The 139,235-nt window shown below is 44.6% G+C and overlaps 13 protein-coding genes, 2 long non-coding RNA genes and 1 other non-coding gene across 20 annotated transcripts; 6 read left to right on the top strand and 10 right to left on the bottom strand.

Moving 5' to 3' along the window:
* Positions 1-32,562: 32,562 nt before the first annotated feature.
* Positions 32,563-36,671, top strand: LOC123182226 (PRA1 family protein A1). Of its 2 annotated transcripts, XM_044594731.1 has the most exons (8): positions 32,563-32,958; positions 33,823-33,863; positions 33,944-34,022; positions 35,576-35,662; positions 35,758-35,846; positions 35,937-36,008; positions 36,097-36,218; positions 36,320-36,671. In XM_044594731.1, the coding sequence occupies exons 1-7, from the start codon at positions 32,801-32,803 to the stop codon at positions 36,198-36,200; spliced, it is 630 nt and encodes a 209-aa protein (XP_044450666.1). In that variant the 5' UTR covers positions 32,563-32,800; the 3' UTR covers positions 36,201-36,218; positions 36,320-36,671. The 2 variants fall into 2 exon arrangements, 1 of the variants encoding a protein (XP_044450666.1); XR_006492069.1 differs by having other exon boundaries at positions 35,937-36,218.
* A 469-nt stretch (positions 36,672-37,140) lies between these two features.
* On the bottom strand, positions 37,141-40,621 carry LOC123182225 (uracil phosphoribosyltransferase). Its single transcript, XM_044594730.1, has 11 exons — positions 40,286-40,621; positions 40,100-40,178; positions 39,898-39,956; positions 39,525-39,602; positions 39,357-39,438; positions 38,679-38,727; positions 38,138-38,199; positions 37,830-37,897; positions 37,694-37,749; positions 37,569-37,616; positions 37,141-37,439 (listed from the first exon to the last, which is right to left on the bottom strand). The coding sequence occupies exons 1-11, from the start codon at positions 40,538-40,540 to the stop codon at positions 37,388-37,390; spliced, it is 888 nt and encodes a 295-aa protein (XP_044450665.1). The 5' UTR covers positions 40,541-40,621; the 3' UTR covers positions 37,141-37,387.
* Positions 40,622-56,615: 15,994 nt separating this feature from the next.
* On the top strand, positions 56,616-59,879 carry LOC123182227 (protein YIPF1 homolog). Of its 2 annotated transcripts, none has more exons than XM_044594732.1 (7): positions 56,616-56,883; positions 56,985-57,033; positions 57,124-57,216; positions 57,938-58,097; positions 58,623-58,893; positions 59,179-59,392; positions 59,540-59,879. In XM_044594732.1, exons 1-6 carry the CDS (start codon positions 56,830-56,832, stop codon positions 59,368-59,370), a joined length of 819 nt encoding a protein of 272 aa, XP_044450667.1. In that variant the 5' UTR covers positions 56,616-56,829; the 3' UTR covers positions 59,371-59,392; positions 59,540-59,879. The 2 variants fall into 2 exon arrangements, with proteins under 2 accessions (XP_044450667.1, XP_044450668.1); XM_044594733.1 differs by having other exon boundaries at positions 59,543-59,879.
* Positions 59,880-62,704: 2,825 nt separating this feature from the next.
* LOC123182229 (uncharacterized protein At2g39795, mitochondrial) lies at positions 62,705-63,765 on the bottom strand. The gene is made up of 3 exons (XM_044594734.1): positions 63,469-63,765; positions 62,998-63,353; positions 62,705-62,895 (listed from the first exon to the last, which is right to left on the bottom strand). The coding sequence occupies exons 1-3, from the start codon at positions 63,709-63,711 to the stop codon at positions 62,736-62,738; spliced, it is 759 nt and encodes a 252-aa protein (XP_044450669.1). The 5' UTR covers positions 63,712-63,765; the 3' UTR covers positions 62,705-62,735.
* A 4,340-nt stretch (positions 63,766-68,105) lies between these two features.
* LOC123182230 (uncharacterized) lies at positions 68,106-70,489 on the top strand. 2 transcript variants are annotated; one of them, XR_006492071.1, is made up of 4 exons: positions 68,106-68,467; positions 68,574-68,727; positions 68,810-69,604; positions 69,925-70,489. It is a non-coding gene; the product is annotated as an uncharacterized lncRNA (long non-coding RNA). The 2 variants fall into 2 exon arrangements; XR_006492070.1 differs by having other exon boundaries at positions 68,577-68,727.
* Positions 70,490-71,015: 526 nt separating this feature from the next.
* LOC123182232 (NADPH-dependent aldo-keto reductase, chloroplastic-like) lies at positions 71,016-76,798 on the bottom strand. The gene is made up of 9 exons (XM_044594736.1): positions 76,597-76,798; positions 76,261-76,399; positions 75,599-75,649; positions 75,321-75,397; positions 75,145-75,232; positions 74,556-74,828; positions 72,284-72,542; positions 71,766-72,003; positions 71,016-71,247 (listed from the first exon to the last, which is right to left on the bottom strand). Exons 2-8 carry the CDS (start codon positions 76,369-76,371, stop codon positions 71,921-71,923), a joined length of 942 nt encoding a protein of 313 aa, XP_044450671.1. The 5' UTR covers positions 76,372-76,399; positions 76,597-76,798; the 3' UTR covers positions 71,016-71,247; positions 71,766-71,920.
* TRNAY-GUA (transfer RNA tyrosine (anticodon GUA)) lies at positions 76,060-76,145 on the top strand. The gene is given in 2 exon segments: positions 76,060-76,096; positions 76,110-76,145. It is a non-coding gene; the product is annotated as a tRNA-Tyr (tRNA).
* A 1,450-nt stretch (positions 76,799-78,248) lies between the features above and the next one.
* Positions 78,249-81,286, bottom strand: LOC123182231 (NADPH-dependent aldo-keto reductase, chloroplastic). The gene is made up of 8 exons (XM_044594735.1): positions 81,127-81,286; positions 80,887-81,038; positions 80,576-80,626; positions 79,951-80,027; positions 79,763-79,850; positions 79,089-79,361; positions 78,716-78,958; positions 78,249-78,545 (listed from the first exon to the last, which is right to left on the bottom strand). Exons 2-8 carry the CDS (start codon positions 81,001-81,003, stop codon positions 78,462-78,464), a joined length of 933 nt encoding a protein of 310 aa, XP_044450670.1. The 5' UTR covers positions 81,004-81,038; positions 81,127-81,286; the 3' UTR covers positions 78,249-78,461.
* Positions 81,287-85,464: 4,178 nt separating this feature from the next.
* Positions 85,465-89,111, bottom strand: LOC123182233 (V-type proton ATPase subunit C-like). Its single transcript, XM_044594737.1, has 11 exons — positions 88,839-89,111; positions 88,679-88,747; positions 88,450-88,583; positions 88,272-88,371; positions 87,853-87,920; positions 87,551-87,692; positions 86,984-87,100; positions 86,686-86,808; positions 86,201-86,284; positions 86,028-86,107; positions 85,465-85,937 (listed from the first exon to the last, which is right to left on the bottom strand). The coding sequence occupies exons 1-11, from the start codon at positions 88,971-88,973 to the stop codon at positions 85,856-85,858; spliced, it is 1,134 nt and encodes a 377-aa protein (XP_044450672.1). The 5' UTR covers positions 88,974-89,111; the 3' UTR covers positions 85,465-85,855.
* A 6,049-nt stretch (positions 89,112-95,160) lies between these two features.
* Positions 95,161-97,438, top strand: LOC123182241 (uncharacterized). Its single transcript, XR_006492072.1, has 4 exons — positions 95,161-95,378; positions 96,413-96,679; positions 96,755-97,116; positions 97,210-97,438. It is a non-coding gene; the product is annotated as an uncharacterized lncRNA (long non-coding RNA).
* A 190-nt stretch (positions 97,439-97,628) lies between these two features.
* Positions 97,629-100,632, bottom strand: LOC123182234 (NADPH-dependent aldo-keto reductase, chloroplastic). Its single transcript, XM_044594738.1, has 7 exons — positions 100,261-100,632; positions 99,959-100,009; positions 99,399-99,475; positions 99,230-99,317; positions 98,428-98,700; positions 98,052-98,309; positions 97,629-97,879 (listed from the first exon to the last, which is right to left on the bottom strand). The coding sequence occupies exons 1-7, from the start codon at positions 100,369-100,371 to the stop codon at positions 97,796-97,798; spliced, it is 942 nt and encodes a 313-aa protein (XP_044450673.1). The 5' UTR covers positions 100,372-100,632; the 3' UTR covers positions 97,629-97,795.
* Positions 100,633-101,018: 386 nt separating this feature from the next.
* On the bottom strand, positions 101,019-103,883 carry LOC123182235 (NADPH-dependent aldo-keto reductase, chloroplastic). 2 transcript variants are annotated; one of them, XM_044594740.1, is made up of 7 exons: positions 103,417-103,883; positions 103,206-103,256; positions 102,693-102,769; positions 102,532-102,619; positions 101,882-102,154; positions 101,480-101,748; positions 101,019-101,273 (listed from the first exon to the last, which is right to left on the bottom strand). In XM_044594740.1, exons 1-7 carry the CDS (start codon positions 103,525-103,527, stop codon positions 101,171-101,173), a joined length of 972 nt encoding a protein of 323 aa, XP_044450675.1. In that variant the 5' UTR covers positions 103,528-103,883; the 3' UTR covers positions 101,019-101,170. The 2 variants fall into 2 exon arrangements, with proteins under 2 accessions (XP_044450675.1, XP_044450674.1); XM_044594739.1 differs by lacking the exon at positions 101,019-101,273 and having other exon boundaries at positions 101,407-101,748; positions 103,417-103,879.
* An 11-nt stretch (positions 103,884-103,894) lies between these two features.
* LOC123182238 (aldo-keto reductase family 4 member C10) lies at positions 103,895-105,957 on the bottom strand. Its single transcript, XM_044594742.1, has 4 exons — positions 105,883-105,957; positions 104,944-105,216; positions 104,423-104,807; positions 103,895-104,340 (listed from the first exon to the last, which is right to left on the bottom strand). Exons 2-4 carry the CDS (start codon positions 105,127-105,129, stop codon positions 104,066-104,068), a joined length of 846 nt encoding a protein of 281 aa, XP_044450677.1. The 5' UTR covers positions 105,130-105,216; positions 105,883-105,957; the 3' UTR covers positions 103,895-104,065.
* Positions 105,958-106,928: 971 nt separating this feature from the next.
* On the bottom strand, positions 106,929-108,947 carry LOC123182239 (NADPH-dependent aldo-keto reductase, chloroplastic-like). Its single transcript, XM_044594743.1, has 5 exons — positions 108,837-108,947; positions 108,630-108,680; positions 107,576-107,652; positions 107,408-107,495; positions 106,929-107,299 (listed from the first exon to the last, which is right to left on the bottom strand). The coding sequence occupies exons 1-5, from the start codon at positions 108,945-108,947 to the stop codon at positions 106,931-106,933; spliced, it is 696 nt and encodes a 231-aa protein (XP_044450678.1). The 3' UTR covers positions 106,929-106,930.
* A 524-nt stretch (positions 108,948-109,471) lies between these two features.
* Positions 109,472-110,567, top strand: LOC123159407 (uncharacterized). Its single transcript, XM_044577240.1, has 4 exons — positions 109,472-109,525; positions 109,708-109,746; positions 109,929-110,117; positions 110,213-110,567. The coding sequence occupies exons 1-4, from the start codon at positions 109,472-109,474 to the stop codon at positions 110,324-110,326; spliced, it is 396 nt and encodes a 131-aa protein (XP_044433175.1). The 3' UTR covers positions 110,327-110,567.
* Positions 110,568-111,343: 776 nt separating this feature from the next.
* Positions 111,344-113,195, bottom strand: LOC123182237 (aldo-keto reductase family 4 member C10). Its single transcript, XM_044594741.1, has 6 exons — positions 112,937-113,195; positions 112,758-112,808; positions 112,601-112,677; positions 112,398-112,485; positions 112,035-112,307; positions 111,344-111,953 (listed from the first exon to the last, which is right to left on the bottom strand). Exons 1-6 carry the CDS (start codon positions 113,045-113,047, stop codon positions 111,624-111,626), a joined length of 930 nt encoding a protein of 309 aa, XP_044450676.1. The 5' UTR covers positions 113,048-113,195; the 3' UTR covers positions 111,344-111,623.
* Between the last annotated feature and the right edge of the window lie 26,040 nt (positions 113,196-139,235).

Genomic DNA, 139,235 nt, shown 5'->3' on the forward strand with positions numbered 1-139,235 from the left:
GCACAAGCTACCATAGGGAGCATTCATTTCCCTGCTATACATTATTTTGCTCTCTTCATAGGTAGGTGCATAAATGGTAAAGATGAAGCATGCCACATGTGTGTCCCTGACCTCAGTATTCTTAGGAGTGCTGTGTTAGGAGACAAATCTTATAATTTGGGAGCCATTGTTGCACGGAGGTTGCATCATAATAGATTTAATGGAGATTTCTTTGGAGGAATTTATGCAACCCGCTTAGCCAATTTTCTTGGTGTGGACATACGTGAGGATGATATTGAGTTGCCTCCTACTTATTTAGACTTTAATGCTATGGTTCACCACCAGTTTGTCGAGAGGAATGAATCACCTCTCCGGTATCGCTTAATCTTTGACAGACGTTGTGCTGTCCGTATTACTCTCCCTGCTCCTGCCTTCTTTGATTATCAAGCAAAAGGAAGACATTTTATTACCAGAGAGGAGGCAGATGAGTACGAGAGAAGGGCGGAGGCAGCTCGCCGCCACGCTGCAGCTCAGGAGGCAATAATTGCCGCAGCGCAGTACAACCCCGGCTACAATTATGGATATCCGCCAGGCCATCCGTGGCAATAAACCAACTTAGGCCAAAAGCCTAAGCTTGGGGGAGTACATATTTCTCACCGACATTACATTCATGTTCACACACTCATTGCTAGATGTCGGTGCTCATACTTTTTCATTGTAATATCCATGCTAGTTTATTTCCCTTTTTCTTGCTTTCTTCTTGTGTGTTTGATAAACCTTAAGAAAAACAAAAAAATTAGTGTAGCTTTTATCTAGTTTATTTTTCTTGCTGTAGTAGTAATAATTAAAAAGTAAACCCAAAAAGATTTCCCGTTCTTCTTTTGCTTGTTGGGAGCTTTCCCGTGTAAATAGTTTTATTTCTTTTCTTTTCTTTGGGGGTCGATAGGAGAAGACCATAATTAAAATTGTTGAAGTGGCTCTTATATGCATTATTGTTGATTTAACCAAGAGCCCATATTGCCTTGTCTTCTCCTGTTTATTGAATGCTCACAGATTCCAGCTTAGTCCAATGCACGTGCACTCTTATTATTTTCACATCGTTCGGTCGTGCAAGTGAAAGGCAATTATGACGATATATGATGGACTGACTGAGATAAGAGAAGCTGGTATGAACTCGACCTCTCTTGTTTTTGTAAATATGATTAGTTCATCGTTCCTGATTCAGCCTATTATGTATAAAACATGTTTGCAATGACAATTAGAGATCATAGTTGCTTATTCCATGCTTGATTAGCTATGAGTTATAATGGTTTACCTTGCGTGCCAACATGCTATTAAAATGGTTGTGATGTGGTATCCTCCTTTGAATGATTTAAGTGACTCGACTTGGCACATGCTCACACATGTAGTTGAAACAAATCAACATAGCCTTCATCATATTTATGTTCATGGTGGATTATATCCTACTCATGCTCGTGCTCAATGTCTATTAATTTTAATGCATGTTCATGACTGTTGTCGCTCTCTAGTTGGTCGCTTCCCAGTCTTTTGCTAGCCTTCACTTGTACGGGAATAATGCTTGTGCATCCAATCCCTTAAACCCCAAAGTTATTCCATATGAGTCCACTATACCTTCCTATATGCGGTATCTACCTGCCGTTCCAAGTAAATTTGTATGTGTCAAACTCTAAAGCTTCAAATGAAATTCTGTTTTGTATGCTCGAATAGCTCATTTATCAACTAGGGCTGTCTGTATCTTCCATGCTAGGCGGGTTATTCTCAAGAGGAGTGGAATCCGCTCCTCACTCACGAGAAAATGGCTGGTCACCGGGATGCCCAGTCCCATGCTTTATGCAAACTAAATCAAAATAACTGCAAACAAAACTTCCCCTGGGACTGTTGTTAGTTGGAGGAACTCGTTGTTTCGAGCAAGCCATGGATTGATGCTTGTTGGTGGAGGGGGAGTATAAACTTTACCATTCTATTTGGGAACCGCCTATAATGTGTGTAGCATGGAAGATATCGCCATCTCTCGGTTGTTATGTTGACAATGAAAGTATGCCGCTCAAAATATTATTTATCTCTATTTCAAAACTGAGCTCTGGCACCTCTACAAATCCCTACTTCCCTCTGCGAAGGGTCTATCTATTTACTTTTATGTTGAGTCATCACCCTCTTATTAAAAAGCGCTAGCTGGAGAGCACTGCTGTCATTTGCATCCATTACTATTAATTTATATTGGGTATGACTATGACTGGATCTCTTTTACCATGAATTACAATGTGTAGTCAGTCCTTGATCTTTAAAGGTGCTCTGCATTTATGTTTTGCGGTCTCAGAAAGGGCTAGCGAGATACCATCTTATTATATCATATCATGATTGTTTTGAGAAAGTGTTGTCATCCAAGATTTATTATTATTGCTCGCCAGTTGATTATGCCATTGACATGAGTAAACATGAGACTTTAGAGTTATTGCGAATGTGGTTAGTCATAATCTTTGCTGAAAACTTGAATGCTGGCTTTACATATTTACAACAACAAGAGCAAAGCGAGTTTGTAAAAGTTTTTCTTTATCACTTTCAGTTTATCAACTGAATTGCTTGAGGACAAGCAAAGGTTTAAGCTTGGGGGAGTTGATACATCTCCGTCGTATCTACTTTTCCAAACACTTTTGCCCTTGTTTTGGACTCTAACTTGCATGATTTGAATGGAACTAACCCGGACTGACGCTGTTTTCAGCAGACTTTCCATGGTGTTATTTATGTGCAGAAACAAAAGTTCTCGGAATGACCTGAAACTCCATAGAACGTATTTCTGGAAAATATTAAAAATACTGGAAGAAGAATCCACGTCAGGGGGCCCACACCCTGTCCACGAGGGTGGGGGGCGCGCCCCCCTGCCTCGTGGGCCCCCTGACGCTCCACCGACCTCAACTCCAACTCCATATATTCACTTTCGAGGGGGGGAAATCAGAGAGAAGGATTCATCGCGTTTTACGATACGGAGCCGCCGCCAAGCCCTAAAACCTATCGGGAGGGCTGATCTGGAGTCCGTTCGGGGCTCCGGAGAGGGGAATCCGTCGCCGTCGTCATCAACAACATCCCCCATCACCAATTTCATGACGCTCACCGCCGTGCGTGAGTAATTCCATCATATGCTTGCTGGACGGTGATGGGTTGGATGAGATCTATCATGTAATCGAGTTAGTTTTGTTAGGGTTTGATCCCTAGTATCCACTATGTTCTGAGGTTGATGTTGCTATGACTTTACTATGCTTAATGCTTGACACTAGGGCCCGAGTGCCATGATTTCAGATCTGAACCTATTATGTTTTCATGAATATATGTGAGTTCTTGATCCTATCTTGCAAGTCTATAGTCACGTACTATGTGTTATGATCCGTCAACCCCGAAGTGACAATAATCGAGACCACTCCTGGTGATGACCATAGTTTGAGGAGTTCATGTATTCACTATTTGTTAATGCTTTGGTCCGGTACTCTATTAAAAGGAGGCCTTAATATCCCTTAGTTTCCGTAAGGATCCCGCTGCCACGGGAGGGTAGGACAAAAGATGTCATGCAAGTTCTTTTCCATAAGCACGTATGACTATATTCGGAATACATGCCTACATTACATTGATGAATTGGAGCTAATTCTGTGTCACCCTATGTTATGACTGTTACATGATGAACCGCATCCGGCATAATTCTCCATCACCGATCCAATGCCTACGAGCTTTTCACACATTGTTCTTTGCTTATTTACTTTTCCGTTGCTACTGTTACAATTACTACAAAACCCAAAAATATTACTTTTGTTACCGTTACCGTTACTATCATATTACTTTGCTACTAAATACTTTGTTGCAGATACTAAGTTATCCAGGTGTGGTTGAATTGACAACTCAACTGCTAATACTTGAGAATATTCTTTGGCTCCCCTTGTGTCGAATCAATAAATTTGGGTTGAATACTCTACCCTAGAAAACTATTGTGATCCCCTATACTTGTGGGTTATCAAATAACCCAAACATCAAAATTTGTGCCATCAAAACTAAGAGTGTTAGAGAATCCTAATCCCCTAGTCGACATCATTACTCTCTAGGCGGTTAAGCCTAACAAAGAGAAACCTGGCTCTGATACCAATTGAAAGATCGAGGATGTCGCCTAGAGGGGGGTGAATAGGCACTTTAAAAAATTATGGTTTAGGCTTGAACAAATGCGGAATAAACCTAGCGGTTAATTTGTCAAGCACAAAACCTACAACAACTAGGCTCACCTATGTGCACCAACAACTTATGCTAAGCAAGATAAACAACTAAGTGATAGCAAGATATATGACAAGAAACAATATGGCTATCACAAAGTAAAGTGCAAAAGTAAAGGGCTCGGGTAAGAGATAACCGAGGCACATGGAGACGAAGATGTATCCCGAAGTTCACACCCTTGTGGATGCTAATCCCCGTTTGGAGCGGTGTGGAGGCACAATGCTCCCCAAGAAGCCACTAGGGCCATCGTAATCTCCTCACGCCCTCGCACAATGCAAGATGTCGTGATTCGACTAAGGGACACTTGAGGGCGGTCACCGAACCCGTACAAATGGCAACCCTTGGGGGCGGTCACCGAACCCTTACACTTTGGCAACCCTTGGGGCGGTCACGGGAACCCGTCAAGTTGCTCGGGGCAATCTCCACAACCTAATTGGAGACCCCGACGCTTGCCCAGAGCTTTACACCACAATGATTGAGCTCCGAACACCACCAACCGTCTAGGGCGCCAAAGCACCCAAGAGGAACAAGCTCAAGGGTGCCAAGCACCCAAGAGTAATAAGCTTATCAACTTGTAACTTGCATGTATCACCGTGGAGAACTCAAACCGATGCAACAAATGCAATGGCAAGGGCACACGTAGTGCCCAAGTCCTTCTCTCCCAAATCCCACCAAAGCAACTAATGCTAGAGAGGAAAATGAGAGGAAGAACAAGAAGGAGAACACCAAGAACTCCAAGATCTAGATCCAAGGGGTTCTCCTCGCATAGAGGAGAAAGTGATTGGTGGAAATGTGGATCTAGATCTCCTCTCTCTTTTCCCCAAAAACTAGCAAGAATCCATGGAGGGATTGAGAGTTAGCAAGCTCGAAGAAGGTCAACAATGGGGGAAGAACACGAGCTCAAGAGTTAGGGTCCAAAGGGGAAGAAGACCCCCTTTTATAGGTCCCCATGAATCTGCCCGTTATGTGCAGAAAACTGTAGGACCGGTACAACCGGTGCACGAACCGGACAACCGGTCAAAGAAGAGGAAAAACCAACCTGTAGGAAAAATACCCTAAGCGGCACAACAGCCCGGGGAACCGGTAGTACCGGTTAAACTGAACTAACCGGTACAACCAGTCAACAACCACTCCAAAACAGAAACTAGTCCGGTGTAGAGTGGTACATGGCCGGTACAACCTTCAGACCAATTCTGGAGCGGTAAAACCGATCCAAACACCGGTTGTACCGGTCAACCGGTACAACCTCTCTATGTAAAACAAGTAAGATCAAAACAGCCACAATTTTTGCATACGAGCTCCGAATTCGACGAAATCAAGTTTGTTGGAAAGCTAAGGACAAGAGCGAACACAATCTTGGTAGAAATATCAAGAAATAGCAATTGAGGAAATACCCAAAATAAAATGGTGAGAACCCTTTCTCAATTAAGTCCGATAAAAACTTCAACACCGAAAACACAAAAGAAGATACATATGAAGTCGGTTTTCGATAAACTCGAGCTTGTCATGAAGAGGACCATAGCTCCAAGTCTCACAAGGAGAAGAACCAAACAAGAACCAAGAGAGATGATGCAAGGATGCAATGGTTTGAGCTCTCGACGGACGATACGATCAAGCTACTCACTAGAGAGCCCCCCTTGATACTACGCAACCGATCCTATAACCCGGTCTCCCAACAACCACTATGAGACCGGTAAAATAGAAAACCTATCACGGGCAAACCTTTGCCTTGCACATGGTCCACTTGAGCTAGATGATGACGATCTTGACTTCCTCAAGTTGGACCACCTTTCTTGATTGTGTTGGCTCGATGAAAACTAGGTGATTGCTCCCCCATACTCCACTATGGGTGAGCCACTCTTCGGCATATCTTCACAATTCCATTGACACCACAATGGACGGCAAGCTTCAAGCTTGGTTGCTCCCCCATACTCCATTATGGGTGAGCCACTCTTCGTGTTGCTCCACTTGAACTTGCACACTACAAACTTGATGACGATCACCACTCGATGTCATCCTCCATAGGTTGTATGAGATCTTCCTCTTGATGCAAGACCATGGAAACATACCTAACCCCACATAGAACTCTCACATAGACCATGGGTTAGTACACAAAGTGTAATGGACAATGCTTACCATACCATGGGATCACTTGGTCCCACTCGGTACATCTTCTACGCTTTGTCAGTTGACCAACTTGATTCACTCTTGACTTAGTCTTGATCAACCTTGAACCTTTCCAACTCTCTTCATTTGGATGATGCCTTGAAGGTAAGCATGAATGATCACACAATCTTCTTCTTCAAGACATGCTTGCAATAAGCTCAACTCTCACATGACCAATCTTTGGATAATTCCTTAATAGCACCTTGGTCAACACATAAACTCCTTGAAACCAAATGATGCCTTGAAGGTAAGCATGAATGATCACACAATCTTCTTCTTCAAGACATGCTTGCAATAAGCTCAACTCTCACATGACCAATCGTTGGATAATTCATTAATAGCACCTTGGTCAACACATAAACTCCTTGAAACCAACACATGGACTTCAAGAAATGCCCATGGACAAATCCTTCAAATATAACTCAATGCAGCCATTAGTCCATAGAGAATGTCATCAATTACCAAAACCACACATGGGGGCACCGCATGTCCTTTCAATCTCCCCCATTTTGGTAATTGATGACAATCACTTTCAAGAGAGTTTATATAAGGAATTATGCATCACCATGCAATGCAACAGCCAATAATGCATGTGTATGAGATGCAAATGCTTAGGAACAAAACCAAAGCAAGAAGAAATAACTCTCTAAACTTCTACACAAAACTCTCTGAAACTTCTCCCCCATTGGCATCGATTGCCAAAATGGGCGAAAAGCTTAGAAGGCCAATATAAAAAGTGTTCCTCCATAAATTCTGTATTTCTCAACAAGAGACGAATGCCATACACAAATCCAAAGGTAAATACTTGGAGGAAGACAAACTATATTGAGGCACAAAGATTGCTAAAGAAAGGTATGCCACAAAGACATAACAAAGAGAGACACAAGCAATCAAAAAATCAAAAGATACCAATTGAAGCAAGCAATCAAAGGATATCAATTGAACCAACTAGATCAAGGATCCTATGAGCCACATGAGTAAAGGATATTATGATATGAGCAAAGGAGTGTTCTAAAGAAACTAGAGAAGCTCCCAATGATTTGTGCACAACTAAGATTTTTCTATTTGGATACAAAGTGCACAAAATAGGATCATAGCTCCCCCAAAATCAATAGAAGCTTACAAAAAGTGCAAGTGAGCATATAGGAAACAAAGCCTAGCACTTGCAACAAACACATGGTTGAGCAACATGTAAAAGAGGCAACTTAAGAAAAGGCTCAACCAAAACCGATGTGTGTGAGTCAAGGCAATGCACTTGAGAAGACTAATGTACGGATGAGCATTAAGCATCAATATAGTCTTGAATGAGTGAGATACACGGTGCAAGGCCTGTCATTCCCACACACAACTAGCAAATGGGTTCACAAGCTCACTAATAAGCATATAAAGAACCTATGCTTGTGACAACCCATGGTGAAGATATAAAAGGAAGCTTTGTTAAGAGGAGGGATACCAATTGAATTGGCAAAAGCCTCATCATGATAGGCAAGAGGAAAACAATCTTCACCACAAAAGAGTGCAACAAGATGAAAATATATAAGATCCGCACTCAAGACAAATCCTTTCACGGAGCCACCTAGGAAATACAAAGGAAAGAAAGGTGGACGTGAAAGAATAAGGATATCAACTAGAGATGTAACTTTTCTCAAGTGGATAAGATCCTAGGTAGATCAAATGATATCTATCCACAAAGAAGGATGTACACACGAAATAGTTACAAAAGGAAAGAACATGATATCCACAAGGAAGTTATAAATATACCAATAAGATATTTGATTGCAAGCATAGCACATGGCTACATATGGTCTTATTGTATATAAATGAACTCCTACCACACATCCATCAAAGACATCACAACTAGCAACAAGAGATCATCGTTGGGATGCTTTGAGAAAGGAAACGTGTATCACAAGATGGAATGAATCTCATGCCGAGATGCAACCTACACAAGGTTGAATGCAAGAAAAGAATGCATGAAGAGATACTTGTTACCGAGATAGCATTGGAAGGATGTAGAAGAAGCCAATTGAATGTAGTAGATAGTAGTTCATCAGTCATCCTAGTTTGGCTCCATTAAGCACATGGTGACAACACCTTCCTTGTGAGTGAGTCGCACATCCAATGCATCTCCAATTGTTCCTAGACAAACAACACAAACAAAATGGTACCCAAACTCATTGGGACCAAAGAGTTAGAGAACCAACACTACATAGGACAAACTCCACATAAATATGTGCGTATAGAAATGAAAACGAATTTCATGCACAACTCATCCAATTTGAGACTTGGTGGAGTTTCCCCTATATATTGGGTCAAAGAAAGAAAGCATGCCAAAGAAAATACATGAATTTAATATACATGCTCAAGACTTTCAAGAACCGATACTAATTGACAAAGAAATACCAAGTGAAGAAAAGATAACAAATGAATAAATCATCACTTGGAGGATATCCATAACATATACATCGAGGAATGAGATATCCATTGATACACACTAAATAAAAGATATAAAACTCCCAAAAGAGAGGATGGTCCCAAACAAACCAAGCTCTCTACAAAGTTTAATGATGGCACAAAGTACCAAAAAGAAAACGGTTTGCCTTCCACCAACACACACTTGATAAGGATTACAAGATGAGTGTTTTATAGAAAATAGGATAGCTCCCCCAAGACTAGTGCATTATATAGAATTTGCATTTGAATACAAAATGCACAAGGTGGGATTACCACTTTCACTATATCTAGAAAACACTAGACAAGATCAAGAAAAAAAGATCCACAAGTGGTATGGAAGACAAAGAGAGTCGATACATTCCTTGGCAAGAGATAAGGCAATAAGAAGCAAACACCAATGTGAAGATGATCAATAATATCTACCACACATAAGTGAGTACCAATTGTCAAAAGACAAGAAGAATTTGGAAATAATTCTCGGTGGTAGATAGCAAGGATATCCGACATCATCTTCACACCAAACAAGTAAGCAACTTGCAACTTGTAGAGCTAACATGCCACCTAGGAACAAGATAATCTACGATATCAACTCTAGGTGACAATATCTCAAATGTGCACATTTTCTAGGCTAGTAATATGCACATAGCATATTACTCCCCCATAATGTGATACCAAAACAAGATAAGCAAGAGGAAAAAAGAGGATCCAACAAGAGATAATTAATGGACTATTTAGAATTTGAATTTCTCATGAGAAGATATACCACATGGCGACTAGATAATCTTGTAATATCAATACTAGATGGTATTCCTCATGTACAAAAATTTATAGGATTGTGAGGTGCACAAAGCACATCACTCCCCATTAATATCTCACAAGAGCCACCTAAGATACAAACAGGATGCACAAAGGCTCAACGTACGACACACATGTACGTGATATGCAAACCAACACACACATACTTGATTACTCAAGATAAGAAATATGGGGACACAACATATACAAACACATGCAAGGAACAAAACCAAAACATGCAAAGGGGCAAGTAACTTTCAATGTAAACAATTTAAGTACAAGTTATGGGAAGGAGGCACATTGGCTATAGTATAGAAACTTGATAACCCAATTGACTTGGCTTGAGACAATAAGAATGATGAAGTCCCCTTAATTCTTCATAATTTAGCCAAGTCTCCAAGTGCCCTCCAATGTCACCTATTGATCAAGTTTGAGCTTGTTGGTCCCCAACCAAGTTGGGACCTAAGAGGTTAGTCACAATAGGCTTGGCTACCCAAATGGTTCTTTGCTTGACACCACTTTGAGTACCCACAAACTTGGCAAACACATTGCCAAACTTATCCTTCCGAAGAGAATAAATATCATCAATGAGAAACGCGTTGGATAAGGTACCATTTGTGCATGAAGAAGCAAGGTGACCCTTCTCACGACATAAGTAGCAACATCTACTCTTTTCTTTCTTCTTAGTTGAGTTCTCAACTTGAAGATCATTACCTTGAGTCTTCTTGGTAAGTGGCCTTTCTTCAACTTGTAATTGAGCATGAGATTGAACTTGTGGCCTCTTCCCTTGTTGCTTGACACTAATGGCCTTCTTCTTCAATGGGAAAGATCTACATGGTGCCCTTAAATTTTGCACTTGAAGCAAACAATTTTGGCCGCATTCTTGACTTGTTCTTGGCCCTTCTTCTTGTTCATCTTGGACTTATTATTCTTATTGGAGTTGAATCCAAGTCCACCTTTGTCATTGGGGGATTTTTGCACACTCAAGATATTGTTGAGTGTGGATTTCCCTTCATGACTCCTTTCCAAGTCTTTCTTCAAAGAAGTGACTTGGGCCTTGAGCTCTTTGATTTCCTCTACATGGTTAGTCTCACACACAAGTACTAGAGGGAGTATAAGCTTCATCGTTAGAGCAACAAGGCAAGGAAAGCAATTCATCACAAGATGTACCAACATTGTGAGTAGATGAATTACAAGGACTAGCACATGGCAATATAGCATTTTGACTTGAAGTAGTACTAGTATCCACATGAGCCTCACTAGATGTTACATTAGCAATCATGGCCTCATGAGCTACCTTTAGCACATTATGGGATACTAGAAGATCATCATGAGAGCTTGAGAGTTTTTCATGACTTTCTTCCAATTTCCCATAATTGCTAGATAGCAACTCAAGTTGAGCTCGTAGCTGAACATTCTCCTTCAAAATGGATGCTTCACAAGTAATAGAGTTAGTAGCACAAGCATCATCATTAACAACAAGAGGAGAGGACAACTTGGCAAGCTCTTTTAAATAAGAAGCTTCAAGTTGAGCATGAGACTCGGTGAGTTTGATGAGCTCACCCTTGATGACCCTTGAGCCATTTTCGAGGTGCTCAAAATCCTCAAGGAGTTTAGCATGAGAAACTTCAATCTTAGCATTTTTAGTTTTGAAAAAATTGGCCACCTCAAGTGCTCTATCATGAGATTCCTTTATTATAGATAATTCTAAAGCAAAGGTCTCCTCAAGAGATTCCTTGGTGGTTTGTTCAAGTTCAAGAGCTTGAGAGAGGTCCGCGATCTCATTAGCGTAATCACACTCATGACCTTCCATTTTATCAATGGTGACCTCATGCTCCTTGAGATGAGCTTCCAATTCCTCAATGTATTTCTTGCCCTCAATGGCAATAAACATGATTTCCATGAAGTTGGAACGAGCAATTTTATTCTTATGAAGAGCTTTAAAAATAATTTCCCCCTTAATTTTTAAGGAAGCAACATTATCATTCTCTTCATCATTATCCTCATGATCATCATCCTTATCATCATCAACATCATCATCACAAGATATATTGGGATTCGAAGTAGGAGATACCTTCGAAGCCTTAGCCATAAGGCAAAAAGTGAAGGAAATATGCCCTAGAGGCAACAATAAAGTATTATATATTTCCTTATATCATGATAAATGTTTATTATTCATGCTAGAATTGTATTAACCGGAAACATAATACATGTGTGAATACATAGACAAACAGAGTGTCACTAGTATGCCTCTACTTGACTAGCTCGTTAATCAAAGATGGTTATGTTTCCTAGCCATAGACATGAGTTGTCATTTGATTAACGGGATCACCTCATTAGGAGAATGACGTGATTGACTTGACCCATTCCGTTAGCTTAGCACCCGATCGTTTAGTATGTTGCTATTGCTTTCTTCATGACTTATACATGTTCCTATGACTATGAGATTATGCAACTCCCGTTTACCGGAGGAACACTTTGTGTGCTACCAAACGTCACAACGTAAATGGGTGATTATAAAGGTGCTCTACAGGTGTCTCCAAAGGTACTTGTTGGGTTGGCGTATTTCGAGATTAGGATTTGTCACTCCGATTGTCGGAGAGGTATCTCTGGGCCCACTCGGTAATGCACATCACTATAAGCCTTGCAAGCATTGTGACTAAATGAGTTAGTTGCGGGATGATGTGTTACGGAACGAGTAAAGAGACTTGCCGGTAACGAGATTGAACTAGGTATCGAGATACCGACGATCAAATCTCGGGCAAGTAACATACCGGTGACAAAGGGAACAACGTATGTTGTTATGCGGTCTGACCGATAAAGATCTTCGTAGAATATGTGGGAGCCAATATGGGCATCCAGGTCCCGCTATTGGTTATTGACCGGAGACGTGTCTCGGTCATGTCTACATAGTTCTCGAACCCGTAGGGTCCGCACGCTTAAAGTTACGATGACAGTTTTATTATGAGTTTATGTATGTTGATGTACCGAAGGAGTTCGGAGTCCCGGATGAGATCGGGGACATGACGAGGAGTCTCGAAATGGTCGAGACGTAAAGATCGATATATTGGACGACTATATTCGGACTTCGGAAAGGTTCCGAGTGATTCGGGTATTTTTCGGAGTACCGGAGAGTTACGGGAATACGTATTGGGCCTTATTGGGCCATACGGGAAAGAAGGAAAAGGGCCTCAAGGGTGGCCGCACCCCTCCCCTTGGTCTGGTCCGAATTGGACTAGGGAAGGGGGGCGCCCCCTTCCTTCCTTCTCTTTTTCCCTTCCTCTTTTCCTATTCCATATGGGAGGTGGAATCCTACTAGGACTAGGGAGTCCTAGTAGGACTCCACACTTGGTGCGCCCCCTCCTAGGGCCGGCCTCCTCCTCCCTTGCTCCTTTATATACGGGGGCAGGGGGCACCCCATGGACACAACAATTGATCCTTGAGATCTCTTAGCCGTGTGCGGTGCCCCCCTCCACCATATTACACCTCGATAATACCGTTGCGGAGCTTAGGCGAAGCCCTGCGTCGGTGGAACATCATCATCGTCACCACGCCGTCGTGCTGACGAAACTCTCCCTCAACACTCGGCTGGATCGGAGTTCGAGGGACGTCATCGAGCTGAACGTGTGTAGAACTCGGAGGTGCCGTACGTTCGGTACTTGATCGGTCGGATCGTGAAGACGTACGACTACATCAACCGCGTTGTGATAACGCTTCCGCTTTCGGTCTACGAGGGTACGTGGACAACACTCTCCCCTCTCGTTGCTATGCATCACCATGATCTTGCGTGTGCGTAGGAATTTTTTTGAAATTACTACGTTCCCCAACAGTGGCATCCGAGCCTGGTTTTATGCGTTGATGCTATGCACGAGTAGAACACAAGTGAGTTGTGGGCGATATAAGTCATACTGCTTACCAGCATGTCATACTTTGGTTCAGCGGTATTGTGAGATGAAGCGGCCCGGACCGACATTACGCGTACGCTTACGCGAGACTGGTTTCACCGTTCGGAGCACTCGTTGCTTAAAGGTGACTGGCGGGTGTCTGTCTCTCTCACTTTAGTTGAACCGAGTGTGGCTACGCCCGGTCCTTGCGAAGGTTAAAACAGCACCAACTTGACAAACTATCGTTGTGGTTTTGATGCGTAGGTAAGAACGGTTCTTGCTAAGCCTATAGCAGCCACGTAAAACTTGCAACAACAAAGTAGAGGACGTCTAACTTGTTTTTGCAGGGCATGTTGTGATGTGATATGGTCAAGACATGATGTGATATAATTTGTTGTATGAGATGATCATGTTTTGTAACCGAGTTATCGGCAACTGGCAGGAGCCATATGGTTGTCGTTTTATTGTATGCAATGCAATCGCCATGTAATGCTTTACTTTATCACTAAGCGGTAGCGATAGTCGTAGAAGCATAAGATTGACGAGACGACAACGATGCTATGATGGAGATCAAGGTTTCACGCCGGTGACGATGGTGATCATGACGGTGCTTCGGAGATGAAAATCACAAGCACAAGATGATGATGGCCATATCATATCACTTATATTGATTGCATGTGATGTTAATCCTTTATGCATCTTATCTTGCTTTGTTTGACGGTAGCATTATAAGATGATCCTTCACTAAATTATCAAAGTATAAGTGTTCTCCCTGAGTATGCACCGTTGCGAAAGTTCTTCGTGCTGAGACACCACGTGATGATCGGGTGTGATAGGCTGTACGTTCAAATACAACGGGTGCAAAACAGTTGCACACGCGAAATACTCAGGTTAAACTTGACGAGCCTAGCATATAACAGATATGGCCTCGGAACACGGAGACCGAAAGGTCGAGCGTGAATCATATAGTAGATATGATCAACATAGTGATGTTCACCGTTGAAACTACTCCATCTCACGTGATGATCGGACATGGTTTAGTTGATATGGATCACGTGATCACTTAGAGGATTAGAGGGATGTCTATCTAAGTGGGAGTTCTTAAGTAATATGATTAATTGAACTTAAATTTATCATGAACTTAGTCCTGATAGTATTTTGCAAATTATGTTGTAGATCAATAGCTCGCGTTGTTGCTTCCCTGTTTTATTTTTGATATGTTCCTAGAGAAAATTATGTTGAAAGATGTTAGTAGCAAAGATGCGGATTGGATCCGTGATCTGAGGATTATCCTCATTGCTGCACAGAAAAATTATGTCCTTGATGCACCGCTAGGTGACAGACCTATTGCAGGAGCAGATGCAGACGTTATGAACGTTTGGCTAGCTCAATATGATGACTACTTGATAGTTTAGTGCACCATGCTTAACAGCTTAGAATCGGGACTTCAAAGACGTTTTGAACGTCATGGACCATATGAGATGTTCCAGGAGTTGAAGTTAATATTTCAAGCAAATACCCGAGTTGAGAGATATGAAGTCTCCAACAAGTTCTATAGCTAAAAGATGGAGGAGAATCGCTCAACTAGTGAGCATGTGCTCAGATTGTCTGGGTACTACAATCGCTTGAATCAAGTGGGAGTTAATCTTCCAGATAAAATAGTGATTGACAGAATTCTCTAGTCACCATCACCAAGTTAGTAGAACTTCGTGATGAACTATAGTATGCAAGGGATGACGAAAGTAATTCCCGAGCTCTTCGTGATGCTGAAATCGACGAAGGTAGAAATCAAGAAAAACATCAAGTGTTGATGGTTGACGAGACCACTAGTTTCAAGAAAAGGGCAAAGGGAAGAAGGGGAACTTCAAGAAGAACGGCAAGCAAGTTGCTGCTCAAGTGAAGAAGCCTAAGTCTGGTCCTAAGCCTGAGACTAAGTGCTTCTACTGCAAAGGGACTGGTCACTGGAAGCGGAACTACCCCAACTATTTGGTGGATAAGAAGGATGGCAAAGTGAACAAAGGTATATTGGATATACATGTTATTGATGTGTACTTTACTAGTGTTTATAGCAACCCCTCGGTATTTGATACTGGTTCAGTTGCTAAGAGTAGTAACTCGAAACGGGAGTTGCAGAATAAACAGAGACTAGTAAAAGGAGAGGTGACGATGTGTGTTGGAAGTAGTTCCAAGATTGATATGATCATCATCGCACACTCCCTATACTTTCGGGATTAGTGTTGAAACTAAATAAGTGTTATTTGGTGTTTGCGTTGAGCATGAATATGATTTGATCATGTTTATTGCAATACGGTTATTCATTTAAGTTAGAGAACAATTGTTGTTCTGTTTACATGAATAAAAACCTTCTATGGTCATACACACCAACGAAAATGGTTTGTTGGATCTCGATCGTAGTGATACACATATTCATAATATTGAAGCCAAAAGATGCAAAGTTAATAATGATAGTGCAACTTATTTGTGGCACTGCCGTTTAGGTCATATTGGCGTAAAGCGCATGAAGAAACTCCATCCTGATGGGATTTTGGAATCACTTGATACTTACGAACCGTGGCTCATGGGCAAGATGACTAAAACGCCGTTCTCCGGAACTATGGAGAGAGCAACAGATTTGTTGGAAGTCATACATACAGATGTATGTGGTCCAATGAATATTGAGGCTCGTGGCGGATATCATTATTTTCTGACCTTCACAGATGATTTGAGCAGATATGGGTATATCTACTTAATGAAACAGAAGTCTGAAACATTTGAAAAGTTCATATAATTTCAGAGTGAAGTAGAAAATCATCGTAACAAGAAAATAAAGTTTCTACGATTTGATCGTGGAGAAGAGTATTTTAGTTACGAGTTTGGCCTTCAGTTAAAACAATGTGAAATAGTTTCACTACTCACGCCACCTGGAACACCACGGTGTAATGGTGTGTCCGAACGTCGTAATCGTACTTTATTAGATATGGTGCGATATATGATGTATCTTACCGATCTACCACTATCGTTTGGGGTTATGCATTAGAGACAGCTGCATTCACGTTAATAGGGCACCATCAAAATCCGTTGAGACGACGCCTTATGAACTGAGGTTTAGCAAGAAACCAAAGTTGTCGTTTCTTAAAATTTGGGGTTGCGATGCTTATGTGAAAAAGTTTCATCCTGATAAGCTCAAACCCAAATCGGAGAAATGTGTCTTCATAGGATACCCAAAGGAGACAGTTGGGTACACCTTCTATCACCGATCCGAAGGCAAGACATTCGTTGCTAAAAATGGATCCTTTCTAGAGAAGGAGTTTCTCTCGAAAGAAGTGAGTGGGAGGAAAGTAGAACTTGATGAGGTAACTGTACCTGCTCCCTTATTGGAAAGTAGTTCATCACAGAAATCTGTTCCTGTGACTCCTGCACCAATTAGTAAGGAAGTTAATGATGATGATCATGTAACTTCAGATCAAGTTACTACCAAGCCTCGTAGGTAAACCAGAGTAAGATCCGCACCAGAGTGGTACGGTAATCCTGTTCTGGATGTTATGTTACTTGACGATGACGAACCTACGAACTATGAAGAAGCGATGGTGAGCCCAGATTCCGCAAAATGGCTTGAAGCCATGAAATCTGAGATGAGATCCATGTATGAGAACAAAGTATGGACTTTGATTGACTTGCCCAATGATCGGCAAGCCATAGAAAATAAATGGATCTTCAAGAGGAAGACGGACGCTGATAGTAGTGTTACTATCTACAAAGCTAGACTTGTCGGAAAAAGGTTTTTGACAAAGTTCAAGGTGTTGACTACGATGAGATTTTCTCACTCGCAGCGATGCTTAAGTCTGTCCGAATCATGTTAGCAATTGCCGCATTTTATGAAATCTGGCAAATGGATAAACAAAACTGCATTCCTTAATGGATTTATTAAAGAAGAGTTGTATATGATGCAACCAGAAGGTTTTGTCAATCTTAAAGGTGCTAACAAAATATGCAAGCTCCAGCGATCCATCTATGGACTGGTGCAAGTATCTCGGAGTTGGAATATACGCTTTGATAAGTTGATCAAAGGATATAGTTTTATACAGACTTGCGGTGAAGCCTGTATTTACAAGAAAGTGAGTGGGAGCACTACAACATTTCTGATAAGTATATGTGAATGACATATTGTTGATCGGAAATAATGTAGAATTATTCTGCAAAGCATAAAGGAGTGTTTGAAAGGAGTTTTTCAAAGAAAGACCTCGGTGAAGCTACTTACATATTGAGCATCAAGATCTATAGAGATAGATCAAGACGCTTGATAAGTTTTTTCAATGAGTACATACCTTAACAAGATTTTGAAGTGGTTCAAAATGAAACAGTCAAAGAAAGAGTTTCTTGCCTGTGTTACAAGGTGTGAAATTGAGTAAGACTCAAAACCCGACCACGGCAGAAGATAGAAAAAGAATGAAAGTCATTCCCTATGCCTCGGCCATAGGTTCTATAAAGTATGCCATGCTGTGTACCAGATCTATTGTATACCCTACACTGATTTTGGCAAGGGAGTACAATAGTGATCTAGGAGTAGATCACTGGACAGCGGTCAAAATTATCCTTACTGGAATAAGGATATGTTTCTCGATTATGGAAGTGACAAAAGGCTTGTCGTAAAGGGTTACGTCGATGCAAGTTTTTACACTAATCTAGATGACTCTAAGTCTCGGTCTAGATACATATTGAAAGTGGGAGCAATTAGCTAGAGTAGCTCCATGCAGAGCATTGTAGACATAGAAATTTGCAAAATACTTACGGATCTGAATGTGACAGACCCGTTGACTAAAATTATCTCACAAGCAAAACATGATCACACCTTAGTACTCTTTGGGTGTTAATCACATAGCGATGTGAACTAGATTACTGACTCTAGTAAACCCTTTGGGTGATGGTCACATGACGATGTGAACTATGGGTGTTAATCACATGGTGATGTGAATTATTGATGTTAAATCACATGGCGATGTGAACTAGATTATTGACTCTAGTACAAGTGGGAGACTGAAGGAAATATGCCCTAGAGGCAATAATAAAGTATTATATATTTCCTTATATCATGATAAATGTTTATTATTCATGCTAGAATTGTATTAACCGGAAACATAATACATGTGTGAATACATAGACAAACAGAGTGTCACTAGTATGCCTCTACTTGACTAGCTCGTTAATCAAAGATGGTTATGTTTCCTAGCCATAGACATGAGTTGTCATTTGATTAACGGGATCACCTCATTAGGAGAATGACGTGATTGACTTGACCCATTCCGTTAGCTTAGCACTCGATCGTTTAGTATGTTGCTATTGCTTTCTTCATGACTTATACATGTTCCTATGACTATGAGATTATGCAACTCCCGTTTACCGGAGGAACACTTTGTGTGCTACCAAACGTCACAACGTAAATGGGTGATTATAAAGGTGCTCTACAGGTGTCTCCAAAGGTACTTGTTGGGTTGGCGTATTTCGAGATTAGGATTTGTCACTCCGATTGTCGGAGAGGTATCTCTGGGCCCACTCGGTAATGCACATCACTATAAGCCTTGCAAGCATTGTGACTAAATGAGTTAGTTGCGGGATGATGTGTTACGGAACGAGTAAAGAGACTTGCCGGTAACGAGATTGAACTAGGTATCGAGATACCGACGATCAAATCTCGGGCAAGTAACATACCGGTGACAAAGGGAACAACGTATGTTGTTATGCGGTCTGACCGATAAAGATCTTCGTAGAATATGTGGGAGCCAATATGGGCATCCAGGTCCCGCTATTGGTTATTGACCGGAGACGTGTCTCGGTCATGTCTACATAGTTCTCGAACCCGTAGGGTCCGCACGCTTAAAGTTACGATGACAGTTTTATTATGAGTTTATGTATGTTGATGTACCGAAGGAGTTCGGAGTCCCGGATGAGATCGGGGACATGACGAGGAGTCTCGAAATGGTCGAGACGTAAAGATCGATATATTGGACGACTATATTCGGACTTCGGAAAGGTTCCGAGTGATTCGGGTATTTTTCGGAGTACCGGAGAGTTACGGGAATACGTATTGGGCCTTATTGGGCCATACGGGAAAGAAGGAAAAGGGCCTCAAGGGTGGCCGCACCCCTCCCCTTGGTCTGGTCCGAATTGGACTAGGGAAGGGGGGCGCCCCCTTCCTTCCTTCTCTTTTTCCCTTCCTCTTTTCCTATTCCATATGGGAGGTGGAATCCTACTAGGACTAGGGAGTCCTAGTAGGACTCCACACTTGGTGCGCCCCCTCCTAGGGCCGGCCTCCTCCTCCCTTGCTCCTTTATATACGGGGGCAGGGGCACCCCATGGACACAACAATTGATCCTTGAGATCTCTTAGCCGTGTGCGGTGCCCCCCTCCACCATATTACACCTCGATAATACCGTTGCGGAGCTTAGGCGAAGCCCTGCGTCGGTGGAACATCATCATCGTCACCACGCCGTCGTGCTGACGAAACTCTCCCTCAACACTCGGCTGGATCGGAGTTCGAGGGACGTCATCGAGCTGAACGTGTGTAGAACTCGGAGGTGCCGTACGTTCGGTACTTGATCGGTCGGATCGTGAAGACGTACGACTACATCAACCGCGTTGTGATAATGCTTCCGCTTTCGGTCTACGAGGGTACGTGGACAACACTCTCCCCTCTCGTTGCTATGCATCACCATGATCTTGCGTGTGTGTAGGAATTTTTTTGAAATTACTACGTTCCCCAACAAAAAGAAATAGATGATAATGTAGGATCCCTTGAAGCATCATACAAGACCACATCTTGTTCCATGCAGTGTTGAGTTTCCTCTACATTGTTAGCACAAAAACTCGAGGAAATAGAAGCATTATTAACATGGCAACAAGACATAGCCAGCATATCATCATGCGATATAGTCAAGCAATTTCTACATGATATGCAAGGACTATCAACAATAGAATATGAACAATCTAGAGTGCTCGAAGTGTTAAGGTCCAAAGAAGGACCATTGCAATAAGATAGTGATGAAGGATCATCAAGAACAAGCACACTATCATCATTGCAATGACCAACACTACTCACCATATCATTACCTTGTGGCAATCCACATGTAGGTGAAGTACAAGAAGTTGAGAAGGCAACACGGCCGAAGGTGGAGGGAGAACAATCATCCCCACAAATCTTGGACACACCATATTTATTTTGAAGCTTTGTCCACAACTCATGAGCATCCCGGAACGGCATGAGTTGAAATATAACTACATTGATCAAAGCATCGAAAAGCACATTAGAAGCTTGAGCATTGAGATAAAAGTTTTTCTCATCCTCTAAAGATAATCTTTGGGGATCCTTTGGAGGAGAAAAACCCATATCTACAGTTCTATCTAAATTTGGGTCCATGACCCTAAAGAGATTAAGCATGTGAATAACCCAAACATCAAAATTTATGCCATCAAAACTAAGAGTGTCAGAGAATCCTAATCCCCTAGTCGACATCATTACTCTTTAGGCGGTTAAGCCTAACAAAGAGAAACCTGGCGCTGATACCAATTGAAAGATCGAGGATGTCGCCTAGAGGGGGTGAATATAGGCGCTTTAAAATAATTACGGTTTAGGCTTGAACAAATGCGGAATAAACCTAGCGGTTAATTTGTCAAGCACAAAACCTACAACAACTAGGCTCACCTATGTGCACCAACAACTTATGCTAAGCAAGATAAACAACTAAGTGATAGCAAGATATATGACAAGAAACAATATGGCTATCACAAAGTAAAGTGCATAAGTAAAGGGCTCGGGTAAGAGATAACCGAGGCACGCGGAGACGATGATGTATCCCGAAGTTCACACCCTTGCGGATGCTAATCCCCGTTTGAAGCGGTGTGGAGGCACAATGCTCCCCAAGAAGCCACTAGGGCCAACGTAATCTCCTCACGCCCTTGCACAATGCAAGATGTCGTGATTCGACTAAGGGACACTTGAGGGCGGTCACCGAACCCGTACAAATGGCAACCCTTGGGGGCGGTCACCGAACCCGTACACTTTGGCAACCCTTGGGGGCGGTCACCAGAACCCGTCAAATTGCTCGGGGCAATCTCCACAACCTAATTGGAGACCCCGATGCTTGCCCAGAGCTTTACACCACAATGATTGAGCTTCGAACACCACCAACCGTCTAGGGCGCCCAAGCACCCAAGAGGAACAAGCTCAAGGGTGCCAAGCACCCAAGAGTAATAAGCTTCTCAACTTGTAACTTGCATGTATCACCGTGGAGAACTCAAACCGATGCAACAAATGCAATGGCAAGGGCACACGTAGTGCCCAAGTCCTTCTCTCCCAAATCCCACCAAAGCAACTAATGCTAGAGAGGAAAATGAGAGGAAGAACAAGAAGGAGAACACCAAGAACTCCAAGATCTAGATCCAAGGGGTTCTCCTCGCATAGAGGAGAAAGTGATTGGTGGAAATGTGGATCTAGATCTCCTCTCTCTTTTCCCCAAAAACTAGCAAGAATCCATGGAGGGATTGAGAGTTAGCAAGCTCGAAGAAGGTCAACAATGGGGGAAGAACACGAGCTCAAGAGTTAGGGTCCAAAGGGGAAGAAGACCCCCTTTTATAGGTCCCCATGAATCTGCCCGTTATGTGCAGAAAACTGTAGGACCGGTACAACCGGTGCACGAACCGGACAACCGGTCAAAGAAGAGGAAAAACCAACCTGTAGGAAAAATACCCTAAGCGGCACAACAGCCCGGGGAACCGGTAGTACCGGTTAAACTGAACTAACCGGTACAACCAGTCAACAACCACCCAACAACCGCTCCAAAACACAAACTAGTCCGGTGGTAGAGCGGTACATGGCCAGTACAACCTCCAGACCAATTCTGGAGCGGTACAACCCTTCTCTCTATGGGGCGGTACAACCTCTATGTAAAACAAGTAAGATCAAAACAGCCACAACTTTCGCATACGAGCTCCGAATTCGACGAAATCAAGTTTGTTGGAAAGCTAAGGACAAGAGAAAACACAATCTTGATAGAAATATCAAGAAATAGAAATTGAGAAAATACCCAAAATAAAATGGTGAGAACCCTTTCTCAATTAAGACCGGTAAAAACTCCAACACCGAAAACACAAAAGAAGATGCATATGAAATCGGTTTTCGATAAACTCGAGCTTATCATGAAGAGGACCATAGCTCCAAATCTCACAAGGAGAAGAACCAAATAAGAACCAAGAGAGATGATGCAAGGATGCAATGGTTTGAGCTCTCGACGGATGATACGATCAAGCTACTCACTAGAGAGCCCCCCTTGATACTACGCAATCGATCCTACAACCCGGTCTGCTAACAACCACTATGAGACCGGTAAAATAGAAAACCTATCAAGGGCAAACCTTTGCCTTGCACATAGTCCACTTGAGCTAGATGATGACGATCTTGACTTCCTCAAGTTGGACCACCTTTCTTGATTGTGTTGGCTCGATGAAGACTAGTTGATTGCTCCCCCATACTCCACTATGGCTGAGCCACTCTTCGACATATCTTCACAATTCCATTGACATCACAATGGATGGCAAGCTTCAAGCTTGATTGCTCCCCCATACTCCATTATGGGTGAGCCACTCTTCGTGTTGCTCCACTTGAACTTCCACACTACAAACTTGATGACGATCACCACTTGATGTCAGCCTCCATGGTTTGTATGAGATCTTCCTCTTGACGCAAGACCATGGAAACATACCTAACCCCACACAAAACACCATGGGTTAGTACACAAAGCGTAATGGACAATGCTTACCATACCATGGGAGCACTTGGTCCCACTCAGTACATCTTCTACGCTTCGTGAGTTGATCAACTTGATTCACTCTTGACTTAGTCTTGATCAACCTTGAACCTTTCCAACTCTCTTCATTTAGATGATGCCTTGAAGGTAAGCATGAATGATCACACAATCTTCTTCTTCAAGACATGCTTGCAATAAGCTCAACTCTCACATGACCAATCTTTGGATAATTCCTTAATAGCACCTTGGTCAACACATAAACTCCTTGAAACCAAATGATGCCTTGAAGGTAAGCATGAATGATCACACAATCTTCTTCTTCAAGACATGCTTGCAATAAGCTCAACTCTCACATGACCAATCGTTGGATAATTCATTAATAGCACCTTGGTCAACACATAAACTCCTTGAAACCAACACATGGACTTCAAGAAATGCCTATGGACAAATCCTTCAAATATAACTCAATGCAGCCATTAGTCCATAGAGAATGTCATTAATTACCAAAACCACACATGGGGCACCGCATGTCCTTTCAAGAAGGGTAGCCCAATCCTTTTGAGGCAAAGGACATGCCAAAACGGTCTCTTATAATAAGCAAAGCGTTCTTGAGGGTACACGGGAATTTCATCTAGTCACTTTCATCATGTTGATTCGATTCGTGTTCGCTACTTTGATAATTTGATATGTGGGTGGACCGGTGCTGTTCTTACTTGAACAAACCTCCTACTTATGATTAACCCCCTCACAAGCATCTGCAACTACGAGGAAAGTATTAAGAATAAATTCTAACCATAGCATTAAACTTTTGGATCCAATCAGTCCCTTACGGAATAGCACATAAACTAGGGTTTAAGCTTTTGGGCTAGTTCTTTTGGGCGATTCTCCCAGAATCGCCCCCCTCCCCAGCTTTTTTCAGAATCATCACTTTATATATTTTTTACAATCCTAGCTAATTAGACTTTAACTAGATAGGATTGTAAAAAAATTGGAGTGGCGATTCTGGGAGAAGCTGGGGAGGGGGGCGATTCTGGGAGAATCGCCCAAAAGAACAAAGATTGAACACAAGAGAAGAACTAGGGTTTGAGATGAGATGGTGTTGTTGAAGATGGTGATGGAGATTGCCCTCCCCAAGATGGGAGAGTTATTGGTGATGATGATGACGATGATTTCCCCCTCCGGGAGGGAAGTTCCCCCGGCGGAATCGCTCCGCCGGAGGGCAAAAGCGCTCCTGCCCAAGTTCCACCTCGAGACGGCGGTGTTCCATCCGATAGTCTTCTATTTATTTTTTCTAGGTCAAAATGACTTATATACCAGAAGATGGGCACCGGAGGTGGGCCTGGATGAGCACAACCCACCAGGGCACGCCTGGGGGCCCAGGCGCGCCCTAGTGTCTTGTGCTCACCAGGGTGGCCCCTCTGGTACTTATTTGCTCTAATATTCATCATATATTCCATAAAAATTCTCCGTAAAGTTTCAGCTTGTTTGGAGTTGTGCAGAATAGGTGGCCTGGCGTAGCTTTTCCAGGTCCAGATTTCCAGCTGCCGGAATTCTCCCTCTTTGTGTGTACCTAGCATATTATGAGAGAAAAGGCATTAGAATTACTCCAAAAATCATTATTATGCATAAAAACATCATAAATAACAGTAGGAAAACATGATGCAAAATGGACGTATCATCTACAAAGCTCGAATTGTCGCAAAAATGTTTTCGACAAGTTCAAGGTGTTGACTACAATGAGATTTTCTCACTCGCGTCGATGCTTAAGTCTGTCTGAATCATGTTGGCAATTGCCGCATTTTATGAAATCTGGCAAATGGATATCAAAACTGCATTTCTTAGTGGATTTATTAAAGAATAGTTGTATATGATGCAACCAGAAGGTTTTGTCAATCCTAAAGGTGCTAACAAAATGTGCAAGCTCCAGCTATCCATCTATGGACCGGTGCAAGCATCTTGGAGTTGGAATATACGCTTTGATGAGTTGATCAAAGCATATAGTTTTATACAGACTTGCGGTGAAGCCTGTATTTACAAGAAAGTGAGTGGGAGCACTACAACCTTCCTGATAAGTATATGTGAATGACATATTATTGATCGGAAATGGCGTAGAATTTTCTGGAAAGCATAAAGGAGTGTTTTAAAGGAGTTTTTCAAAGAAAGACCTCGGTGAAGCTGGTTACATATTGGGCATCAAGATCTATAGAGATAGATCAAGACGCTTGATAAGACTTTCAATGAGTACATACCTTGATAAGATTTTGAAGGAGTTCAAAATGGATCAGTCAAAGAAGGAGTTCGTGCCTGAGTTGTAAGGTATGAAGTTCAGTAAGACTCAAAACCCGACCACGATAGAAGATAGAGAGAGAATGGAAGTCATTCCCTATGCCTCAGCGATAGGTTTTATAAAGTATGCCATGCTGTATACCAGACCTATTGTGTACCTTGCCATGAGTTTGGCAAGGGGGTACAATAGTGATCCAGCAGTAGATCACTGGACAGCGGTCAAAATTATCCATGGGTACCTAAAGAGGACTAAGGAAATGTTTCTTGGTTATGGAGGTAACAAAGAGTTCATCGTAAAGGGTTACGTCGATGCAAGCTTTGACACTGATCCGGATGACTCTGAGTCTCAATTTGGATACATATTGAAAGTGGGAGCAATTAGCTAGAGTAGCTTCGTGCAAAGCATTTTAGACACAAAAATTTGCAAAATACATACGGATCTGAATGTGGCAGACCCGTTGACTAAACCTCTCTCACAAGCAAAACATGATCACACCTTAGTACTCTTTGGGTGTTAATCACATAGCGATGTGAACTAGATTATTGACTCTAGTAAACCCTTCGGGTGTTGGTCACATGGCGATGTGAACTATGGGTGTTAATCACATGACAATGTGAGCTATTGGTGTTAAATCACATGGCAATGTGAACTAGATTATTGACTCTAGTGCAAGTGGGAGACTGAAGGAAATATGCCCTAGAAGCAATAATAAAGTTGTTATTTTATATTTCCTTATATCATGATAAATGTTTATTATTCATGCTAGAATTGTATTAACCGGAAACTTGATACATGTGTGGATACATAGACAAAACACAGTGTCCCTAGTAAGCCTCTACTAGACTAGCTCGTTAATCAAAGATGGTTAAGTTTCCTAACCATAGACATGTATTGTCATTTGATCAACGGGATCACATCATTAGAAGAATGATGTGATGGACATGACCCATCCGTAAGCTTAGCATATGGATCGTTCAGTTTTATTGCTATTGCTTTCTTCATGTCAAATACATATTCCTTCGACTATGAGATTATGCAACTCCTGGATACCGGAGGAATACCTTGTGTGCTATCAAATGTCACAAACGTAACTGGGTTATTATAAAGATGCTCTACATGTATCTCCGAAGGTGTTTGTTGGGTTGGCATAGATCGAGATTAGGATTTGTCACTCCAAGTATCGGAGAGGTATCTCTGGGCCCTCTCGGTAATACACATCATAAGAAGCCTTGAAAGCAATGTGACTAATGAGTTAGTTGCGAGATGATATATTACAGAACGAGTAAAGAGACTTTCCAGTAACGAGATTGAACTAGGTATGAAGATAACGACGATCGAATCTCGGGCAAGTAACATACCGATGACAAAGGGAATAACGTATGTTGTCATTACGGTACGACCGATAAAGACCTTCGTAGAATATGTGGGAACCAACATGAGCATCTAGGTTCCACTTTTGGTTATTGACCGGATAGGTGTCTCGGTCATGTCTACATAGTTATCGAACCCGTAGGGTCCGCAGGCTTAACGTTCGATGACGATTTTGTATTATATGAGTTATCTGATTTGGTGACCGAATGTTGTTCGGAGTCCCGGATGAGATCACGGACATGACTAGGAGTCTCGGAATGGTCGAGAGGTAAATATTGATGTATAGGATGATAGTATTCAGACACCGAAAGTGTTCCGGGGGTACCGGGTACGTATCGGGTCACCGGAAAGGGGTTCCGGGCACCCCTGGCAAAGATATGGGTCTAATGGGCCAAGAGGGGAAACGCAGCAGCTAGCATGGGCTGCTGCGCCCCCCATATAGGCTGAACCTGGCGGGGAAGGAAAGAGGGGAAGAGAGAAATAAAGGGGAGGGATTCGGCCTCCCCCTTCCTTCCCTCCTCCCTCCTCCCTCTTCCTTCCTTCCCCCTTCAGAAATTATGGTAAGGGGGGGGGGGCGAATAGGACTAGGGCCCCAAGTAGGATTCCTCTTACTTGGGCGCCCCTTGGCTGCTCCCTCTCCGTCCCACCTATATATATGAGGGGGGAGGCACCTAGAACACACAACAACATCTGTTAGCCGTGTGCGGCGCCTCCCTCCACAGATTACACCTCCGGTCATATCTTCGTAGTGCTTAGGCGAAGCCCTGCGCGGATCACTTCACCATCACCGTCGTGCTGATGGAACTCTCCCTTGACACTTTGCTGGATCAAGAGTTCGAGGGACGTCATCGAGCTGAACGTGTGCAGAACTCGGAGGTGCCGTACGTTCAGTGCTTGATCGGTCGGAATGAGAAAAAGTTCGACTACATCAACCGCATTGTCAAACGCTTCCGCTTTCAGTCTGTGAGGGTACGTGGACACACTCTCCCCCTCTCGTTGCTATGCATCTCCTAGATAGATCTTGCGTGAGCGTAGGAATTTTTTTGAAATTGCATGCTACGTTTCCCAACACATGCATCTAGTGTATTAAGTTCATGGAGAAACAGAGTGATGCAATAAGAACGATGACATGATATAGACAAGATTATTTATGTAGAAATAGACCCCATCTTATTGTCCTTAATAGCAATGATACATACGTGTCGGTTCCCCTTCTGTCACTGGGATCAAGCACCGTAAGATCGAACCCATCACAAAGCACCTCTTCCCATGGCAAGAAAAATCGATCTAGTTGGCCTAACTAAACCAAAGATTCGAAGAAGAAATACGAGGCTATAAGTAATCATGCATATAAGAGATCAAAAGACTCAAATAACTTTCATGGATAAAAACATAGATCTGATCATAAACTCAAAGTTCATCGAATCCCAACAAACACACCGCAAAAAGAGTTACATCAAATAGATCTCCAAGAGACCATTGTATTGAGAATCAAAAGGGAGAGAGGAAGCCATCTAGCTACTAACTACGGACCCGTAGGTCTACAATGAACTACTCACGCATCATCGGAGAGGCACCAATGAGGATGCTGATGGTGTCTAGATTGGATCTGGTGGTTCTGGAACTTGCGGTGGCTAGAATTGATTTTCGTCGACTCCCCTAGGGTTTCTGGAATATTGGGGTATTTATAGAGCGAAGAGGCGGTGCGGGAGGCCACCGAGGTGGGCACAACCCACCTGGGCACGCCTGGGCCCCCAGGCGCGCCCTGGTGGGTTGTGCTCCCCTCGGAGCACCCCTCAGGTACATTCTTGGCCCATATGGTGTCTTCTGGTCTAGAAAAAATCCATAAAAAGTTTCGCTGCGTTTGGACTCCGTTTGGTATTGATTTCCTGCGATGTAAAAAACAAGCAGAAAACAACAACTGGCACTGGGCACTATGTCAATAGGTTAGTCCCAAAAATGATATAAAGTTGTTATAAAATGATTGTAAAACATCCAAGAATGATAATATAACAGCATGGAACAATCAAAAATTATAGATACGTTGGAGAGGTATCAGGATCATATGCACTTATGATTGGAACTCTAGCAAGCAGCCACAACTACTAACGATCATTAAGGTAAAACCCAACCATAGCATTAAGTAACAAGTCCTCTTTACTCCCATGCACAACAACCCCCTTACTCGGGTTTGTGTTTTTGTCACTCACGCAACCCACTATAAACGAATTATGAACGTATTGCAACACCCTACAACGGTAATCCCACACGCTTGCGTGACATGAAGGGCACCATAGGACAGCACCAAAAAACATACAACTCAAACCAATCATGATCATCAATCAACCCATAGGACAAAACGAATCCACTCAAACATCATAGGATGGCAACACATCATTGGATACTAATACGTGGCATAAAGCACCATGTTTAAGTAGATATTACAACAGGGAGAAGAGGTGTTACACCGCTGCATAGAGGGGGGAGAGTTGGTGATGACGGCGGCGAAGTTGTTGGTGTAGATCGCCGTCATGATGGTTGCCCCGACGATGTTCTGGCGCCACCGGGTGAGAGGGGGAGAGAGCCCCCTCCTTCTTTTTCTTCCTTGGTCTCCCCCTAGATGGGAGGAGAGTTTCCCCTCTGGTCCATGGTCTCCATGGCTCCCGGAGGCCAAGAGCCCTCCGAGATTGGATCTCTCTCTCTCTCTCTCTCTCTCTCTCTCTCTCTCTCTCTCTCTCTCTCTCTCTCTCTCGGTTTCTCTTCTGTTTCACGTTCCCGTTTTCTGGCTCTTCACCGTTCCTTAAGTTCCTGGAGATCCATAACTCCGATTAGGCTGAAATTTTGAGGGGATTTTTATCCGGATATTATCTTTCTTGCGACGAAAGAATTGAACCAACCGCCTTATAGGGGCCCCACAAGCCTGCCCGGCGCGCCCAGGGTAGGGGGCGCGCGCCGTCTGAGCTTGTGGCCCCATCGAACATCGTCTCGCATTGATTCTTTTTCCTAAAAGTCACACATATTCCAAAATAAATCTCTGTAAAAAATGCGTTTGGACTTCGTTTGATATGGATATTCTGCGAAACAAAAAACATGCAACAAACATGAACTGGCACTGGGCACTGGATCAATATGTTAGTCCAAGTAAATCATATAAATTGTTGCCAAAAGTATGTGAAAGTTGTAGAATATTGGGATGAAACAATAAAAAATATAGATACGACGGAGACGTATCAGGGGGTCCTCAACCCTGCCCACTATTGGGGGGGGGGGGGTTCGACGTGGTTAGCACCCCCTAGTCCAGGACACCGTCATGGAGGTCAGTCTGGAACAAAATTTTCGAAGAATGAAGCTCCCAAATATGTGCCCCGAAGGCTGGCAAAGTGACGAGGAGCCTGCCAAAGATCTTGAAGACTAACTACTTCGACCTCCGACATGCTCAGGGGCTATTGACGGTGTAATACACTGGGGGGTGGCTCATCCACATGGAGCCCAGTGGCAAGCCTGCCCAAGGGCCCAGGAGGCCCATCGCGTACGAGATAACATGAAGGAGCCCGAAGGAGAATATAAGCAACGTAGATCGTCTTGACCCCCAAGACTACGTTGACGGCGGCCTAGATCACATCTCCCTCTTTGTAAAACTCTAACCCCACCGTGTATATAAGTGGAGGCAGGGGACTCTCATTCCATATAATCTCATATATTAGACTCTCGGTAGCACTCAATACATCATTGTAATCCCTCGCACGAGGTATACCCAGCATGAATACCAATAGCAAGCGGGATGTAGGGTATTACTCCTCACTGCAGGCCCAAACCTGAGTAAAACCCTTGTGTGACCTCTGATCTGGGACTTCCAACCATACTAGGTACCCTACCAAGGGTACTGAAGGAATCATGCACTGTCACCCTTGGCGCGGAACTCGGTGATGCTCCTCGGCAGCACATAGCCCAACTTCGGCCCCAGCTCGAGGCCTCCTATAGGTGGAGTTCGATCTAAATTATAGGGTGGAGTGGAGGAAGAGGGAAGGAAAGGGGATCAGGAGAGGGGGGGGGCGTCGAGAAGAACTATTTTTTCTTTAGGAGAAAATGGTCGATGATGTCTTGCGAAGAGTGGCATGTGAGTGAGATATGCGGCAAGTGGTGGGACATGTATCAAAAAATTTCTGGAGTAAACCAACCTACAGATGTTGTGATACCCACGCAATTTTTCAATAGTAGGCAGTAAAAAAGTCAAAAACCTAGAAACACCGGTATTGTTATTATTATTATAGTACAATATTAGTATAGCACATGAATATTCTAACTTATTTTTTACTATTGTCATTATAATTTACACAATTTTTTGAAAACTAGTAAAAAGGAAAAAAGATCTAACGTATAAAAAATGGTCGGGATTAGCCGTGTTTATCCTTGTTGCACAAAAATGGGCAGCACTGACCGTATTTCTATCCTAAATGCACATGAAGCGTTATCTACATGGTTAGCTTGGCAAGCCATCAATAAAAAAATTGCAATCAATGATAAATGATTCTTGATTGTGACGCTCACTATCTTGTGGCTTGCGCCATAGGTGGGACTGCTCGAGGTCATGGGTTTGATTCACTGTGGTGTGTATTTTTCACACGAATTATCCTTCGTATCATTTTCCTACGCGTGGGATCGCACAGTCATAGAGATGTAGTGGTGTTTCACCTTTTTTTTTATACCAAATTTAGTACTAATTCAGTTTTTCTTTTGCACACATGTGATGCTTCAGTCACTAACAGTGGGCCAGGTACCACGTTGGCACGCCACCACATAGACGCTTCCTGCGTCTATAAACTGGAGTTGCATCGTATTTGCATCGGGAAACAATTTTAACCGTCAGTTTCATGTATTTTTCAATTTTAAGCACCAGAGTGACCATCCTGTTCAGCCTGATGTATTATCGGTGTATTTGCCCAAAAAAGCAACGCAGAGACCGAGCTCCACATAGCTCTTTTTTTTCAGCGAAAATACTATTTCCACATATTGAAAAAATCTGAAAAAAGTATATACATACATATGTATTAGTATTATACGTGTATAAAATTTTATGAACATATATGTTCTCATGTAGTGTATACGAAAAAGATAAATACACAGATTAAATAGGCTTTATCTTTGTTGTTTTTAGGCCAGATATTTCTCTTTTTTGTGTAGCATGCAAATAATTGAATTACATGATGAAACTTTTTACCTACTTGACGAACATGCATATGTATTTGTATAAAAAATTGATATTTTTTTGAAACTTTTAAGTATATTTTCATTTTATTTTGGCAAAACGGGCTCAATGGAGCCCGGCCTCTGCACCGCCGCACTCTGTATTTGCCTCTCTTTTTTTAAGGAGGAGATAAATATGCTGCTGTCTTTACAGTTGAGAAATATGCTCTTTTTTTTATACGCTTTTTATTAGGGGAAAAGAAACGAGACCTCACTCTGTCGGGCCGACGGATGGTGGCCCAGTAGCATAGCCCAACAGTCCCTTAACGGCTTTCCCAGGCCGGACCAAGGAAAGCACCCAAAAGCGCTCCCAGAGGGCAAACGCATCTCTGCTGTCCTCTGACCTCTCCTCTCCTCCTCCTCTCCGGACACGGCAAAGCTTCCTTCCCAAAATCCCCAAATCGAAGCGAAGCCGAGGAAACTCTCTCCCGCACGACCCAACAGCCCCCGTCCCCGCCGAGACCCGCCGCCCGTCTCACCCGCCCGCCCGCCCGACCGACCGCCAGGTTTCGGTTCGCCCGCTAGCCGAGGCATCGGGGCGGATTGGATCGGCGATGGACTGGAGCGCGGTGACGGCGGAGGACCTGGTGGCCGCGCTGCGGGAGGTGGACTGGTCCACGCCGCCGCGCCCCGTCCCGGAGTTCTTCTCCCGCTTCACCGTCCCCCGCTCCTACTCCAAGTGGACCAGCCGCCTCAAGTGCAACCTCTACTAGTACGACCCGCCTCCTCCCCCCCTCTAACTCGTCTTACCGTCTCCGGCGGCGCATCCGCGATTTGTCTGCCAACCCGGCTGGCCGATACAAGTTTGGGCGAATTCGCCAGGGATTTGTGCTGGCGTGGCGAGGTTTTGAGTGGCTCCACGGGATCTGTGCGTGTTTTGAGTTGATTGGTGAATGGATAGGGTCATCAGTGTTTCCCAGCAATGGAATAGGGTAGGACATATGCGTGTGCTTCAGACTCCTTCTGATAGCCCTTCTGTTAGTGTAGATAAATCTCTCAAGATCTTCAGAATATATTTATCAACAGCGCTAAGAGGTTTGAATAGAGAATTCGATGAGCACAGATGTGCATGTCAATTGTATACTGCGATGTTAGTCGCTAAGAGTGTGCATAGGAGTAGCAGGTAGCTTGGTTCCCATGTAGTTTCACTACTTACGTTGAAGGCATCATGTTGGATATTTCTTGCTGGAATCCTTGGATCTGTGAGATGAGAGCAAGACTTTAATTTTTTTCACTTAAAACATGTGGAATTCAGATTCTAGATGCAAAGCGGTATAAATATGGGCTCGATTCAACTTAGGTGAGCTGGTGAGATGAAAAAAAAGGATAATTATTCTGATAAATATTAACTACTCCCTCCGTCCTAAAATAATTGTCTCAAGCTTATTACAACTTTGTACTAGAGCTAGTGCAAAGTTGAGACACTTATTTTGGGACGGAGGGAGTAGTATGCTTGCCAAAGTAGTATTAATTCATGAAGTTAGCATTGTGGAAGTTTATTTTGAAGACATGGTTTATATGGCTTCGTTTTTGTCATTTGCTGAAGTTCTTTTTTCAACTTCTGTTTGATCTACAGCTACAGGACAAACTATTTCATCTTGATCATGTTCATTCTTGGTAAGCAATGAATGATTTGAAGATTATTTATCTTCCTGCTTTTTGGTTGGTTTTGACATGTTTCCATTTTATATATGAAGGGTTGGGTTTCCTTTGGAAGCCAGTTGCTATTCTTGCAGCTTTTATGACTGGATTCAGCATTGCTTTTCTTAATGACAGGTATATGAGTACTTAACTAATAGCTTTCCTTGCATTGTGCTTGTAACTCAGTTTTGTTCAGATCGTTTTTAGTTTATTATGTTAAATGCGCTCTTTACCATGATTAACAAAGATAATACATAAGTAGTGGAACATTCTTTGTAAATTACATTACGGCATTACACTATGGACTTCAGTCACAACAGATTAGTCATCATATCATGATCACAGATGCTCCCTTTTTTATATATAGGATTGCGTAAACGTGCACAAAAAATGTGTAGCCATCATAACTTAGGTTCGGTAGCCAAAGGGACAATTTGCTCATTAATCATTATCACTAAAATATAATGCAAGTTGGAAAATAGCATCATTATTATGTGCCTGGCAAGTCGGCCAATGCTTCACTTGTCAGCCTATCCAATATATAAATATATTTGCAGTTTGCAAGGTTATTAAGCTATTTTTCTCTTATGAAGAAGTGAATATGTAGTTTCTGACAATCATATAGGCTATAATAAACTTGGCGGCTAGCATTATAATTTATTTTAAGGGTAAATCAATCAAGGGTACATTTTATGTACATGCCGCTAACATTGGAACCTTAACAGCTTCCTAATTCCATCATACACCATTGTTTATGTAGGACGTTGGAACAAATTGTACGCTAGCTACATGCTTGTTATTATGCTAACATTGTATGGGCGCTCCATTTTGGCCAATGAGCCAGAGAGCACATCATTAGATTCCTGGACTTGGGTAATTGACCAGTCGCTGTACTAGATCTAAATGTTACCTTTTGAAACATAAGCTAAATGCAATATTCGTATAAATTTCACAGAATATAGCGCAAGTTATTCCATCTCGATGTTATACCAGTACTGCAATACTGCAGTCCTTTGACACAGTGGAAGTGTTAGGAGTTAATTTAGCAAATCAGGTGCATGCTTTATCAAGTTATCTCCTTGTGTTATAAACCCCATGTTACTTCATACCATCATATGATATGCCTGCCAACTGCCAAGCATCTTAGATCACAGTGTTGCACGCACTAGTTAGGGACCATCCATCCTAGTTATTGTTCAAATATATGATCCTCTTAAGAAAGTTAGGATTAGATCCTCAGGGGTCCCTCTATGTGAGAGGGTGTGTACTCATCTATGACGTCCGAACAGTTAGTGAAGAAGTCTTGTTCTAATTTCTTGCTGCCTTCCCTACTCCCATCACATCCCTCTTGTCTCTCGAGCCTAATCTCATCTACCTTATGATATACAACCGTTACATGCAGCAGCAGAGTAAGATAAAAATATATCTGATATATACAGTTGAAGAGCAACTTGGGTTCTACAGCATTGGGCCATAGTTGTATTGGAATAATGCATATAATTGTCACAAGTATGAAGGGTTATTAAATAAAATAGTTGTAGCCTTTTAGGGTTATTTTTCCTTGTATCCATTCATGGTTCATGGTTCTTAAATCATTAAAAGTTTCTCCACATGTAAAATGATAATGATAGATTTAGCAAGTGTTTGAATGGTGATTAATTAACTAACTATCATGTGCGATGATGCAGTTTTGCTGTCACTTTTAATGAGAAAGTCACAAGAACTGTCAGGCAGTTCTCACCACATTTAGCTGCAAAGATGAGACCACCGATAACGTAAGGAGCACTACTCTAGTTTCTAATATTTCTTTGTTTATTTTATCGTGGGTTACTATTACAGTGTTGTTAATACCTTTTGTCAACACTGGCAGCCCTGTTATTCGTGGTCGACCAAGCTCAAAGAGATCAATTCATATTTGTGGGCGGCCTCGCTGGTTGTTTGTCCTTTTATTTTCGGCAGGTGAGCAGAACTAACCTTCCATCGTATAACCCTATGTAACATACCACATAGTTTCGAAAAACTTGAACTAAGCATTTTTCACGTTTGCAGTTAGCTGCATGCTCTGGTTGACCTCATGCAGCCTCCTCACAGTTCTATGGGCTCTTCTCATTGCTCTGCTTAGTAAGGACGGTGTAGAGTTGTTTATTTATTTTTTGGAGATCTGTATTTATCTTGGAATGTCCTTATTAGTTTGTCTTTCTGTTGGCAGCAACGGTACTTCATGCCAGCTTCAGAACACCTAATTTGAAAGCACGTCTGAATACGTTCAGAGAGGAATTCCGAGCAGTTTGGCGGAATTATAGTGAGCTCTAGAGCTCCCTCGGTTTCAAGGTAGGTTCCTTCATGCCTGTTTAAAACACACATAGGGCTGTTTTATACCAAAACCATTTGCATGCACCAGGTGACACTCATTTTCCTATGTGTATGTTCAGGTGATAAGATGTGCTTAGTGCTGAAGCTTCCCTGCTGTCTGTGCATTGTGTCTGTGGGAGATGAACAAAGGTGATATGCAGTTGTGATTACTGGCTCATTTGGAGGTGGACCTAGACTGACTCTCTGGGTGATGCTACGCCTCGGTCCGCGGTCCTCCTAATCACAGTAGTTTTTTCCTTTGGACTTCTCCCTATAACCAACGCTTTGGAGGAAGAACAGCATGTAAAGGATGTAAACAAAGTATTCAGATCTAGACAAAAAGCATATGTTGTTTGTTGATACGCCTGCTTCATGCTCTGTCTATACTTCAAAAAACCGTTGTGGATATATTTTCCGCTAAGCTTCGATTTAGCCTTCCTCGTGACTCGAATATGTTGATATTTTAGAATGTTAGATGGATCCAGTGGATCTGTAATTCGTTATAATCGGTTCTGTTAGCCGTCACTGTGTATCTCAAAGGACGCTAAGAGTATCCTAGTGCAGTTCAAAAAAAAAAAAGAGTATCCTAGTGACATGTCATACGATGTACGCGTACATGCCCTAGTTTGCAATATACCATATACTCCTTCAGCTATTCATTTCAGTCACTGGGCCCCGTTTAACAAGCTAGTAGATGCCAATGGCCACAGTAATTTTCGCACCTCCAAACAGCCATTCATGACCTGTTAAGTTTGCGCATTGCTTCAAGCGTTGTTTTAGTCTGATTGAAATGGCCACAGTAGCTCATTCTTTTTTGCTGAGCGTTAACTGACAAATACACACAAAAATATATTCTGAAAGACATTTTGGGAACAGATATCATCATTTATACAGAGAAAAAAAAACAAATAATATCCCTTAAAAAAATAAAGTGTTATTCATGAGATGTGAAGAGTTCATATGTTTCAATACAACCATACAAAAATGGATAATTACAAAATGATAAGAATAGAAAGTATATTACAGAGGACAAAAGTCCAGAATATGGCAGCACAATCTTAAGTACTCCCAATATGGCAATCCTCAAAAATTAGCATATACGATTCCCAATGGTAGAACAGAGTCCGCGTCAAAACTGAATGGTCGGATTATGTATTAAAGCTTCTATCACCAGCATCTCCCAACCCAGGAACTATGTACCTGTGGGTACAAATCAACAACCTTAGTCATTGCTCCGCTTGATTGGTAATGCGTTATACTGAATAACGGAGATGCGATGTACACATTTTACAGAATGAGCATTGAATGGCTAGAAGTTTAAAACAGTACCCTCTCTCATCTACTTCAGAATCGATCATCCCGGCGTACACATGGAGCCTGGAGACGACCAGAAACAGAGTAAACAACAGGAGCTTGATACACACACATGAGCATGGCTTATGATCTATTCTTACCCAGGGAACTTGTTGCTGAGCTTTTGTAGCGCAGGAGGTGCTGCAACAGCTGATACCTGCATCATAAGGACAATAGGTGTTAGTTGATTTGAACGAATAATTGAGAAATAAATACAGAAAAAATCCATGAACTTACAACTTTAATTTGTTTGCTTGTAACTCCACGGTCAACCAACAAGTCAATAGCAGCAACGATTGTCCCACCTAAAGGTATACAAGTTGAATATATAATCATTGTATTTATGATCTCTTTCTTTCTTTCTTTCTTTGAGGAGACTAATATTCTGTTACTTGACATGATAATTAGCATGTATATCAAGGAGAACTAGAAATATACTGAAATTGCACGGTATTCAAAATGTACTTTTCATTTATTAGCGAAGAGGATCACACGTGAAGAGCGTTAGACAGAAACTGTATTGTTTAGGTAGAGCTGACTGTTACCGGTGGCCAGCATTGGATCAATAACTAGCACACGAGTCCCCTCTGGAATCTTTTCTGGCAAGCTGCATTAAATAAGATAAAGAAAAAGAAAGGAAGTTATGAGACTACTCGAATTCGCATAGGTCTTTAGCTTTTTCTCCAAGGATTGAAGAAATAGAAGAGCTTAATAGGGAAATAGTTACTAACTGAAATGAAAGTAAACAACTAGTAGGTATTATCAAGGTAACGTTGCTTTCACAAGTTAACCATAACACTCTAAGTAGCAATGGAATCCCTGTTTTGTAATATTTGCATGCCTTACTGTGTATTGTAAAGACTTGCATAGGTAAGTACATTCATATTGAGTTCCAGGACAAAATACTAACTTAAGTAGTTCAGTAGGGACTCCAATACTTTAGTGTCAAACATAATCATGCGTCTGCCTGATGCCTAATTAAAAAGTACTCCCTCATGACACTTACGGACTTACTATGAATCGGAGGGAGTACTACGTAGATAGTTAAATAAGGGCTTGCAAGATGAAAAAGAACTTAGCACATACTTGTTGAGATATACTGAAGGTTGAAGTGTTTCTTCATCCCTACGAAGTCCTTCATGTTCAATGAAACGGGCGGATAAGAATGGTGCATAACTCTCAAGGCACATGGCGTAATTGACAAAGAAAATACGAAAGCATTGGATTTACGAAGTTTAGCTTTACTATAATACCACACGTTCTAAGGAAATATGTTTCTTATTTGAGAGCTACTCAAATGTCTGAATGAGTTGAAAACTGGCATGGACCTCACGCACTAAAAAGTCTTCCATGCAAAAAAAAACAGATTTTTTAGAATTTTATTAGTATTATTATTTGAATTTAATTTTCACCAGGTGCAGATAAGCCCGGGCATAGAAAAGGATATTCGTCATATTATTAATTATTAATAATAAAATTATCATGTGAAAAAGTAAAAAAAAATTACCATGAATAAGTGATAAAATTTTTGGTTGGAAACAAACATTCTGCAAATTTCAAACATTATGCATCTGACCAAAACCTTGCGCACATTAAATCCAGAATATCCAGCACCAGTATTTAGAGAAACAAAACAAATCAGCTTAGATTGCTGGAACTGGGCCATGCAGCCAATGTAAGCAATATGTTAACATAAAGCTAATTGACTTTTCAATAAAAAAATGTTTGACTGCAATAAGACTAACCATTATGTAAACAACTTACCAAGGTGATAAGTCTTGGTGGCTGGCAAAATCGATGAGGCGTTTTCAGCTAGAGCAAGACCAGCTCTCAGAATTGGAACAACCTGTTATACACGCTAATGAAAAGAGTAAATATACTCATATACACTACAAACCAAATACAATATCTAGTGCTAAGAAATAGACTTACCATAACAGGCTCCCTTGGATCAATGAATTCAACACTTGAAACAGCTACGGGTGTTTGGATTTCTCCTGTGATTGTAGGCTGCAAGTGTTTCAAACAGTTCACCACCATGTCATTAATTCTCCCTACAGTTAAATGTTTAAAAGTACACGCAGAATAGGTTGGATAAGAAGTGGGGGCGGAAATATTATGAGCTATGATATATAAATTCAGGTATCACTGGCATTCATCATTCAAGCAGGTAACAACATTCAATGCCATTTCAAAACTGCCTGACACTGGTGTCACTCTCACGGAATATTTTTCATTTTCATGCTTTACAAATGTAAGAGAGTGATCAACGGATAATTCCCAGCCATGCAAGATTTCCACTCACCAGCCAATCCCTGCAGGCTTCATATATGAGGAGACGACCAAGCTCTGCCATAGCACTCCCTACAACAAGTTACAACAACCATCTCGATTTATAACTGTGCAACTTTAGCGAAACGCTTCTTATACGGAAGTCAATCAACAACAAATTGCCGCCAGCAGGTTGGGTTCGATTGCAACATGGAAGCCATTTCAGAGGCACTCACGGAAGACGGCGCAGGGCGTCTGCTCGTTGCGCAGGACGGAGACCCAGTGCTTTATCAGTGGGTGCGGCGGGACGAACACCTGCGAAACAAACACACCAAGCGCCACTAAGCGCGCGCGCACGCACGTGCAAACGAATAAACCAAGCCAGGCGGAGGCATCGCCGTCGAGAGGAGCCAGATCCGCACCAGCATCTGGCCGCCGGAGGCGGGAGACCGCGATGAACCGGTGGCGGCGTCGGGGCTCGCCGCCCTCGCCACCGCCAGAGACGGCCGGGGCCTGCGGACGAGCAGCGGGGCCGGGGCGGCGTGGCGCGCCGGTTCGACGAGCGCGCGGGAGGCGAGGGAGCAAGAGGAGGCTTGCACGAGGCGTCGCGGCGCGCACGGTCGGCGATGGAGAGGCGCTCCCGCGGCCGCGGCCGTGGCCGTGGCGGGCGACGGCATCGCGAGGGCGGTGCGGAGTGCGGATGGATGCGGGCGAAAGTGAGCGCAGTGATGGGTGCGACGGTGGGATACGGTGGGGTCGCGTGTCTTTTTGGCGCATCTCGAGTATCTTTTAACTACCTGTAAATCCACTTGTTGTACTCCGTACTGGTGTTTTTCTGTAAATCTACTTATTTCAGTAGAGAAAATAATTACAAACTTTTTTGCGGGGAGTCACAAACTTTTGATAATGTCAAACTTTTTTTGAGAGAAAACTTCCGATTTATTCATCTTCAATCATGATAGTGCAACAAACACCAGAAATAATAGAAATTACATCAGATCCGTAAACCATCTAGCGACGATTACAAGCACTGAAGCGAGGCGAAGGCGCGCCGCCTTCATTGTCCCTCCCTCGCCGAAGTTGAGTAAAACTTATTGTAGCAACGTCCTCGTGCAAAAGCCACATAGGATCAGCACACCAAAACATCAACCGCCGTCGATGAAGAGACGCGTAGATCAGAAGGACCCAGCCTGAAGACTAGTTGCGGTGATGACAAGCATGAGTAGAGACACAACGTCACTCGCCACATTCTTGTGATGTGGTGTCCGTTTGCGGGGCACCTAGGGCCTGTTCGGGAGTGCTCCAGTTCCTGGCTCCTCCAACTCCGTGGCTGTAGCTGGACCGAACGGTTTTAACTCCAGGAGCTGCGATTCAGAAGCTGGCGAGGCATCTAGTGCAAAAAATGAGGAGTTGAGAGAGTTGGGATTTCCCAGATTCGAAAAAGCGGGGAAGCTGGAGTTGAGCAATATTACCCAAGGATGCCATCGCCAAGTGACTTCGAGGCAGCGTACCGGTTCGCTCTTTGCATTATCTCTCCTCGCTCCTAAACATCCTCTCCTCCAGCGCACCCTTTCCGACTGGGCCTAGCCCAGGCCTCTCTGATTTGCCTCCTGAGCGGGCCACTTCCACGCTTGGGCTGGCAGCCCCAAGCGAGCACCATGATCGGGGAGTCAGACGCTGCCGAACGTTCCTGCCGTCGCTACGTGAAGTAGAAGCGAGGAGGAGAAGCTGGATATGTGAAGTTTTGAGAAGCCCGAGGAGATCTGAACAGGCTCCTAGAGGATCACGAAGTAAATGGGCTAGCAATGACCCTGGATAGTGATATTGCAACCCAAAAGATGATGTATCAGGACTATAAGGTGTTTTATGATTGAAAAACTGAAAGGAAAACAAGTAAAAAAAACTCAGAAGAAAGAAAAGAAAAATCTATGGCTATAGAAGACACTTTAGAGCATTTTTTTCGTCCAATATGAGGAGCTTTACTACAATAGTAGCAAACGGTTACAATCAGCCAACGGGCTCCTTAGAAGAAAATCAGGACTCGAATCGAGCCAACTTTCCGTAATATCTAGTGGTTGATTGCCCCTGACACGCAAATGAGCTGATTCATTAGCTGTTCCGCTGACATGCTGAATTGGAAAGAAAAAAAGAAAAACTAAGAGCTATCTCCCCTATTTCCCGAAGGATAGACATGGCAATTGAGGGAGAATTGTCACGCGAAGGCCAGAGATTCACAATCTCTAAATTATCCATTTCCATCATCACATGTGAGTAGCCTAGGAGTCGAGCAAAAATGCCGCCTTCAGGAAGTGCTAATAACTCGACAATCATCAGATCATTAATCCCCTCAAGCGGCTTACTCCATGATCCAAGGAAAGCTAGGTGAGAACGAGCCGCACATCCAGCCCCTCCCCCTTGTCGATCATCAAGCTCCAAGGCACCATTGATGTATATCTTAATCCAACCCGGATCTGAAGGTTGCCAACGCTAACCCGCTGATAGCTTCCTCATGCACGGTGGCATCTCCAGCAAAGAAAGGGTCTCTTGCACCCAACGCACAACTTGCATGCATGGGATTGTATCCGTCTCTATCATGAGTCCAACAATTCCTGGAGGTCCATATCGCATGCATAATACTGATGATTTTGCATCTATCTCAATCATCAAAACTCTTGTCCAAGAGAATATCTCTTGACCACGTGTCTGGATGCAGGTTTGGGAGATTCAAAGAAAACCGATCCCTAACTACCCTCTAGAATTTCAAGGTTACTGAATCTGGAAGAATGCCTCTCAAAACACGCCACCAGAAGACCCGTACTTTGGGTACGGTTTTTAGTTTCCATAAGGCTTTCCACAACTGTTCTTGAGAAGATGGAGCTCCCACTACCGTCCCTTCCTCTGGAGCATGAAGCTCGTTGCAAGTCACGAGAGCATGGTATGATGATTTTACAGTGTAGATTCCCAAATTTTCCAAGGCCCATGTCAAAGTATCTTCCCCTCCTGCAACTCTCTAAGGGATGTTGATAACCCACAAGTATAAGGGATCAATTGTAGCCTCTTTCGGTAAGTAAGAGTGTCGAACCCAACGAGGAGCTAAAGGTAGAACAAATATTCCCTCAAGTTCTATCGACCACCGATACAACTCTACGCACACTTGACATTTGCTTTACCGAAAACAAGTATGAAACTATTTTGTAGGTGTGATGCTAGAACTACTTTGCAAGAATAAAACTAGAAGTACTTTGCAAGATAATAAAAGTTAGGTGTTTAGTAAAAGGGTTTGTGTCAACAAGAAAGTTATTTGTCCCTAGGCAATCGGTAACAAGTACCGGTAATCATTCTTGTAATTTTATATGAGGGAGAGGCATGAGCTAACATACTTTCTCTACTTGGATCATATGCACTTATCATTGGAACTCTAGCAAGCATCCGCAACTACTAAAGATCATTAAGGTCGTGAAACCCAACCATAGCATTAAGTATCAAGTCCTCTTTACTCCCATACGCCATATCCCACATACTCGGGTTTAAGTTTCTGTCACTCTCGCAACCCACCATAAGCGAACCATGAACATATTGCAACACCCTACAGCGGGGGCCCCTCACGTTTGCGCGAGAACGGAGGGCACCGTAGAACAGCACCATAAATAAAATATGCAATCATACCAACCAAGATCACAATTAACCCACAGGACAAAACGGATCTACTCAAACATCATAGGATAACCATAGATCATTGGAAAATAATATATGGAGTTGAGCACCATGTTTAAGTAGAGATTACAGCGGGGGGAAGAGGTGTTACACCGCTGCATAGAGGGGACAAAGTTGGTGTTGACGGTAGCAAGATTGTTGATGTAGATCGTCGTCACGATCCTAGCCCCGGCGGCACTATCGCGCCACCGGGAGAGAGGGTGAGAGAGCCCCCTCCTTCTTATTCTTCCTTGGCCTCCCCCTAGATGGGAGGAGAGTTCCCCCTCTGGTTCATGGTCTCCATGGCGGCGGAGGGGCGGGAGCCCCTCCGAGATTGGATCTCCCTCTCTGTTCTCTTCTGTTTCGTGTTCTCCAGATCTGGCCGAAAACCGTTTCTTATATTCCCGGAGATCCGTAACTCCGATTGCGCTGAGATTTTAACACGATTTTTTTCCGGATATAAGCTTCCTTGCGCCCGGAGTAGAGCTCCAACCGACTTTCGAGGAGGGTACAACCCACCACCGCGTGCCAGGGGCCTGGGGCGCGCCCTGGTGTCTTGTGGTGCGTGTGGGCCTCCGTTTGCGGTGATTCCAACTCCTAAAAATCACATATATTCCAAAATAATTCTCCGTGAAATTTTATTGCATTTGGATTTCGTTTGATATGGATACTCTGCGATACAAAAAACATGCAGAAAATAGGAACTGGCACTGGGCACTGGATCAATAGGTTAGTCCAATAAAACATATAAAAAGTTGCCAAAAGTATGTAAAACTTGTATAATATTGGCATGAAACAATCAAATATTATAGATACGACGGAGACGTATCAGCATCCCCAAGCTTAATTCCTGCTCGTCCTCGAGCAGGTAAATGATAAAAAAGATAATTTTTGATGTGGAATGCTACCTAGCATAAACTTGATCATATATCTAATCATGGCATGAATATTAAGACATAAGTGATTCAAAGCAATAGTCTATAATTTGACATAAAGACATCAATACTCAGGCATCCCAACAAATAATCATGTCTTTCAGAATATCAACGCTAAAGTAAGCTATCCCTACAAAATCATATAGTCTTGTCATGCTCTGTCTTCTTAACACAAAGTATTTATCATGCATAATCCCGATGACAAACCGAGCAATTGGTTCATACTTTTTAACGTGCTTCAGCTTTTTCAACCCTCACGCAATACATGACCGCAAGCCATGAATATAGCTGAAAGAACATGCGGTGCCCCCATGTTTGGTTTTGGTAATTGATGACAATCTCTATGGACTAATGGTTGCCTTGAGTTATATTTGAAGGATTTGTCCATAGGCATTTCTTGAAGTCCATGTGTTGGTTTCAAGGAGTTTATGTGGTGACCAAGGTGTTATTAAGGAATTATCCAAAGATTGGTCATGTGAGAGTTGAGCTTATTGCAAGCATGTCTTGAAGAAGAAGATTGTGTGATCATTCATGTTTACCTTCAAGACATCATCCAAATGAAGAGAGTTGGAAAGAGTCAAGGTTGATCAAGACTAAGTCAAGAGTGAATCAAGTTGATCAACACACAAAGCGCACAAGATGTACCGAGGGATCAAGCGATCCCATGGTATGGTAAGCATTGTCAATTACGCTTTGTGTACTAACCCATGGTCTTTGTGAGAGTTCTTTGTGGGGTTAGGTTGCGGTGTGCAAGTTCAAGTGAAGCGGGCAAGTTCAAGTAAAGCATCACGAAGAGATCAAATGCTTGAAGCCATTGTGGTGACAATGGACTTGTGAAGATGTGCGGAAGGGTGGCTCATAGTGGAGTATGGGGGAGCAATCAACTAGTCTTCATCGAGCCAACGCAATCAAGAAAGGTGGTCCATCTTTAGGGAGTCAAGATCGTCATCATCTAGCTCAAGTGGACCATGTGCAAGGCAAAGGTTTGCTCTTGATAGGTTTTCTATTTTACCGGTCTCATGATGGTAGTTGGGAGACCGGGTTATAGGATCGATTGCCGTACTATCAAGGGGGGCTCTCGATGAGTAGCTTGATCGTATCATTCATAGAGAGCTCAAACCATTGCATCCTTGCATCATCTTTATTGGTTCTTGTTTGGTTCTTCTCTTTGTGAGTTTTGGAGCTTATGGTCATCTTGATGACAAGCTTGAGTTCATCGAAAACGGAGTTCACTCTCATCTTCTATGATGTTTTCGATGTTGGAGGTTATGCCGGTTCTTCTCGGTTGGAGGTTTCACTCCTCTATTTGTTGGCATACCTCCCCTGCCTCTTCGCGGTGGCAGCGGTAGTACCGCTTGTAGCGTCAAGCGGTAGTACCGCTCCAGTACCGCTCTACTACCGCCTCGATTTTGGGTCTGCTCTTTTCGTGTCGGGTTCAGCGATAGTCGCGCGGCAGTAAGGCACGGTAGTTCCGCATATAAGCGGTAGTACCGCTCCGGTCGAGCGGTAGTACCGCTGGGGTGAGCGGTAGTACCGCTTATAAGCGGTACTACCGCCCCAAGGTTCATGTTTTGTTGATCCGTTTCCCTGCTTCTTCCGCCCGAGCGGTAGTACCGCTCGTGTGCAGGCTGAGCACATAACGGTTGGATTTTCCCCCTCCTATAAAAGGGGGTCTTCTTCCCCAATGAACCTTATCCGTTGAGCTCGTGTTCTTCCCCCATTGTTGACCTTCTTCGAGCTTGCTAACTCTCAATCCCTCCATGGATTCTTGCTAGTTTTTGAGGGAAAAGAGAGAGGATATCTAGATCCACATTTCCACCAATCACTTTCTCCTCTTTGTGAGGGGAACCCCTTGGATCTAGATCTTGGAGTTCTTGGTGTTCTCCTTCTTGTTCTTCCTCTCTTTTTCCTCCCTAGCATTAGTTGCTTCGGTGCGATTTGAGAGAGAAGGACTTGGGCACTCCGTGTGCCCTTGCCATTGCATTTGGTGCATCGGTTTGAGTTCTCCACGGTGATACGTGGAAGTTACAAGTTGAGAAGCTTATTACTCTTGGGTGCTTGGTCCCCTTGAGCTTGTTCCTCTTGGGTGCTTTGGCGCCCTAGACGTTTGGTGGTGTTCGGAGCTCAATCATTGTGGTGTAAAGCTCTGGGCAAGCATCGGGGTCTCCAATTAGGTTGTGGAGATCGCCCCGAGCAATTTGACGGGTTCCGGTGACCGCCCCCAAGGGTTGCCAAAGTGTACGGGTTCGGGTCCGCCCCCAAGGGTTGCCATTTGTACGGGTTCGGTGACCGCCCTCAAGGGTCCCTTAGTGGAATCACGGCATCTTGCATTGTGCAAGGGCGTGAGGAGATTACGGTGTCCCTAGTGGCTCTTGGGGAGCATTGTGCCTCCACACCGCTCCAAACGGAGATTAGCATCCGCAAGGGTGTGAACTTCGGGATACATCGTCGTCTCCGCGTGCCTCGGTTATCTCTTACCCGAGCTCTTTACTTATGCACTTTACTTTGTGATAGCCATATTGTTTCTTGTCATATATCTTGCTATCACCTAAGTAGGTTTTCTTGCTTAGCATAAGTTGTTGGTGCACATAGGTGAGCCTAGTTGTTGTAGGTTTTGTGCTTGACAAATTAACCGCTAGGTTTATTCCGCATTTGTTCAAGCCTAAACCGTAATTATTTTAAAGCGCCTATTCACCCCCCCCCCTTCTAGGCGACATCCACGATCTTTCAATAGCACTACGGGTGGAATAGAGTATGATGATAGGGGTAAATATAAAGAAGACAAAAAAGTAAGAAAGTCTCACACCGACGCGGCTAACCAACGGGCTATGGAGATGCCCATCAATTGATATCAACGTGAGGAGTAGGGATTGCCATGCAACGAATGCACTAAGAGCTATAAGTGTATGAGAGCTCAATATGAAACTAAGTGGGTGTGCATCTAATCCTATAATGAAAAATTCCCACTAGTATATGAAAGTGAAAACATAGGAGACTCTCCATATAAAAAACATGGTACTACTTTGAAGCACAAGTGTGGTAAAGGATACTAACAATGCCCCTTCTCTCTTTGTTTATTTTTTTCTTTTTTTTTCTTTTCCTATTTTTTATCTCTCATTGTCCGGAGTCTCATCCCGACTTGTGGGGGAATCATAGTCTCCATCATCCTTTCCTCACTGGGGCACTGCTCTAAAAATGAATAATGATGATCATCGCACTTCTATTTACTTATAACTCAAAAGGAATAAAAATTACAACTCGATACCTATGATAAAATATGACTCTATATGAATGCCTCTGGCATGTGCCAGGATGTGTAATGGTCTAGCGTAACATGTATGAAAAATAATGAACGGCGACTGAGCCACAACTACTATGTCAGCTATATGATCATGCAAAGCAATATGACAATGAATGCTCAAGTCATCAAACGGAAGCGGTGGAAGTTGCATGGCAATATATCTCGGAATGGCCATGGAAAAGCCATAATAGGTAGGTATGGTGGCTGTTTTGAGGAAGATATAATAAGGCTTATGTGTGATAGAGCGTATTATATCACGGGGTTTGGATGCACCTGTGAAGTTTGCACCACGTCTCGATGTGAGAAAGGGCAATGCACGGTACCGTAGAGGCTAGCAAATTGCGGAAAGGTAAGAGTGCATATAATCCATGGACTCACATTTAGTCATAAAGAACTCATATAATTATTGCAAAAGTTTATTAGCCCTCGAAGCAAAGTACTACTATGCATGCCCTAGGGGGATAGATTGGTAGGAAAAGACCATCGCTCGTCCCCGACCACCACTCATAAGGAGGACAATCAATAATAAATCATGCTCCAACATCATAGCATAACGAGAGACTATACGTGCATGCTTCGGGAATCACAAACCTTAACACCAATATTTTTACTAAACACAACCATTTACTAGTACCTCCCACATATTTCTATCTCTATATCGCAAGGAATCACAAACCTTAACACCAATATTTTTACTATTGCAAGGAATCAAACATATCATATTCAGTGATCCATAAGTTTTATGTAGGATTTTATGACTAACCATGCAATTGACCAATTCCAGTTGACTCTCTAAATAGATATAAGTGAGGCATGAGAGTTTAATTTTTTCTACAAAAGACCATGCTCTAACAAGTATAAGTGAAGCAAAAGAGCATTATACAAATAACGGTTTTATATGTGAAGAGAAACATGCAATCCAAACTTCAAATGATATAAGTGAAGCACATGAAGCATTCTATAAAGCCACACTCAAAAGATATAAGTGAAGTGCAATGAGCATTCTATAAATCAACCATGGACTATCTCATACCAGCATGGTGCATGAAATAAAAATGAAAACTAAAAGCAAAAGACGCTCCAAGATTTGCAGATATCACATGAACGAAACGAAACCGAAAACATACCGATACTTGTTGAAGAAAGATGGGATGCCTTCCGGGGCATCCCCAAGCTTAGATGCTTGAGTCTCCTTGAATATTTAATTGGGGTGCCTTGGGCATCCCCAAGCTTGAGCTCTTGCCTCTCCTCCTTCTCCTCACATCGAGACCTCCTCGATCTTCGAACACTTCATCCACACAAAACTCAACAGAAAGCTCGGTAAGATCCGTTAGTATAATAAAGAAAATCACTACTCTAAGTACTATTGCAAACCGATTCATATTTTGTTTTTGCATTGTAGCTACTGTAATATAACTTTTCCATGGCTTAATCCACTGATAGAAATCGATAGTTTCATCAAAACAAGCAAACAATGCATCAAAAACAGAATCTGTCTTAAACAGGATAGTCTGTAGTAATCTGAACATTCACCATACTTCTGGTACTTCAAAAATTCTGAAAAAATTAGGAAAAATAAACAATTTGTATAGAAAGTGCAAAAAGTTTCAGAACCGTTTGATGTTCCAGTAAAAAATGTAAAATCGCGCACTACAGCCAAAGTTTCTGTTTTGCACCGCACAAACCAACAAGCAATGTAAACATCCTAAAGGCAAATCTTGGCACATTATTTTTATAATACAATGGAATTGTACAAGGGGATAATTATTTTTGTGAGAATCTTCATGAAAAATTCTACATTGTTTCCATGAGCATGAACACAAGTTTTCATCCAATGAGCTCACAGTTTCATCAATTTCTTCTTCCATAGACTCCTGCAAAATATTAGTCTCTTCTTGGACAGCGGAGACTTTCTCAATAAATTCATCAATATCGGAATTGTATTTATAATTATCATAGCAATATTTAAGGATGGCAAAATTTTCAGGTCTGTAAACATCATCATCAAAACCTTCATATTTTTCAAACAAAGATTCAATCATAAGCACCCTTAAAGGCAACAAATTCTTCTATTCGTTCCACATCATAGTAATCATATATACCTCTAGCATAAGAAGCCAAGGTTTCATTATCATTAAATTCACATGAAAAGGGAAGGTGTGGAACCTCAATCTTAGAGCAACAAGTATAATCATATCTCAAGCATAAATCCTGAGCATACCAATGCAACATATAAATTTGATCCCATAAAAGTTTCCCTTTTTGCGTCAAGCGATAATCCCTAAAGTATTCACGTTGATCCAACGTTACTCCCATTATCAAGTTGAATGGGGTTTTCTCAGGATTATCAAAGTAGTGCATAATGTTTTTCACATAACGAGCATCGAGGGTTTTAGGAGGTTCCCCATCTCCATGAGTAGCAAGTACCACTAATATTTTTGGTATTTCATGTTCCATATCCATACTTGAAGATAGAGAACAACTTAGAACAGGAAATAAAATCTACTTAGTGATAAAGCAAACAAGCACACACGAGAATATTCACCCCACGCTATTGCTCCCCGGCAACGGTGCCAGAAAAAGGTCTTGATAACCCACAAGTATAGGGGATCATTGTAGCCTCTTTCGATAAGTAAGAGTGTCGAACCCAACGAGGAGCTAAAGGTAGAACAAATATTCCCTCAAGTTCTATTGACCACCGATACAACTCTACGCACACTTGACATTTGCTTTACCGAAAACAAGTATGAAACTATGTTGTAGGTGTGATGCTAGAACTACTTTGCAAGAATAAAACTAGAAGTACTTTGCAAGATAATAAAAGTTAGGTGTTTAGTAAAAGGGTTTGTGTCAACAAGAAAGTTATTTGTCCCTAGGCAATCGGTAACAAGTACCGGTAATCATTCTTGTAATTTTATATGAGGGAGAGGCATGAGCTAACATACTTTCTCTACTTGGATCATATGCACTTATGATTGGAACTCTAGCAAGAATCCGCAACTACTAAAGATCATTAAGGTCGTGAAACCCAACCGTAGCATTAAATACCAAGTCCTCTTTACTCCCATACGACATAGCCCACCTACTCGGGTTTAAGTTTTTGTCACTCTCGCAACCCACCATAAGCGAACCATGAACATATTGCAACACCCTACAATGGGGGCCCCTCACGTTTGCGCGAGAACGGAGGGCACCATAGGACAACACGATAAATAAAATATACAATCATACCAACCAAGATCACAATTAACCCACAGGACAAAACGGATCTACTCAAACATCATAGGATAACCATAGATCACTGGGAAACAATATATGGAGTTGAGCACCATGTTTAAGTAGAGATTACAACGGGGGGAAGAGGTGTTACACCGCTGCATAGAGGGGGAGAAAGTTGGTGTTCACGGTAGCAAGATTATTGATGTAGATCGCCGTCACGATCCTAGCCCCGTGTTGGAAATATGCCCTAGAGGCAATAATAAATGGTTATTATTATATTTCTTTGTTCATGATAATTGTCTATTGTTCATGCTATAATTGTGTTATCCGGAAATCGTAATACATGTGTGAATACATAGACCACAATGTGTCCCTAGTAAGCCTCTAGTTGACTAGCTCATTGATCAACAGATAGTCATGGTTTCCTGACTATGGACATTGGATGTCATTGATAACGGGATCACATCATTAGGAGAATGATGTGATGGACAAGACCCAATCCTAAGCATAGCATAAAAGATCGTGTAGGTTCGTTTGCTAGAGCTTTTCCAATGTCAAGTATCTTCTCCTTAGACAATGAGATCGTGCAACTCCCGGATACCGTAGGAGTTCTTTGGGTGTGCCAAACGTCACAACGTAACTGGGTGACTATAAAGGTACACTATGGGTATCTCCGAAAGTGTCTGTTGGGTTGGCACGGATCGAGACTGGGATTTGTCACTCCGTATGACGGAGAGGTATCTCTGGGCCCACTCGGTAATGCATCATCATAATGAGCTCAATGTGACTAAGGAGTTAGTCACGGGATCATGCATTGCGGTACGAGTAAAGAGACTTGCCGGTAACGAGATTGAACAAGGTATTGGGATACCGACGATCGAATCTCGGGCAAGTAACATACCGATTGACGAAGGGAATTGTATACGGGATTGATTGAATCCTCGACATCGTGGTTCATCCGATGAGATCATCGTGGAACATGTGGGAGCCAACATGGGTATCCAGATCCCGCTGTTGGTTATTGACCGGAGAGGCGTCTCGGTCATGTCTGCATGTCTCCCGAACCCGTAGGGTCTACACACTTAAGGTTCGGTGACGCTAGGGTTGTAGAGATATGAGTATGCGGAAACCCGAAAGTTTTTCGGAGTCCCGGATGAGATCCCGGACGTCACGAGGAGTTCCGGAATGGTCCGGAGGTGAAGAATTATATATAGGAAGTCAAGTTTCGGCCACCGGGAAAGTTTCGGGGGTCACCGGTATTGTACCGGGACCACCGGAAGGGTCCCGGGGGTCCACCGGGTGGGGCCACCTATCCTGGAGGGCCCCATGGGCTGAAGTAGGAAGGGAACCAGCCCTTAGTGGGCTGGGGCGCCCCCATGGGCCTTCCCCCTGCGCCTAGGGTTGGAAACCCTAGGGTGGGGGCGCCCCACTTGCCTTGGGGGGCAAGTCTCCCCCCTGGCCGCCGCCCCCCATGTAGATGGGTTCCTGGCCGGCGCCCCCCTTCCCAGGGGGCCTATATAAAGGGGGGGGGGAGGGAGGGCAGTAGCATTACAGCCTTGGGCTCCTCCCTCCTCCCTTGCTACACCTCTCCCTCTCGCAGAAGCTCGGCGAAGCCCTGCCGAGATCCCGCTACATCCACCACCACGCCGTCGTGCTGCTGGATCTCCATCAACCTCTCCTTCCCCCTTGCTAGATCAAGAAGGAGGAGACGTCGCTGCACTGTATGTGTGTTGAACGCGGAGGTGCCGTCCGTTCGGCACTCGGTCATCGGTGATTTGGATCACGGCGAGTACGACTCCATCAACCTCGTTCATTGGAACGCTTCCGCTCGCGATCTACAAGGGTATGTAGATGCACTCCTTTCCCCTCGTTGCTAGTATACTCCATAGATGGATCTTGGTGAGCGTAGGAAAATTTTAAAATTCTGCTACGATCCCCAACACCCCGGCGGCACTCGAGCGCCATCGGGAGAGAGGGGGAGAGAGCCCCCCTCCTGCTTCTTCTTCCTTGGCCTCCCCCCTAGATGGTAGGAGAGTTCCCCCTCTGGTCCATGGTCTCCATGGCGGCGGAGGGGCGGGAGCCCCTCCGAGATTGGATCTCCCTCTCTGTTCTCTTCTGTTTCGCGTCCTCCAGATCTGGCCGAAAACCGTTTCTTATATTCCCGGAGATCCGTAAGTCTGATTGCGCTGAGATTTTAACACGATTTTTTCCGGATATAAGCTTCCTTGCGCCCGAAGTAGAGCTCCAACTGACGTTCGAGGAGGGTACAACCCACCACCTCGTGCCAGGGGCCTGGGGCGCACCCTGGTGTCTTGTGGTGCGTGTGGGCCTCCGTTTGCGGTGATTCCAACTCCTAAAAATCACATATATTCCAAAATAATTCTCCGTGAAATTTTATTGCATTTGAACTTCCTTTGATATGGATACTCTGCGATACAAAAAACATGCAGAAAACAGGAACCGGCACTGGCCATTGGATCAATAGGTTAGTCCAATAAATCATATAAAAAGTTGCCAAAAGTATGTAAAACTTGTATAATATTGGCATGAAACAATCAAAAATTATAGATACGATGGAGGCGTATCAGATGTGACGTTCAGAATCACATCCACATCAAGAGAGAAGAGTTTTTTAGGGACTATATCATTGTTCCAACCTCCTGTATATGGATCAGTCAAGTCCGAGACTCTCTTCACCAGGTCGTTACTCAACTTGCCCATTGGCATAAGCCTGAAGTATTTGGGATCCATTTATCCGTCCATATGGAGATAGATGAGCCATCACCAACATGTTTGGTGGGCCCCCACATCCAAAGCAACACGCCCCACTACAAATATGGAGATAGACGCCAACCTTATTTTCCTAGCATCATCAAATTGAATGTTCAAAGTCTCGGAAGCCCATGCCGCCAACCTATTTTGGTGTAGCCAATTTCTTCCAAGAGAACTCTTGCATCGCCAAATGGAGAGATCTCTTGTCCAAAGAACTACCCCACCAATATTTGGCCATACAAGATGTGAAACTCTTGCATACCTTTTTAGTTAACTTGAAGCAACTCATGCTGAAAATGGGGATCGCCTGAATCACTGTTTTCAATCAAACCTCCCTACCAGCACAAGCTAGGTTCCTCTCGGACTACCTTGAGTATTGCCATGAATCCTCTCAAGAATATAAACAAAAGTTCCACTTGTGATCTTTCCAACTGCCGTAGGGGGTCCCAAATAGCGCTCAGAGAATGCTTCCACGCTAATACTCGGAGTTCCTTTGAGGGAAACTCTCAGCGCCTCCACTGCATTTGGAATGAGAAAGATCAAACCCTTTGCATGATTCACAGCCTGCCCTGAGTAATCGACATCGATTCAAAGAATATCATTAAGTCTATGAGTACTTTGGATCTTTGCGCCAATGAAGATTAAGCAATCATCCGCAAATAGCAAGCGATTGATCCAACATGCCACATTAGAACATTTGATCACCACATTCTTGGGAGAGATGATGGAGGCCAATCTCCTAGAGTGCGGTTGTTGGTGCTAGGTTTAAGAAGATTTTTTTACTATGTTGAATACACACTTTTATGGAGTATTTTTAGAGGCACACTTGAAATGTCTCTAATTTTCTTCATAAGAACACATGTACCTTTCTTTTTAGAAGTTCCCCTCATTCATTTCATTTTGGAGCTGACAAAAACATACACACTTCTTCCAGAAAAAAGAACATGCACACTTTTTGTTCCGAAAGAACACATTATGTATGTTTAAATGGGATGGTCGATAGTGTTGGGCCAATTCCTGAACGGGGTTTATCAGGAGTGAGACCACTGCACCACGCACCAGCCACACGACAACATTAGAAGCTCGTGCTTGTCGGGAAGCCACTGCTCTGGCCAAGGACTTGATGATCACTAAAATTTGTGTGGCCTCGGATTGTCTCTCTGTTTTCAACGATATTCATACTGGAACTCTTGGGATTATTGCACCAATTGTGAAGGAGATTAACAATATAGCTACAGATTTCCTCTCCTGCTCCTTTATTCATGAATGACGTCTCTCCAATAAGGAGGCCCATAGTTTAGCTAGACATGCTTTACATCTAGATGAAGCTCGTCATGTGTGGTTTTTAAACCCTTTTGATACTGCTATTATCCCTGTAATTCGTACCATTGATCAATAAAGTAAAGCATGTTAGCCCTAAAAAAAGCCAGGACAGAAAGCCTATCTGTAGGCGTGACTAGGGTTCCCCCGCTCCCCCACCGCCGCCGCCGCCGGCAGCGCGCTCCCCGCCTCCCTCTCCCCCTCCCCCCCGCGCTCCCGTCCGCCCGCTCGCCCCCCGCGGGCGACGGGCGGCCCCCTACCTCCGCTCCTTCGGCCTCCTCCCCGTCCATCTCCCTCCCCCCCCCCGCCGCCGGCCGGGTCCGCCGGGCCTTGCCCGCGAGGCGCTGGCGGCGGCGGGCCGTCCCTTCCCCGCACGCTCATGGGGGGCGCGGGGGCCTCCCGATGGCGGCGGTGCAGCTCGGCCATTGCGGTGGGGTTCAACGGCGGGATTCCGGCGAGCCCCGGGGTACTCGGTGCGGCGGCGCGGTCGTTGGCCGCGGGGCGGCGTGGCGGTGCTGGTGGCCGGCGGCGCCCGTGCGGCCCAGATCTGGGCCCTTTCGGGCTCCATCTGGGCTAGGGCGGGCCGGAGACTCGGTGCGTGGCGACGCCGTTCCCTGGTTGGTGATGAAGTTGCGGTGGTCTGCGGGCGGTGGCGGCTTCGTCGGCCGGCGAGCTGTAGCGTGACGGGAGGGGCTGTCCGGACCCTTTGGGTCCGGCCGGGCCTCGGTGCCTGGCAGGCCCCTTGTCCGCGCGTCCGGTCGGCTCCGCGGTGGCGGTGGTGGTTGTCCCCTCACGTCGGCGATGTTGCGGATGCCCCCAAGGCCACTCTCCCTTCTCCCATCCTCCAGGTTTCGTGTCGGTGACCTTAGGAAGACGGCGAAGTTGATTTGATGACCGTGGTGGCACATGTTGGTGGGCGGCGCGATGGGCGGTGCACTATGATTCGTCTGGGGTGGTGGTGGGGGTTTGGGCTGGGAGAAATCTCTGGCGGCTCGTCCGACCCCGACGCGGCGACGCCTGTGGGTGCCGCCGGACCTTCCTGAAGGGCGTCGGGTACACCCCTCCCCTCACTGCCCCCCGCGTACCGGGGGAAACCCTAGGATTAGTCCGGGCAGCAGCGGCGTCGTCGTCGCCTCCTTCTTGAAGGTGTTGCTTGGTACGCGGCGCTTCGGGTGCTGGGAACGTGGTGGTACTTCTTCGGAGGGTGCAGCGGTCGCCGGTCATCTTCGTTTCGTCGATCTGCCGTTGCTGGCATTTGTTTCTCTTCCTTTTTTCTTTGTTTTTTCTTTGGGCTTGTTTGTGCTGCGGCCCCAGCACCTATTGTTGGATGTATCGGTGGTTGCTTTGTAATACAAAGCGGGGGAAACCCTTTTTCTTAAAAAAAGCCACACGAGAGGCGCCATGTTTGGTTTCAACCCCAGGATCTTTTTTCTATCTCACTTCATGTGTTTTTTGATCAATAAAATCTAGCTATTATCCTAAAAAAACCCAGCCACATGAGGGTTTCTCAAAGAAAAAAAAAAACAGCCACACGAGGTGCGACCTCCTTCTTTCCGAAGCAAAGCACGAGGACCGTGCGACGACGACTTCCCCACGGCAGAGTTTTCCCCTTTCCCCCCTCCCCACTCGCCAAAAATCCTCGATCCAAATCCCCACTCCGGCGACGCGACGCGGCCATGCGCAGCTGCCGATAGGCGACGACTGCAGCGACCACGCGTGAGCGGCCATGGACGAGGGCTACGCCAGCCTCCCCACCAGCCACCTCCTCGGCTCCGTCCCCGTACCGATCACGCCCTCCCCCCCTAACCGTTTCCTGCATCTCGTCTCGCTAGGGTTGGCGTTGTTGTTGAGCTGGGGTGATTGATTCTGTTGCATCTGCAGGCTGTGGCTGTGGCTCCCGATGAGAGGAAGCCCGGTGCTCCCGCCGAAGGTACGTGCGCGCGCGCGTGCGTTTCAGATTAGTGCTGCTGCTGCCGCTGCTGGCTCGAGGTTACATTAATTTTCATTAATTACATTTCAGTTGGAAATGCCGCTGCCACCTCGCGCCTGCAGCAGTTTCCGCCTGCTCCTGCTGCGAACGGAGGAGGGTACCAGCCTCCAGGGAGCCCTCTAGGTAACAGATTGACCTGTTAAATTAATTATCAGCGTGTTCCACCCACAGTAATAGTTTGTCTGCAATATTCGAATGAATCCAGCTCCGCATACACAATTTGTCAGGTTAATGGGTGTGGATATATTTTGGTTTAGTGGGATGCGATGTGAATATCTTACTTGCTTATGAGATTTGTATTTATTACATTCCAATGGCCCAAGTGTAGGGTTTATAGATTTCAGTTCGAAAGGGCCTGAGTGTAGCTGTGAGCCTGTGATGTCTCTTGTGTGAGAAATCTTGAACAAAGCACATGGCCTCCCCATGGTTTACATCCCGATGTGATATTAGTGTGTATATATCCTGGTAATGCTTTGTTAAAGCTGCGTGTGTAAAATACGAACATAGAGCTTATAGCATCTTCTGTTTGCATGAGTCATAGAGATTGCGTACTGTAGCTGTCGTATGGAGCACATGATGATAATATTGTGCATTTCGTGACTGCTATTGTTTGCCTACGGCGCACCATTTTTAGATTTCAGAAAAATAATGTAATTATGATTTTCTAGAAGTCTCCAGTCCAAAGAAAGCACTGTCGTGCATTTGTTCTTTGTTTGTTACTTTGGCCTTTATCCCAGACAATGCATAGATGACAGGATTTTTCTCAATATTTCATTTAAAATTGCATGATGTTTCTTTTGCATCTGTTGTTCCATGTTGAAATATTCTTTTATCCTCTTTGCAGGTGGAGATGTAGAAACACAGACAAACTGGAAAGGATACTTCAATGTTGCCTCTTATACTCCATATTTCAATGTTGATACTGATGTCGTTGTTGACAGACTTATCAGTTCAGTTTATCCAATGGAGGGATTTTTCAGGAAGATAGATGTTAATCCTGACATGTAAGTGTATTGCCAATCTTCTACCTGCTTCCAAGTTTGAAAATTTTGAGTTCTAAGTACCACATAGTCTGTAGTAAATGATTTGAGGCAAATGGTCAAGTATATAGCTCATAACAAGAGCAATTCACAAAGATCACTACACTCAAGTGATATCATAAGTTGCAGCACATGCACATGCTGCAGTATTATTGAGAGCACTGTTGGAACATGCCAGAATTGTGTAGTGAAGCAATACTAGCACTAGCATCAGATGAATTTTTTTATTGGGGAAGTGCGATAGTTTAATAGACATTCTAGAGAAATACCAAATATGGTGTAACAGATATATGTTGTAACTTGTAATTTGTATAGCAGATGGGGTTTGTTATGCTAGCAACATAATTTTTAAGGGAACATGACAAGTCATAATTTTAAGTAACTTCTCACCCGCTTTTGCACTTGAGTTTCTTATTGCATTGTTATGACTACATTTTATCTCCGAGCCTACTTTTCGATCTGTGATAAATCATTTTCTTTATTCTGCAGGTATGGGCCCTTATGGATCACCACTACACTGATATTTATGCTGGCTGCATTCGGAAACTTTGCCACTTATCTAATGCAAAGGAAAAGTGATCTGAATATATGGAACTTTGATGTTAGCTATTTCAGTTTGGCGGCATCAGTCATGTACGGTTATGCTATCGTGGTACCTGCTGCATTCTTTTTCCTGTTTCAGTACTTTGGATCACGCCCAAGCCTTATCCGGTTTTGGTGTATGTGGGGCTATTCTCTGTTTATCTTCGTACCAGCATCTGTAAGTATTTAAGTTCTATCCCAATACATTTATATTTTTTTTTACAAGCAAGAACATGTAGCACATTGCGTACGTACCTTTTATTGAACTTCCGTGGGAATTTTCATTCATTGATGCAACTATATATAATGTAAAGAATATCTAGTCAGAGAATTGACTCTATCAAAGTAATAATCCATGATAATGTTATGGTTGTCCGTGTTTTGGCTAGCACCTCTATTCTTTCATGCAAAGGGTGACTTGCTTGTCTAACACAGATTGCTCTGCTATTTTTCTTTGCCTCAGATACTGCTACTTATTCCCGTGGAATTTCTTCGCTGGGTCATCATAGCTGGTGCCGGTGGTGCATCATCTTGGTTCATCTTTTTAAACTTGAAGGAATGCACCGAAGGAGCTGATATGATGGCTTTGATCGCAAGTGCATCAGTGCTGCAGTTTGCTCTGGCACTGTTCATCAAAGTTTTCTTTTTTGCCTGAGATCTATTCTGTGTTGCTTCAGGTCGGTTACTCTCGTTGAACTGCATATCCTCAATTCCCCTTCCAAATATTCCATTACACCCTTCTGAACAACTCCACGCTTTAATGTTATTGAGTACTCTATAGTAAGTGGGACAAGCTGTTTAACACACTTTTGTTTTCCTTTTAGCAGGTGAGCTGGATGTTTTCTTTGTGTCCCCGTCGTTCTGTTCTGCCATTCATCTTTCTGAGGACCAGGCAGTGGACTAGTTTCACCCTACATACATATTGACCCTAGATTTGATAGACCTTGGGAGTGTCTGTTTTCAAGATTTTTGACTCTGTGTAGTTAAGGGAATTTCACTGTGTGCGTTCCAGTGCGAAGTTACTAAGTTTGCCATCTAAATTTGCACCTGGTGAACTTTCTGCCACCGTGCTGTACAACAACGGTGGTTAGCAAGAATGTGAAGCTCTTTTTTGTTTGTACAATCCATTGCTGTAAATGCATGGTTTTCTCATGTTTCTATCCAGCATATACTCCCTCCGTTCCTAAATATAAGTCTTTGGAGATTCCAATAAAAGACTACATACGGAGCAAAATGAGTGAATCTGCACTCTAAAGTATGTCTATATACATCCGTATGTAGTTTGTATTGAAATCTTTAAAGACTTATATTTAGGAATGGAGGGAGTAGTAAGCTAATTGATGTGAGGTATGTTTGCGTACACATGTATCCCTTGGGTTTAACCACCGAACTGAACAAATCATGAATGACTTCAATATTTCATGGGCGAAGCTCGAAAGGGTAGATATAGTCAGTTAGTCATATGATTCTGGAATCTGGACTGAGATGACCTTCGGTTCAAATCATTGGGCCGTTTGGATCTCAATCAAAGCTTGTCACACCTAAGGTTGCCAGAAGTTTAATAGTACTCCCTCCGATCCATATTAATTGACGCTGCTTTTGTACAACTTTCGTACAGATCGGAGGGAGTAACAAACTTTGTAGGCTTATTCTTGCGCATACTCGCAGCAACTTAGCTTCAAACCAAACAAGCAGCTAGAGTGGTGGAGGCGGATTTGTGGTCTATGGGGACATCTACATCCTATATGGGATTTCTTTTTAGTAATTCAACAAAAAGTCAAAAATTCCTGAAAATATTTTTGAAATAAACTTGACCTTCTATTGTACTCGTGAGAAAAAAAACCACAAAAAGAAAATCTCCCTTTGACTTCTTTTCAAAAAAGACAAATTTTTGGCTAAAATAGCGTGAATAGTGACCTATAATAGCAAATAAATTTTGTCTTTTTTGCTGCAAGGTCAACTTTTGTTTTTTTTTCGTGAAAATTTATATACTAGTGCAAAAGTAAGTCAAGTGTTTTGTCAAAATAGTTCTTACCTATTTTGACTTTTTATTAAAATATTTAAAAGAAATCTCCATATAGGGTGTATATACAACCAGGAACACAAGTGTATTTCCCCAGAGTGGTAAGCATTTTTCACCAGGATTTGTACTCACAAATGTAGCACCAGTGAAAGTGCGGAATATTATAGGAAGAGATGGTTGCAGTGGTCAGTTCCTCCTTAATCTTGACAACCAAATGCAATCCATGACCAAGGCCCAGTACAACTATAGTAGCTAAAACAAAGTTCTGTAGTAGCATTTGCCTCCATGGTAACATGACACACGACAAAGGTTACACAATGCCAGGCCCCATCTCACATCATTTTTGTAGGATTTTTTTTTTTTGAAACGGAGGCAAAAGTTTTACCTCATCGATTAATTAAGCAGAAGAGAGTTGCTTGGTTAATTAGGGAAAACCAAGCGAAAACCAGATTGCCCAGTTAATTATGGAGAACCGGGCTAAAACCCTCACAACCGCTGAGCAGCACACATAGAAAGCCCCACGCACACCACTCCAAAGAGGGCCTCGACGAGGCCGCACGCAGGCGTCATCGTCATCACTCCTCCCCTAGAGGCGTCATCGCCATCCCTACACTCTGAGGAAACGACTCCCACTTCGCCGTAGGCGATCGTCGACTCAACCCACACTGTAGCGGACACGTGAAGCTGCATGAAGATCGATGCCAAAACCTCAGCCTCCTGCGGCCAGACAGCGCAATTCCAACTCTGACGGAGAACTCAGTAGGACAAAACCAGGCACGATTGGCGCCACGGGAGATCGCCGAACGGGCAACCTGCAGCCAGTCATCGTATACCACAGGGCCTCGCCGCCGCAGCTTCGACTCCATAGCAACAAGCAAACCGAGGCAATACCATGGACACGCCGAAGAAGAGCCGACTACCGCAACCATTGCCGCGTCGCCGACATGGCTCCCACCATCATCGTTGCCACAGAAGCCTGGACGCCACCAACCACCGGTCCCGCTTGCCGATGCCGAGCTCCAAGACGAAGCCCCCAAGAGGGAAAACGACACCAAGGAGCCGTCATCGTCCGATCATAAGATCTAGGGTTTCCCCTGAAGAGGCCGAGATGGCCGGATCCGTGCGAGAGGAGTGCGGCAGCAAATCAGCGATGCCTCCAGGAAGGTCACGACGGCCACAACCACCGCCATCGCTGGTCACGGCACAGGGCCGAGACAGGGTCTTCACCCGAGCTCCCACACCACCTCGGTTGCACATCATCCCGCACCGGCACTGACAAGCCCACCAATCATCCTCGCAGCCGAAGCCGCCGCCCGAGCGCCAAACAGGCAGCCCGAGCCCCTCCACCACGCGCCCCGCCAGAGCAGCAGCACCATGACGGGCCTCCACCACACCGGAGCATGTGGCCACCCAGCCGCAAATCCGTGCTGCCCGGACCTCCTGCGCACATCCGCCGAGCCTCCCTGCCCGGCCTCGCCTGAGCCGCAGCCCCTCACGCCCGCCTGCCGAGCTTCCCTGCCGCGGCCTCCCTGTCGCCGCAGGACCCTCTGCACGCACTAGACGCCCACGCCCCGACGCGCAGATCCGCGCCCAGCCCGCCGAGCCCCTGCGCCATGGCCGTGCAACCGGCGGGCGCACGCAGCACCCCACCAAGGCCGCCACGTCGTGGCCGCCAGCCCTGAACTCGCCGGCGCGCACAGCCCCTGGACCACCAGCGCCGCCGGACGCCAAGAGCGGCAGATCCGCCCCCACTGCGCCGCGAAATGGCCCCACCGCCGCCGACGCCGCCCGGGCTTTGCCCCGGCGACGCCCTCCGGCGGCGGTGAGGGGAGAGGAGGAGGAGGGTGTGCCTTAGGTGGCCGGATCTGGGGCGCCCCGGTGCGGCCCGTGGAGCCCTCATTTTTGTAGGATTCATGTTCCATAGGAATGCATCCCTAGTATCATTTGCCCAAACTACCACCCAGACTGAAAGAAAGAAACCTGAACTTCCACTCCATTCAACCCTTCACCAGACCTTTGAGTTTTCTCAACCAGGACAAGTACTCATGGCACTCCTTGGTTATCATGTACGCATGCATGAAGTAGGTAAAATGTGTCGAGATGCCCCTACTTCCCAAGTAGAGATGCAAAGCCTTCGGAAGCTCCCCAGGAATGTCACTGCAAACAATGTGATGTGAACCCAGTGTAAGCAAACCTAGAACAGCCATGACAAACCATCACACAATCAAGTGCCAACAAAGCAAATGGCATTACACTAACCTGAAAGCAGTTCCACCAGCAGATTCAAACTCCAACCTCTCGACGACGAACCCCGTGGGGTAGGAGCGGCAGCTGATCTCCAAGCATGAAGCCGCCGCCCCTTTGCGAATCCTCACAGTGAGCGGGATGCAGTACCTATTTGGGACATCGCCACCGGCGTGGCCCTGTTTCTTGCCGTCTTCAGCTTGGTCATCCTCTTCCCGCTCGCCGTCGTCTTGCGCAGCTCCGTCGACGGGGCTGGGCAGGAGCACCTCCACCTCGATCTGCTCGTCCTGATGGGTCCTCGTGAGCGTTATCCTGTTGGTGCCCTCCTTGTCTCTGATCTCGAAGGGGAAGCCTTCCCCTAGTTCCTTCGCCTGGCAGGACCATGATCCATTGTTACATCTTCAGATCAGCCAGTGTTATTCCCCGAATCATCTGCAGTGAAGGGGAGAGAAATGGCGAGCTTTGTGCAGGAGGCGTGGCTGTTACCCAGTTGCGGTTCCTGCAGTCGAGCTGGGCGCGGGAGATCTCGTAGGTTATGACCCGGAGGAGTTGGGCGTCGGCGACGGCGCTCGGCTGCGGGGCGGAGAGGGATGAGAGTGGGGCGACGGGCGCCGCGCGAGGGTGGGGAGGGCCGACGCGTCCGCTGCGCGGGCTGCCCAGGGCGACGAAGAGGGCGCGCGCGGCCGCCGCCGCCCTGGGGGCGCGGCGTAGGGCGGATGCGATGGCCATTGCAGAAAGGTTCTAGGGGGTTCGGTTTTCTTTTCTTTTCTCCCCTTGGCCTCGAGACGCCTCTCATGACGCCCTATCACTTCGTTTAATTTTTTTAACACGACAACGTCTCCTCTCTTTAACGCAAAGGCCTGAAATAAATTCAAAAAAATGCGATCATCAATGTTATGTTTAGAACTTGAACTCTGGTGGTTTGGGGATACTGCTGTTTTCTCAACCAACCAACCACAAGTTCCATTAAAATTTTAGAGGTTGGCCCTTTTAGAGCAACTCCAACGCAGCGACCCAAACGAACTCATGCTTTGTCCGTTTGGGTCGGCCAGGCGGACGTGCGCGTCCGCATTTTAAAATGGGTCGGCTTGACCGCTCAACGGGGAGGCCGACCAAATGTGCCGGCGTGAAAAAAACAAGTTGCACGAAAAAACATAATTAAACATAAAGTGGCCGGCCAAAGTCCACCTAAATCTAATAAACATTAAATAAAGCATTAAAAAAGTTTGCGCCCGCCTGCTGCCGCCCCGCACGCTGCCCTAGACATCGTCGGCCTTGCCCTTGCCGTCGACGCCGCCGTCGTCGGTGAGGTCGATGAAGACCGGAGCAGGGCCAGCCCACCCGAACGCCGCCTGGTACGCTGCCAGGGCAGCCTCCTTCGGCGTCTGCTGGGGCGGCGGCATTGCGGCCAGCCGCGCACGCTCCTCCTCCTCCTCCTCGAGCCGGAGCGCCTCCGCGTCACGTTGGAGCATGGCCTCGTAGTGCATTTGCTCCTCGCCGTCGGCCTGCTCCTGGCGGAGCCAGTGCTCCTTCCAGCGCTCGAGGTGGGCCTCCTCCTGCTCCGATGTCGCGGCGAAGTGGATGGGAGGCGCGCTCACCCACTCGCGGTACTGGCCCGTCCACGAGTAGGCCTCCTCCGGCCAAGTGGGTGGAGGCGGGGAGCGCTTCCACGCCGGCTCCGGCTCCGGCTTGGGCTGGACGGGCAGCGACGGTGGCGGTGGCGGCACAAAGAGCGGGGTGTGGACGGAGTCCCCCACCGCCGACAGGGCAAGGGCTTGCTCCAGCCCATCCCAGTGCGCGTCCTCCTCGAGGCGGCTAGCCTCCAGCGCGTGCTGCAGGGCCTCCTCGAGGACGGCTTGGTACTCCGCCTCCGCCTCCATGTCCTCCGGCTCTACCTGCGGGGGCGGCGGTGGGAACGGCAGCGGGACGACGTCGACACCCGAGCGTCGTTGCTCCTCGTGTTCGAGGGCGAACCACGCCTCCCAGTTGGGGGAGTCGGCGGCGTACTCTGGTAGCCGACGCCGCTCCGGCGTGAGCTGCGCGCGGCGCCTGCGCACCTCGTCGTCGTGCGCTCGCTGGCTCCGCAGAACCGCCGACACCGGGATCCGCTGCGGATCCAGATGCCAATGGTGCGGCAGCGTGACATCGGGGTACGACAGTGGCTGCCTGTACTCCCAGTGCCACCGCGCTTGGTGCACCGGGATGTGCAGGCGCCGGCGACCAGGGCAGAAACGCGGCGCCGCCGGAGAAGGAGAGGGAAAGGGAGCATGGGAGGACGAGGCGCCGGGGGTGCCCTTGCCCTTGCCCTTGCCATTGCTGCTGCCGAAGAGGCCCATGGGCGCGCTAGGGTTTGCGGTCGCCGGCGAGGAAGCAAAGAGAGTGGTGGGGGGCCAGATGTGGACCGGAGAAGTGGATGAGGCCGACCCCGCCGCACGCGTGGTTAAAAAGGACGCTTCCACTGGCTGACGCGTGGGCCCGCTGTCGGTGGTCGTCATAAATAAGATGACCGGTGGCGGTTGGGTGGCCTATAGGTGGGGACGCGGCGGACGACGAGGAGACGCACGGCGCGTCTGCTTTGCGTCCGCGCCGACGCATTCCAGGCGCAATTTTGGGCCGGAAATGGGTCGGCGCGGACGCCAGGCGGACACGATTTGAGTTTGGGTCGGCGCGTTGGGCCTCCACTTTTGTCCGCGCCGACCCAAACGGATGCGGGCGGACGAAATGGATCGCCCCATTGGAGTTGCTGTTAGGCCTTGTATATACAATGCAAGGTCAGCGGAGAGATGCTTAGTAAAATAAATTGATTTTTCCTTAAGCACCCTACTTATCTATATGAGAGGGATGCATAATTAAGCATTTACCTTGTACAAATAAGCATTATAAAGAAAAATAAATAATGTATTTCTCTAAGCACCACCCTAAGCATCCTTGCATTATATAACAACATCTCCAACAGCAACCCGCAAAAAACCTTCCGCATCCGTCTGAGGGAGGGGGGGACCAGTCCGCGACACGGATGCGGGAGGACACTATCCAATCGTAGCCGCACACATCCGGCCTTTCGTTTTTTTCCTAGTCCGCACGATCAAATAGCCACATGCAAAGGACACAAAAGTTCAAATAGCCGCATGCAACACTAGTTCAAATTTAAAAAAGTTCAAATATTTACAGCCAACATTATTGTCCCCTTTCATCGCTAACTGATGCTCAATTAGATCTTCCTTGAGCTGCTCGTGAGTTGGTCGATGCCAAATTTGTTGACGCATTTGAATAAACTCCTCAAATGTGGCCGGATTCTGATCCGGAAGTTGGATAGGATCACCCATGTTCTCAAATTCCAGAGCTGCGACAACATCATCACCCTCATCGTCGACGATCGTGTTGTGCATGATCACACAACATGTCATCACCTCCCACAAGGTCTCGGATCCCATTGTTTTCCAGGCCCACAAACAACTAAAAAACAGGCCTGAAGAACTCCAAATGCCCTTTCGACATCCATAGGTACTTGTCCCACGAATCAGCGGCCGTGTCATATGCAAACATCCGGAGTGTGGCCGTGCATTTTTGGTAACCAGAGAAGACAATCGTTCTCACAACGTTCTTCTTCAGGATGAAGTAATCATCATAGGACCGGACGCCATGGTACAAACGATCGAAGACAGTCTTGCGTATCCGAAAACACCTGTCAAAATGGTCAGCGAATAGTGCATCCGGGGGAAAGTAGCCCGCACGCCCTGTTGTGGTTGAGCACTCGATGACCCTTGATCGAGCCCTTGAAATTGAGAACATGCTCCTTCGCACGCTTCGCGTCTTCAAGAGCCGCCTGCATCATTGCCGTCTCATCGGAGTACTCCTCCTCGTCCGAGGAGCCGTCGGAGGACTCAACATACTGCTCGTATATGTACTCCAAATGAAATCCATTGCTACAAACAGGAAGGGACAACTGTTTTCAGCTCTGGCGATTCATCGAACAGTTGCCAGGCATGGTACCTGGCGGGGCGGTCGGAGGATAGGGGAGCCCTGCTGGATCGTCGGAGGTGAAGGAGACGCAGGTGTGGCGTGGTGGCCGGGGTGGTGGAGCGCGGTGCCGGCAAGAGAGAAAGAAGTTAGGAGAGAAAATGGGGAGGATGGAGTCGCGGGGTCGGGAAGGATTTTGGGTGGGCCTGTGGTGTCAGATTCGTACATTTCGCGTGTCCGGACTCCCGCAAACCTGCCCCACTTTTGTCTCCGTTTTGCAGGAGAAATCGCGTCCGGACCGCCCCGCGGACCGATTGAAAACGGTGTTGGGTGGCTTCCATGGTTCGGATGGTTGCGGGAGATTTAGGGCATCTCCACCAACAATTATGAGACAGATATCCTCAAATGTCAGCGGACAGCCGGCCGAATTACGGGCATCCAACGCTACCCCTCAATTATCCGCCTGTTTGTCCAATGAAAAGAGGAGAGAGAAGGAAAATAGAGAAAAAAGTGAATTTGCGGTGTGGTTGGAGTGGTTGCTTGGGAGGGACGGGATTTCAGACGTCCACATCAGTTCACGCATAAATAAGGGATAAAGTTGGAGCACAAATAAGGGATAAAACATTGGAGGTATAAAAATGCCTCGACTGTCAGGTCCGAACATGTAGAACATCTAGGAGAGATTTGGTGAGCCAGGTTGCAAAATATTATTTTTCTATCAATGCCAAGGTGGAAAGTGTTTGCTTTTTCTTGAAAAATCGATGTAATACTCTTAGGTTAAGAACTACAATAAGATACACATTTTTCACAGTTTGAATACAATATTTACGAATAGAGGGATACAACAATCAAAATGGTAGCACATGAGAAAATATACGATCGAGCAATTATTTTAGTTCTTCAATAAAAGAAGGCATTTTTTCAACCTTCCCATCAATGGATGCACACATCCATAAAAAAAAAGGCATTTATTCTCAGCAGTTTTAAAGTAACTATCTCCATCTGCATACAACCAAGGGAAACCCTTCCTATCTATTGTCTGATAGGAAACGAGCGCCAGACTAGTCGACGGCCGCCGATTCAATTTAAATCCGACGGTCACAACGTGCTCTTCATATATGTTAAAAAAGAAGAAGAAAATCCCAACATCCGGGCATTAACTTCCCGCAACCCCTGCATCTAACCTCTTCCTAATTTCTCGCCCCACATGCTTCTCGATTCCATTCGCCGCCAACAGCACGCACAGGCCCAAGCTCGCCTCGCCCAGATCCCTTCCACCCGCCTCCATCGCCCATCGTCGTTGTGTATCGTGGACACCTCATCGGTCAGTCCTCTTCCCCTACTCCTCCCAACCACATCGTCTGTTCATTGATCTACCGAGCTGCTAATTCTGAATGACAATCGTGGCCGTGATCTGCCGAGGTGCTAATTCTCCACGACACCATGACCGTGATCCGCCAAGGCCGATGTGAGCGGGCACCAACAATCGTGGGCAAGAAGTTTGATGGCCGTTCCCTTTGGCATGGTGAGCGTCACAAAGAGTTGATTCCAATGTGTGTTCCTCACTGATTTTGCGGGTTGCGTCACATTGATTTAATTCTCCTATGCTTGATTCATATGTGCTTGATTAGCAGGTGGCCGTGATGCCCATCCCAGCAGGGAGGATGGATAGGCATCGGGCAATCCCCAAGTGACAGGATAATGCTCCCTTCTACTGGAGTGCCATCCCTTCTCGACAGCGACCAGAGCACGCCCGGCCGGTTGCACATCGGCTTCACGTCCTCGGTTGACCTCATTTTAATTTGATATTCAGCTGTCCTACTTTGCAGTAAAGGAGGTCTCGGCTAATGGTTCATCGTTGTTGCAGCGCCGCTCCATGCATGCCAATCCTTCTTAGTGCCGCTAACCATGGCGATAAAGGAAGCGCGCCTACCATGCACTTTCAGCATTGACAGGACGCACGTCCGACATCAAATAGAAGCACGATTACAATCGCAACGAAGCACGACCAACTTCTCCATATCAAGTTCCCTAACGTTGAGTTCCCATATTTTCATGCATATAATTATATGGTGATGAATTTTTGCCATAACCGAGTTCCCATAACATGTTTTTACTCTAGTGTGTCTGTGTTTAGAGCCGGGGCGCCGGCCGAAACTTGGGCCGGTCGCCTCGCTAGCAACGCGAGCAGGCGGGGCCACGCAGGCCACACGTCCTTGACTTGTCGAGCCCTGCTGCACCGCTTCACTTTTTTATCCTCTTTCCTTTATCCCGTCCGCTTCCAGTGCTTTCTTCCTCCTCCCAAAAATGCATCTCACCTGAAAGCATCCAACGCCATGGCCATGGCCGAGCTGCCATGCTTTACTTCCAGCTCAAGGTGCCACACCTAACAACAAATCAGGGGCCACACGGGCTGCAACCGGCGTTTGGCGGAGCTGCAATCGTCTATCTGGTCGAGCTGCATCCAACGACGCCGGGCGGCGGCGACTGCAACCCAGGAGCTGCATACAACGGCGAGGAGGACTCCAATCAGCTGCACCCCTCGACAGCGGAGTTGCAATCGTGCACGTCGGAGCTGCAACCGGCGTTTGGGGGAGCTACAAGGTTGGATGTTGAGGTGTGATTATTTGCTGGAACTAGAGGTATTTTTTGCTGGAACCAGGTAAATTTTTGCTTCAAACATGTTTTTACGCGAGATTCCTACATGCTCAGTTTTGGTTTTGCTGGAATCAGAGTTTGTTTTTGCTGGAACCGTGGTAAAATTTTGCTTCAAACAATTTCCCCGAATTTCCAGCGCTTTGGTTGTTTTGCTGGAACCGTGGTAAAATTTTGCTTCAAACAATTTCCCTGAATTTCCAGCGCTTGGGTTGTTTTGCTGGAACCGGAGTTATTTTTTGCTGGAACCGTTCTATGATTTTGCTTCAACTGTATTTTTAGGCTGCTATGATGACTGGGTGATTTGATGGGTTGACTTTTGTTCAGAGCTGCATCTGGCAAGACTTGGAACAACGACGAGATGGGGAGGGTGCACGACGACTGCTACTTTCAAGCAGCGGAGAGAAGCGGGGAGCTGCGAGTCACGATGATGGCGGTGGCCGTGGTGGGGTGGGACGAGCTAGGTGCAACGGCCATGGAGGGGCTGCCGGAGAGGCGGGATTCCGGCAGCTGCGCGGGTGGGGGCAGCGATGCAATGGATTTCGGTGATCTGGGCCGCATCCTCTCCTTTTTTTTTTTCTTTTTTCTCTCATGCGCGAATGCGAGAGTGGGGGACCAAACGCTCCTAATCTGACGGTTGGCAATCAGCGGAGCGGACGCACAGGATGGGACCGGCCGAAATTTTCGGCCGGTGCGCCGGCGCCTATCACCGGCCTTTATATATATGTTGTGAGAAAATGAAGATATTGCATCCTAGCAACCATGCTTCATAGATTATTGCATATGATTCTATGGTGATGAATTTTTGCTTCCACCATTGTAAGTGTGTGCTACTTTGACTGTACAATTTTTTTGCTTCAACCATTATCCGATACTAGTGTCTCTTCAACCACTACTACTCTCTGCTTCAACCATTTGCTTTTGTTCATGAATTTCATTATACAACCATATTGCTTTATTTAGTGGATTTTTGTACAAGCTACTAAATTTTGTGCTTCCTTCTTTTTCACTGAATGCTTCAGTTGTACAGATTCCCAATAATGATGCAATGTGTGTTGATTACTAGACCAACCGGGCTCTAAGTTGTCGGTTCTACGACGAGCGATGCAGAGCTCATGGCAAACGCTGACATTGTCATGATCGGATTGTCGCCCTCCGCTATGACGACTACAACAAAATGAAATTATTGTTGTAATAGTATTTTACTATTGTTGTAAATGAATTTGTAAATTTGTGTTCACAAAGTATTAGTCTGTTTCAATGCATCATCATACATGTCCTGCTGCCACATGGTTTGTGAAGTAGAAAAAATCTGTATACGAAAAGATCGTTTCGTTTGCAATTTTGTTACTACTTTGGTTGGAAGCAATTTTATAGTTGATGGAAACAAGAGATTGATGCTTTTGAAACTGGTCTAAATAATTTTTCTTTTTGATGGAAGCAAATCACTGTTTGGTTCATGAAATCTCTAGTCCGTGGAACAATGCTTCTGACAGAAAATATTTGATACTAGGAGATAGTTTTATATGGAGCAAATATTACAAACGAAGATGGAAGCAAATATTGGTGTGCGGAAGATGCTCAATGTCATACATTATGCTTCCTTGATCGACGAAACTCGTTATGCACTAGCAGCAAAATTTCCAGTATCTAGAAAAAACAAAGTTGAATATAAGCAAGTGCATGAAGCATATAAAATTGTGTATGAAGCAAATAAAATTATAGTAAACCAAATAAAATGTGCCCACAAAACATAGTTTTGCAAAGCAAGCAAATTAATCTATCTATGGAAGCATAGTTTTTTTCAGGGATGCACGGGAACATACTGTGTTGTGCTAGAAGCAAAATAATGAAGTACTTCCTCTGTAAACTAATATAAGAGCATTTAGATCACTACTTTAGTATTCTAAACGCTCTTATATTAGTTTACGGAGGGAGTAGGAAACATGGGCATGAATAGAGAACGGAGAATACGGTAGATCACACGTGATTGACGAAAGCCGAGATCCATGCATCATGCATGTAAGCTAACTACCGGCCCACGTTACCTCAAGCGCACGTATTACTTGCGTAAAAGCAGGAAGTGTGATGGATGCGGGGACAGTTATGACGAAGCACTCAATTAACGAAACAAATTAGCTAAACCCACGGGCCTGACTAGTACTTACATCGGACGTCTACCGTGCTTTGGATCGAACGGACAAGGACTGGTCTGACAGGGAGCCAAACATCCGTAGTCTGATGCCTAGCGGTGCCCTACAACCAATGACAAGAAGTACGCTAGCATGATATAATGCCATCCTTCATCAGAACTTCATACACTTCAGATTTCACCATCCCAAAAATCCTCCACGGTTTTGTAAATACCTTGGGGGTGAACTACAAATTCAGCTCTTAGAGTCTTAATCTGCATACAAAGGACCAAAACAACCTCAATAGCCAAATCAGTGGGTAATTCTATGATATTTTTTGTAGGTAGAGTAATTCTATAAAAAAATTTGTAGGTAGGATAACTCTATGGATTGACATGCACCATGTTTCTAAAAATAATGATACAAAACCATAATGTTTTAAGATTTTTTTTGAAAGGATATTACCATCAAGGTGCGCTATGCCAATATAGCCAACATAATAAAGATAGGAAGGACCATTTTCAATTTTGCATGGAGGAAAATAGAGGAAGTTAGGCATGCCTGCGGGATTTCAGAGAACTTTGACATCAAATCTTCAGGAATAGACCAGTCAAATATGTTAAAGTTCTCCTTTATCCTTGTTTCATTGATGCTTTTTGGAAGGACACTCTGACCCACTTGAAGACCCCAGCGTAGAGCAACCTGTGCAGGACTTCGTTGCAACTTCTCGGCAATAGAGACGACAATAGGGTTGCTAAGAAAGCTTGGACCCGTGAACGCAGGTGATCCAGGTCTACCTAAGGGTGAATATGCCTGCCAAAATGAAATTAAAAATTTATTGAACAACCTAAAGTAAACTAACCAAGGGAGAAGTGATTTTCAAGAAAAGAACCTAAAGTAAAGTAACCAAGGGAAGTGTTTTTCAAGAAACTTGGGCAGTGTGCAAAGAGAGCCTTGGCTCAGTGGTTGGGCATGTGGTTGTGCAGCCTAGCGACCCGAGTTCAATTCCTAGAATTGACAGGTGATGTACAGGGTTTTTTTCCCGTTTATTGCGGATCAAGCTTGGTGTGTGGTGGAACCTCTCATCAAGAAATATCTTGATACCCATTTAAAAAAAATCGGTACTCATACTAAAATGGCTGTATGCATTCCTGGTTGGTGCAGAGGCCGGGAAGTGAAAATCTCTCCCATTTTTAAGGCTTTTGCACTAGATTTTTGTGACCCACGACCCTCCTGCGCCCCCCACCCCGCGGGCGGCCAGGAGGGAACCCTAGCCGCCGCCGCCGGGGCGCTCCCTCCTGCTCTCCTCCCTCCCTCGCCGCCGCCAGGGGCGCAGCCGGGCGAAGCGCGGCTGGCGCCGGCGGCGGCGGGGAGATCTCGTCCTCTCGCGCGGGGCCCTGATGCGGGACGGGGCGGCCGGGCTGGGGTGCGGCGCTGGCGGCGGGCGCTGCGGCGTGGCGGGGAGCCGGAGCTGTGCGGCGACGGCCTCTCTGGCTGCGCGACGGGCGTCGTGGTGGCGGAGCGTGCGGGGCGGCCGGTGGCGGCGGATGGTGCGGCAACGCAACTCCGCCAGATCTAGCCGTGTCGTGACGCGGGCTACGGGCGGCGAGGACTGGACGGCGCCATGGGGTCCGACTTCCTCGGGCGCGGCGGCGGAGCGCGGCGACCGGTGTGTCGGATCTGAGACGGCGGCCTCGCTGGTACGGACGGCGCTCCTCTGGCGGCAGGGAGTGCTCGTCGGTGAGGTAGGCCGGATCCCCTCGGCTGCGTGGGCAGCGAGGTCCCGGTGGGCGCTGGTCATGGCGCGGGGAGGTCCCGGTCTCCCCTCGTCGGATCGGAGGCGAGCTGGTCCGCTCGTCATGCATGACCTCCGGCCGGTCTGGATCTCCGGCGTGCACGCGCCTGCTGATGTTGTGGCTGGTTCGGAGGTGGCGGCAGGGTGCTTGGCCGGGGGAAACCCTTGGCCGCCGGTGACGGTCACGGCGTCGATGGCGTCCCGGACGCCATTCCCTCCTTGGTGGCGGCGCCGAGGCTAAACCTCCCCTGCCTCCCCCCTCCCCCTGCGCCCGGGTGAAAATCCTAGCCCCGGTGGCTAAGCGGCGGCGGCGCCACAGCGTCGTTACCTTCTTGAAGGCGCCGACTTGGGCATGGGGATGTTGGGTGTGCATGGCGAGTCTGTCTGGTTTCTGGTGGCGGCCCATGTCTGGCCGTGTCTCCGATGGCGACCTCGCCCTTTCTCACCTTGTACTTGCCGTGGTGGAGCGGTACTTCATCTTACTCATTGATGGCGGCGGAGATCGGCGGCATGGCGCCGTGGAGGCTCGGCGTCCGATGTGCGGAGATGGACTCGCGCAGGAGGAGGTAGTTGTCTGGCGTCATGGTGACGTCGATGGCAGTAGTGGCCTTCACAAGGTAGAAGATTCAATATAATCTGAAGACGGACCTGTGGAAGATGGCGGCGACGACACAAGAGTGCGTCTGACCGGATTGTGCCACAGACCCGGTATGTGGCTCGGCTGGGGCTTCCGGCTTTTGATGTTAGGTTAGGTGAGTGGTTTGGGTAGTGGCCCAGCTAGCATCCCTACATCATATGGATAAGAGGAGCGGCATATGTTGCCAAGATGGTAGTTTCAGGTATATTGTTTGTAATACTTTGTAAGGTCCTCGAGAATAATTAATAAAGTGGCCGTATGCATCTCCCAGATGCAGAGGCCGGGGGTCATCCTCCTTTTCTAAAAAAAAAAAAAAGAAACTTGGGCAGTATCTTATTGAAAAAGAAGAAGAAAAGGGAAAACTGCCGGTACATTAGTGATATTCGAAACTTACAGAAAGATGAACACCCTTTGACCGGCAAAGTTCGCGGAGTTTCATTTGCTGCCAACCTGGATGGGACTCAACCTGGTTAACAGCAGGAGTTACTCTAGCAATGGCAAGCAAATCCTCCATCCTCTTGCAAGAAAAGTTGCTCACGCCGATTGCACGAGCCTTGCCGGAGTCGTATAACTTCTCCATCGCCCCCCATGTAGCAGGGACATCAAGAGGAATATAGTTTTCAGCGGTTCGGATAGCTCCTTTATTAGTTCGGACCGGAGCGTGGATCTGCACAATACAGTACATTATCAGTAAACCAACTAAGGTACATTCATATATTTTTCCGAAAAGGCATTCATACAGTTAAAGCAACTTTTACTTCACACTAAGCTCAGGAATGCACTTCATTCAGTTAAAAAAACCACTTCATCGTTCAGTAAATGTAATAATACTATTAGGTTTTGTTTGACCCTCTCAATCTTTTACGCCATAGAAGTTGCTTAGAGGCGAGTCATATTTGTACTTTCAGTACTACGTGGGGGAACAGGCATATCACAGTACATTCACTGTTAAAATGGATAGACAATCAAGCATAGAAATTTACAAGGAACAGGTCTAAGTACTCCAGTTGCAAATCTTCAAGAGTAGTGTCAATGCCCTCTGGCACATCTTCTGGGGCATGATTACCAGACCTGCAAAATCCAAAACATCTTTTGACAACACAGCCCTGCAAATTACATACAAATGATGAAACTAGGGTAAAAAGGAATGAATCCTAACCACAACTTAGAAGAGATAAACAAATCTTCACGCTTAACCACAGAGTCCTCAAACAGTTTCTTCAGAGCCAGACCAATCTATAAAAGGGTGCAGATTCAACTTGCTTGGTTATATGACAAAACGCACAGGGTTACAGATGGACAGTTTTGTGTAGCAGAAATGACTTCAGATAAAAATAATAATGATGACATGAGTCTCATACTCTCATGACTAACCACCAACATTTCATGAACCTATAATTTTCCTGATCTGATAGGATGCTATGGCTCAAGTATTACCTCCTTCTCATTGCGGTACGCTGGAGCACAATCAATATGCCGATATCCAGCCTGTATTATAAATGCATCAAACTCTTAGACTTGGATGAGATAGTATAGTTTCATATTCAAGCTTAAGAGTTAAGACTACGAAAAGCTTCAGTAGCATTTTCCAGTGCTTAAATTCAGTGGAGGAGCTTCAGCGGAAAAAGAGGGGGCCAAAGAGAATGCAAGTAGAATTTAGCGAGAATAGAAGCAAAAAGTGCCAAAAACTAAGTGAGTGTAGGCTAAACTGGAGGAATTTTGGAATCACAGAGATAACCTTATAACTAATTCTGTTGCTTGTTGCAGATTAAATCACACACATTGTAGTGTGTGAGCACTTCAAGTGCAACTAAGACTCGAATTTAAGAATGGGATGTACGTTGTTCAGACGGTGAAGCGCTTGCTTATCAAGTGAGGTGCACGCAGATTAGCACAAACCGACCTTAGCTCAGTTGGTAGAGCGGAGGACTGTAGTCGTTGCAGATAAATCCTTAGGTCACTGGTTCGAATCCGGTAGGTCGGAAATCATTTTTATTTTTGCGATTTTTTAGCCAAACAGCAGGAAAGTCACAGGCCAATCTGAATTGAACAAATCTTACAATCTACAAAGCTTATCTCTACAGATTCCATGAAAGGACCTTGACGGCGGCGTAGACGGCCTCCCCGACGGTCCCGGGCTCTGTTTTCGCCATGCCGAGGCCAACCGACGGTATTCTTGCGCCGGTGTTGAGGACAAAGGATTCGGCCATCTCTGCTGGTTATATGGCCCCCAAAAGCCTGCCAGAGATCAAAGAACAAGCAGGTATATAAAGATGCTGCTCCATTCATTGGCACATCAGATAACAACAGTCTGTTGGATTTATGAGGGATTACGACGGTCCTTCAGAGTTCAAGCTGAGAAGAATTATGCTACTGCGCTACTGCATAGTGAAATTAATCCTGATGGAAAAGCAGAGGAATGATGGGGTGGTTACTTGCGATTGGGTTGGAATAGAAGCTGATCGATCCTTGAGCTGTTTACGGCGTCGCCCGTCGAGAGTCTCCGGGGAAGGCGAAGTGGAGGGAAGCCGACGACGGCCGCCAGAAGAGGAGAGACGCGGCCAAGGGGGGAAGACCGGAAGCCGGAAGGCAATGCGGGCATGCCACAAGGCGGAGAACGGCGACAAGCGGCCGGTGGAGTTCTTTGTGCCGGACTTGCCGGCCTAGCTTTTTTATATCCCCGCGCCAACTTTTTATTAGCGCGAAGCTGTAATGGTCATACGGCCCCACGTGAGAAATAAGAAACGAGGATAATAGCGGATCATGAATTATATACACAGCACATAGTAGGGTCTGGTGAATTCCCGTCAAAAAGATAAAATAGAAAAATGGTAGGGTCTGATGAGTTCTAGGGTGCAATACTGTCTTTTTTTTTGTTTTGAACGCACTATAGACGCAGACGTCCATACGCACGCACGCACGCTCTATTCTACAGTGCAATACTGCCGATAGCATGGCCAAATTATGATGTGTTTTTTGCGAAACAGATTATGATGATTTTTATATGTTTATAAAAGGATAACACGTTGCTTGCAACATGCCTAGAACCCATATTCGACATTTGACGTGCAGTCTGATGTGAGTTGATCAGCTTGTGTACTCATATTATTATTATTTTTGCATGACTATAAATCTTCTCATGAGAGAGAGAGAGTTGTTCCTTTTTTTTTCCTGGATTGATTACCTTTTTATGTAAGTTGTCATACTTGTTATTATTATGAATTTCTTTGTATGTGCAGAATAAACAATACCCAATAAATTTCCATGTGAGCAATACAAACATTTCCCAAAATATGCCATGTGAGCAGTACAAAAAGCCCTACATTTGCCATCTGACCATTACAACATTCTTTAATTGTTGCCATGCTTCAGAACACAAAAAAATTCTAAATTTTGCCATGTAACATTTTACATTTCTCTCCATAACTGCCATTGCTTTTTTTATACCAGCATTCCTACTTTTGCCATGTGAACACCACAAAAATTTCTCCCATGACTTAGAGAGAAAACATTTTTTCCTAATTTCATTTCAACACTACATATTTTCCCTAAATTTACCATGGTCTGACGTGGCGGACGTCTGGACTTCAGCTGCGTCTGTGGGATTTCGAACGCCCGGACTGGTCTGGCCCGATTTGGTGATCCATGTTGGGGTGCTAAAAGTCTCGTGACCGTCCAGTCCGGATATTTGGGGCCGATTTGAGGATTCACGTTGGAGATGCCCTTAGAGATGTACGACCATTTTCTTGTGGCGGCCAGAATATCAATTGTTCTCAATTCTTAACAGCACTAACAAAAAAAAAAGCGATCAGACCAGAACTATTTTCTACTCCCTCGGTTTTTGGAAATAAGGTATAAATTTTGCTTGAAGCCAATCAATGTAAAGTTTAACCCAACTTTGTAGAATATTTCATCAGGAACTAAAGTACCAAATTAGTATTATTAAATATACAATAAAATATATTTTTCATATTATATCTGTTTACTAGTATTGTAGAACGAGGAAAATGGAGTAAAACAGGGGACATCATGGCTTCAACTATAGATTCTATGAGCTTAGGTATCACGAAGTGGCCTGCATTGACTATAAGATGAATCATATTTTTCACACTTGAAAATGAGATATTCCCGGATAAAGAGATCCGATAATCATAGTAACACCAGTAAAAATACAGAGGAAGACAGATGATGATCTAGCCAATATGCTTTCAGTTTTTTCTCTACATACAAATACAAAATCAGACGACGACTACGGTTTCATGCTGGAATGCAATGCCTTCAGTGCAGCACTTCATACGCTTCAGATTTCACCATCCCAAAAATCCTCCACGGTTTTGAAAATACCTTGGGGGTGAACCACAAATTCAGCTCTTAGCACCTTAACCTGCATTTAGCAAGACAAAAAATAATAATAATCAGATAACACATATAGGAAGGTAAAGCTGTCATGCACTGCATTTCCTGATGGAAGAATGTGCAAATTATTAGACATCATAATGCGGATAAAAATCTGTTTCAACAGAGCAAAATAACAAGGATGGAATTGAGAGATGCCTGCTGAATTTCAGAGAAATTCGCCATCAAATTTTCAGGGATAGACCAGTCAAATATGCTTAAGTTCTCCTTTATTCTTGTTTCATTCGTGCTTTTCGGGAGTACACTCTGGCCCATTTGAAGACCCCAGCGTAGGGCAACCTGCGCAGGAGTTTTGTTTAACTTCTCCGCAACGGAGATGACAATGGGATTGCTAAGAAAGCTTGGACCCGTGGATCCATGTTTTCCTAAGGGTGAATATGCCTGCAAAAGCAGAAGTAAAAAATTGTGAACAACAAACATGAGAAGTGGAGTAATTTTCAAGAAAGTAGCTACCATGGTTACTGAAAAAAGAGGGGAAATCGCCGCTATACTGGCGATGTTTAAAACTTACAGAAAGATGAACACCCTTTGACTGGCAAAGTTCCCTGAGTTTCATTTGCTGCCAACCTGGATGGCACTCAACCTGGTTGACTGCTGGAGGTACACTTGCAATGGCAAGCAAATCCTCCATCCTCTTACAAGAAAAGTTACTCACACCGATCGCACGGGCCTTGCCAGAGGCATATAACTTCTCCATTGCTCCCCAAGTAGCAGGAATGTCAACAGGAAGAAAGTTTTCAGGGGTTGGGATGGCACCTTTTTTCGAACGAAGTGGAGCATGGATCTGCAAAATATAGGACATCACCAACAAAACAACTTGGGCATGTATACACACACGGTTAAAATCAATTTTCTCCAACGATGAGCTTGAGAATACACTTCCTAGTTCAGTGAAAGCTAGGCTGGGGGTTTCAACCTCCATTTTGATTTTTAAATTTTTTATAGTTTTATTTATCACTACCAAATACAAAAAACATTCATGCTGAAAATGTTGCTCAGATTGATAATAAGCATAATATATCTACTTTTAGTATTATGTGAGCGAAGGGAATTTCAATATATACACTACTCCGTCCCTAAAGAAATATAAGAGCGTTTAAATCACTACTTTAGCAATCTAAACGCTCTTATATTTCTTTCCAGAGGGAGTATTAAATAGATGGATAATTATGCATAGAAATTTACAAGGAAAAGGTCTAAGTAGTCCAGCTGCAAATCTTGAAGAGTGGTGTCAATGCCCTCTGGCACATCTTCTGGGGCTTGATTACCAGACCTGCAAAATTTAAAATATCTTTTGAAAACACAGCACTGCAAATTACATAAGCTGCTTCTTTACGAATGATGCACCTGAGGTTGAAAACATGAAGACTAACCACAACTTAGAAGTGATAAATAGATCTTCACGCTTAACCACGCCTTCATCAAATAATTTCTTGAGAGCGAGACCAATCTATAAAAGGCGACAAGGCATATATTTCAATCCAGTTAGCTACATAACATACCATATATTTCGAGAAAAATCAACAACAGTAGAGGAGGGATATCTTTTGTAGTACTACATGAGTTCAGACAACATATGAATGCAGGAACGATATCAAGAGTCACAGTGTGGGCTTCTCTTTAAGCAGACCACATATCTAAATATTTTTCCATCAATTTTACAGGTTCATAATTCCTTCCCACATGTACAGGCGAGAATGTTTTCAGAAATTTTGGCACTTCATTTGATTTGGTAATTATCCATATTTTTTAAACAAAGAGAAGAAACATGTTCCTTGTCAGGGACAAAACACAGCAGTACAGATAGTGCACAGAATTATGTACATTACTGTGCAAACAAACAATTTTTGTTACAGAAAATTTAGCATGACACATGTTTTCAGTGAGTACAGACCAGCTAATTTGAATTGGTAAAAAAATCAATCTCCACAACAAGCACATCATAGGGGCATCCATCAAATCTGATTGAATACTACTGCTCAAGTAATTACTAATTACCTCCTTCTCATTGCGGTACGCTGGAGCACAGTCGATATGCCGATATCCAGCCTGTAGTGTTGCCGAAACATCAAAATTTCAGTGTTGAACAGAGGAGCGCATTTCGGTATTTCAAAATCGAAACCACGACACGACAGGCTTCGGTAGCACTTTAAGCCACACAAAATGAGCAGCGCATGGGCACTTCGGAAGAAACCTAATTTTGAATTCAACAGATCGTTCATCTTAGTTACTCCGTAGATGTGATTCGGCAGTTTAGCTAAGGTAAACCTATCAGCAGAAAAGCTGTAGAGATACTGCTTAAAGGTGACCTTGACGGCGGCGTAGACGGCCTCCCGTACGACGCCGGGTTCGGCTTTCCCCGTCGCCGTGCCGAGGCCAACTGATGGGATCCTTGCGCCGGTGTTGAGCACAAAGGATTCAGCCATCTGAGATTATGTGGCTGGTCCCAAGTCCCAACAGCCTGCGAGAGATCGAAGAGCGAAGCAGACAAAGGTAGTCGTGAGAACAAGGAAATCGCACCGAGACGGATTTGATTTGGGGGATCGAACCTTGCGCCGTTCGACGGCCGCCGGAGGAGGCGAAATCGAGGTGGGCGAACGGACTGGCAGTAGAGGGACGAGGGGCGACGCGACCAAGGGGGCGAGGGACTCGCCGCTCAGAGTCAGAGTACAGTGCGCAAAGTGGACCGTGGACTGGCGTGGAGTATTTAACTAGCGGAAATTGCTTGGACGGTAGTACTGCCGCCATGGCCGTTGTTTGTCCGGTGCGAGCCCCGTTATCGTCACGTCTGAGTGCTCCGAGTGCTCCGGACAAATGACGCTGTCCCATCGTTGCCGTCGCCCTGCTGATCGTCGTCACCTAGCATATCCCGGCCCACGAAGCACCGCGATTCCGGGAAGAGGTTGGCTGTGCCAAAAACCCAGCTGGAAGCCGATTTAATTTGAGATTGTTCAACGAATTCATGTCCTCCAACTCTCAAAGCAGGCTTTCCTTCATTACGGCCGAACTGATATAATGTGGCAGTGAAAGCTACATATGCAAGCAGATCAAAAGAAAACAACATATGAGAGGGAAGCAACAACGCCAAAACTCAAAACCGAACAATAAGGGGTTGTTTGGATACGTGGTTTTTACTAAACCCATTTTCCTAAAGCGTGTTTTGAGGAATAACCACCAAAAACTACGTTTGGTTAGCGTAACAAATTCCCGGATAAGTAAAACTTGGTTCCCGTAAAACCAGAAAAGCGAGCTTTTGGAAAAACGAGTTTAGCTTATACGCCGGCCGAACTCATCGTCACATGCCCGCCGAAAGACACTGCCGTCGTTTCCGGCGAAGCCACGCGCGTCGCGTCAGCGAACGCACAAACACCGGAGGAGCTCACCACGGATGTTTCGCAACCAGCCGATTCACACCGAATCGACCGTCGACATGCCGCTGGTAACTCCGTCGTTGTTCCCGACGAAGACACCGTCGTTGTGCGCACCGAGCGCTGAAACACCGTCACGGACGGCAGAACACCGGAGGGGCAGGCTACGAACGGCAAGCGGCCAGCCAGTCCGCCCCGACGACATCGTCGTTGTGCCTGCTGAGCGCCAAAACACCATCGTCGTTCCGGCGAACCTACACCCGCTGCGCGAATCGAACGCCCAACCATTGGAGGAGTTCGTCATGGGCGGCACAAAACTAGCCAGCTTGCCATCAATGGCAGCGAGTCCATGTGCCCTCGGCCAGCTGGTACCGGACGGGGTCGTACGAGCAGCATGGCGTCCCCGCCCTCGCATGCGCCGCCAGCGTCCGCGCGTAATGTCGTCGAAGCCCATTGGGAGACGAGCAGCGGCATCTAGGAGGCGGCCAGAGGATCAATCGGAGATACAGCTTTGAACGCGTAGATATGGGGAAAAAGACGACTTCGTCCGTGAGGGGAGAATGGAATCCTCCAAACAAGGAACTGCATAGAGCTGTTTTACAATTTCCAAATCCAAACAACTTTTTCTACAAACTGATTCTTCGTAAAAAAGTAAGTAAAACAGATTTTGCAAAAAACCGGCTAAAAACTTGTTTTCTACAAATCCATTACTAATACTTGCTATCCAAACAACCCCTAAAAGAGGAGACAAAACACCTAACAACGAGCTACCAAAACCATCGGCTCGGAATAGGCCCGGGCCTACCCTCTCGTGGGCTGTGGAGTACTGATCTTGCCGGGAGATCACGAGGACCGAGAACGGTGACAACAAAGACACCTATAAAAGATAGGAGACACCTGAGACCACCCTTTACTGAGGCAGCTACATGCCAATGCCAGGATCAAACCATGCCCGAAGACACCAATCGGACGGGACAAGAGCTCCACGACGACGCCCCAAAGAGAGTGACGAGGCAACGCGTCGCCTCGGCCGAGCCTGAAAAGACGGCCTAGGGTTTTCAAGCCCGGACATAGGGAGAGGACCCACATCGACGCCCCCAAGAGGGAGCCAAATCCACAAGCATCGTCGTCACGACGCCGAAGCACTGAGCTTTCACTCGGAGACTTACCGTGCCACCCGTAGTACCAAGGTTGCCGACACACCCTGAGAAGAGGGCCGCCACTGCCAGCTCGAGGCCTCCAGATCCATACCAGGGAGCCGCCACCACCAAAGCCACGACAACGCCAGGGCCATCCGCCACCCCTTCCCTCGCTACCCACATAGCCAAGAGGAGGTGCCACCACCGCCATGGCTAGTGTTTCATCGTCACTCAGCATAAAACCCGACCCACGAAGCATCGCAAAGAGGTAGGCTGCGCCAAATACCATGCTAGAAGCCGCTCTAATATGAGCCTGCTCGATGAATTCCTGTCCTCCAAATTAATTGGCAGAGTATCTTTTCTCCTTGAACTTATTGTGAGAGTAACTTAATTCCTAAACATTGCCCAAGATTTAATTATTCTTCAAAACAATGTTTTTGTCAAGAAAAAGAGTAAAAATAATAGGGAGCGACAACCCGGCCTTGGCCCTACAAAATATCTAGCTGAACCCTCAGAACCCTCAACCGGTTTAACTAAATAAGATTAGGCGGTGCTCGGCTGCCTCTAAAATTTGAGCAGCCGAAGCGAGTTCTTAGCAAAAGAAAAGAAAAGAAAAAGATCCCCTCCCCCGCTTGGCCGCCCCTCTCCTCTGCTCGTCTGCCTCCACACCGATGTTGCCCTCCTTGCCTCCGTTACTTTCCTTTCTCCCGTCGGCCACCGCATAGCCCCCACCTTCACCGCCCCACTTCTATTTGACCTCCGCCCGCCGCCTGAATCGACGAATCTAACAACCACCGCTGCGAGCTTGTCGACAAGGAGGGCCACCCCATATCCACGTTTCGTTTGGAATGGGTCCGTGCGGCCATCGAGCGCCCACCGCCGCCTACTCGAGATCCATACCCCCCCATTGTGGGGGCACTTGGCGGCGGGGATGAGCAATTCGGACACGCGAGAGAAGCGGTGGCTTGGCACATTCCACAGTCCGCGGAGCAGGCGACGCGCACGTACAAAGTGGCAATGGTCCACTACTACGACCGCAACATGTAGGTAAACTTCCTCCTCGGCAGCCGCATCCCTAACTTCGTCGATCCACAAATGGTCTCTCACCACGAGGATAGGGAGAATCGTGAGGCCATGAACCAACTCGAGGTCGAGCGCATCGACAATGCCTATATGGCCGAGCTCACCTCAAAGAATCTGGAGCTCGTCGTCGAGGAACAAGCGTGGTTTGAGTCCAAAAAGGATGATGTGAAGCCGTCGACTCGTCGTAGCAACAACGACAATGAGGCCGGACCCTCCGGTGGGGGAGAGGGTGGTGATCCCTTTCTTCGATGTGAATTGGGGAGAGGTCTCTGACGAGCGACGATGAGTAGTAGTTTACAGTTGTCTAAGTATGATATGTAGTGATAAATCGTCTAATTATGTTATGTATGATGTGCTACCTTTGTTTAATTATGTAATCAAGTTGTTTAAATTTGTGTTTGAAATGAAATTGTGTCAATGTTTTTTTAGTGAGCTAAGTTTTAGAAGTTCGGCTAGGGACTGTTAAGTTTCATGCACTAGCCAATGCAAGCAAAAGTCATAACTGATGGAAAGGCCTAGATTCAGAGATATGGCAAAGGAAATTGGGAAAGCCGGGACTTGAACTCAAGACCTTAGGCACTGGTATTATGTTAAGTTTCATGCACTAGCCAACGCAACCAAAAGTCCAAACTTATGAAAATGGGTTACACAATCAACATCTACACTTCAACGGGGACGACTTTTTTGATAACTCCACATATTTGAGGAGTTAAGATTTGAGGAGTCTTTTGAGGGGATAGATTTTGACAGTTCGACTAGAGATGATCAATGGTACCTTGCAAGAAAACATATACTAGGAGACAAAGCATATGATATCATCAAAATTCTTTATGAATTTGAAAATGAAATGTCTTGGCTCTCATATGGTGAGCTTCAGTTTACACTCTTTCAATCGACTTTGTCTTAGTAGGATCTTTATAAATTTTTTCGTCAAAGGCTATCACCAAGTAATCGACCAAGTTACCACTTCATTGATAATAAAATTGTCACATCTCGATGTACTTAGTTTGTTTATTAAAATATTAATTGGCGTATGTCTTGGAATAGATGCGTTTGGAGGCTAGGCTTTCATCCCACTCTAATCGAACACCTCCTAAATAGTACATCTTCCCTATTACTCAAACATAGAGAACAAATGCATAAATAAATGTCGCCTTGCTTCCTCCTCTTTGCTTAGGGTTTCTAAGAACCTTTTCTTCATTTCCATGCGATTAAAGCATGTTGACATACCTAGTGAATATCTTTAGTCCCCTTAATCACTTTTGCAAAAATGGCATGCAACGTTGTATCAGCTACCAAGACAAACTAGTTGCAACAACACAATTCAAACTCTCGTTGTGACGAGTAGCTGTATCGTGCCAGAAATATATATTTACATTTGTAAAACCAACACGGGAATTCCGTCTTGTGTCAAAAAATATAGATTCCCAAAGCTACAAATGGGTCAGTTCATTTCTAGGACATAAGCTACCTATAAGCCAAAAATATGACCAAACTTGCGCTGTGACAATTTGTTGGTTCATATTGCAGAGGCCGGGTGTGAATCCGTTACGCTTGTATCTCCTTAATGCGACGTTATGAGTCAATAACAGTGTATTGAAAAATCTGTTGATTACTGAAAGCATAGTTGCTCCAGAACATTGCCTCCATGGAGATATCAGGAGCACACTAGCACTATATGCTCATACTCACACGACATTCATGGTGGAGGATACATAAGGGTGGATTTCACCTCCGAGACCATCATCGTCAGATTTCCAGAAATCATTGCTGCAATTCAAACGTTCAATTAGCAAAACAATGCGAGTGACTTGTAACTAACTAACAACGCAACTGACTGCAACCCAAGCAATGAGTTACCTATTGGCATTGCCACAATGCTCTTCTAAGATGTCCCTTACTTTTTTCTCACTCTCCATAGACGGTGCTAGAATAACACACTGATTGAAGCAAAAGCAACAACAGGTTTAATGATCAGATAACGAAATTATAAGAGCGACTATGATAGAACAGTGGAGGAAATCAAGAATTACCAGGATTGATGGTGACAAACCATATCTAAGAATGCTCTCTGCAAAGACAAATACAGCACATATGTGCATCCAGGAACTGAATACCTGCACCATAGTCAGTAAAAGCAGTTATAATTGAGGAACCATGCATGAACATAGATTGTCGTGATTCGCGACTCATGAGGAACCCACCAAGTGATAACCGTGTATTGTTCACAATCAGAACAACCACTATATCAGATTAGTAAGTCAGAATCAACCTGATTTGGACATGCTAGGATCATCATGTCCAGACAGTCAATATGGGTGTCACCTAATGGCTTCGTTGTCGAAACTATAATACTATCAATCGTAACAAGAACTGAAGAAAATTAAGATGTCAGACACCATGACATAATGGTTCTCACAGAAAACCGTAGTCAGTGGAGTCAAAACCCTCTTTTGTTTTAAAAAAAATGGCGCCATTTTGGACAGGAACATGTAAATAAGCTGCAAAAGGCATATACCTCACTATATCTGGCATATAACAATTGTAGAAGAGACGTTCTCATAGCTTCTTCATCTTGCAGCAGCTTTTCCAGGTCGTCCTTACTTTCCTGTGCTTCAGGACTATACACAAAATCACGGATCTGGAATCCAATAAGAAATAGAAATTAATGGTTGACTAAAGAAGTTAACAAAATGACATGGGCAACAATCAAGATCATTTAGTGTTATACCGAATGATCCTTGGATTAAAGTTAGCTTGTGAAACTACGGTAAGTGTAAACAAGGTTCCAAAGAAGGCATGGGCAACAAACTTACCAGAAAACCTTTCTCTTGAGCATGTGCTTTAAAGTTGCCAACAACCTTCGCAAATAATGTGACGGTGTAGAGTGCATATTCATCATCCTCATAAAGCCTTTTAGATGATCTCGGTACCTATAATTCAACAACTAGCTCAACTGAATATAATGGCAAATAGAACAAATTTTCGGAGTAAATTGCAAAAAACCACCAAAATTTGGTCGAAGTTTTCAATGCTTCAGAAAAAACCAACCAGAAAGCATGCATTTTGGTGGGTGTTTGATGACTTTTGCACAATTGTGGTGGTTTTTTGCGATTTACTCCAACTTTTGGGGCAAGAATTAAGGATAAGCTCTTCATAAGGGAAAATAAAACAGCATTTGAGTGAAAGAGTTGCAAGTCAAATGTACTTGTAATTTGAAAGATATATATGATGTCAAGTTCATGATTATTGACACTAAAGGAAAAAAAACTCAAGTAGAATAGGCAGTTATTGAAATGAATGACAGTGCTAAAATAGTTGAGATGACAGTTTGCCACCAATATTATCACTACTCAAGTGCATACCCAGAATTTCAAACTTACCACAAAGGTGTCAAGTGACTCATAGCATGACAACCAGTCCTTCTGGGAGCATTTTGGAACAATAGCAAGAAGTGTTGCTAGATGTTCCGAAGTGATTATATCCTCTGGTTTTACCAGGTTCGACAGATCACGCACGACTAAACTGTCACACAAGAAAGGCGGACCAATTAGAGTAGGAAAAACAATGAATGGAAGGAGAAACATGTTTTTCTTATTTTGCAAGGAAACTTGAGGTCAAGAACTCAGCAACATTCTAGAGGCTGAGTAGTTGCCAACATTCTAGCAACATCTAGGTATTTTACCTTACACTTTGCTTTCTGTAGACTGTTCTAAGGTGGTTCTTACAAGAATTATACTTTGCTGCTTGAACCTGCAAAAGGTAATCTTGAGTTTCTTCAAATTCGAAATTCTACCCAATACTTCAGAGGGGAGGGGGGGGGGGGGGGGGGGGGATTTCATTTTTACGAGGTGAAGATCCATAAACTCAAGATCGAGCCCCAAACCACTACTAATTGACACCATCCGTCCCAAAATAAATGACTCAACTTTGTATTAACGTTAGTATAATAATAACTTGGTGTAGCTGAAGAGTACAATTACTTGGTAGACTCTATCCAACATATACAGTTCCCACAATGCATGTAGCTACACGGCTAACCAGTGTTAATGCTCCACTATCTTAGCAGAATTCGGATAAACAAGAAGTAGAGTTACTTATCACCTTGATCTCATCCTCAATCTTGGTGATCCGCGACAGGATGCTGGCGATGATGTCCTTGAGTGGCGACTTTGTTGGGTACTTCCGCTCATCCCACACAAACCTGCACGAAAATCGAAGGCAAAGCTTCAGTTAAGCTAAGCAGACGCGGCCGTGAAAGCCAACAGCTGAATGCACAGACCTGGAGAGGTAGGAGTCGACCGGGACGCCGTCGACGGTGATCAGGGATCCGCCCTCGCCGGCGCCTCCGGCGCGCTCCAGGTCCTCGATCTGCCTCCTGATCCTATGCGAGGCCCCCTCGATGAACAGGTTCGACTGCACGGCCGGAAGCACAGAGACCGACAACGATCAGAATACACCCTAACACTAGCGAACGAGATTATATATAGCTTGTAGGGGAGGGGGCGCACCCTGATGAGGTCGTCGCTGAGGGCGAGGAGGGAGTCGAGCGTGCCGCCTTTGAGGGCGGGGACCGTGAACTGCAGGAGGGAGTGATCAAGCTCGGGGAGATTGAATTGAAGTAGCTAGAAGGGAGGATCGCGGAGGAGAGGCTTGCTCTTATATGCTTACGCGGTAGAGGGGGGTGTCGATGGCGTGCTGGGAGAGGGAGTCCTCGAGGCTGCGCCAGAGGGAGTTTTCGGCGGCGGCGGCGTCCCCGCCGGCGGATTGTACGGGGAGGGCGGCGATCAAGTATTTCGTCGGCATGGTCGATCACCCGAGGTCCGAGGTTGTTTCAACTTTCAACTTCACGTTGTTTCCGTTTGAATCTGCTCTACGGATATGGATGGACCGAGACGGGAAGATGTTTCGGTTGTGTTGCCCTTGTAGTAATCCGTCCGGCCCTCTACCTGCAGACCTGGTTGCAAGCAGGAGGAGTGTCTTGCAGAACAATTTAGTCCAAATTAAGTAGGCGTCCCAACATGGCACGTCGGACATGCACACACGTGGCAAATGACATGTCTCTCTTCGGTATATTTGTGTCCGTTTGGATCATGCTTCAGCCGTCCCCACCAAAAAATGGCGAAAGATTTTGCCGCCGCAATCTCGCTAACATGTGGGTGTGAAAGCCGAACCGAGTGATCGAAAAATTGTCGTCGATTCGAAATGTTGGTGCCAATCCAAATGGGTGGCCATAATAGCAGTCAACGGGGAAATTTTTGGTAGGGCGTAAGGGTGCCCCATGGCTGCATTCCAAACATGACCTTTCGGTGTGATTTTAGCGCCGAATACACCTGTAAAGCAATGTGCCCGCTCAAGTTATGGCATAAGGGAGATGAAAAGATGATTGCCATGTCTTTCTCCTAACTTGGTCGCTCTTTTGTGCCGCATCTACCCGCTTCCTTCGACAAATCTGGCGTGAGGTCATCTATGGCAACTGCTCACCACCTGCGAGAGCACATGACTAGGCGGCGTGGATGTGAACTGGGTACCGTCCTTTTGGACTATGGTTAGTCGTTTCCATTCATTATGTAGGGCGTAGAGGGTTTTTAGATGATCATTACTGCATGTCATGATGAACCATGTTGTTGGATTTTGCAGTTGATTTTGCCTTGGTTAATTAGTTTTGTAGTTGTTTGCATGTTTTAGTGGCAGAGCTAGGGTCTGAATCTAGCAATAGAGAATGACATCCATAAAATGGAATTTTGAAACCTGGCCCATATGATGCTAAAATCTAGACCATTGAGATTCAACTTTTCACACACTATTTCCTTTTGCAAACATAACTCTATATTTGTCAAAATCAACCCGCAATCAAATATATCGAAGTTCCAGCTAGTGGTGGAACTTCCAACTATGGTCTGTCGTTTGTGGAACATTGTCATCATAATTACAAAATTTACCTTATATTTTATCCAAACTCAACATGTAGTCCATAGTATATAAGTTCACATTCATCTATGAAACCTACATTTAGGTGAAACTTAGATAAGTTACAAACATAGCAACCGCCAACATGCACATATTTAGATGTAAGAGATTTCTCGCCAGGATTTGGTCATGTTCGAAACAAAGTTCAAATTTGCATTTCCACTTTTGGTGTTAATCTGACGTGTAATGTTTGTGGTATTGTTTAATCTTTGCAATGTATGTACTTTGGATGACGAGTCTACAATCGATATCCGCCATGTTGTGAGAGCAATACATGATCTTTTGCTTTGGATTGAGTATTTTATCTCAAAATTAAGTCATACAAAATATGTGCTTGGTAATAATGTGTGCGATGGACTGATGGAGTCTGGACTGGTGCATGTAAAATCTAGCGTTGACACATATTGCATGTTAAATGAGGCACTAAATTTCAAGTATTTAAAACTTTACTTGGACCATAGGAACTTACACAAAGGCCATAAGTGGGATGATATGATTGTACATGAAACACCAGAGTTGTCAGAGAGATTGTGTATTTGGCGAACAAGAGCTATCTCTCTGTCCAGGGATGAGGTGGAGGAGAACTAAGATTATATTTCAAACTTCTAGCATTATGAGTCTTGAAATGTATCCATAGTCGGGTTCTTTTCTTCTTCTTTGGTGCAAGTTATATTGCATTATTGCCATGTGTAATGCGAGCGATGATGGCGTCATTTTTATCGCGCCGCCAATGAGCCACGACCACTTACCAGTCCTCTTAGCATATCCCGACATCAACACCGGCCATCATCCGTATCCCATGAAGAGTTCATAACTCAGCAGGTTGTGCCAACGAGGCAATAACCCAGTTATAAAACTTGTTTGATGAAATGCTTCAGAGAGTAGACTCTGGGTTAACTAGAATTTGTTTTGTAAATGCTCCTTAGTTCCAAAACACAAGGCGCATTTGAATTTTTATGGTCTAATATATGAAATGTTATTGTCTTCGATATATGACATTGACCACTAATATGTACAAAACACATGGATTCAACATATACAAATTGTATAGTTATATTTGTCTTGCAAAACACTTTTTGTCCCGAAAGTAATCTTCTACCCCCGAGCTCAAATGCACCAGCCAGGAATAGTAAAATACTCACAAAGTTGAGTCACTTATTTTGGGACGGAGGGAGTAAAAAAGTAGAGAAAAAAATCAAAATATTCAGATTTTTTTGGCAAAAAACATTGTTGGATGTTCTATATATTTGCAAATGTTCGTTAAGGAAAAACATTCCTAATTCTCTAAAAAAACAAATCAGTGCGTCAAATTGCTTCCAAAAATAGTCTTTTTTGGACCATTGACTATTTTTTGCCTAGAGCATTAGGAATGTACCAGCCAGGAGGCCGCCGCCCGCAGCCCTAGCCTTCGCGGCCCGCGCCGCCGAGAGGTCAGATCGCTCCCTTCTTGAAGGTGTCGTCGCGGCTAGCACTGCCTGTCGTGGTGCTCCAGGGGAAACTCTGATCCTCGGATCGGGCGGTGGCGACGCTCCGGTGCCGTATCCTTCCTGAAGGCACCGGCTTGGAGCCCACGGTTCGTCATATGTGGCGTCACTTCTTCGGATGAAGTCCCCCGCGGCTCTTGTAGTGCTAGGGTGTGTGTTGCTGTGCTTAGCGCCTATGTATCCTGCCTTGGATGTGTGTGTGTGTTGGTGGTGGGCGAGTGCGGTTGTACCGGGCACTGTGGATCTTTGCTTTATATATAAAGCGGGGCGAAAGCCTTTTTCGGTAATAGTAAAATACTCACAAAGTTGAGTCACTTATTTTGGGAAGGAGGGAGTAAAAAAGTAGAAAAAAATCAAAAATATTCAGATTTTTTTGGCAAAAAACATTGTTGGATGTTCTATATATTTGCAAATGTTCGTGAAGGAAAAACATTCCTAATTCTCTGAATAAAAAACAAATCAGTGCAGCATTAGGAATGTACCAGCCAGGAATAGTAAAATACTCACAAAGTTGAGTCACTTATTTTGGGACGGAGGTAGTAAAAAAGTAAAAAAAAAAATCAAAATATTCAGTTTTTTTGGCAAAAACATTGTTGGATGTTCTATATATTTGCAAATGCTCGTGAAGGAAAAACATTCCTAATTCTCTGAAAAAAAACAAATCAGTGCGTCAAATTGCTTCCAAAAATAGTCTTTTTTGGACCATTGACTATTTTTTGCCTAGAGCATTAGGAATGTTTTTTCTTCATGCAAAATCACACGCATGTACATTCAATGATGTTTGGGCAAATAAAATTCATTTTTAACTATATTTTTTTGATTTTACGATTCATGAGGATATAATTGAGTTCGGATTAGAAGTTCTTAGGTTTTAAAAAGTTTACTCCGCTAAAGCGGAGGCCCAGAGGCACCATCGAGCTATGCTCACAGCATGCTGCCGGTAGAAGAAGGTTTCGGAACCCAAGGCTTTGATTGTAATTGGGTCCCGTGAATCTTGCCCTCGGCCTTTCGGGAAAAATATTCACATGCTTTGATAGTAATTTATGGACCTGGCTCGCTGGCGCTCGTGCGCTCGTACGCGGGAGCGAGCGCTCTCCTATATAAGGAAGGATCACTCCGCGCGCCAGCCAGGACAACCAAAAAAGGAAGCCGAATGCGCGCGCATAACTATCCCACCTGCATTTATTAGGGGATCAAAAATTTTAAAACCTGTAACTTTTGATTAGAATATCAAAATTCAAATCCGTTTTCACCGTCAGGTTTCTCGCGACGAGTTCTTCAAAACTAGATCCCATATGAGTAGGTTTCGATGAACTTTTTTTCCGAGCAACTTTGTGTGCTATAGAGGCAACTTTAGTGCTATAGGGAAGCAACTTTTCTTTTTGGCCTAGTAGGACTGACTATTAGGTTGGTTTGCGTAAAAAATGAGAAAAATCATACAAAACATAAGGCAACTTTAGTGCTACATACAAAAGCAATTCATTGCACTGTGTGTATCTGTGAATTTTGCTAACATTATCCCAACTTGCGTATCATGACTGCTCAATTACCTATTGTTGATGGTCAGTTCCTATACTTGATGTTCAATTGCCTATACATGCTATAGATTGCCTACGATTGATATATAGTTGCTTGCTATTGGTAATTAGTTGCCTACAATTGCTGCATAATTGCCTAACTTTCCAAAATAGTTGCTTACAATACTATGAAGTTATTTATCATTGTTTTCTAAGTTGCCTACAAACACTTTGAAGCAGCCAAGATTCACCATCATCTTGCCTACCATAACTAGCAATAGTAGACACAAGAGCATTACCGGTAGATGACTTCATAGTATTATAGGCAATTTAGAAACAACGACATACTAGCGTGAACAATAGGCAACTTAGAGGTACTGGCGAGGAAGTTAGGAGAAAATTAGACAAAATTAACTAGGACACATAATGTAGTGAAGTTGCCTGCTTTTAGCACTAAAGTTGCCTCTTGTAGAAGGAAAGTTGTGATGTTATCTACCTCTATTTCGAAGTTGTTTTGTATCATTAGTTAGATGCTTATTGTTGCTAATTAGTTATTTTTAATGGAGTGAGGTTGCTTCTGTTTAGCACTAATATTGCCTTATCTAGCATCAAAGTTGCTTTTAAAAATATTAAAGAAACATATTCATGTGGAGTTTAGTTTTGAAAAGCTCGTCGCGACCTTACTAGCCAACTCATGTGTGTTTTCCGTCATTATATCTGAAGATTTCAATGATTTTTGTAGGCAACTCGACTAAAAATTAAGAATTTTTGTAGGCAATTGTATGATCCGCCCTGCTATGAAACTTCTGATAACCCCCTATGCAACTTCTCATCTAACACCGCGACCTGACTAGCCAACAACTGTGCGCTCAGTAGCGTTGGCGACTTAGGTCCCCTGATGGACAACTTTCATAGTATTTTACGCAATTGCGGATCACCCGTGGGAAGCTTCGTAGCGATGTAGGCAACTTGATTTCTGAGGCAGACAACTAAGAAACCATGTTAGACAACTTCCCACTTTACGGTGAGCAACTTTACAGTATGGTAGGCAATGAACTATGTAGCCACCTATTACCTATTGCACACAACTAAGTAGGAGACTACTAGGCGAATTCACTTATACACATGGTGCAATTCTTCTAGCATCGAAGTTGCTCATGTTTAGCACTAAAATTGCCTCATCTAGCATCAAAGTTGCTTTTAAAAAAATCATCAAAACATATTCACATGGGATCTAGTTTTGAAGAGCTCGTCAAAAGGAATCCAGCGATGAAAACGGATCATCATTCCGACACGCGGTGTGAAAGTTATAGTTTTTTGAATTTTCTTGTACGAGAATTAATGCACGTTACGTCATCGTTGGGTTGACACGGTTGGTCGGACGAGGTGAAGAAAAATCAACGCACTGTAGTTGAAGAATCTTTCCATATATAGAATAAGTGGGTGGGTAGTTTACCAAATCTAGAATCAGTCTCTTGCATCGTTCGGTCTATGAGCAGGACGAGACTTGCCTGCTCCCTTCCCATGCTCCCATCCGTGCTCCCGCATACGTGGCTTGATTTGATTGGAAGAAAATAAGGCCCGGGCCCACCCCCTGAAAATCAGGGGGGAGATGATTAGATTAGAAAAGAAAAAGGGAAAAGAACAACCGTAGGATGAAGTGGGAGCATGGAGAGGGAGCAGGCAAGCCGGATCCCTATGAGCATGCGCTCGGGAGCCCGAAAAAGTGCAGCTGCACTTTTAAGTATTTAGGCTAATTTATAGATGTATTTAAAAAAATCATAGTCAAATTCATTTTACGGTCCAAACACAGTAAAATGTGCCTTGCTTTTTGGGTACGATGAAACAATATTTTTTTTTGACCCAGAAGACAAACGAGCATCGTGGGTCGCCGGCCCACAACGATGGTGGGCGCATGGGTCGGGTCTTCGGGCTTTCGAGGCTATCGTCCAAGCCTGGAAACCCAGCCAGCCGACGCCCAGCCTTTTGCAGTTTTGCTAGCCTGTCTCTTTTGGTAAAACAAAAAACAAAAAAACTATACCTGTCTCCTCCTATGTCGCTGCTGCGCCGAAACAGATCCAGAGAGAAGTGAGGGGGATGGGCTGCTCATGAGCGAGAGCTCGGTGAGGGAGGAGACGGGGAGAGGAACCGCTCAAGCGCAGGAGAAGAGGTCGACGACGAGGGGAACCGCTCAAGCGGACGAGAAGAGCTCGAAGAAGAGGGGAACGCTTCCTCGCATGGTATGTATGGTTTTATTTCTGGTCAGTAGTTTGTGTAGATCTAAGTAGCAATACGCACTAGCCTGTGTGGATATTTGTCTAAAAATTATGCTTATTATTAGAGATTCTTTAGCTGTGTTGGAGTTTGTAGTGTCTGAAAAATGTACTGTTACCTGTTTAATTTTTTGCTTAGTTATTTATTCGATTGCAATACTGAAGTATTATTATAACTTAATGCACGGCACCTGAGCTAATATTGTAAAAAATTAATGGGGTTGACCTCGCTGAATTAAGCCATGTTGCCTTGCATCTAACCACTAAGGGTGCTGAATTTTTCCATTGCATCTATCTGGTTCGGAGAGGCCAAACATTGAAACATATCACCAGATCCTTCATGTTGCCCTAGCTTGTTTGTTCAATCCTAAAATTTTAATGGGGTCGATATCACTGAATTCAGCCATGTCGCCTTGCCTCTAACCGATTGGGAGAGGCCGAACATCTGGTGAGCAAATGATTGGCCGACATGATCCTTCACAAATATGTTGTCAATATAAAGCAGTAATCGATATCAAATGGAACTGCTGGTTGCCATCAGAAGCACTAGAGACCAGATGTTTTGACCCGACCATGCAATGCTCGGTAAAATCTTCAGGCTGCATTAGTGCAACCCACTGAGAAGGAATTTGTGTCATAAGGAGAAGGGTTGGTTGCTTCTGGATGCCAAACTTAACATGATCATCAGCTGGGGAAGATGACAATGAGGGGTGGGGAATAAAAGTAGTTCGTATGGGTCCGGTGGGTTAAGCTGAGGAAATGGAGTCCATAGAGGGTAATGGAACAGGAAGATGTACTTAGGAGACTTAGAATTCAACCTCACGTCCACAAGTAAGTGCATATCTGTTTTGGCAACTAAATTTACTAGTATCATATATTTTGCCCTGCCAGCAGATCCTATTCAACCTCACATCCAGAACTACGTGTATATATTTTTGTTGGAAGCTAAGCTTATTGTCATATATTTTCTCACTTATGTTAAAAAAACTCGTCAATTGTAGGTACAGCCGCAAGGGTGGAAATAAGATGGCACATGATTGGGAAACAAAATTGAGACCATTCGTTGAGCAGTGGAGAACAGCAAGCTCGGTTCACTGGCACGAGGAGGCGCTCTTTGACCTAGCTGCACACGAGGCTTACCTATGGTGTGGTCACAAATGAGATTCTGCTACATACCAAGAGCTGACCCTGAGGACATGGAGACGGCTCAGACTTCAGCTTCGGAGACGCACTACAGTTCTTCCGTGACTAGCGTCATAGATCACTCGGTAAGCAATATGGTTATATCATTTATTCAGTTCATATTTCGGAACCATAAGTAGTGACCGATTTCTAACTGTTAGGGAATTTGCAAGCCCAGTTGACGCTGGAGGCTCAAGAAGAGACTGCCGCGATAGTTAACCGACTGACCATGGGGAACGAAATGACTCCGTCCGAGAATCTAGCAGCATGGCAGTGTATTGAGAGCAAGCCGCGGAGGATCTTGGAGACTTTGAGGCATACCATCAGACAACCTGCCTAGTTGCGAAGCACACACTCCCCCATGCCCCTCACACCGTGCTAGGCCGGCGTTCCAGCCGACTCCGATGGCGTGGCGGCAGCCAACTGTCCGGCTGCTGCCTCCACCTTCCGCAGTCCGGTGGCTCCTCCTGGTAGCACCAGCCTCTCCCTCCCCCTGCACAGCTCTCAGTGATGATGACAACAGGTATATGTCGGTGCTAGTACACTAATTGATGTTTTAGTGATGGTGATGATTTTCCTATGAAACATGCATGGCTCATACGCATGCTCTTTGCAGGTTCACCAGATACTCCACCACCGCCGGCCACACAGGCCATTCTGGTCATGCCACCTCCAGCGCAATCCCATACCCGCAAGAGACATCGCCGTCCTACTCGTAGTCATAGAGTTGCTGCGCAGGGTCGTGGACAGGGAAGACATGAGGATGATACGGTTAGAGGACAGACAGACGGTTAGCGATGTCCCACTATATGATTTGACTTTCTTGACTTCATTATATCCATATATGTAGCACTATTCAACTTTGTGGTAAAAAGCACAAATTCCTTTTAATAAAACTATAAAGACACACCATATTTTTCTAGAAAGAAAAACTAAAGGCAGACATTATAGTAGCATGCATGATGCATCCTGAGGCAGACTCCTTTGAGAAACAATACAATACTTCAAATAAACAGCAGAGTGATTCCTTCCGGATTTTTCTCTGGTCAATGGCAAATATTATTACATTACCAGAAGTTCAAGAGAGAAATGAAAAATATCATCAAAACAATTAACTTTGTTTAACACACAAGGCATACTGCGGATATGCAGTGCCTTCACTAGCTCATTCAGTTTGTTCACTCTAAAGAAGTTCATCTGCTTTAAATTTCGCCATCCCAAAGGTCCTCCAAGGTTTTGTAAACGCTTAGAGGGTGAACCGCAAATTCCCCTTTCAGCAACCTTGCCTGCATTTTTCAAGTCAAACCAGATATCAGATGTGAATAATGAAAGGGTAAGGACTGGAGCAATCCAATGATATATTGCCGAGAAAAGAATGGTCTTTGATCTTTGAAGTATTGTCGATTTTTAAGTTACGTTAGATAACAGAAGAAACAAGCGTTAAGACTTCAGACATGCCTGTTTGATTTCGGAGAACTTTGCCATTAAATCTTCAGGAATGGACCACTCAAATATGTCAAAGTTCTCCTTAATCCTTGCTTCATTGGTGCTTTTTGGAAGTACACTCTGACCCATTTGAAGACACCAGCGTAAGGCAACTTGAGCAGGCGTCTTCTGCAACTTCTCAGCAACAGAGATGACAATAGGATTGCTAAGGACGATAGCCCCGCTGACCCCAGGTAGAGATGATCCAGGCGAACCTAATGGCGAAAATGCCTGCAAGTGACAGTTTATGACAACGCATGGAAGCGGCGCAGTACCGATTATCAACAAACCAAGATAGCAGCTTACAAAACTGAAAGAAATGCTACAGCATTAGACATATCAAGCTTACAGAAATATGAACACCCCTCGAATGGCATAGTTTTTGGAGCTTGTCTTGCTGCCAAATCAGATGACATTCAACCTGGTTGACTGCTGGAGGCACACGTGCAATGGCAAGCAAATCCTCAATCTTCTTGCAAGAGAAGCTACTCACACCAACTGCTCGAGCTTTGCCAGAGTCGTATAGCTTCTCCATCGCTTCCCATGTAGCAGGAATATCAGGTGGGAGAATGTTTTCATGGCTCGGCGTAGTCCCTTTCTTTATACGGATTGGAGCATGAATCTGCAAAATAAGGCCATTTCAACAACCAAACGAGGTAATAAGTGGTGTGCAGTTAAAGCAGTTATGTTGTGCACAGTTATTAATGTACTCAGTTTAACACATTTGTATTTACAATTTTCTTTCATATATTCTCAAAAACAGATCAGTCTTGACTATATAATTTAGTGTCAGTTATTCTCGTGAAAATAGAACTGTCTTCTCACATTTTTTTTATTTTGCAATTAGAACTGTCTATGCAAGAGCTATGACTGCACAAATTGGAACCCCAATATGATAATCCTAGTGCGTTTTCCATTTTTGGTGTGCAACTAACACCTAACGACCATCCCTAAAAAAATACCGAAGGACCGTACACAAACATAATTAGCCCTGGACAAGAATATTGCCAAGCCATGCAGAGGTAATAAGAATTTGCATCAAGAAGAGGTTTTTGCTCCTTACCTTCTGGTATTCAATTAGCTATTGGTATATCTTAGTACATAAGTGTGAAAAAGAATAACTGAATGTACTATCAAGCATAGGAATTTACGAGGAACAGATCTAAGAAGTCAAGCTGCAAATCTTTAAGAGTAGTGCCAATTGCCTCTGGAACATCTTCAGGTGCATGATCACCAGACCTGCAAAATTAAGAATATTCCTGACAAAATGGAAATTATTTCACATGTTCCCTTAATTGAGGTTGGGAAATGAACCCTAACCACAGCTTAGAGGTGATAAACAAATCTTCACGCTTAACCACACCGTCCTCAAATAGTTTCTTCAAGGCGAAACCAACCTACACAAATAAAATAATATTTCATTCTTGGAATGTGTACTTGTTACAGCCAGTTTCATTGATCTACTTGCACACACCCCTAAAAAAATACTACCTTGCGCACCCTTTTTGTAATCGCATTGTTGTGCATGATTCTAACTTTCAGAGCTGAAGTATTTCCTTCTCACTTATCAATTATCATCAATACATTTCCGCAATGTTGTTTTGAAAAAAAAATATGCATTGAATTTTGGCATAAAAACTGTATGCACATAATATATCAAAATTAAAAGCTTTTCATGTCGTAACATACACATTTAGACAAGCACAATATTCATGTGGGATCAAACGATCACGGACTAGTAAAACATACACCAACGTTGTTTTGCGGAGCACTCCAATTTAAGTATTTAACCTGTTATTACACAAAAAAGAAAAGAAAAAAGGTTGCAGCATGCAGATTGAGCTATTGAAGGGACAAAACATGCATGTAATTACTAATACCTGTTTCTCATTGCGGTACACTGGAGCACAATCAATATGCCGATATCCAGCCTGCCGGAAAAGCATGGAACTTTTAGAAGGCAAAAATAAGCGGTAGAGTTTGATATATCACAGAGTCAAAAGTCAACTGAATGAACAGAGATTTCTACACAGGACGCCAATTTGATCGACAATTAAAACTCATCCTGGCGGATTCTACAGGCCCCAGGTAACACAAAGCTGAACCTAGCTTGATGAAGTGAGCACTTAATATCCAAGAGCCACAAGACCATCAAGAAGGAATTAAAGCGACAGGAAAAGACCTTGACAGCAGCGTAGATGGCGTCGCCGACAACATCAGGATCTATCTGCCATGTGCCGAGGCCGACCGATGGCATCCTTGCGCCGGTGTTCAGGACGAAGGACCCGGCCATCTTTGCTCTTTGGGGCAAGATAGACGAGAGAGAGAGACTGTCAAAGAAGATGGGCACGGTGGGCTTGGGGTTGCTGCTGGGGTTATCTATTCGCTCTGCAATAAACTAGACATATCAATGTAACAGAGTGAGCGACACACACATAATGTATGTCATCAGTGACAAGATTGCAAAGAGGACACACACATAATGTATGTCATCAGTGACAAGATTGCAAAGAGCCTATGGACCTCTTCGCTGTTGTGGACAAGAATTTGACCAAAAGTGGATCGGCGCGGAACAAACGGTCGTTAGCCAAATTAGGGACTGCAGCATATAACACAACTGCGTACATCACAGGAACTTGATGGATGTAGCACGGCACAACACGGGGAGCAGCATCAACTCCTTGTGAAGGAACGGAAACGTTGTGCAAAAAATCCACGGAGTGATTTAACAGCATTATCTGAAATGGACACGCCTCTTTCGGTTGTGCTTAGGACGGACAGACGGTTAGCGCTATTCAACTTTGTGATAAAAAAGCACACCATACTTTTCGAGAAAGAATAACTAAAGGCACACACCATAGAAGCATGACATAACTGGAATCAGATTTCTTTGACAAACAGCACAAGACTTCAAATGAACAGCAGATCGATTCCCTTCAGAAACTTCTTGGATCAGTGGCACAGATTATTAGGTTATCAGATGTTCAAGAAAGAAATGAAAAATATCTGTAAAGTAACTAATTAACTTCATTCAACAACACACATGGCATACTGCGTATATGCAGTGCCTTTCACTTGCTCATTCAGTCTGTTCATTCTAGAGAAGTTGATGTGCTTTGAATTTCTCCATCCCAAAGATCCTCCAAGGTTTTGTAAATGCTTAGAGGGTGGACTGCGAATTCCGCTTTCAGCAACCTTTCCTGCATTTTTCAGATCAAACCAGATGTCAGATGTGAAGAATGAAAGGGTAAGCACTCTGAGCTATCGAATGCTATACTGCCGAGAAAATAATGGTCATGATCTCTGAAGGCTCCATGTCCATATCAAGTTAGATAGCAGAAGTAACAAAAATGGACAGGAAGTCGATGCCATGAGACATGGGAAGAAACATGTGTTGAGGCTTCAAACATGCCTGTTTGATTTCGGAGAACTTGGCCATCAAATCTTCGGGAATGGACCAATCAAATATGTCAAAGTTCTCCTTAATCATTGCTTCATCGGTGCTTTTTGGAAGTACACTCTGGCCCATTTGAAGACCCCAGCGTAGGGCGACCTGTGCAGGCGTTTTCTGCAACTTCTCGGCAACAGAGGTGACAATAGGATTGTTAAGGACACTAGCACCACTGACCACAGATAGAGGTGATCCAGGTGAACCTAATGGTGAATATGCCTGCAACAACACAAGTGGCAGATTATGTCAACATATGGGAGTAGCAGTACAGATTATCAAAAAACCGAGGTAGCGGCAGCTTTACAAGACTGAAAGAAATGCTACAGTGTTAGAGATGACATATCAAGCTTACAGAAAGATGAACACCCCTCGACTGGCATAGTTTGCGGAGCTTGTCTTGCTGCCAAATCGGATGACACTCAACCTGGTTGACTGCTGGAGGCACGCGTGCGACGGCAAGCAAGTCATCCATCTTCTTGCAAGCAAAGTTACTGACACCGATTGCTCGGGCCTTGCCGGAGGCGTATAGTTTCTCCATCGCTCCCCATGTAGCAGTGATATCCGGTGGAAGCAAATTTTCAGGGCTCAGCGTAGTTCCTTTCTTGATCCGGACTGGACCATGAACCTGTAAAGTAAGGTAATTTCAACAACCAAATCAGATAATAGGTAGCGTACACTCAAGGGACAGTTATGTTGTGCTCACTGTTACAAAAATCGGCTATTAGTATAGAATGAGAACTGTTGCCAATTTATGCAAGAACTATGGCATAGATATCCAATCTGGCAATTCTAGTTTGATTTCTTCTTTTGGATTGCAACTAATATGTACTGACTATAGACAAGCACAGTATAAGAATAGTTCAAGCCATATGGAAAATAATTGGGAACTGATGATGTTATTTGCTCCTTACATTTCAGTGTTCAGTTAATTATAGGCACATCTACATATATACCAGTTAAATAAACGGATAATTGAGTTTAATACCAAGGATAGGAATTTACGAGGAACAAATCTAAGAAGTCAAGCTGCAAATCTTTAAGAGTAGTGTCAATTGCCTCCGGCACATCTTCAGGTGCATGATCACCAAACCTGGAAAATTCAGAGGCAAGACAGGAATTATTTCACATGTTCCTTTAACCGAGGCTGGGAAATGAAGCCTAACCATAGTTTAGAGGTGACAAACAAATCTTCACGCTTAACCACACCATCCTCAAACAATGTCTTTAAAGCCAAACCAACCTACACGGGTAATACTTCGATTTAGTTAGAAATATTTCCGAATTAAAATAATAACATTGCAACTCTAGAAGGCTTCTTGAAACGTGTACTCGTCAGTTCTGCTTTGATTGACCTACTACTTTGTGCACCCTATTTTTCATCTCATTGTTTGTCCCTGATTCTAAATTTCAGAGCTGAAGTATTTTCTTCTCACTTGTCCCTTTTTAAAGCATGCTCTTCATGTCGTAGAATCCAAACATTTAGACCAACGTAATATTGTTCAGCTGACTAATTGGTCCAATTGAAGTATTTAACACGAAAAAGAGAAGAAACGGGTTGCTTGCAGCATGCACATTGAGCGATCGAAGGGACATACATACATGCGACGAATCACTGTCATGCAAGTATAATTACTAATACCTGTTTTTGTTGTTGTTCAGAGAACTAATTACTATACCTGTTTCTGATTGTGGTATGCTGGAGCACAATCAATATGCCGATATCCAGCCTGCCAGAAAAGCATGAAGCTTTCAGAAAGGAAAACAAGGGAAATAGTTTGATATTTATCTCAGAACTTCAGAACACAAGCACGTGTTTGTTGAAGTGAGCAGGTAATATCCAATGATTCACAAAACCATCAAGGATGAATTAAAGCGACAGCAAATGACCTTGACAGCAGCGTAGATGGCGTCGCCAACAACATCAGGTTCTATCTGCCATGTGCCGAGGCCGATCGATGGGATCCTTGCGCCGGTGTTCAGGACGAAGGACCCGGCCATCTTTGGAGCAAAGGTAGAAGAGGAAGACTATGGAAGAAGATGGGTACGGTGGGCTTGGGGTTGGTTGTGGGGGTATATCTATTCGTTCTGCAGCAACTACATATATAATGTATGCGACCCGGTGACCGGCGCACACTCCATTATCAATGATACTATAAGATTGTGAAGAGTGACTGACCGACCGACGCATGTTTCTTTTTCCTCTATTTGTTTTTTCCATTCACTGACACGTAGGCAGGGAGAGAGAATGTGAGTTGACTTGCCACGTTTGACCGGTCAATGTAAATAAAATACGAGCTATACGGGGAGCCAGTGGCCATATAATCACCAAATATCGTATTCATTGACAGCATTCTTTAGTACAGTTACCAAAGTAAAACCTGCTGAGACAAATACAGTGATCACCAGTACATTTTACTTCATATTCAAGGTCAATTTTGAAAAGGTATATGACAGAGCTAAGTGGCCTTTTTGTTTAACAAGCGCTCATAGTGAGGGGTTTCTCTCCTAAAGGTAAGGGGTAGTGTAGCCATCAAGGTCAATGATGACATTGATTACTACTTCTAGACAAAGAAGGGCCTCCGACAGGTAGACATTTTGCATAATACTGTGGCGGATATTCTTGCAATCCTTGTTGAGCGTGCCAAGGCAAAGAATTAACTTTATTTAACACACAAGGTATACTGCGGATATGCAGTGCGTTGTTCACTCCAGAGAAGTTTATGTGCTTTAAATTTCGCCATCCCAAAGGTCCTCCAAGGTTTTGTAAATGCTTAGCGGGTGAACTGCGAATTCTGCTTTCAGCAACCTTTCCTGCATTTTTTGCAGATCAAACCAGAGATCAGATATGAAGAATGCAAGGGTAAGCACTTTGAGCTATCGAATGATATATTACCGAGAAAAGAATGGTGATGGTCTCTCAAGGATTGCCGATTTCCATGTAGCGCCAGCAACAAAAATGGACTAGAAGTCAATGATATGCGATACCAGAAGAAACACATGTGTTGAGACTTGAGACATGCCTGCTTGATACCGGAGAGCTCCGCCATCAAATCTTTGGGAATGGACCAATCAAATATGTCAAAGTTCTCCTTAATCCTTGCTTCATTGGTGCTTTTTGGAAGTACACTCTGACCCATTTGAAGACTCCAGCGCAAGGCGACCTGCGCAGGCGTTTTCTGCAACTTCTCGGCAACAGAGATGACAACAGGGTTGCTAAGGACACTAGCCCCCATGATCCCAGGTAGAGGTGTTCCAGGTGAACCTAATGGCGAATATGCCTGCAACAACACAAGTGGCAGTTTATGACAACATATGGGAGTGGTGCAATACCGATTATCAGCAAACTGAGGCAAGCAGCAGCTTACAAAACTGAAAGAAAATGGTAAAGCATTGGAGATGACATATCGAACTTACAGAAAGATGAACACCCCTCGAATGGCATAGTTTACGGAGCTTGTCTTGCTGCCAAATCAGATGGCACTCAACCTGGTTGACTGCTGGAGGCACGCGTGCGACGGCAAGCAAATCCTCCATCTTCTTGCTAGAAAAGTTACTCACACCAATTGCTCGAGCCTTGCCAGAGTCATATAGCTTCTCCATCGCTCCCCATGTAGCAGGAATATCAGGTGGGAGAAAGGTTTCAAGGCTCGGCGTTGTTCCTTTCTTGATGCGGATTGGACCGTGAATCTGTAAAATAAGGTCATTTCAACAACCAAACGAGGTAATAAGTGCGTGCAATTAAAGCAGTTTTATCGGTGCTTTGTTGTTCATTTACTCAGTTCACCAGAGTTGTATTTGCAATTTTCTTTCATATATCCTCAAATACAGAATAACCTTGAAAATATGTTTAGTGCCAGTTATTATCATGAAATTATAATTATCACTAATCTTTGCAAGGGCTATGACAAAGAAATTCTATATGGAATCCTAGTGTGTTTTCCATTATTGGTGTGCAACTAATCTACCATCCCTAAAAATTACTCCCTCCGATCCAAATTAATTGTCGCAGCTTTAGTACTCCCTCCGTCCCATATGTAAGACGTTTTTTGACACTAGAAACGTCTTACATTATGGGACGGAGGGAGTACATCTGTAAAGAAATATAAGAGCGTTTAAATCACTACTAAAGTTGTACTAAAGCTGCGACAATTAATATGGATCGGAAGGAGTACCTAAGGACCATACGCAAACATAATTAACTCTGGACAAGAATATTGCCAAGCCATGCAGAAATAGTATCAAGAAGAGGTTTTTGCTCCTTACCTTTTGCTATTCAGTTAGTTATAGGTATATCTCAGTACATAACTGTAAACAAACGAATAACTGAATATACTACCAAGCATAGAAATTTACGAGGAATAAATCTAAGAAGTCAAGCTGCAAATCTTTAAGAGTAGTGCCAATTGCCTATGGCACATCTTCAGGTGCATGATCACCAGACCTGCAAAATTAAGAATATACTGACAAGATGGAAATTATTTCACATGTTCCCTTAACTGAAGTTGGGAAATGAATCCTAACCATAGCTTAGATGTGATAAACAAATCTTCACGCTTAACCACACCATCCTCAAATAATTTCTTCAAAGCCAAGCCAACCTACACAAGTAATATTTCATACTAGTAGAAATATTCCCAAATCAAAATAATACTATTGCAACTCTAGAAGGCTTCTTGAAATGTGTACTTTTATTTCAAGTTTCATTGATCTACTACTTTGCACACCCTTTTTGCCATCTCATGTTTGTGTCTGATTCTAAATTTCAGAACTGCACTGAAGTGTTCCCTTCTCACTTATCAGTTATCATCAATACATGTTCCCAGTATTATTTTGAGAGAAAATATGCATTGAATTTCGGCACAGAAACTATCAAAATTAAATGCTTTTCATACCATAAAATTCACATTTAAACCAATGTAATATTCATGTGGGCTCAACCAATCATGGACTAGTTAACATACACTAATATTGTTTTGCTGAGAGTACTAAAGCAGTCCAACTTAAGTATTTAACGCGTTACACGAAAGAAAAGAAAAAGGTTGCAAGTGATTACTAATACCTGTTTCTCATTGCGGTACACTGGGGCACAATCAATATGTCAAAGTTCTCCTTGATCCTTCCTTCATTGCCGCTTCTTGGTAGCACACTCTGACCCATCTGAAGATCCCAGCGTAACGCGACCTGCGCAGGCGTTTTCTGCAGCTTCTCGGCTACAGCTGCGACAATAGGGTTGCGAAGGACACTAGCCTCACCTAATGGTGAATGTGCCTGCAACAACACAAGTGGCAGTTTATGGCAAGAAACATATGGCAGCAGTGCATTGCTGCTTATTAGCAAGCTAAGGTAGTAGCTTACCGAAACTGAAAGAATGCTACTCCCTATGACCCATATTACTTGTCGCTTAAATGGATGTGTCTAGACGTATTTCATTGCTAGAGACATCCATATGAGCGATAACTAATATTCGGAGGGAGTATAATGTTTGTAATGAGCTTACAGAAAGATGAACACCCCTTGACTGGCATAGTTCACGGAGCTTGGCTTGCTGCCAGATCAGGTGGCACTCAACCTGGTTGACTGCTGGAGGCACGCGTGCAACGGCGAGCAAGTCCTCCATCTTCTTGCAAGTAAAGTTACTCACGCCAATTGCTCGAGCTTTGCCGGAGTCGTATAGCTTTTCCATGGCCCCCCATGTAGCAGGGATGTCAGTTGGGATCAAATTTTCAGGGATGTGCGTGGTTCCTTTCCTGATACGGATTGGACCATGGATCTGTAAAGTGAGTTTATTTCAACAACCAAATAGACACATGTCAGTACAAAACGGTTAAATATACAAAGGAACAAATAACTGAATGTGCTATGAAGCATGGGAATTTACAAGGAACAAATCTAAGTAGTCAAGCTGCAAGTCTTTCAGAGTAGTGTCAATTGCCTCTGGCACATCTTCCGGTGCATGATTACCGGACCTGCAAAATTAAAAACATTCCTGACAAGACAGAAATCGTTTCACACGTTGCTTTAACTGAGGTTGGGAATGAAGCCTAACCATAGCTTAGAGGTGATAAACAATTCTTCACGCTTAGCCACACCATCTTCAAATAATTTCTTCAAAGCCAAGCCGACCTGCGAAAGGGCATTCGCTTTAGTTGCTAACCTACAAAATGATAATATCTCAACACTAGAAAACTTTCTCAAGTGTTTTCTTGTTTTCCAGTTTCATTGATGTACTGTGTCAGCGCACACAGGACACGGACACCCCTTTTTGCCATCTTATAGTTGGTGCCTGATTCTATGTTTCAGAACTAAAGTATTTCCTTCTCATATGAAGGTATATTTCCTTCAAAATTACTTTGAGAAAGATGTGCACTAAATTTCAGCACAAAAACTACAGACCTATCTGATATGCCTATAACGTGTCGAAATTAAAAGGGTATGCTTTCCATATGATAAAAACCCAAACATCTAGACTAATACAATATTCATGTGGGATCACACATTCATCGACACGACACTTATGGAGTTAGGGTGTGTCTGGTTGGTATACTACTTGAGTTGCTTAAATTGTTAGCCACACTTTGGCTTCCTAAGGGAATCTTGCCACACTTTTTGTGTCTATGACATGTGGGGTCCACTACTCATAAAAAAAATCCTTGCCTCAGGTATTGCTAGAACCAAACACCTACCTAACTTGGTCAAACTTGCCTAAGGTTAGGTGTGGCAAAGTGTGGCAAGGTGTGGCTGGGAACCAAACAGCCCCTAAGTCTCCACACTTTACCACCCCCATGTTAGGCAAGTTTGACTGAGTTAGCCCCCAGTTTGGTTTGGAGCCACATTTGTGGCAAGATTCCTTTCATGCAAACTAGACCCCACATGTCAGAAAAGTGTTTTTCTCGAAAAGAAGGATTACCCCCGGCCTCTGCAACATGTCAGAAAAGTGTGGTGCCAATTTTGTGACAGAAAAGTGTGGTAAATGGTGGCAAACTTAGTATATGAACCAAACATGTGCTACAGCATACGCTGACCATTTTGTCATAAGAGTATTGATCAGAGAGGCAGAAGCAAGCCACATTTTCGGGACAAACATGTGAGGAAAAGCATACCTCTGTCTCATTGCTGTATGCTGGAGCACAATCAATATGGCGATATCCAGCCTGCCGGGGAAACGTGAAACTCATAAGAGGGATGTAGTCTGATAGTATATCTGAACTGAACACGCTAAAGCAACAGCCCATACAGATATACATGTCCAAGATTCAGAAAAACCATCGAGAAGGAATCGAGGCAGAGCTAGAGCAACAAGAAAAGACCTTGACAGCGGCGTAGATGGTGTCGCCGACGACCTCAGGTTTTATCTGCCATGTGCCGAGACCAACTGATGGGATGCTTGCGCCTGTGTTGAGGGCGAATGATCCAGCCATCTTTGCTTCTTTGGTCAAGAAAACCCAGCTAGGACTGGATGATATATAAGTATAACAGAGAGAGACTACCAATTCAAACACGTAAGGATGGTGGGTGGAAGGTTCAGCGGGGTTGGGGGGTAGGGTTTGGGAAATAATTTATACATAATGAACGACACGTACTTACTGTTAGTGAATGGGATCATGGCAGCTGCGCATTTCTGGAAGATGGGTCCTCTGTTCCTGCTGTGAACTTTCAAATCTGTAGCAGAGGATTATTTTGCACAACGTAGGCATCACTTGCACAGTGTCTCGACCTATTCAGGCTGCAAGAAATGGTTCATCTTCTAGCACGTCGTGCTTTCTTTTGCTAGATGGATAGAGGGCTCTCCTGGAAAAAGAGAAGAGCTGGCTTAGAGCTCCCCTCTTAACTTGGTTGGCCAGTTGGCCTCTTTGATGTTAACTAGCGTTGCTGGATCCATGTGGCCGGAGAGCCCGCTTCTCCGGGACGTCGGCCCGCTGCCGTGCTCACCGTAGGTGCCGGCATGGCGGTGCTCGGCTTCTGGGAGGAGGTCGGCCACCGCGGCCTCTTGGACCGAGTAAGCTCTGCTCACCATCTAAATAATACCTTTTTTTTTGTTTTTGTTTTTGTTTTTCTTCTCTTCCGGATTGATGATTGTTTTGATTTGCGCGGACAAATTCTGAAGGTTTCCATGCAAATTATTAATGAGAAGTTGGTTGGTATCTGGCAATCTGCCTGTCTGTTGCTCTGCATTTTCAGGAACTTTGCAGGAAGCTGGTGCACATAAGCGCCGGGCTGGTATATTTCCTTAGGCCTTGTTTGGTAGACAGGGCTTTGAGGGGCTTTGGGGGGCTTATCCCTATTGGGCTTAAAAGCCCCAAAATTCCCTAAGTTCTTGTTTGGCGTACAGGGCTTGACCGGGCCGGCCCCCCTAGATCCCCTAAAATCCCCCTCAATCCACGGGGCTTCTGCGCATCGAGGGGGAGCTCGCGGCTTTCCTGGAACGTGACGAGACGGAAGAAAGCAGCCGCAAGAACAACCGCAATAGAAGCTGCCGCCGATGTTGCCATAGCGCCGCAGCCGCCGCCGTCGCCGTCAACACCACCGCCGCCGCCGCCGCCATCGCCGTCGGCTTCCTCTTCTTCTCCGGCAAGCTGCTCTCGCCGGAGGTACGTCCCCACACCACCTCCCGTTCCCGTTCCCTCCCCTCTCCTCCCTGGGGTTTTGATCTGGGACTATCTGTGTACCAAACACATGATTTCAGAGGAAGGGGCTTGGGCTAGAAGGGGCTTTGATGAATGGAAGGGGATTTGAGGGGATTGGTGGAGGGCAGGGAATCACCAAATCCCCAAAAATCCCCAGCCCCTTACGGGCTTGAAAACCACCTGTGCCAAACAAAGCCTTATGGGGCCTTTGTTCAGGTAAACCAGACCACCAACGAAGTTCTTCATTTGGCATAAAGTGTGTGTACTACCTTTCTAACAATTCTTACCCAATCCCCATCGCAGTGGAGATGTCTATGCTCCATTTCTTGCTTCAGTTGTCATTGTACTCAACATCATAAAGGTGACCTTGGTTGGCCTTGGTGTAGTTAAAAGATGATGACGTGGTTAACTCAATGACAAGGCATGGCGACTATAGGTAGTAGCTAGCATTCGTCGGCGGCCTGGTTTTCTATTTCTAATATGTTGGTGGCGCTGGTGCCGGAAGCGGCGAGAGGAGCAGCATCTCGGCAAGTGCTGCGGTGGCCTCTGCAGGCAGTAGCTAGCACAGTGAGGAGGCATTGCAGTAAATTGGAAGGCTTTGTTGGCGGTGACACTGCAATGAACTGCAGCTGCCGAGATGGTCTTTGCGGGCTGTCACTGAGGGCGTGTTTGGTTTCTGTCCTCGTCACCGTGCCTGGAGAAAATCAGTGCCTGAGTTGGGCCTGGAAATTTTGTGTTTTATGCCTGGGCAGGCTCGCCTGGGAGAGGGCCGTTTGTTTCGCAGCCTGGCCTGGAAAAGTATTAGAGAGAGTTTTTTAATGCCAAAAGTATGTACCGGTGTGGAGCCCATCAGCCCAGCCAGATATTTTACTAGTAATTTACAACCAGTTATGCCCCAGGCGTCCCGAACAGATAGCCTGGCCCAGGCTAACGACGATGCCACAATTTGCCCAGGCTAATTATGAATCCAGGCTTGCACCGGCTAGACACTTGTTCAATCGTTCAGGACACAAACCAAACGCATGCCAGGCAGGTTCCAGGCAAGGTTTTGGCCAGGCACAAGATAGCCAGGGTTCCAACCAAACTGACCCTGAGTGCTGGTTTAATCCGGTTTCTGTCTCTGTAACAGAGTTCTGACTTAAATTTGGATTTCCCCCTATCTGCAAACGTTACACAGAACTTGCAACGCGTTGTGTCAACATGTCATCACTGGACTGTCATATCTGCTTTTTTTTCACAATGACCTTGGATTGACTAATGGATCAAAACATAAATGACGGAGGACGACAAATCTATTTTTCTTTGCAACTTCCAGGGACGATTCTGGACTCAAATCACTCATGCAAATTACACACCAACAGCAGCCAAGCTCGAGCTCATTCGACTGCTGATTATCACTACCACGTTATTCCGTTGCCATCATGCCATGGCAGCCTCCGCGTTAGGAGCAGCAACTGTTCAGACTTCAGACTATATTTCACCATCCCAGATCTCTTCTTCGGACTTGAACACGCCTTCCGGGTGAGTCCAGAATTTCCCGCGGATCAGCCTCGTTTGTTCGATTTCAGAGAAGCTGGCGAACAGGTCGCTCGGAATGGACCAGTCGAAGACGTCGAAGTTGGCCCTGATCCTCTCCTCGTGGGTGCTCTTGGGGAGCACGCTGTGCCCCGCCTGGATCCCCCACCGCAGCGCCACCTGCGCCGGCGTCTTCCCCAGCTTCTCCGCCGCCGACACCACCACCGGGTGCTCCAGCACGCTGAACGCTTTGAACGTCCCCGGCGAGCCCAGCGGCGAGTAGGCCTGCATACGCATAAACTGTTGAACACACTGGGAAAGCTACAGTAACAATGGCATCCTTCTATAAGAGAGACATGAACGTACGGAGAAGTGTATCCCTTTGGACGCGCAGAGGTCCCGGAGCTTGGCCTGCTGCCAGACGGGGTGGCACTCCACCTGGTTGGCCGCAGGCGGCACGCGCGCGGCGGCGAGCAGCTCCTCCAGCTTCTTGCACGAGAAGTTGCTGACGCCGATGGCGCGGGCCTTGCCGGAGTCGTAGAGGCCCTCCATCGCTGCCCACGTCGCCGGTATGTCGGCCGGGATGACGTTCTCCGGGCTGAAGCCGGCGCCCTTCTTCATCCGGATCGGCCAGTGTACCTGACGAACGAAGAATGCATCTCAAGAATCAAAGATACCGGGTGGAAGAAACGGCAGCAATGCAGTCGGTCAGATGGCGCGCGGGCTCACGAGGTAGAGATCCACGTAGTCCGTCTGCAGGTCCTGGAGCGTGCCGTCCAGCGCCACCGGGACGTCCTCCGGCGCGTGGTTAGTGCACCTATAGGAAGTTCAGATTGGAATTTTCTCGTAAACTTCTCAAAATATGCACTTGCAGTGTGTGAGTGGACAATGTTCAGATGGAAGAATGGGAAAACAAACACTGCAAGGCTCACCATAGCTTGGAGGTGATGAACAGATCTTGCCGGCTGGTTATGCCCTCGTCGAACACCTTCTTGAGGGCGAATCCGATCTGCAGAGGCGTAGAGGTTGTGTAGTGTCCTGCCTTTTGATGCAACCGTCGTTAATATGAGAGAGGGACGATCTGATTACCTCTTTCTCGTTGCCGTAGACTTGAGCACAGTCGATGTGCCGATACCCAGCCTGCATAATCACGCACACACTAAAGATTCAGACATCGCGAGGCACCAGCGGATGCCAAATCCACACGCATTTTCGACATGATTCGAGTTCGTTGTCAATTGGTTTGCAGCGACGACGTACGCACGCACCTTGACGGCGGCGTAGACGGCGTCGCCGACGACGCCGGGCTCGGACTGCCAGGTGCCGAGCCCGACCGACGGGATCTTGGCGCCGGTGCTGAGGACGAAGTGGCTGGCCATGCCTTACCGCTCGTACCTAGCTAGCGTGCGCTATGTTTGCACTTGCAAGTGGTAATCGAGTGGAAGCTGCGCGGAGACGAGAGAAGGCGACCGAGTGCTCGATCACACTCACACGGGCCAACTTGTATAGGCACTGCGGGCCGGCAATGAAGTTTGCCTCGCTGTTACCGGTGAGGCAGTGATGTCGATGCGGCAGCGACCGTGCACTTGCACGTGCCAGTGGGGCTGGAGGACACAGACACGCCAAACGTGGTGCTGTCGTGTCTTTCTTTACCTTCTGACGGCTACGAGCACGAGAGTACGCCGACACCCTAACGATTTGCACGTGGCGGAAAGCAATGCGCATCTACACCCGGACTCGGTAAATCCACACGTCCGGGCGCGTCTACAGACAGCGTCTGATGGCCCCTCGTCTGTAGTATAGTCATACATCTCATATGTGAATTCTCAAATTCATGCGAGTCATGCACGTCGGTCCTACAACACAAATTCATCATGATTCAACGGTCCGAAAAATACGAGAAAGCAAAACAAATCATAGCTCAACATGGACATGCCAAAATGAAATCAAAGTCCGAGCGTGACGGATCACTCGCTGGCTGGATCATTCGCCGGAGGCCATCCATGTTGTTTGCTCCGCGACCATCCTTGCCTCCTCTTCTGCTGTTGCCATAGCCGCCCTCGCTGCCTCGTACTCTCTATGTTCGTTGATCTTCTTCTTTATCCTCACAAGACAATTCTTTGCATGCTCGTTCAAGAGGCTTTCGTCTGTCGACATTATCTTGGCATCCTCCGCGTCTTTGTAATCCCTCCTTCTCAAGCTCAATCTCTCCAAATGTATTGGTCTTCTTGAGCTCCCATTTGATCGTCGCTTCTTTCTTCTCTAACTCGATATTCTCCCTCTCAATTTGCAGCATTTTGTTCGCCCTCTCCTGGTCCCGATCCATCCTCTCCTTTTGCACATCCAATATGAGCTTGTACCTCTCCTCTTTCTTGTTCTCCCTAACAGTAAAAAATGCCCATCCATATGGAGGACACTTTTGTAGCCACGGCATCACGGGAGGCCCTCGCCTTCTCCCACTTGTTTCCCATCACTTGTTGGTTATCCTTTGGCACGGTTGCTCTTCCATTCTCCCCTATAACATCTTCCTCTTCTTCGTCTAACCCAATTAACTGGTGGGAGCTTGAGCCATCATTCCTCGTCTTGCCTGCCTTGGGATCGGCCACAAGTTGTGCCCACTTTGGTTTGCCATTAAATATCACCCAACAATGGCTAAAACCAAATGACTTCTTCTCCGTTTCTTGATACATAGTGGTCGCCACCACTATCTAGCAAACAAAATTTGTATGACAATGAGAATGCAACAAAAAACAAGCATATGCAAAATGATGACAAGTTGAAGTAATTTAGCTTACGTGAGTTGCCACTCCCATCCCACTTTGAGGGCAGCCAAGCACTTATGAATAGTAGCCGACATACTTGTTCACTTCCCTTGAATGATTCCCCTTTGATGTTGGAGAGATGACACATTGTGGCTGGTGACGATAGGATGTGGCTCCACATATTACTTTTGTTCATGATAGTGCTTCCAAATCTTCTCCCAATACTTATTCCCCTTTTTCTATGTGCCGCATGGGATCCATTGTTGTGGCCAACCAAGATTTAACTAATAAAATATCCTCAAAACTTGAGAACGCCAGACCTCTTGCCTTTGACGTCTTTGGCTTCTTTCTCTTGCTCGGATTGTGATTTGATGTTGCCCCAACTTCAAATGAAGGGCAAGTTGGATCCCCCAACTCGTAGTCCATTTGAGTCAATTCTTATCATTGATCATGCCCCGACATGATAAACTACTAAAATTATCATGGTTTCAAAGCATTGATCGTGTCCAAAATGAAGTAACGGTTTATGCAAAACATTAATCATGGCATACCATCGTCCTATATATCAATCTTTACCTCTCGACCATTTAGAGACTCCTCATCATGTCCGTGATCTCATCCAGGACTCCGAACAATATTCGGTCACCAAATCACATAACTCATATAATAAGAAATCGTCATCGAACGTTAAACATGCGGACCCTACGGGTTCGAGAACAATGTAGACATGACCGAGGCACCTCTCCGGTCGATAGCAATAGCGGAACCTGGATGCTCATATTGTCTCCTACATATTCTACGAAGATCTTTATCGGTCGTATCGTAAAGACAATATACGTTATTCCCTTTGTCATCGGTATGTTACTTGCCCGAGATTCGGTCGTCGGTATCTTCATACCTATTTTAATCTCATTACCGGCAAGTCTCTTTACTCGTTCCGTAATACATCATCCCGCAACTAAATCATTAGTCACATTGCTTGCAAGGCTTCTTATGATGTGTATTACCGAGAGGGCCCAGAGATACCTCCCCGATACTTGGAGTGACAAATCCTAATCTCGATCTATGCCAACCCAACAAACACCTTCGGAGATACCTATAGAGCATCTTTATAATCACCCAGTTACGTTGTGGCGTTTGATAGCACACAAGGTATTCCTCCGGTATCCGGCAGTTGCATAATCTCATAGTCGAAGGAATATGTATATGACATGAAGAAAGCAATAGCAATAAAACTTAACGATCATTATGCTAAGCTAACGAATGGGTCATGTCCATCACATCATTCTCCTAATGATGTGACCCCATTCATCAAATGACAACACATGTCTATGGTTAGGAAACTTAACCATCTTTGATTAACGAGCTAGTCTAGTAGAGGCCTACTAGGGACACGGTGTTTTGTCTATGTATCCACACATGTATCAATTTTTCGGTTAATACAATTCTAGCATGGATAATAAACATTTATCGTGATATAAGGAAATATAAAATAACAACTTCATTATCGCCTCTAGGGCATATTTCTTTCAGTCTCCCACTTGCACTAGAGTCAATAATGCAGTTTACATCGCCATGTGATTTAACACCAATAGTTCACATCGTCATGTGATTAGCACCCTATAGTTCACATTGCCATGTGACCAATACCCAAAGGGTTTACTAGAGTCAATAATCTAGTTCACATCGCCATGTGATTAACACCCAAACAGTACTAAGGTGTGATCATGTTTTGCTTGTGAGAGAAGTTTAGTCAACGGGTCTGCCACATTTAGATCCGTATGTATTTTGCAAATTTCTATGTCTACAATGCTATGTATGGAGCTACTCTAGCTAATTGCTCCCACGTTCAATACGTATCTAGATTGAGACTTAGATTCATCTAGATCAGTGTCAAAGCTTGCATCGACGTAACTCTTTACGACGAACTCTTTATCACCTCCATAACCGAGAAATATTTCCTTAGTCCTCATGGTAAGGATAATTTTGACAGCTGTCCAGTGATCTAATCCGGGATCACTATTGTACCCCCTTGCCAAACTCATGGTAAGGTATACAATAGGTCTGGTACACAGCATGGCATACTTTACAGAACCTATGGCTAAGGCATAGGGAATGACTTTCATTCTCTCTCTATCTTCTGGCGTGGTCGGGCTTTGAGTCTTACTCAACTTCACACCTTGCAACACAGGCAAGAACCCTTTCTTTGACTGATCCATTTTGAACTTCTTCAAGATCTTTGTCAGGGTATGTGCTTTGTGAAAGTCCTATTAAGCGTCTTGATCTATCCCTATAGATCTTGATTCCCAACATATAAGTAGCTTCACCGTGGTCTTTCATTGAAAAATTCTTATTCAAGTATCCTTTTATGCTATCCAGAAATTATATATCATTTCTAATCAGCAATATGCCATCCACATATAATAACAGAAATGCTATAGAGCTCCCAGTCACTTTCTTGTAAATACAGGCTTCACCATAACTCTGTATAAAACCATATGCTTTGATCACCTTATCAAAGCGTATATTCCAACTCCGAGATGCTTGCACCAGTCCATAGATGGATCGCTAGAGTTTGCATACTTTGTTAGCACCTTTAGGATCGACAAAACCTTCTAGTTGCATCATATACAACTTTTCTTTAAGAAATCCATTGAGGAATGCAGTTTTGACATCTATTTGCCAGATTTCATAAAATGTCGCAATTGGTAACATGATTCGGACAGACTTAAGCATCGCTACGAGTGAGAAAATCTCATCGTAGTCAACACCTTGAACTTGTCGAAAAACTTTTGCGACAAGTCGAGCTTTGTAGATAGTAACACTACCATCAGCGTCCGTCTTCCTCTTGAAGATCCATTTATTCTCAATGGCTTGCCAATCATCGGGCAAGTCCACCAAAGTCCACACTTTGTTCTCATACATGGATCCTATCTCAGATTTCATGGCCTCAAGCCATTTATCGGAATCTGGGCTCATAGTCGCTTCCTCATAGTTCGTTGGTTCGTCATGGTCTAGTAACATGACTTCCAGAACAGGATTACCGTACCACTCTGGTGCGGAACGTGCTCTAGTTGACCTACGAGGTTCGGTAGTAACTTGATCTGAAGTTTCGTGATCATTATCATTAGCTTCCTCTCTAGTTGGTGTAGGCATCATGGGAACGGTTTTCTGTGATGAGCTACTATTCAATTCAAGAGAAGGTACAATTACCTTATCAAGTTCTACTTTCCTCCCACTCACTTCTTTCGAGAGAAACTCCTTCTCTAGAAAGGATCCATTCTTAGCAACAAATATCTTGCCTTTGGATCTGTGATAGAAGGTGTACCCAATAGTTTCTTTTGGGTATCCTATGAAGACGCACTTCTCCGATTTGGGTTCGAGCTTATCAGGCTGAAGTTTTTTTACATAAGCATCGCAACCCCAAACTTTAAGAAACGACAGCTTAGGTTTCTTGCCAAACCACAGTTCATACGGTGTCGTGTCAACGGATTTAGATGGTGCCCTATTTGACGTGAATGCAGTTGTCTCTAATGCATAACCCCAAAATGATAAAGGCAAATCGGTAAGAGACATCATATAACGCACCATATCCAATAGAGTACGGTTACGACGTTCGGACACATCATTACACTATCGTGTTCCAGGTGGCGTGAGTTGTGAAACTATTCCACATTGTTTTAAATGAAGGCCAAACTCGTAACTCAAATATTTGCCTCCGCGATCAGATCGTAGAAACTTTATTTTCTTGTTACGATGATTCTCCACTTCACTCTGAAATTCTTTGAACTTTTCAAATGTTTCATACTTGTGTTTCATTAAGTAGATATACCCATATCTGCTCAAATCATCTGTGAAGGTCAGAAAATAACGATACCCACCGGGGCTTTAGCTCGCTCCATTGTTCCGGAGAATGGAGTTTTAGTCATCATGAGGCATGGTTCGCAAGTATCAAATGATTCATAATCAAGTGATTCCAAAAGCCCATCTACATGGAGTTTCTTCATGCGCTTTACACCAATATGACCTAAACGGCAGTGCCACAAATATGTTGCACTATCATTATCAACTTTGCATCTTTTGGCATCAATATTATGAATATGTGTATAACCACGATCTAGATTCAACAAACCATTCGCATTGGGTGTATGACCATTGAAGGTTTTATTCATGTAAACAGAACAATAATTATTCTCTGACTTAAATGAATAACCGTATTGCAATAAACATGATCCAATCATATTCATGCTCAACGCAAACACCAAATAACATTTATTTAGGTTCAACACTAATCCCGAAGGTAGAGGGAGTATGCGATGATGATCTTATCAACCTTGGAATCACTTCCAACACACATCGTTACCTTGCCCTCAACTAGTCTCTGTTCATTTTTGTAACTCCTGTTTCGAGTTACTAATCTTAGCAACTGAACCGGTATCAAATACCCTGTGGCTACTATGAACACTAGTAAAGTACATATTAATAACATGTATATCAAATATACTTTGTTCACTTTACCATCCTTCTTATCCGCCAAATACTTGGGGCAGTTCCGCTTCCAGTGACCAGTCCCTTTGCAGTAGAAGCACTCAGTTTCAGGCTTTGGTCCAGCTTTGGGCTTCTTCCTGGGAGTGACAACTTGCTTGCCATTCTTCTTGAAGTTTCCTTTCTTTCCCTTTGCCCTTTTTCTTGAAACTAGTGGTCTTGTTAACCATCAACACTTGATGTTCTTTCTTGATTTCTACCTTCATCGATTTCATCGCGAAGAGCTCGGGAATCATTTTCGTTATCCCTTGCATATTATAGTTCATCACGAAGTTCTAGTAGCTTGGTGATAGTGACTAGATCTGTCAATCACTATTTTATCTGGAAGATTAACTCCCACTTGATTCAAGCGATTGTAGTACCCAGGCATTCTGAGCACATGCTCACTGGCTGAGCTATTCTCCTCCATCTTGTAGGCAAAGTACTTGTCAGAGGTCTCATACCTCTCAACACGGGCATGAGTCTGAAATACCAATTTCAACTCTTGGAACATCTCATATGCATGCTCTGTGGCGTTCAAAACGTTTTAGTCCCGGTTCTAAGCCGTAAAGCATGGCGCACTAAACTATCAAGTAGTCATCATACCGAGCTTGTCAAACGTTCATAACGTCTGCATCAGCTCCTGCAACAGGTCTGTCACCTAGCGCTGCATCAAGGACATAATTCTTCTGTGCAGCAATGAGGATAATCCTCAGATCACGGACCCAGTCCACATCATTGCTACTATCATATTTCAACTTAGTTTTCTCTAGGAACATATCAAAAATAAAATAGGGGAGCTATATGCGAGCTATTGATCTACAACATAGATATGCAAATACTAATAGGACTAAGTTCATGATAAATTAAGTTCAATTAATCATATTACTTAAGAACTACCACTTAGATAGACATCCCTCGAATCATCTAAATGATTACGTGATCCAAATCAACTAAACCATGTCCGATCATCACGTGAGATGGAGTAGTCATCAATGGTGAACATCTCTATGTTGATCATATCTACTATATGATTCATGTTCGACCTTTCGGTCTTCAGTGTTCCGAGGCCATGTCTGTACATGCTAGGCTCGTCAAGTTTAACCCGAGTATTCCGCATGTGCAAAATTGTCTTGCACCCGTTGTATGTGAACGTAGAGCTTATCACACCCGATCATCATGTGGTGTCTCAGCACGACGAACTGTCGCAACGGTGCATACTCAGGGAGAACACTTATACCTTGAAATTTTTAGTAAGGGGTCATCTTATATGCTACCGTCGTACTAAGAAAAATAAGATGCATAAAAGATAAACATCACATGTAATCAAAATATGTGACATGATATGGCCATCATCATCTTGTGCCTTTGATCTCCATCTCCAAAGCACCGTCATGATCTCCATCGTCACCGGCTTGACACCTTGATCTTCATCGTAGCATCGTGGTCGTCTCGCCAACTATTGCTTCTACAACTATCGCTAACGCATAGTGATAAAGTAAAGCAATTACATGGCGTTTGCATTTCATACAATAAAGCGACAACCATAAGGCTCCTGCCAGTTGCGTATAACTTTTACAAAACATGATCATCACATACAATAACGTATATCACATCATGTCTTGACCATATCACATCACAACATGCCCTGCAAAAACAAGTTAGACGTCCTCTACTTTGTTGTTGCAAGTTTTACGTGGCTGCTATGGGCTTCTAGCAAGAACCGTTCTTACCTACGCATCAAAACCACAACGGTAATTTATCAAGTTTGCTATTTTAATCTTCAACAAGGACCGGTCGCAGTCAAGTTGGAGAAACAGACACCCGCCAGCCACCTTTATGCAAAACTAGTTGCATGTCTGTCGGTGGAACCGGTATCATGAACGTGGTCATGTGAGGTTGGTCCGGGCCGCTTCATCCAACAATACCGCCGAATCAAAATAAGACATTGGTGGTAAGCAGTATGACTATCACCGCCAACAACTCCTTGTGTTCTACTCGTGCATATCATCTACGCATAGACCTGGCTCTGATGCCATTGTTTGGGAACGTAGCATGCAATTTCAAAAATTTCCTACGCTCACGCAAGATCTATCTAGGAGATGCATAGCAACGAGAGGGGGAGAGTGTGTCCACGCACCCTCGTAGACCAAAAGCAGAAGCGTTTGACAACGCGGTTGATGTAGTCGAACTTCTTCTCGTTCCGACCGATCAAGCATCGAACGTACGGCACCTCCGAGTTCTGCACACGTTCAGCTCGATGATGTCCCTCGAACTCTTGATCCAGCAAAGTGTCGAGGCAGAGTTTCGTCAGCATGACGGCATGGTGACAGTGATGGTGAAGTGATCCGCGCAGGGCTTCGCCTAAGCACTACGTGAATATGACCGGAGGCGTAAACTGTGGAGGGGGCGCCGCACACGGCTAACAACTGTTGATGTGTGTTCCAGCGGTGCCCCCCCTCATATATATAGGTTGGAGGGGAGGAGAGGCAGCCAAGGGGGCGCCCCAAGTAGGAGGAATCCTACTTGGGCACCTCCCAATTCGGCCTCCCCCCTTTCCTATTCCTATTCGGAGTAGGAAGGGAAGAGGGGGAAGGGGGAATCCTATTCCCTTTTTCCTTTCCTCCTTCCCCTTTCCTTCTCCAATTTGGCCAGCCCATATGGGGGGCGCACCAGCCCCTTTGTGGCTGGTGTGTTTCCCCTCTTGGCCCATAAGGCCCATATCTTTTGCCGGGGGTGCCCGGAACCCCTTCCGGTGACCCGATAAGTACCCGGTGCTTCCTGGAACACTTCCGGTGTCCGAATACCATCGTCCTATATATCAATCTTTACCTCTCGACCATTTCGAGACTCCTCGTCATGTCCGTGATCTCATCCGGGGCTCCAAACAACATTCAGTCACCAAATCACATAACTCATATAATAAGAAATCGTCATCGAACGTTAAGCGTGCGGACCCTACGGGTTCGAGAACTATGTAGACATGACCGAGACACCTCTCCGGTCAATAACCAATAGTGGAACCTGGATGCTCATATTGGCTCCTACATATTCTACGAAGATCTTTATCGGTCGTACCGTAATGACAACATACGGTATTCCCTTTGTCATCGGTATGTTACTTGCCCGAGATTCGATCGTCGGTATCTTCATACCTACTTTAATCTCGTTGCCGGCAAGTCTCTTTACTCGTTCCGTAATACATCATCCCGCAACTAACTCATTAGTCACATTGCTTGCAAGGCTTCTTATGATGTGTATTACCGAGAGGGCCCAGATATACCTCCCCGATACTCGGAGTGACAAATCCTAATCTCGATCTATGCAAACCCAACAAACACCTTCGGAGATACATGTAGAGCATCTTTATAATCACCCAGTTACGTTGTGACGTTTGATTGCACACAAGGTATTCCTCTGGTATCCGGGAGTTGCATAATCTCATAGTCGAAGGAATATGTATATGACATGAAGAAAGCAATAGCAATAAAACTTGACAATCATTATGCTAAGCTAACGAATTGGTCATGTCCATCACATCATTCTCCTAATGATGTGACCCCGTTCATCAAATGACAAGACATGTCTATGGTTAGGAAACTTAACCATCTTTGATTAACAAGCTAGTCTAGTAGAGGCTTACTAGGGACACGGTACTTTGTCTATGTATCCACACATGTATCAAGTTTCCGGTTAATACAATTCTAGAATGGATAATAAACATTTATCATGATATAAGGAAATATAAAATAACAACTTTATTATTGCCTCTAGGGCATATTTCCTTCACCCACTACCTCTGTCGCCGGTCCCTCCGGGAGATGTTCTTCGACTTGCACGATGTAGTCGAGGACGGGACACCAATGGACGACAGCAACACAGCCTCAGTCACAGCGGTGGGGGACGGACTGGGCGACATCTAGGGCAGCAGATGGGAGTCGGCGGCGAGGGCTCGGACACGGGAATTGGTGGAGTGATGCGGGAGGAGGGCGATGGGTTTGGTGCAATTTGTGGTGGGGTCAGACTGTCGGGTCCGACGTGACGGTCGCAACCCACCCACCCCATAATCTGGTAAAGGAGAACGATGGGAGGACTAACATGACCGAAACTAACGAACCACCAATGAGCGAGCATGTCAGCTTTCCAACTGGCGAGGATTGAATGGATTTTACAATCAGGGTATAGAAGTCTTCTTTCCTAGGCTGCTGATACGTCCATTTTGCATCATGTTTTCTTACTGTTATTTATGATGTTTTTATCCATAATAATGCTTCTTGGAGTAATTCTAATGCCTTTTCTCTCATAATTTGCAAGGTACACACCAAGAGGGAGAATTCCGGTAGCTGGAAATCTCGACCTGAAAAAGCTACGTCACGCTACCTATTCTGCACAACTCCAAACAAGCTGAAACTTCACGGAGATTTTTTATGGGATATTTGAGGAATATTGGAGCAAATAACTACCAGAGGGGGCCCACCAGGTGGGTTGTGCTCACCCAGGCCCACCTCCGGTACCCACCTTCTGGTATATAGGTCATTTAGACCTAGAAAAATAAGGGGAGGACTTTCGGGATGGAGCGCCGCCGTCTCGAGGCGGAACTTGGTCAGGAGCACTTTTGCCCTCCGGCGGAGCGATTCCGCCGGGGGAACTTCCCTCCCGGAGGGGGAAATCTGTTGGGGAACGCAGTAATTTCAAAAAAAAATCCTACGATCACGAAAGATCTATCTAGGAGAAGCATAACAACGAGCGGGGAGAGTGTGTCCACATACCCTCGTAGACCGAAAGTGAAAGCGTTTTATCAACGCGGTTAATGTAGTCATACGTCTTCACGATCCGACCGATCCTAGCACCGAACGTACGGCACCTCCGTGTTCAGCACACGTTCAGCTCGATGACGTCCCTCGTACTCTTGATCCAGTTGAGGCTGGGGGAGAGTTTCGTCAGCACGATGGCGTGGCGACGGTGATGCTGAAGTTACCGGCGCAGGGCTTCCCCTAAGCACAACGACGATATGACCGAGGTGTGTAACTGTGGAGGGGGGCACCGCACACGGCTAAAAGATCAACTTGTGTGTTCTAGGGTGCCCCCTACCCACGTATATAAAGGAGGGAGGGGAGGGCGGCCGGCCCTAGGGGGCGCGCCCAAGGAGGGGCGGCCCTAGTAGGATTCCACCAAGAGGGAGAGAGGGGGAAGGAAGGAGAGGGAGAGGGAGTAGGAAAGGGGGGGGCGCCCCCCTTCCCTTGTCCTATTCGGACTCCAAGGGGGGGCGCGGCCTGCCCTGGCTGCCCTCCTCTCTCTCCAATAGGGCCCATGGTGGCCCATTAGTTCCCCAGGGGGGTTCCGGTAACCCCTCCGGCACTGGTTTTTCCCGAAACTATCCGGAACACTTCTGGTGTCCGGATAACATGGTCCAATATATCAATCTTTATGTCTCGACCATTTCGAGACTCCTCGTCATGTCTGTGATCTCATCCGGGACTCCGAACAACCTTCGGTACATCAAATCACATAACTCATAATACAAATCGTCATCGAACGTTAAGCGTGCGGACCCTACGGGTTCGAGAACTATGTAGACATGACCGAGACACATCTCCGGTCAATAACTAATAGTGGAACCTGTATGCTCATATTGGCTCCTACATATTCTACGAAGATCTTTATCGGTCAAACCGCATAACAACATACGTTGTTCCCTTTGTCATCGGTATGTTACTTGCCCGAGATTCGATCGTCGGTATCACCATACCTAGTTCAATCTCGTTATCGGCAAGTCTCTTTACTCGTTCCGTAATGCATCATCCCGCAACTAACTCATTAGTCACATTGCTTGCAAGGCTTATAGTGATGTGCATTACCGAGAGGGCCCAGAGATACCTCTCCGACAATAGGAGTGACAAATCCTAATCTCGATCTATGACAACCCAACAAACACCATCGGAGACACCTGTAGAGCATCTTTATAATCACCCAGTTACGTTGTGACATTTGATAGCACACTAATTGTTCCTCCGGTATTCGGGAGTTGCATAATCTCATAGACATAGGAACATGTATGAGTCATGAAGAAAGTAATAGCAATAAACTAAACGATCATAGTGCTAAGCTAATGGATGGGTCTTATCCATCACATCATTCTCTAATGATGTGATCCCGTTCATCAAATGACAACTCATGTCTATGGCTAGGAAACTTAACCATCTTTGATTAACAAGCTAGTCAAGTAGAAGCATACTAGGGACACTCTGTTTGTCTATGTATTCACACATGTACTAAGTTTCCGGTTAATACAATTCTAGCATGAATAATAAACATTTATCATGATATAAGGAAACATAAATAACAACTTTATTATTTCCTCTAGGGCATATTTCCTTCTGTCTCCCACTTGCACTAGAGTCAATAATCTGGATTACGTAGTAATGATTCTAACACCCATGGAGTCTTGGTGTTGATCATGTTTTGCTCGTGAGAGAGGCTTAGTCAACGGGTCTGCAATATTCAGATCCGTATGTATGTTGCAAATCTCTATGTCCCCTTCCGACACTTGATGACGGATGGAATTGAAGCATCTCTTGATGTGCTTGGTTCTCTTGTGAAATCTGGATTCCTTCGCCAAGGCTATTGCTCTAGTATTGTCACAAAAGATTTTCATTGGACCCGATGCACTAGGTATGAGACCTAGATCGGATATGAACTCCTTCATCCAGACTCCTTCATTTGCTGCTTCTGAAGCAGCCATGTACTCCGCTTCACACGTAGATCCCGCCACGACGCTTTGCTTAGAACTGCACCAACTGACAGCTCCACCATTCAATATAAACATGTATCCGGTTTGTGACTTAGAGTCATCCGGATCAGTGTCAAAGCTTGTATCGACGTAACCATTGACGACGAGCTCTTTGTCACCTCCATAAACGAGAAACATATCCTTAGTCCTTTTCAGGTATTTCAGGATGTTCTTGACCGCTGTCCAGTGACCCACTCCTGGATTACTTTGGTACCTCCCTGCTATACTAATAGCAAGGCACACATCAGGTCTGATACACAGCATTGCATACATGATAGAACCTATGGCTGAAGCATAGCGAATGACTTCCATTTTCTCTCTATCTTCTGCAGTGGTCGGGCATTGAGTCTGACTCAACTTCACACCTTGTAACACAGGCAAGAACTCTTTCTTTGCTTGATCCATTTTGAACTTCTTCAAAACTTTGTCAAGGTATGTGCTTTGTGAAAGTCCAATTAAGCGTCTTGATCTATCTCTATAGATCTTGATGCCCAATATGTAAGCAGCTTCACCGAGGTCTTTCGTAGAAAAACTCTTATTCAAGTATCCCTTTATGCTATCCAGAAATTCTATATCACTTCCAATCAACAATATGTCATCCACATATAAGATTAGAAATGCTACAGAGCTCCCACTCACTTTCTTGTAAATACAGGCTTCTCCAAAAGTCTGTATAAAACCATATGCTTTGATCACACTATCAAAACGTTTATTCCAACTCCGAGAGGCTTGCACCAGTCCATAAATGGATCGCTGGAGCTTGCACACTTTGTTAGCATCCTTTGGATCGATAAAACCTTTTGGTTGCATCATATACAACTCTTCTTCCAGAAATCCATCCAGGAATGCAGTTTTGACATCCATTTGCCAAATTTCATAATCATAAAATGCGGCAATTGCTAACATGATTCGGACAGACTTAAGCATTGCTACGGGTGAGAAAGTCTCATCGTAGTCAACTCCTTGAACTTGTCGAAAACCTTTCGCCACAAGTCGAGCTTTGAAGACAGTAACATTACTGTCAGCGTCAGTCTTCTTCTTGAAGATCTATTTATTCTCTATGGCTTGCCGATCATCGGGCAAGTCAACCAAAGTCCATACTTTGTTCTCATACATGGATCCCATCTCAGATTTCATGGCTTCAAGCCATTTCGCGGAATCTGGGCTCATCATCGCTTCCTCATGGTTCGTAGGTTCGTCATGGTCAAGTAACATGAACTCCAGAACGGTATTATCGTACCACTCTGGTGCGGATCTCACTCTGGTTGACCTACGAGGTTCAGTAGTAACTTGATCTGAAGTTTCATGATCATCATCATTAGCTTCCTCACTAATTGATGTAGGAATCACTGCAACTGATTTCTGTGATGAACTACTTTCCAATAAGGGAGCAGGTACAATTACCCCATCAAGTTCTACTTTCCTCCCACTCACTTCTTTCGAGAGAAACTCCTTCTCTAGAAAGGATCCATTCTTAGCAACGAATATCTTGCCTTCGGATCTGTGATAGAAGGTGTACCCAACAGTCTCCTTTGGGTATCCTATAAAGACACATTTCTCCGATTTGGGTTCGAGCTTATCAGGTTGAAGCTTTTTCACATAAGCATCGCAGCCCCAAACTTTTATGAAACGACAACTTTGGTTTCTTGCCAAACCACAGTTCATATGGTGTCGTCTCAACGGATTTAGATGGTGCCCTATTTAACATGAATGCAGCCGTCTCTGTAACATCCCAAATTTTCAATTTGGAATGTTATACATTAGAGCATCATTGCATATCATATTTTATTTGCATTTTGGTTGATCCTAGAAATTCTACGCAACTCAAGGACCCACGGAGAGAGTTGGGGATTTCGTTATTTTCATATTTGAGTTTTCTTGAAATTTGAAAATAGGATCATTTGATTTTATTTATTTTATCTTCAATTATTTCATTTATAAAAATAAGAGAGAGGGAATAAAATGACTTTCCCAAAAATAAGAAATGTTGAGGATTTAATAAAAAAACATATTTTATTTTATTTGGTGTTTTGGCTTTTTTATTTGAATTTAGAAAAATTGCACGTTTTTCAAAATTGCATTTAGGACCAAGAAAATGTTCATCTCGTTCTAAATAGTTTATTTAGACGGTGAAAATTTATTTTGGCATTTTTAGAATTCTATTTTATTTTCTAGAATTTTTTTAGTTTCGGCGGAATTGTTTAAAAAAATACCGCGCGCCCGACTAGGCCGAAGCCCAGCCGAGCCGGCCCAGCTCCCGCGCCGCCGTCTCCCGCGCGGAGACCGCAGCCGCCCCGCCGCCGCACGCCGAGTCCGGCCGTGACTCCTCCCCGCCGCCTTGCCCCCTCCTCCAAGCCGCCACCCCCCCTCTTAAATAGCGCCGCCGCCCCTCCCCCCTCAACCCGCCACCTCGACTCGCCCCGCCTCCCCCGCAGCCCCGCCGCCGCCGCCGGAGCCCCGCCGCCCCTCGCCACCCCGCCGGAGCGCCTCGCCGGAGGTACACCGCCGCCCGCCGCCCGGTCCGTTTTTAAAAAAAAAACCGGTTTGGTTTTTTTGTAAACCCTAGGTTTTTTTAAATCAGATTCGTTTTGTTTCGGTTTTCTTATTTAGCGAGCGTTCGCTCGTTCGTTTGTTTTAACGAACGCGTGCTTCGTTTAGTTACAGTTAACGAACGTCCGTTTGTTAAACTGTTCGTCAGTTTTCTTTTTCTCGGATTTTTCGCGATTATTCCAGATCGCGATTTCCGATCTGTTTTTCGTTTTCGTTTTTCTTTTCGCTCGTTTATCGGAATCAGGCGATTCAAGCGCCTAGAGTTTCGTCTCGAAGCCCTCTTTCCGTTTAACCAACTCAAACAAGTTTTTGCTTCGGTAAAATTTGACTTAGGTCCAGATTAGTAAACGAAGCTTGTTTCTTTCGCCGTTTGATTTTTGTTGCTTTGTTTGATTTGATTCTTTTTGCCGGAGTTCTTAAGTTGAACTTTCTGGTTAAATCTCTTATTTGAGTTTTACCTGTGCATTAGATGAGTACTTATTGTATGCTTGTTTGTTTGCGATAGAGTACCCGGAGTGCGCCGCTTGCTACTTCGAATCGCTAGGTTTCCCGGATCATCAGCAAGGCAAGTAACACTTTGATCATACCTCTTTTACTACCCAGTTTTATTGCATTAGATCAACCCTCAAACATTGCATGATTAGGATCTAATTAAATTGTGGGTTCTGGGAAGTAGATGAGGTAGTACCTATTGCCCTGTTTATTATCAAACCCTTGAGAGTTACTTCTACGTTTGCTTATATTGTTATGCTATGCTAGTAGACGTGGATTGGGTTTGAGTGTTACCATGACAGATGTGAGATTGTTAATTAATGGTTAAACTTAAGGTGGCAACTAAAACACACATCTGGGTGGATTGAGGTACCTAGGTATTCCAGGATTGCCTGTTTTTCTTTTGGACCGCCACCCAGGCTCAAAGGGATCATGAGATTATTCATGCTAGAAACTTCCGTGTGCAGCCACAAGCTATTATGGGCTCTAGCATAGTTGAGTAGGTTGTGTGAGCTCTTGAAGAGGTAGACTAGCAGATGTAGGGGATGTAGGTGGTACTGTCTACCCGGAGTAGAGAGTTAACGCTTCTGAAAGACTGTGTCTCGGTCATCCGTTTCTCAAACACCATGAAGTGCGAGAATCCCAACGGAGGAGATCGAGTCTTGTGGGGAAAAGTGCGCAAACCTCTGCAGAGTGTACAATCTAATCATGGTTAGCCGTGTCCCCGGTTATGGACAACTTGAGTATCTAGTATCTGGATTTTCATGTGAATCTCATCATGTTACTTTAATTAATTTTGTTGGGTTTTGATGATGATACTTAATTGGGATTGAGAATGCTGTCAACCATTCTCAATGTTTAACAACCACCATGATAGTTAAATAAAATTTATTCCTTTGCAGTAGGGAAAAATTGGCTTTTCACAAAACTGTAACCATAGAGCCTTCTACCAGCCATATATGCATGTAGTATAGCATTATTCTGTTCATTACTCTCTATGTGTTACATTGCCAACATATTCCATGTGCTGACCCGTTTTCGGGCTGCAACGTTTCATGTTGCAGACTTTTCAGACGATGAGTAAGGTGCCTTAGGTCGTGGTTCTATACTCAGTGATGCCGTTGGAGTTGATGGACTCACTTATCTTCCAAGCCTTCCGCTGTTATCGTTATTAGATGGCCTTAAGCCATATTTATTGTAATAAGTTCTCTTTTGGAGACATTCGATGTAATAAGTGTGTGATTGCTACTCTGTTATAAATCCTTCGAGTACTGTGCGTGTCAGCATTACTGATCCAGGGATGACACTGATGCACAGAGACTTGACCGTCTGAGGTCTGGTCGCTACAAGATGGTATCAGAGCACACGCTGACTATAGGACACGACCACTAAGCTTAAACCATAGATCACTACTCTCTTCTCATTTCTGACTCCTCTCCATTTTCTACTCTTTTAGGATGGCGGATGCAAGGAACAAGTTCATGCAACCAGATGAGGATACACCCTTTGGACGCCACTTGAAGGAAGTCACTAGATACCTGAACATCGGAATTCCAAGCTTCACCAGAACCTACAACGCCACACTACCAGAAGAGGAGTGTTGGTTGATTCAAGTTCAAGTACCAGGAAGGACGTTCATGCCCGTCACTGAGCCCATAGAGTTTTCCTTTGATGCACCAACCTGGAGTCTAGGAAGGAGCATGGCAGCCCACATTACCATGGGATGCATTGGAGAAGTTTACCACAAGGAGCTTAAGGATACTATCTACCAGATTTGTGGGCGCCGAGATGAGCAATGGGAGATGATCAGCACCAAGAAGGATAGATCAATTGCAGCTTTCATCCAGGAGTTAAACCAGCACATTCGTCGCCAGGAGAACCAGATGTGTGCAGGCATGACGGGTCTGAAGAAGGCATTGACCAAGATCACGGAGCTGGAGGAAGAACTCAAGTCTACACGCGATGGATATGAGGAGGAGATAGCCACGTTATTGGAGAAGAATGACGACCTGGTGAAGAAGATCGGAGTATTCATGGGAGACCCAGCACCAGGAGGAGAAGACGATGATTGCACTTGCCCGGATAACTACATCATCATCGACAACACCGACTCAGACCCCAGTGAAGATGACTTTGTTGATGAAGCTGGAGCAGATATCATGGAGTCTTCGACCGATCAAAATTTCTAGTAGACCACCATATTAGTAGTAGTATACCCCATGTATATAGTATAGTCCGAGCACTTTGTAACGATAGTTAGATCGATTGTATGCCCTTGTTTGTATTGATTGAGTGATATTGTTTGCTTTTGTCTCATGTGCATATGGGTAGTGTTTTCTCTCTAGACCTCATTCTATTCTGACTTGTCATCTTTTCTAAAACCCTCAGATGCCTCCGAGACGTGACACCAGATTTGCTTTCCCGCCGGAGCTCACCCAGTTGATCCAGCAGTAGAATGCGTTGATGCAGTTCCTAGTACAGAATCAGAATCAGGGGAACAACAATAACAACCCACCACCTCCACCACCTGTTGATCACTTAACCCGTTTCCTTAGACTGAATCCGCCGGTGTATTCCAGTAGCACCGAGCCGATTGTTTCAGATGATTGGCTCCGCAAAGTTGGAAGGGAGTTGACCACTGCAGGATGCACATATGCGGAAAGAGTGCGTTTTGCCGCACATCAGCTTGATGGACCCGCAGCATCATGGTGGGAGAATTACACAGCCACACACCCTATTGACACTGTCACATGGGACCAGTTTCAGCAAGCTTTTCGTACCGCCCATGTTTCAGCAGGAGCTATGGCCATGAAAAAGCGTGAGTTTAGCAACTTACGCCAGGGAGGACGCATTGTAGGCCAGTATGTGGAGGACTTTAGTAAACTAGCACGTTATGCCCCAGATGACGTTGCTACAGATGCAGCCAAGCAGGAGAAGTTTCTGGAAGGAATGAATGATGAGCTGAGCATGCAGTTGATGGTAGCAACCTTCAACAACTACCAGGAGTTGGTAGATAGAGCTCTCATGATTGAAGGGAAGCAGCAGCAGATTGAAAACCGTAAGAGGAAGTATGGACAAGGGAAGTACAATTCCGGAGCTCAGCAGAAGCCACGTTTTACCCCGAAATCGGGAGGACCATTTTAGCATACCCATGGAGGAGGTTCGCACAACCATAATGGCCCCAAGAATGGTAATGGGAATGGAGGAAGCAACGGCCAGAACCGTACCAACCCTTCAACCCCAGCTAAGAGAGACCTGAGCCAAGTCACTTGCTTTAAGTGTCAGAAGACTGGACATTATGCCAATGACTGTCCTGAAGCCCAGAATGGAAATGGCAATGGAAGCTCTGGGAAGAAGCCGAACCCTTTCAACAAAGGACATGTGAACCATGTTAGCGTGGAGGAGGTTGAAGCTCAGCCAGATGCAGTAATAGGTAAGTTTTTGGTTAAGTCATTTACTGCACTCGTTCTTTTTGATACTGGTGCATCACATTCATACATATCAAGGGGATTTGTGGATTAGTATAAACTGCCAACCCAAGCCCTTAGGTCACCCATGTTAGTAACCTCGCCAGGAGCAGAGTATATGGCTAGTTTATGGTGTGATCGGTTACCATTAAGGATTGGTAACTACGTGTTTCCCTCGGACCTAATAGTACTGGAATCGCAAGGATTGGATGTGATATTAGGCATGGATTGGTTATCGAAGTATGGAGGGAACATTGAGTGCGCCAGTAAGTCGATTTTGCTTACCACCCCAGAAGGAAGAAGGATTAAGTATGTATCCCGGCATATGCCGAAGAGGACTCAGGTGAATTCCTTATCAGGAGTTGTACAGGAGGAAGTACCAGTGGTGAAGGATTTTCCTGACATATTTCCAGAAGAGTTGCCAGGCATGCCACCGGATAGAGACATTGAGTTTTTGATTGAGCTTTTGCCAGGCACAAGGCCAATATCTAAGAGACCGTACAGAATGCCCGCAAAAGATTTGGAGGAGATTAAGAAGCAGATTAAGGAGTTACTGGATAAAGGCTATATTCGCCCAAGTTCTTCACCTTGGGGATCGCCAGTGCTTCTAGTGGAGAAGAAGGATAGATCGTTAAGGATGGTTGTTGATTATCGAGGACTGAATGAAGTGACCATCAAGAACAAGTACCGACGGCGATCACATCGACTTTGGAACCATTTCCCATGCGCATCGTCACCTCGTCCTTAGCCAATCTTCGCTTAATCCGTGGCCCATGTTTCGAGGTGCAAATATGAGCAACAGAACCAGTATCGAATACCCAGGCGTTACTACGAGCATTAGTAAGGTACACATCAATAACATGTATATCAAATATACCTTTCACTTTGCCATCCTTCTTATCCGCCAAATACTTGGGGCAGTTCCGCTTCCAGTGACCAGTCCCTTTGCAGTAGAAGCACTCAGTCTCAGGCTTAGGTCCAGACTTGGGCTTCTTCACTTGAGAAGCAACTTGCTTGCCGTTCTTCTTGAAGTTCCCTTTCTTCCCTTTACCCTTTTTCTTGAAACTAGTGGTCTTGTTGACCATCAACACTTGATGCTCCTTCTTGATTTCTACCTCCGCAGTCTTTAGCATTGCGAAGAGCTCGAGAATTGTCTTGTTCATCCCTTGCATATTATAGCTCATCACGAAGCTTTTGTAGCTTGGTGGCAGTGATTGAAGAACTCTGTCAATGACACTATCATCAGGAAGATTAACTCCCAGTCGAGTCAAGTGGTTGTGGTACCCAGACATTCTGAGTATATGTTCACTGACAGAACTATTCTCCTCCATTTTGCAGTTGTAGAACTTATTGGAGACTTCATATCTCTCAATCCGGGCATTTGCTTGAAATATTAACTTCAACTCCTGGAACATCTCATATGCTCCATGACGTTCAAAACGTCGTTGAAGTCCCGGTTCTAAGCCGTAAAGCATGGCACACTAAACTATCGAGTAGTCATCAGCTTTGCTCTGCCAGACGTTCACTACATCCGGTGTTGCTCCTGCAGCGGGTCTTGCACCTAGCGGTGCTTCCAGGACGTAATTCTTCTGTGCAGCAATGAGGATAATCCTCAAGTTACGGACCCAGTTCGTTTAGTTGCTACCATCATCTTTCAACTTAGCTTTCTCTAGGAACGCGTTAAAATTCAAAGGAACAGTAGCATGGGCCATTGATCTACAACAACATAGACATGCAAAATACTATCAGGTACTAAGTTCATGATAAATTAAAGTTGAATTAATCATATTACTTAAGAACTCCCACTTAGATAGACATCCCTCTAATCATCTAAGTGATCACGTGATCTAAATCAACTAAACCATGTCCGATCATCACGTGAGATGGAGTAGTTTTCAATGGTGAACATCACTATGTTGATCATATCTACTATATGATTCACGCTCGACCTTTCGGTGAGTGTTCCGAGGCCATATCTGCATATGCCAGGCTCGTCTAGTTTAACCCGAGTATTCTGCTTGTGCAAAACTGGCTTGCACCCGTTGTTTGTGAATGTAGAGCTTATCACAGCCGATCATCACGTGGTGTCTCGGCACGACGAGCTGTAGCAACGGTGCATACTCAGGGAGAACACTTATACATTTAAATTTAGTGACAGACCATCTTATAATGCTACCGTCGAACTAAGCAAAATAAGATGCATAAAGGATAAACATCACATGCAATCAATATAAGTGATATGATATGGCCATCATCATCTTGTGCCTTTGATCTCCATCTCCAAAGCACCATCATGATCACCATCGTCACCGGCTTGACACCTTGATCTCCATCGTAGCATCGTTGTCATCTCGCCAACTATTGCTTCTACGACTATCGCTACCGCTTAGTGATAAAGTAAAGCAATTACATGGCGATTGCATTTCATACAATAAAGCGACAACCATAAGGCTCCTGCCAGTTGCCGATAACTTTTACAAAACATGATCATCTCATACAACAATTTATATATCATCACGTCTTGACCATATCACATCACAGCAAGCCCTGCAAAAAAAGTTAGACGTCCTCTACTTTGTTGTTGCAAGTTTTACGTAGCTGCTACGGGCTTTAGCAAGAACCGTTCTTCCCTACGCATCAAAACCACAATGAGTTTTCATCAAGTGTGTTGTTTTAACCTTCAACAAGGACCGGGCGTAGTCAAACTCGATTCAACTAAAGTTGGAGAAACAGACACCCACTAGCCACCTGTGTGCGAAGCACGTCGATAGAACCAGTCTCATGAACGCGGTCATGTAATGTCGGTCTGAGCCGCTTCATCCAACAATATTGCTCAATCAAAGTATGACATGCTGGTAAGCAGTATGACTATTATCGCCCACAACTCTTTGTGTTCTACTCGTGCATATAACATCTACGCATAGACCTCGCCCGGATGCCACTGTTGGGGAGCGCAGTAATTTCAAAAAAAAATCCTACGATCACGCAAGATCTATCTAGGAGAAGCATAGCAACGAGCGGGGAGAGTGTGTCCATGTACCCTCGTAGACCAAAAGCGGAAGCGTTTTATCAACGCGGTTGATGTAGTCGTACGTCTTCACGATCCGACCAATCGTAGCACCGAATGTACGGCACCTCCGTGTTCAGCACACGTTCATCTCGATGACGTCCCTCGTACTCTTGATCCAGTTGAGGCCGAGAGAGAGTTTTGTCAGCACGACGACGTGGCGACGGTGATGATGAAGTTACCGACGCAGGGCTTCGCCTAAGCACTATGACGATATGACCGAGGTGTGTAACTGTGGAGGGGGCACCGCACACGGATAAAAGATCAACTTGTGTGTTCTAGGGTGCCCCCCTCCCCACGTATATAAAGGAGGGAGGGGGAGGCCGGCCGGCCCTAGGGGGCGCGCCCAAGGAGGGGAGTCCTACTAGGGCTCCAAGTCCTAGTAGGATTCCACCAAGAGGGAGAGATGGGGAAGGAAGGAGAGGGAGAGGGAGTAGGAAAGGGGGGCGCGCGGCCTGCCCTGGCTGCCCTCCTCTCTCTCCAATAGGGCCCATGGTGGCCCATTAGTTCCCCCGGGGGGTTCCGGTAACCCCTCCGGCACTTCGGTTTTACCCGAAACTATCTGGAACACTTGCGGTGTCCGAATAACATGGTCCAATATATCAATTTTTATGTCTCGACCATTTCGAGACTCCTCGTCATGTCCGTGATCTCATCCGAGACTCCGAACAACCTTCGGTACATCAAATCACATAACTCATAATACAAATCATCATCGAACGTTAAGCGTGCGGACCCTACGGGTTCAAGAACTATGTAGACATGACCGAGACACATTTTCGATCAATAACCAATAGCGGAACATGGATTCTCATATTGGCTCCTACATATTCTACGAAGATCTTTATCGATCAAAACGCATAACAACATATGTTGTTCCCTTTGTCATCGGTATGTTACTTGCCCGAGATTCGATCGTCGGTATCACCATACCTAGTTCAATCTCGTTACCGGCAAGTCTCTTTACTCGTTCCATAATGAATCATCCCACAACTAACTCATTAGTCACATGTATTGCAAGGCTTATAGTGATGTGCATTACCGAGAGGGCCCAGAGATACCTCTCCGACAATCGGAGTGACAAATCCTAATCTCGATCTATGCCAACCCAACAAACACCATCGGAGACACTTGTAGAGCATCTTTATAATCACCCAGTTACATTGTGACGTTTGATAGCACACTAAGTGTTCCTCCGGTATTTGGGAGTTTCATAATCTCATAGTCATAGGAACATGTATAAGTCATGAAGAAAGCAATAGCAATAAACTAAACGATCATAGTGCTAAGCTAACGGATGGGTCTTGTCCATCACATCATTCTCTAATGATGTGATCCCGTTCATCAAATGACAACTCATGTCTATGGCTAGGAAACTTAACCATCTTTGATTAATGAGCTAGTCAAGTAGAGGCATACTAGGGACACTTTGTTTGTCTATGTATTCACACATGTACTAAGTTTCCGGTTAATACAATTCTAGCATGAATAATAAACATTTATCATGATATAAGGAAATATAAATAACAACTTTATTATTGCCTCTAGGGCATATTTCCTTCAAAATCATCGTCCTCATCTTCACCAACAACTCTCGCATGTTGGGGAGGGCAATCTCCATCAACATCTTCAACAGCACCATCTCATCTCAAACCCTAGTTCATCTCTTGTGTTCAATCTTGTTACTGGAACTACAGATTGGTGCTTGTGGGTGACTAGTAGTGTTGATTACATCTTGTAGTTGATTACTATATGGTTTATTCGATGGAAGATTATATGTTCAGATCCAATATGCTATTTAATACTCCTCTGATCATGAGCATGTTTATCATTTGTGAGTAGTTACTTTTGTTCTTGAGGTCACGGGAGAAATCATGTTGCAAGTACTCATGTGAACTTGATATGTGTTCGATATTTTGATAGTATATATGTTGTGATTCCCTTAGTGGTGTCATGTGAAAGTCGACTACATGAAACTTCACCATATTTGGGCCTAAGGGAATGCATTGTGGAGTAGCAATTAGATGATGGGTTGCGAGAGTGACAGAAGCTTAAACCCCAGTTTATGCGCTATTCCGTAAGGGACCGATTGGATCCAAAAGTTTAATGCTATGGTTAGAATTTATTCTTAATACTTTTCTCGTAGTTGCGGATGCTCGCGGGAGGGTTAATCATAAGTAGGAGGTTTGTTCAAGTAAGAACAGCACCTAAGCACCAGTCCACCCACATATCAAATTATCAAAGTAGTAAACACGAATCAAACCAACATGATGAAAGTGACTAGATGAAATTCCCATGTACCCTCAAGAAAGCTTTGCTTATCATAAGAGACCGTTTTGGCCTGTCCTTTGCCTCAAAAGGATTGGGCTACCTTGCTGCACTTTTGTTACTACTATCGTTACTTGCTCGTTACAAATTATCTTGCTATCAAACTACTACGCTACTTACAATTTCAGCACTTGCAGACATTACCTTACTGAAAACTACTTGTCATTTCCTTCTGCTCCTCGTTGGGTTCGACACTCTTACTTATCGAAAAGAGCTACAACTGATCCCCTATACTTGTGGGTCATCAAAGCTATTTTTTGGCGCCGTTGCCGGGGAGTGAAGCGCCTTTGGTAAGTGGAATTTGGTAAGGAAACATTTATATAGTATGCTGAAATTTACTGTCACTTGTTACTATGGAAAACAATCCTTTGAGGGGTTTGTTCGGGGTATCTTCACCTCATCCGAAACCACAATTAGCTACCCCTCAACCTACTACACCTACTGAAAATATTGAATATGAAATTCCTTCGGGTATGATAGAACAACTGCTAGCTAATCCTTATGCAGGAGATGGAACCGAACATCCTGATATGCACCTGATATATGTAGAACAAATTTGTGGATTGTTTAAGCTTGAAGGTTTACCCGGGGATGAAGTTATGAAAAAGTTTTTCCCTTTATCTTTGAAGGGAAAAGCATTGGCATGGTATAGGCTATGCGATGATATTGGATCATGGAATTGGAATCGTTTGAAATTGGAGTTCCACCAAAAAAATTATCCTATGCATCTAGTTCATCGTGATCGGAATTATATATATAATTTTTGGCCTCGTGAAGGAGAAAGTATCGCTCTAGCTTGGGGGACACTACTGCAGGATACTGCTAACGCGACATTACGATCAGAGACCCTTTGCCGAAACTGTGTGCGATGCAATAATCGCAAATGGTGGTGTAAAAAATCCGTCAAAAAAGGTGCAAAACGTTTGCCATGATGGATGCATCAAACACGGTTAAGATTTTAGTTGCGTGTGCGATGCAGGGCATACGGTTAATCCATTCAAACTATGTGCGATGAGGCAGAACAATAGAAGCGGGCAGCCATAACAATGTGTGTGCGATGCAGGACACACAGTTAATCCATTCGAACTGTTTGCGATGAGGTAGAACAACAAAAACGGGCAGCCATACCAATGTATGTGCGATATACGGCATACGGTTAACTCGGACGAACTGTTTTCGATTAGGGAACACAACAGAAACGGTTCAACTTAATAATATGTGTGTGATATGCAGCATACATTTCACATGGATGAACTGTTTGCGATGAGCCAAAAGAACACATATGAGTCGTGTAAAAAAGATATGTGTGATACGTGGCAAACAATCGACTCGGATGAACTGTTTGCGATGAGAAATTACAACACAGACGGTCAATACAGTTACTTCATGTGTGATTCTGTGTGTACAAAAAACTTTGAAAATGCAAACTAGTTGCTTGCGGTGGCTAGGAGTATCGCACACGATGCGTCTGCAAGTACTCGTGTGCGATGATTAGTATGTTACACATACGTTTCCTTATGTGAACATGTGTGTGAATTTGCAATTTGGACAGTTAATATGCAATATGGCACACGCTTAAGCTCAATG

Source organism: Triticum aestivum, chromosome 1D (assembly GCF_018294505.1).
Source record: "Triticum aestivum cultivar Chinese Spring chromosome 1D, IWGSC CS RefSeq v2.1, whole genome shotgun sequence".
NCBI lineage: Eukaryota > Viridiplantae > Streptophyta > Magnoliopsida > Poales > Poaceae > Triticum > Triticum aestivum.

Bases quoted from the DNA above. Each gene is read 5' to 3' on its own strand.
- LOC123182226 (XM_044594731.1), top strand. From the start codon at position 32,801: ATGGACTGGAGCGCGGTGACGGCGGAGGACCTGGTGGCCGCGCTGCGG. The intron at 32,959-33,822 runs GTACGACCCGCC...TTTGATCTACAG, and splicing joins CTCAAGTGCAACCTCTACTA to CTACAGGACAAACTATTTCA. The intron at 35,663-35,757 runs GTAAGGAGCACT...CAACACTGGCAG, and splicing joins AAGATGAGACCACCGATAAC to CCCTGTTATTCGTGGTCGAC.
- LOC123182225 (XM_044594730.1), bottom strand. From the start codon at position 40,540: ATGCCGTCGCCCGCCACGGCCACGGCCGCGGCCGCGGGAGCGCCTCTC. The intron at 38,728-39,356 runs GTAAGTTGTTTA...TTGAACATGAAG, and splicing joins CACCAAGACTTATCACCTTG to GACTTCGTAGGGATGAAGAA. The intron at 37,750-37,829 runs GTAAGTTCATGG...CTTATGATGCAG, and splicing joins CAAGCAAACAAATTAAAGTT to GTATCAGCTGTTGCAGCACC.
- LOC123182227 (XM_044594732.1), top strand. From the start codon at position 56,830: ATGGACGAGGGCTACGCCAGCCTCCCCACCAGCCACCTCCTCGGCTCC. The intron at 57,217-57,937 runs GTAACAGATTGA...TCCTCTTTGCAG, and splicing joins GCCTCCAGGGAGCCCTCTAG to GTGGAGATGTAGAAACACAG. The intron at 58,098-58,622 runs GTAAGTGTATTG...TTTATTCTGCAG, and splicing joins ATAGATGTTAATCCTGACAT to GTATGGGCCCTTATGGATCA.
- LOC123182229 (XM_044594734.1), bottom strand. From the start codon at position 63,711: ATGGCCATCGCATCCGCCCTACGCCGCGCCCCCAGGGCGGCGGCGGCC. The intron at 63,354-63,468 runs GTAACAGCCACG...TGGTCCTGCCAG, and splicing joins ACTGCAGGAACCGCAACTGG to GCGAAGGAACTAGGGGAAGG. The intron at 62,896-62,997 runs GTTAGTGTAATG...CATTGTTTGCAG, and splicing joins GCTGGTGGAACTGCTTTCAG to TGACATTCCTGGGGAGCTTC.
- LOC123182232 (XM_044594736.1), bottom strand. From the start codon at position 76,371: ATGGCCGAATCCTTTGTCCTCAACACCGGCGCAAGAATACCGTCGGTT. The intron at 72,543-74,555 runs GTAAGTTTCGAA...TCATTTTGGCAG, and splicing joins CAAAGGGTGTTCATCTTTCT to GCATATTCACCCTTAGGTAG. The intron at 72,004-72,283 runs TAACTTCCTCTA...TTTGTATGCAGA, and splicing joins TGAAATCCCGCAGGCATGCC to TTAAGACTCTAAGAGCTGAA.
- LOC123182231 (XM_044594735.1), bottom strand. From the start codon at position 81,003: ATGGCTGAATCCTTTGTGCTCAACACCGGCGCAAGGATCCCATCAGTT. The intron at 80,028-80,575 runs GTAATTAGTAAT...CGCCTTTTATAG, and splicing joins CGTACCGCAATGAGAAGGAG to ATTGGTCTCGCTCTCAAGAA. The intron at 78,959-79,088 runs GTAAGTTTTAAA...CTGCTTTTGCAG, and splicing joins CAAAGGGTGTTCATCTTTCT to GCATATTCACCCTTAGGAAA.
- LOC123182233 (XM_044594737.1), bottom strand. From the start codon at position 88,973: ATGCCGACGAAATACTTGATCGCCGCCCTCCCCGTACAATCCGCCGGC. The intron at 88,748-88,838 runs GTAAGCATATAA...TCCCTCCTGCAG, and splicing joins TCGACACCCCCCTCTACCGC to TTCACGGTCCCCGCCCTCAA. The intron at 86,285-86,685 runs GTATATGCCTTT...ACTATGGTGCAG, and splicing joins TATATGCCAGATATAGTGAG to GTATTCAGTTCCTGGATGCA.
- LOC123182234 (XM_044594738.1), bottom strand. From the start codon at position 100,371: ATGGCCGGGTCCTTCGTCCTGAACACCGGCGCAAGGATGCCATCGGTC. The intron at 98,310-98,427 runs GTAAGCTTGATA...TGTCACTTGCAG, and splicing joins CGAGGGGTGTTCATATTTCT to GCATTTTCGCCATTAGGTTC. The intron at 97,880-98,051 runs GCATGTCTGAAG...TGAAAAATGCAG, and splicing joins AGTTCTCCGAAATCAAACAG to GCAAGGTTGCTGAAAGGGGA.
- LOC123182235 (XM_044594740.1), bottom strand. From the start codon at position 103,527: ATGGCCGGGTCCTTCGTCCTGAACACCGGCGCAAGGATCCCATCGATC. The intron at 102,155-102,531 runs GTAAATTCCTAT...CTTACTTTACAG, and splicing joins ACTTCTTAGATTTGTTCCTC to GTTCATGGTCCAGTCCGGAT. The intron at 101,749-101,881 runs GTAAGCTTGATA...GTGTTGTTGCAG, and splicing joins CGAGGGGTGTTCATCTTTCT to GCATATTCACCATTAGGTTC.
- LOC123182238 (XM_044594742.1), bottom strand. From the start codon at position 105,129: ATGGAGAAGCTATATGACTCTGGCAAGGCTCGAGCAATTGGTGTGAGT. The intron at 104,808-104,943 runs GTAAGTTCGATA...GTGTTGTTGCAG, and splicing joins CGAGGGGTGTTCATCTTTCT to GCATATTCGCCATTAGGTTC. The intron at 104,341-104,422 runs GTAATATATCAT...CAAAAAATGCAG, and splicing joins CCATCACCATTCTTTTCTCG to GAAAGGTTGCTGAAAGCAGA.
- LOC123182239 (XM_044594743.1), bottom strand. From the start codon at position 108,947: ATGGCTGGATCATTCGCCCTCAACACAGGCGCAAGCATCCCATCAGTT. The intron at 108,681-108,836 runs GTCTTTTCTTGT...TTTCCCCGGCAG, and splicing joins CCATCTACGCCGCTGTCAAG to GCTGGATATCGCCATATTGA. The intron at 107,300-107,407 runs GTAAATTCCCAT...CTCACTTTACAG, and splicing joins ACTACTTAGATTTGTTCCTT to ATCCATGGTCCAATCCGTAT.
- LOC123159407 (XM_044577240.1), top strand. From the start codon at position 109,472: ATGGCGGTGCTCGGCTTCTGGGAGGAGGTCGGCCACCGCGGCCTCTTG. The intron at 109,526-109,707 runs GTAAGCTCTGCT...CTGCATTTTCAG, and splicing joins ACCGCGGCCTCTTGGACCGA to GAACTTTGCAGGAAGCTGGT. The intron at 110,118-110,212 runs GTACGTCCCCAC...ACATGATTTCAG, and splicing joins GCAAGCTGCTCTCGCCGGAG to AGGAAGGGGCTTGGGCTAGA.
- LOC123182237 (XM_044594741.1), bottom strand. From the start codon at position 113,047: ATGGCCAGCCACTTCGTCCTCAGCACCGGCGCCAAGATCCCGTCGGTC. The intron at 112,486-112,600 runs GTGAGCCTTGCA...AACTTCCTATAG, and splicing joins TTCATCACCTCCAAGCTATG to GTGCACTAACCACGCGCCGG. The intron at 112,308-112,397 runs GTGAGCCCGCGC...TTCGTTCGTCAG, and splicing joins ACTACGTGGATCTCTACCTC to GTACACTGGCCGATCCGGAT.